At 49.3% G+C, this 121,896-nt stretch overlaps 1 protein-coding gene across 1 annotated transcript; it reads left to right on the forward strand.

Moving 5' to 3' along the window:
- The first annotated feature begins 34,482 nt into the window (after positions 1-34,482).
- COLEC12 (collectin subfamily member 12) lies at positions 34,483-121,225 on the forward strand. Its single transcript, XM_054394668.1, has 11 exons — positions 34,483-34,563; positions 35,107-35,191; positions 35,542-35,592; positions 101,186-101,308; positions 109,206-109,304; positions 112,681-113,727; positions 115,517-116,005; positions 117,048-117,184; positions 118,070-118,179; positions 119,825-119,970; positions 121,188-121,225. The coding sequence occupies exons 1-11, from the start codon at positions 34,483-34,485 to the stop codon at positions 121,205-121,207; spliced, it is 2,388 nt and encodes a 795-aa protein (XP_054250643.1). The 3' UTR covers positions 121,208-121,225.
- The last annotated feature ends 671 nt before the right edge of the window (positions 121,226-121,896 follow it).

Consider the following 121,896-nt stretch of genomic DNA (forward strand, 5'->3'; position numbering starts at 1 on the left):
CAAAGCTGAATCCAGCACTCAAGCTGTCTCTCACCAGTACCCTGTACAGAGGCACAATCCCTGCCCTGCTCTTGCTGGCCACAGCATTGCTGATCCAGGCCAGGATGCCATTGGCCTTCTTGGCCACCTGGGCACACTGCTGGTTTATCTGCAGCTGCTGTCAGCCAGCACCCCCAGGTCCTTTTCTGCCAGACAACTTTCCAGCCACTGTGCCCCAAGCCTGGAGCCTTCATGAGCTTGCTGTGACCCAAGTCCAGGACCTGGCAGACACACCTGAACAGAACAGTTGTAGAGCTGTTTTGCATGACCAGCATTAAGTTGCCATAAAAGCTGCAGTAAGGGAGTCTTTATTGTTTAATTTAAAGTGTCACCAAACTGTCTACCCACCAGGACCCACCTGGACACATCCAGGTTGTGAACCTTTGGCTTCCACATCCATTTTTTGCAGTTGTTGTTTGCAGCCTTGTTTTCACAAGACTTCAGGCTCAGAGTCACTTTTGAGTAAGAGGAAGCTGTTCTGAGAACTGCTAGCACCCTAGAAAAACCTCCACAGGGATGAAGTGCTGCAGCCTGCTTGGTCAGCAGAGTAGATCATAGCCCACTGCTGCATTCTGCACATTTTGACCCCACCACCTAGAAAATCTACCTCAAGATTTCTTGTCTAGTGGTTAGATGCCCACACAGCCACGTCAGTGGATGCCTTCATCACCTGCATCATCCCCTCCCAGAGCAGTGGTGTTTTGGAGGCATCCACCAAAACCAGCAAAGAAGCTCCCAAGGCCAGATAACGGAGGGCTCACAGGAGCAAACTGGCTCCTAGCTGTGTGCAAGGTGATGGATCACGGCCACGGCACGTGAGAGGTGACTATGGATTGTACCTGCTGTCAGTGCTGAGATGGTTGTGGTGCTCCATGGATTTAAAGTTGAATTGGAACTGCAATCTTTTCTGAGAAGACACAAACAGGGTTACAGGCTCCACTTCTTTCCCAGTCATTGATGCAAAATCCATGCTTGTGATTTAGCGCCAACAGCTCCTCACAGGCACAGCAAATGCACTGCAGTGGGTGGAAATTGGGCACAAGATGACATTAGTGCTCTGCCATCCTACTAAATGAATGACTCTCCTCACCCACATGAGTACCTCCCACACTGGAACATGAATATTTATTGGAGCTTTACTGAAATGTTTTCTTTGATTCAAAGGTTGGAGTGAAGATGTTAATGAAGGGGGGTTGGACTAGATGACCTTTAGAGGTCCCTTCAACCCAGGTGATTCTATGAATTTAAGTGGGCACATGGACAAGCACTCAACCTGTGCAGCTAACCAGGCTGGCATTAGGGCCCCACTGTGACTTGGGACATGTGTCAGGACAGGTGAGAGCTTACCCATGGGTAGGGACTGGCCACCCATCAGCTCCTTTTGGTAGATATTGAACCCTTTTTCTGAAATTGGAGGTTGCACTTCCATGTCCCTCTCCTGCATGCCAATTCCCATGTAGGAAAGCCCAAGGGTGCCACCGAAAGTGACCAGGAAGCACTGATGACCAGAAGGAGCCCAGTGCCTGGGGGAGGGGGAAAGGAGAGGTGGCTGCAGCAAGCACCCAGGCTCTGCTAGCTGACTCCACTTGCTGGCAGCAGCTTGGTTCCCCTCAGACAAGGTAAGGTTTGTCCTGCAGCCAGCAAACACAGCCAGTTCTCACTCTCCGCCTTGGAGGCACAGAGCTGCTGCTGAACCAGGCTTACGCAAAGACAAATGAGCCCAGTGGGAAGGGACAGGGATGTGGAGACAGCTCACAGTGACAGACTGAGAAACACAGAGTTACAAATAGAGAGCTGATAAAAGCCTTCTGCACTTGGGAAGCTCTGTCAGCAGAGCCTGGGAAGTCCTTCCTCCCCAGAAATTCATCTCCTATAGCATCCAAACCTCAAATTCCTCTCTGGAAACGAATTTGGATGGGGCTATATTTCCCTGTGGTTGTTGCTGAACAACTCAAAAATTTTCCCTTCTTTTTCCTGTGGGACCAAGGGGCTACATCAACCACCAGCACAATTCTGCCTTCTGTGTTCTAGTTCTGTGAGAGTAGCAGCATCTAGACCAGCAGGACATGGAAACAGCTTCTAAGGTTCAGCTTTTTCTTTCTTTTTCTCTTTGGATTTTTTATTGCAAACACAAATACTATCAATATGTAAAACACAACATTGTAACACAGTCAAGCTCCTTGGCTGGCTTTAGGGAGGCTTGCAGAGGTCAGCAGAAGATGCACAGCTCTGTAGCAGATCCCTCAGATGTCATCCTATTGCTTCTGCAAGCTGGGCCAAAGCAAACTGCCTTGAAACATCTCTGCTGTATTGCCTCAAGCAGCCCACATCTAATGTACCTGGGCAGGTCTCCAGCAGGTACACCACTGTCATCAGCACTTGTAGTGTCCAAGCTGGACCCCACTGCTGAATGCTGCGGTGCTGGAGGATGCAATGCTGATTACCTCTTTGCCTTGGTCTTCACCAACAAGGTCTCTCAGGCCTTTGTGCCTAGCAACAATGGTCAGGGAGAAGGGAAACATAAAAAAAGAGACAAAGAAGTGAATCTTTGGTCTCTTGGGACACCTCAGTGTGTACATGTGCATGGAGCCAGAGAAGGTTTGTCCAAGGGTCCCAAAAGAGCTAGTTTGTGTCACTAACGTCACTGAAGGCATCTGTAATCTCTGACAGGGTGTGGAGAGTAGGTCATCAGTGCCTGGAGAAAAAAAAAGCTTCTTGCACCCATCTTCAAAAAAGGCAACAACACCCTGGGGATCTATAGGCCAGGGAGCCTCAGCACAGCCTCTGGGAAAAGCCTTCAGCAGGGCTCCCTGGCAAAGGAGAAGGTGGTGACTGGGAAGAAAGGGTAAATAAGGCCTGGCCAAGCTCAGTGCCTTGTGCTGAAGTGCCTGGACCTGAGGGTGAGTGGGCAGCAGTGGATGTCACTTACCTCCATTCAGAACAGCTTTGGCACAGTCTCCCACAGTCTCTGCATATCCAGGCTGGGCTGTGGAGCAGGTGGGTGACCTCTTAGACTGATGGAAAACTGGCCCAAGGGGCAGCAGTTAATGGTTCCCCCTGCCCTTGTCTGGAGACTGGCTCCAAGTGAACTCTGTCCTATTGTAGCCTTTTCTACTGGCCTGAGGGAGCTGGTGGTGCTTGCTCTCACTGAGGCTGCAGGTGAAACCCAGCTGGGAGAACAGTGACTGACTGTGCCTGGGAGCAGTGCTGGGACCTAGGAAGGTTGGAGGAATGGACCAGCAGAAATGCTTTGAAATTCAAGAAGTACAGGCTCCTGCCCTTGGGGTGCACTAATCTGCTGCAGGGGCTGAGTACTCGGGGTGGCTGGGGAGCAGCTCTGCAGGAAGGAGCTGTGGAGGTCAGCAAGATGAGTGGGAGCAGCTGAGCAGGTGATAGCAGCTTCTGAAGAGGATGGGCTCCTGAACATAGAGCTGGGCTCTTCACTGTGGTCCATAAGGATAAGAGACAGCAGGCCTGAAGTGAAACAAAAGATGTTCAGTCGGGATGTAAGAAGAAAGGTTTTCAGTCTGAGTATGTCCAGGCAGGGGCACAAGTTGTGCAGCAAGGCTGAGCAGTCTTCATCCTTGGAGATTTTCAAGACCCAGCTGAGCAACCTGGTTTGATCTCACATACTTGGAAGAGGACACTGGACCAGAGACCTCCTGAAGGTTGTCTGAAACATATAAATGATTGTGTTTTGGTTTTGCTGTCCTCTGCTGCTTCTGCATGTATTTGGGTATTTGTTTCTTTGCAAGTGCCAACACAAAATGGGATTTTATTGCACAGATCTGTGTCTCAAGGAGGAAAAAAAAGAGCATTGTGAGCAGACCAGCTGCCTGGTACCAATTTAAAGTATACTTTTAAAGGCTAAAACAACACAAAACTAGCAACTCCCCTAAACTCAGACAATTAAATGGCAAAAGAGGAATCAAACCCTTCTATACTTAAACCTCTAAGTGGCCCCCAGGAACAGCAGTCAGATGGTGCCTCTTGTGCCTTGGCTTCTCCTTCCCCTAGGAAAATGTTTCTTGCCTGCACTGCGTGTGGCACATGGGCTCAACAGAACCTCTTGCTGCTCCATACTTCATCCTGCTCCCTGCTCTTATGGCTCTCCATTGCCCCAGAAACCCCAGAGATCCCCAGTCCATGAGGGAAAAGTTGGAATGAGCAGGTTCCATATCTGCAGTTCCTGCTGATTTCCTGCTGCTTCTTGGCAGGTTTGGATCCAAACCTGCTCAGTCCCCAGGCAGCTCTGGTCTCTTTGTGTGGAGAACACAGTATTAGAAATGACAGCAGGAAAATGCTGCACTTTCAAGGTTAATTTTTTAAACCTGTAGCAGAATGCTCTGCTCCCCACCCCAACTGTCCCTGCAGTAACAGCACAGTAAGATGAGCTCTGTGCCTTGGCCCCTCCAGGAGGCAGAGAGCTGCTGGCCCTGCTCTGTTAGCTCAGCAGATGTGTTGCTGCCGGAGCCAGAGTCTTCTTCAATCCCAGTCATCCACTACAGCACCTGCACTGCAAAGGGCTGGTAACGACCCTTGTTTGCTGACGTTTAAACTGAACTGCCTGCAAGCTGAAATGCAGCTGAGCACTCATCCTCAAAGCAGAGAAAGGATGGTCCACATCCTCTTTGGGGAGGTCTGGGTGGCAGTGCTGAGCCTGGGAGCACCAGCTGGAGGTTGTAACTCGTTGCCCAGGTAGCCTCCTAGGTAATTTGATGTGAACCTCTGAAAGATACAGGTGCAGATATTTCTTTTTCATAAACTTCTCAAGGAGAGGAAATGGACTTTGCTGCTGGGGGAGAGAGCTTTACAGTGCTTTTAGAAGACCTGACACCCTGGAGTGACAAAGATAGGTCAAAGCCAGCCTGTTCTTTTGTGTCACAGAACCACAGAACACATCCAGTTGGAAGAGACCTCCAAGCTCATCCAGTCCAACCCTTGACTCAGCACTTCAGGGTCAACACCAAACCATGTCTCTAAGCACCAGGTCCACAGCTGCTGGAACACCCCAAGGGATGGTGACTCCAGCACTGCCCTGGGCAGCCTGTTCCAATGTCTGAGATCCCTTCCAATGCAGAAATATTTCCTGAGATCCAGCCTGAACCTCCCTGGGGCAGAACCATTTTCTCTGCTCCTGTCTCTTGCCACCAAGGAGCAGAGGCTGCCCCCTCCTCACTCCAACCTCCCTTCAGGGAGCTGTAGAGAGCACTGAGGTCTCCCTCAGCCTCCTCTTCTCCAGCCTGAACACCCCCAGCTCCCTCAGCCCCTCCTCTAGCCCAGGGGCTCCAGGCCCTTTCCAGCCTTGTTGCCCTTCTCTGGACAGGCTCCAGCCCCTCAATGTCCTTCCTGCAGTGAAGGGCCCAGAGCTGAACACAGCACTCGAGGTACTGAGCACAGTGTCTTCTCCACACGTATCACCAAATACACTTTGGATAGTATCTCCTCTTCAGAGTGGTGTATGACAGATGGAAGGTGACAATCCCTGGCCACCATGGTGAGTTTTCCTTTATTCCTCATCTGGGTTTAGCCTTTCACTAAGGTTACCCAACCCTTTCCATTAGAGGGGCCTTGCAGCTTTGCCAAAGTTCAGTCACTCTAGCTGTAATTTCTCCTGCTGGCTGCATGCCTCTGCTTGATTTTCTTTGGACTTCTTTTGACAATTTTCTTTTTTTTTTTTTCTGGAAAATTTTTAGGCTTTTCCAAGAAAGAGCCCAGGGGAAAATGTATATATTGCTGTCTGTGTGAAAGGCTTGTGGACATTTTCTGTTAAAAGCTCTCATCTCCCAGGCTTTGGAGCACAGATGTGAAACCTGTTGGGTGGATTATCTTTACACCTGAAATGGCCTTTCCCCTTTCCCAGGGGAAATCTGCACAGCATTGAAACAAGATGTCAGCCATAGATTGTATAGGGAACAAAACTTGGAGTCACAGAATCAGAGAACACATCCAGTTGGAAGAGACCTCCAAGCTCATCCAGTCCAACCCAAGACCCAGCACTGCAGGGTCAACACCAAACCATGTCCCTAAGCACCAGGCCCACAGCTGCTGGAACACCCCCAGAGATGGTGACTCCAGCACTGCCCTGGGCAGACCACTCCAATGTCTGAGAACCTTTCCAGTGCAGTGATCCAGCCTGGGCAGTTTGGAGCCATTTCCTCTGCTTCTGTCTCTTGCCACCAAGGAGCAGAGGCTGTCCCCTCCTCACTCCAACCTCCCTTCAGGGAGCTGTAGAGAGCACTGGGATCTCCCTCAGCCTCCTCTTCTCCAGCCTGAACACCCCCAGCTCCCTCAGCCCCTCCTCTAGCCCAGGGGCTCCAGGCCCTTCTCCAGCCTCATTGCCCTTCTCTGGACAGGTTCCAGCCCCTCAGTGTCCTTCCTGCAGTGAGGGCCCAGAGCTGAACACAGCACTCCAGGTGTGGCCTCCCCAGTGCTGAGCACAGGGGGATGGTCACCTCCTGTCCCTGCTGCCCACCCTGGCTCTAGAGTCTTTCAAGCATTCTGCCTCACTTGTTGTGAAGCTCAGAGAAGAAGCAGGGGAAACAAGAAATTCTTATTTTCAAAGCTGGTGGCTTCAGTACTAGAGAACAAGACTCTGCCCCTGCCAGGCAGTGCCTGTATGATGTCAGCAGCTGTGCTGAGTCTTGTCAGGATGGAGTTCATGTTCTTCACAGCAGCCTGTATGGTGCTGTGCTTTAGTCTAATGACCAGAGCAGTGCTGATGACACACCAATGTTTCTGAGCAGTGCTTGCATAGCACCAAGTCCTTCTCTGTTTGCAGGTGAATAGGCTGGGAGTAGGCAAGAGGTTGGGAGTGGACAGCTGACCGAAACCTACCTGAAATATTCCACACCATGCACATCATGCTCAGCAACAAGACAGGGATTCCAAAGTAGCTGCTGGTTGGAGCCTGGCTGGACATCAGTCTGCTACTGGGAGGTGATGAGTGGCTGCCTTTGCATCAGCTGGGAGGAGTTTTCTTTTTGTTCCCTCATTAAACTGCTTTCATCTCAACCCACAAGTTTTTCTCACTTTTTTTCCTGGTTTCAACTGGATTAGAGCTAACTTTCTTTTCTTCTTAGTATCTCACTTCTTACTAGCAAGAACAGGACTTTGTTTTGGAGTCAGTATGAGAATGCTGATAATGCACTGATGGCTTTAGCTCTTACTAAGGGATCCAGGACTTTCCAACTTCCCACGTTTTGCTAGCATGCAGGAGCACAAGAAACCAGGGAGAACACAGCCAGGAGAGCTGACTCCAACTATCCCCTCCCACAGCATGTCCTGCTCAGTATATAAACAGCAAGGGGATCACTGCTGGGGCATCACCCACTGCTACTGGTGCTAAACAATTGTATTGTACATCATCTGTCTTTGCTTGGCTTTTAGATATCTCAATTCTATTCTATTCTATTCTATTCTATTCTATTCTATTCTATTCTATTCTATTCTATTCTATTCTATTCTATTCCGTTCCATTTCATTCCATTCCATGCTATATATTCTACGTGTGTTATATATTACAAAATATTCATTCTAGAATATCTTGGAATATATAACTATATTCTATGGAATGGAATAGACTAGACTAAACTAGACTAGAATTGAATTGAATTGAACTGAATTGAATTGAATTGAATTGAATTGAATTGAATTGAATTGAATTGAATTGAATTGAATTGAATTGAAATTAATTGAATTGAATTGAAAGAATATATTCTGGGCTGCATCAAAAGAAGCATAGCCAACAGCTTGAGAGATGTAATTCTCCTGTTCTGCTCTGGTCTGGTGTGACCACACCTGGTGTTCCACTCTGGGCCCCCAACACAAAAAGGATGTGGACCTGATCAAGAGTGCTATAAATTATTTCCTCTCTGAGCAGAGTGTGGATGTTGCAGTGAATGGGACCTAGAGGAACAATGAAGAGAAGATGAAATACTGAATGGGTGCTCACTAAACGAGTTCAGTCCCTTCTCTGAAGTGAATAAATGTAGTTACTGAAGAAAAATTATTATAGTGTTATAAATTAACATCCATATCAATCCTTTTTCTCAGTAGGAACAAGTACATCTTGACAATAACTCCAGACATAGGCAGGTCAGTGAAGGTCCCATGGACATCTTTCTCTTGGCATTTCCTAGCTTGTGAGGCCTCCATTTCATCACCTCAGCAATGTTCTTTGACAGCAAATCTCTGTGTGGTATTTCTGGAGCCTGACAAAATGAAAAAGCCATAGCATGTCTCCAAAGCTTCCACGAATTTTTCCAGTGAATACCTAATGCCCTGTGATCTTCCTGGAAGCAGAGAGAAATGCTGCAGCAGGGGTGGCTGTTGAAAACATGATCACAGAATCACAGGATTAACCAGGTTGGAAAAGACGTCCAAGATCACCAATTCCAACCTACCACCCAGCACCATCCAGTCAACTAACCCATGGCACCAAGTGCCTCATCCAGACTCTTTTTGAACACCTTCAGGGACGGCGACTCCACCGCCTCCCTGGGCAGCACATCCCAATGGCCAATCTCTCTTTCTGGGAAGAATTTCTTCCTAACATCAACCCAAACCTCCCCTGCACAGCTTCAGACTGTGTCCTCTCCTCTGTCACTGGTTGCCTGGGAGAAGAGACCAACCCCCACCTGGCTACAACCTCCCTTCAGGTAGTTGTAGAGAGCAAAAAGTTCTTCCCTGAGCCTCCTCTTCTCCAGGCTAACATCCCCAGTTCCCTCAGCCCCTCCTCACAGGGCTGTGCTGCAGACCCCTCACCTCAGAAGCAATAGACAAGAACTTATCTATCACTATCTGTCTTTTGGTTCATTTGTTCCTTTTGAAGCAAACCTGGTAAACAGGAGGAAAAATGCTTATTGCCATTGTGTCCTTACAAGCAAAACTTCATAGGCTCAGCATGCTCCATAAAGAGTAACTGAGATAAATTACAGGCCTTCTCTGCACCAGGAGGAAAATACTTGCAAAGTGCAGTCATGATGTTCCCCATTTTCAAAGGCTTTTTTCTGCACTTTTGGGGCCAAAGCTAGAGCTGAAAAGCTGTACTTTAATACTCCCCTGGGCCCACTTACACCCACTTGAAGCATCAGGGAGCACTGGTGGGTGTAACTCACAGGCTGAAGAGCCAAAATATACTGCAGTAATGTTAAGTGAATGTTATCATTGATTTGCTTTTCTTGCTGTGCTCCTCTCCAACAGCTAAGCAGTATCCAAGCTGTACTCACAGGATCACAGCTCACAGGATGTTAGGGGTTGGAAGGGACCTCTGGAGATCACCAAGTCCACCGCCCCCTGCCAGAGCAGGGCCATAGAATCCAGCACAGGTGGCACAGGAACACATCCAGTCAGGGCTGGAAAGTCTCCAGAGAAGAATCCACAACCTCTCTGGGCATCCTGCTCCAGTGCTCTGTGACCCTCACAGTGAAGTTCTTCCTCATATTGAGGTGGAACCTCCTGTGCTGTAGTTTCCATCCATTGCCCCTTGTCCTATCACAGGTCACAAGTGAGCAGAGGCTGTCCCTGTCCCTTCCTTCCTGATCCCCAGCCCTCAGATATTTATAGACATTGATCAGATCCCCTCTTAGCCTTTTCCTCTCCAGACTAACCACCCCCAGGGCTCTCAGCCTCTCTTCCCCAAGCAGTGCTCCAGTCCCTTCAGCATCCTTGGAGCCTTCCCTTGGACTCTCTCCAGCAGATCCCTGTCCCTCCTGAATAGGGGAGCCCAGAACTTCAGAGTGAAGAAGAGAGAGCACTGCAAGGCAAGAAGTCAGGCAGCCCATGTGATATGCATTTCGACTTGCCCTGTGGATCTGTATTGGCACAAGCAGCCAGGCTGGAGATGAGCACACCTGGACACCCACCTGTGTGTGCAAGTGCAGTGCCTCGGGGGGCAGATGGCCTTACAGAGGCACCTCTGTGCAGCAGCTTGTCCCTGGGAGCAGCTGTACAACCAGACAGGAGAGTGCAGACTCAGCCTGCTGTCCCTGAACCCCAGGTGCAACGTGTGGCATGTAAGGACAGCAGAAGGATGCTCCTCTGTGCTGGCAGAGACCAATTTGGGTTTCTTGCCTGCTAGTTCCCATTGAAGATAACTGGAAGGTGAACATCACCTAAATTTGGACAGTCTGAAGACAGCAAGATCTTTACCTCCCCACATCAAAATGAGCCAAACCCTGGCCAGTAAGTTTGATAGATTCATGCAATCAGAATCACAGAATTACAGAATCAACCAGGTTGGAAGAGACCTCAGAGATCATCAAGTCCAACCTATTACCTAATACCTAACACTTCCTGACAACTAAATTATGGCTCCAAGTGCCACAGCCAAGCTTTTTTTTTTGGACACTTCCAGGGACAGTGACTCCACCACCTCCCTGGGCAGCACATTCCACTGGCTAATTACTCATTCTGTGAAGAACTTGCTCCGCACCTTAAACCTCTGTCCAGGAGCAAGGTGTACCAACAAAGAGAAAAGCAGGGAAGAATGCTAGGAGGCCTGCCTGGATGAGCAAGGAGCTCCTGGACACACTGTCACTTAAAAGGAAGCTCTACAAGGAGTGGAGGAAAGGACAGCTGGAATGGGGGCAGGTAAGGAAGCTGCCTGAGCAGCAAGAGACCTGGTTAGGAAAGCCAAAGCACAGTTTGAATTGAATCTAGCCAGGGAGGGCAAAGGGAACACCAAGAATATCTACAGGTATATGAATGGTAAATAGAAGCCTAGGGAAGGTGTGGGCCCCCTCAGAAAGGAAACAGTGAAATGGTCACAAGTGACCTGGATAAGGCTGAGGTTCTCAAGGACTTCTTTACCTCAGTCTTCACTGCAAGGGCCTCCAGCCACACTCCTGGAATAGTCATGGAAGATAATGACAGGGACTGGAAGGAAGAACTGCCCACGGAGAGTGAAGATCAGGTTGGTGATCACCTGAACTACCTGAAAGTGTTCAAGTCCATGATGAGATACACCCACAGGTGCTGTGGGAACTGGGGATGAGATTGCTAAACCCCTCTCTATTATATTCCAAAAGTCCTGGCAGCCTGGGGAAGTCCCCACTGACTGGAAAAGGGCAAACATTACTCCCATTTTCAAAAAGGGTAAGAAGGAGGAACCAGGGAACTCCAGGCCAGGCAGTCTCACCTCTGTGCCTGGTAAGATCATGGAGCAGATCCTCCTGGAGGCACTGCTGAGACAGAAGAATAATGAAGAGGTGATTGGGTACAGTCAGCATGGCTTCACCAAGGGCAGATCCTGCCTGACAAGCCTGGTGGCCTTCTGTGACGAGGTCACAACATTAATAGATGAGGGGAGAGCAACTGATGTCATTGACCTGGAGCTGAGCAAAGCCTTCAACACTGTCCCACACCACATCCTGGTCTCCAAGCTGCTGCAGTCTGGGTTTGTTGGATGGACCATTCAGTGGATAAAGAACTGGCTGGATGGCTGCACCCAAAGAGTGGCTGTCAATGGCTCCATGTCCCAGTGGAGGCCAGGGACAAGTGGAGTCCCTCAGGGATCAGCCCTGGGACCAGTCTTGTTCTACATCTTTGTTGGTGCCATGGACAGTGGCATTGAGGCACCCTCAGCAAGTCTGCTGATGACACCAAGCTGTGTGGTGCTGCTGACAGCTGGAGGGAAGGGATCCATCCAGAGGGACCTGGACAGGCTGCAGAGCTGGGCACAAGTCAACCTCATGAGGTTCAACAAGACCAAGGGCAAGGTCCTGCAGCTGAGTGGAGGCAATCCCAAGCACAAATCCAGGCTGGGCAGTGAGTGGCTGGAGAGCAGCCCTGAGGAGAGGGACTTGAGGGTGCTGGTGGAGGAGAAGCTCAACAGGAGCTGTCAATGTGCACTTGCAGCCCAGAAAGCCAACCAGATCCTGGGCTGCATCTGGAGAAGTGTGGCCAGCAGGTCCAGGGAGGTGATTCTCCTCCTCTACTCTGCTCTGGTGAGACCCCACCTGGAGTACTGTGTCCAGTTCTGGAGCCCCTATTACAAGAAGGATATGGACATGCTGGAAGGTGTCCAGAGAAGGACCATGAGGATGATCACGGGGCTGGAGCACCTCTCCTATGAGGGGCTGTTCAGTCTGGAAAAGAGAAGGCTCCAAGGTGACCTTCTTGTGGCCTTCCAGGATCTGAAGTGGGCTACAAGAAAGCTGGGGAGGAACTTTTCAGGATATCAGGTAGTGACAGGACTGGGGGGAATGGAACAAAGCTGGAAGTGGGGAGATTCAGGCTGGACGTAAGGCAGAAGTTCTTCACCATGAGAGTGGTGAGAGCCTGGAGTGGGTTGCCCAGGGAGGTGGTTGAGGCTCCATCCCTGGAGGTGTTTAAGGCCAGGCTGGATGAGGCTCTGGCCAGCCTGATGTAGTGTGAGGTGTGCTTGCCCATGGCAGGGGGGTTGGAACTGGATGATCCTTGTGGTCCCTTCCAACCCTGACTGATTCTATGATTCTAAACTTCCCCTGTACAGCTTGAGACTGTGTCCTCTTGTTCTGGTGCTGGTTGCCTGGGAGAAGAGACCAACCCCCTCCTGGCTACAACCTCCCTTCAGGTAGTTGTAGACAGCAATGAGGTCTGCCCTGAGCCTCCTCTTCTCCAGGCTAAACACCCCCAGCTCCCTCAACCTCTCCTCACAGGGCTGTGCTCCAGACCTCTCCCCAGCCTTGTTGCCTCTGGACACGTTCAAGTATCTCAATGTCCTTCTTAAATTGAGGAGCCTAGAACTGGACACAGTTTCTGAGGAAATCATAATTATTTTACTCTGTGCTGGAAGCAGCACACATTACAGACAACTCAAATGCCTAGCAAACAAACTGTGTCATTTATAATGTATAAACTTCTTCTTCTGCAAGCATCATAATAAAATCTAGTTACTTGGGCTTGGGTTTGCTGTCTTCAATATTTAAGCACTGTAGCAGCAATGAAATTTTCATTATATGCAGTTTTGGCACACAGAATTTGAATATTTTATTGATTTCTATTCAGTAGACACAACAGCTACAGCTGTTTTCAGTAATTTGGAGAAAATATTGTGCAAGCAAATTGGTCTATAAATTACCAGAAGAAAATCTATCAACTTTCTGAACCAGAAATTATTGTTCTTCATCCAAAACATGAATAAAACTCAAAATGATGGTTCATCAAACATCAAAAATATAGAACTGGTTCCTAATCACCATCTACAGCAGTACCTTTAATTGCATTACAGCATTTTGGGTCTCTTTAAATTTAAGGTTATTCTAGACCTGTCTTGTTACCCTTCCAAGAAATCCATGTGAGCAAAGGTGACAGCAGTTGAAAGCCAGAAGACCACGGTCATGGACCTCTGTGTGATCATGTCCTGGGCTGAGGCCTATGTCCTCACCACAGAGATGATTCCTCCAGATACCAGAGGGCACAAGGAGCTGAACAGTCCAGCCCAGTGGCTGGACACAGGAAATGATCTTATTCCATTCCCAGAATGCCTGCATCTGCCCTTTACAAGGGAACAGCACAACCTGTCCCTTCCCCTCCTTCTCCCTCCCTCTCTCCCTTCCCTGCCGGCTCCCTTCTCTTTGCTATGTGTGGGAGTGGGGCTGGAGCAGCCTGGCTGGGGCCAGCAGCTGGCAAGATGAATTTTAGCTGTGTCACTTGGGTTTGGTATGGGGGGTGGGTAGAGAGGCATGGGGGACATTTGAGGCCTGGGGTTTTGGCCTGGTTTGGAAGAGGTTTGTGGAAAGCTTTGGCCTGAGGAGGTTTATTTTGGAGAACCATGGCTGAGGTGTACTATGGATTTGTGTATTTGATATGCTTTGCACTGTAGTATGTAGCTATGAACAGCATTTCCATTTAAACTTTCCATCCTATCCAGTCCTGTGTGCAGTGTTTTCTTTCACTCCTTTGAGAAGGGTTAAAGAGCTCTGTCTGCCTCTTTAAACCCAAGACAGATCAACACCCAAACCACAGTCTGTGTCTCTGAGTAGGTGGCACCCTGAGAAGCCAGCTTTGCTGCCCTCAGAGTCAACTTCAGTTTGCCAGGGAAAGGAGAAACAAGAAAACAACCTCACTGGTCAGAGGCAAGTCAGACAAAAGTCTACATAACTAAATCCTTTCAAATTACAGTGTTAATTAGCCAGGCTAGTGAAAGGCTCATCTATGGATTTAATAAATTATTAGTAAATAACTTTGCCCTTTGTTCAGATCATTTGAAAACTCATTGCCCAGCTCCAAGGATAATGTCTTCAATCTAGGCACAGACCCAAAAGGGTCATTAATATGAAACTGTTGTGCAGAAATAGATTTATCACTGAAATATGGAATAATATTCAACTCTTCCTTTGTAAATGCATGTTTTGTATTGAACCCAAACAATGCTTCAGACAGATGATGTCCCACATGTGGCTCCCATGTCACATGCAGCTTTCCTCAATGTTTCATGCAATTCCTTCCCAAGTTTGTTCATTTAAATATTGTCCTTTCCATTGCAGGTGGGCTCAGGCAATGAGAAGGCTGCCAATCCAAAGGGAATGCCATCCACACCTGGTATGGTTTATGATCAAATTTATAAGCTGGAAATCTGATAAAATATAAATATGATTTATTAGATATAAAAAATGATTTTTCCGTGCTAATTTGCTGCAGGTTCGTTTGCCCGGTGGATGATAGGTTGGTTACACACCATAGGACGTTAATGAGCAATCCAGTAACAGTCTAGAAAAGTCAGAAACTTGGAATACAGAGGAACAAACTGGAGACTCTCCTAAGGCAAAACCAAACAGCTGTGCTGCCTGGGGGGGCAGGACAGACCCTCCCAGCCTCACTTGTGGAGTTGAGCCACAGGGAAACAGTCTGTGGACTTTAGAAATAACCAAGTCCATTAGCTTGAGTTACTCATGAACCGCTGAGCTTCCAGTCACCAAAGCTTTGCCAACTGAAGAGATACACGGAGCTGCAACTTGTAGTCCAAAGGGTAGAGATAATCCAAAGACAAATCCCAAAACTGGAAGAAGTGAGGGAGAGAAAGAGCAGGCTGCTGTGGTGTGGCCCAGGACTCAACACCTGCTAGGAGGACCATAGCAGGTCATGGCCCTGAAGACAGGCACCAAGGGGGTGCTTTGAAAACCGAAGGGCCCAATGGCAGATCACCTTTTCAAGTATCGCCAATCAGTTCAAAATGCTGTGTGGCAGGCAGACTGCATAGGCCTCCTCGACTGCCTCTGACACCTGCCTCTGTCTGTGTAAAACATGGGGCACGGGGTCCAGCTCCCACCCCCACAGGCAGCCTCGACAGCACCTGCCTATTGCCTCCTCCACCTCTAACCTGGACCTTGCAACCGGGAGGGAGCAGAAAGGGCAGTGGCCAAACAGTTTAGCTGGTTCATTAATGCCTCTTCCAGGACAACACCTCTATGTGCCCTCCAGCAGCTCGAAGCTTCACCAAACAGGCAAAAAGCCTGAGGCTGAAGAAGAGAGAAGCCATGCTGAGAAAGTATTGTAAGCTGGGCTGTAGGACAGAGGTCCAGTGTGAAATGGAATCCCAGTGAACAGGAACCGAGCACATTACCTGGGTTTAGATCACTTCAGCAGAGGCCACACAATTTATTCTACAGCACATACAAGGGGAGCTTTTTTGCATCTTTTTTCTTCTGGATTGCTGACAAATTTAAACACACTTTGCAGAGCAGAGTGGGAAAATATTCAAGAGAAGGTTGGTGAGTGCTTAAAGTCATACTACAGCACAGCAACTATGAGGCACTACTTGGGTCCCTTATTTCAGCATGTGTTGGATAAATTGCCATAGCTCCATATCAACAAGGTTCATAAAAACAATATGAAAACACTTCCAAACAGGGATGGTTTGTTTGGATCCTCCAGACTGAAGCTGAGCCTGAAGCTGGTGGCAATGTGGGATCACTTTCTTATCACTTTCTTGCCTGCTGCAGTAGTAAGCTGTAGTTATTAGATATTATTATTATTATTATTTTGTTCTTGTTCATGTTGCTCTTGCTGTTGATAATAACAATAATAATATTATTATTGACACCAGGTTTCATCATTTATGTCCTGAACTAGAGTAACAGAAGTCCTTAAAAATGAAGTATCTCTGAGAAATTAATTTCCCCAATCTAATTTCCCTAAAATTAAAAAAAAAAGAAAATATGCTTGAGACTTTTTCTGCAAGGATCAGTGGTTAGAAGCAGAGAGGCAGTGTACTTAACTGTCTTTGGCAAATTCCACCGTAGTCTTAAATTAAACTTTAAAAATATAGCATAGTATAAAAAGTTCAAGCTTGTGAAAGCCCGGGGCCAAGCAATGCCAGTTACATGTTGCCCCCTGTATTACCTGCTGTATTCTACCCTAAATATGTATGGATTTAGCTATTGGGAGCATCTCTTGATCCCCTTGTTGTAAGAAATTGTGATAAAGTTCAAGGTCTGGGAGGTACAACTTCATAGAATCATAGAATGGTCTGGATTGGAAGGGACCTCCAAAGGTCAGCCAGTCCAGCTTTCCCTGCAGTAAGCAGGGGCATCCTCCACTAGATCAGGTTGCCCAGAGCCCTGAGAGCATAGGGATCTTCCACCTAAGCAGAAATGAGGGGAGCCTGAATGCAGATTTTGTTCAGCGTCAGCATCTGCCTGAAATGCAGACAGCTGAGGGATGCTGGTGAGAGGCTGCTCTGGTGACCTGAAATCAAGTATGCTGGGGGATCTGCACGGTAGCTAGGGATGAAATCTGGGGCAATTGATCTCAGTTTCTTGTTGGGCCAGGGTTTGTGTCTCTAGGTCTTTGTGCCTGAGCCTCCTTCTAAGCAGAGCTCACAGGACATGGGAATAAAAAGGGAGAGATGCCCAAGACACAGGGCAGCTACACCACCCGTCACTGAGCAGCCCCAGCAAGGTGACCCAGTTTCATCAGAACCAGAAACATTTGAAAGCCTGGGACCTACAACTCCACTACTAAGAAAATGGTGCTGACAGGTTAGCTGGCAGGAGTGCCACAGGGACTGCTGTGCCTCTGTTGGCATTGCCCACTGCAGCACCATTCCCCAGTACCTTCACCATAGCCTGCCCTAGGGCATACCAGCAGCCCTACAAGGGGCTGCACCCCACAACCCACCTCCTGCAAGTAGGGTGGGGTGCTGGATGCCAAACTAAACATACAGCAGGTCTCCCCTGGACATAGTGACTCAGATCATCAATTTCAACCTGGAAATTTGGGGAGCCGTTCATACAGGCAACTGAAGCAGAGACAATGGAGAGTGGAGAGCCGAACCCCTTTAGGAATGGAAAGGGATGTGCTCTCCCTGCCTTCTAAACCAGTATCTCTACATGATGCCACTCAGTGGCAGATGTGGGGGTTTTAGGATCTAGAATTCTCCTGTTTAATCAAACTGGCTTTGATGAAGGCAGCACAGGCTCCACGGTATCCATTCAGCTCATGAGCTCTGCTTGCTCAGTGACTCCACCTCCGTGAGCCATTAGCAGTATGCCTGTTCCCACACAAGGGTGGCCACAGTGTCCAACAGCTCTGCCTCCTTCTGGGGGACAGAGATGTGTCAGTGGGAAGGAAAATGGAACACTTATTTCAGAACCCCAAACTTTAAATACTTGTTTTAGAGGAAGGATTGCACAGGTGAAACAGTTCATGAGCTTCCTGAGTTTCTTTACTAACACAACATTTCCAGAGCAGCTTTGGTAGAAGCTTGGCAGCCACATGGTTAAGAGATATCCAATGTGGAACATACTGACAGAATTAACAGGTAATATAGAAGTGTACCTTAGAAATATCAAGTGTCCTACTCTACCCACCACTGAATACAGCCTAAAGTCCCAAGAATGGGGGCAGATTTCAGGACCAATTAATCACTCTATAGGAATGGAAATTTTTATTATTTATTTATATATTTTATTTATTGTTCCTTCAATTAGTAAGGAAAACGTTTTCCTCAGCCACAGCAGCTCACTCAGCAGCCTCTGCAAGGTTTGGTTGCTGCCCAAGGTTAGTCTGAAGAATTAGAAAAGTACCATTAGTTACTGCTTTGGAGGGACTTTCAGAACTCCTTGTACATTCCCTGGCAATGTTCTTTCTTCTTCTTCCTGCTCTGGCAGGGGGGTTGCACTGGATGATCTCTCAAGGTCCCTTCCAACCCCTAAGGTTCTGTGATTCTTTGTTTAAAGCATACCCTCTGCACTGTGCTTTCAGAGAGCTGCTTCTCCTTTGGAGAAATAGAGCTTCATTACTGATCTGTGAGGATCAGTAGAAGGATTTCTTCTTGAGAACATCCTCACTGGGCTTGGACCTGATCCTGGAATAGTCAAACATACCACAGCTCATCTGGAAGGACCTAGTGACTGTATGTTTTACTCAGGACTTGTACCAAAAACAGATATTCCAGTGCATTACCTGAGTGAAAACTAAAAGCTGAGTCAAGTTCCTTTGATACCTGAGCCTGGCTTTCAAGCAGCAAATGACTACCACAGCTGGCAGCTCCCAAACTGAAGGTACTGCTTCCAAGACAGCAAAATACACTCAAGCAAGTGCCCACTGAAGTCATCAGAACAGCTGAAGGAATTCAGGTTTCTACCTTTGTTCTTTAATTTTCCCCCTAGAACGGTTATTTTTTGTGGATCTAATCTTCCATTTCTTGCCCAGGTGAGATTGCACCAGAGAGGTTTCCAGTGCTTTTTTGACTTTGTAATAAACTAATGCTGTGATACCACACCATGACCTTTCTGGTACACTATGGTCCTTACCAGAGCCATAGGCCCCCTGAAAAGACCATGCAGTCTAATGATGTCTCTGGGCATTCCCTCATTCAGTAGACTCTGACACCAATAATTGCAAAGACAAAGTCGTGTGCATCTCCTGCCAGTGATGACATCAACTCTCTGATGCCTCTGCTACTGTTTATCCCCAGAATGAGCTGCTGTGGAGTGCTCTGCTTCATCAGCACCAACCTTAAGAGTTGAAGCCATCCCTGGAGGCATTCCAGAAACATGTGGCCATGGCATCTGAGGATATAGGTTAATGGTCATGGTGGTGTTGGGTTGATGGTTGGACTGGATAATCTTCGAGGTCTTTTCCAACCAGAATAATTCCATGGTTCTATAAACATTTATTGAGATCTTCATAGGCTAAAACTGGGCCTGTTTGCAGAAAATCAAAACTTGCCTTTCATGAAAACAGGCTCCTGGAGGCGATTCACCACTCCCGCCAACATCCAGAGCCAGAGGGGCAGGAGGTGAGCAGCCTGCCCCTTCCCAACCCCACAGACCATTCACAGGCGCTCTCCAGTGCGTGTCCTGTGAGCAGCTCCACTGAACCCAACCGGACCGCTCCTGGTGCATCCTCCAGCGCCAGAGGCACCGCCGCCGGTCGCGCTGCCCCTTCCCGGCCGGCGGCTACAGCCCCGGGCTCCCGGGTTCCGCGCGGCGTGGCGAGCCCGGGTTGGCGCAGTTTCAGCGTGAGCCCAGAGCCTCCGGGGGCTGCCGCTTCGAAGCCACGTCCCTCTCAAGCTTCCCGGTCACCGGTGGGTGCCCTATGAGCGCTGTCCCCGGCTGCTCCCCATGACCCCGCACCCCGGCGACTCCGGCGAGCGCCGCGGCGCGCAACACCCCCGCAGCTCCGACCGCCGGCGGAGGGGGCTCTGAGCCCGCCTCCCGCCGCCCGGCCCCGGCCGCAGCCGCGGCCCCTTCCCCGGGGCGGAGGGAGGGAGGCGGGGCCAGGCCGGGCCGGGCTGGCGGCGAGAGCACGGGTCGCCGGCAGCCGAGCAGCGACGGTGAGCGGCGGCGGCCGGGGCTGCGCAGCCAGTGCCCGCGGCAGGGGCGCGCCCGGGCCCGGCATGGCCTTGCAGTAGGCAAGGAGCGCCGCCCGCCGCGCCCCGTCCGTCCCCTGGGACCCGCCCGGCGCCAAGATGAAAGGTGGGGACGGGAGCGGGGACCCGCTCCGCCCGCACGCGTGCGGCCCGGCACCGGGGAGCGGGATGGGAACGGGATGGAAGCGGGCAGGGTGCGGGATAGGAGCGGGCAGGGTACAAGCGGGGTGCAGGATGGATGTGCAGACAGGAGGCGGGATGAAAGTGCAGGCAGCGGACGGGGTGGGGGCAGAGGGCATCTGAGGGAGTTTGCGGGCAGGGTGCGGGTAGCTCAGTGTGCGGGTGCAGTGCGAGCAGGTTTTGCCGGCCACGGGCGGGGGGCACCGTGCAGGCAGGGTGCGGACAGGACAAGCTGGGTACAGGCAGGACTCCGACAGGGCGCGGGCAGTCGGTGCCGGGAGAGGCGGAGAGCGGCGGCTCCCCGGATCCACGCACCGGGCTCTGCTCCGCCGCTCCGGCTGCGCTCGTGTCGGGGAGCCGCGGCCTGGGGAGCTCCGTGTCCGTGTGTCCCCTGCATGTCCGCGGTGCTCTGCCTAGCACGCTGTCTCTCGGCACCCAGCTCTTGCTTCTACCCTCCCCGGGCTCCTGAGGAGACTTTTATTTCTCCCTAATTGATTTGTTTATTTTTTGTCAGCGTTTTTCGGTGTTCTTGTGCTGGCTCTAAACATCTGGCAGTGATTAGGTGCCAGCAGAGGCTTAACGGGCTTGTGAAATGTATTTGGCATATTTCTCCTCAGCATCCACCGATTGAAAATATTTGGTCTTCGCTTTGCATCTGTTAAAACTGAAACTTTGTTCTTTTCTCTTTCTTCCCCCCTTTTTGTTTCAAAGGGGTGAAACATGCACTTCAGGTTGACCTCTTCCTACAGAGTTGTGACTATCTAGATAATATACCTTTAAAATCAAATGAAGGAGCAGACTGCCAGATTGCTGCACTTTCACCTATTAAAGATGTATTAGGGGAGTTGCAAGGAAGCCTTCTGTGTATGAAAATTGATAGCCTTACGGCAAAAAGCAGAGGGAAAACTTAAAATGAAAACATCAGAGGACATTATGGAAAGTTTAGGAAGTTGTTGGGACTTTGTGAGAGCTGAATCTAGTGAGTTGTCAGAGGCAAAAATAAACTTAAAGGGTGGAAGGAGAAAACCATGCATAGAATTGGAGAGTCTCTTGAATTGGAGAGTTTGATTCCAGAGGCCAGGAGCCCAGTAAATATGATAGGTACACCGAGTTTCCAGGGGCTGGAACGATGTGATTATTTATTCACTTGCCAGAGCAGCTGCCTGAAGGCAGGACCCTTTTCTTTGGTTTTTGAGGGGTGGGTATTTTTGCAAGCCCACACAGGCTATTTGAATTACTTCTGACATAGCCTCTACAGGGCTGTGCAATATATTACAAACAATGTATTTACAATGCTCTTTATTTGCAGGCATATTTATATGCCAAAAACGTTGTCATCAGGTTGTCATTATCACTATAAATGCAATGGCAAGAACAAACCAAAACAGTGAGGATCCAGTCGTAAACTCATGGCTGTGATCACCGAAAGCCTCACACTCTGCTTTTGCTGGGGCTGAGGTTGGGCCAGCTTTGGCAGAAGGTGGGATGCCAGGAACACACACTGCATCTCCTTCCACCCTGCCTCCCTCACTCCTTGCAAAGCAGGGAGGTTGGCAATTGGAGGGAAGATGCTGCTCCTGCTGGGAGCATGAGTGGGTGCCCTGCACTCCATCCAGCAGGAGGGAGCTGCTGGTCCTTCCCTGAGAGTGCTCACAGCCACCCTACTGCTGTACCTCGCAGCTGTGGAAATCTGTAACAAAACGTGCAGAGGAAAACCCTTGAATTGAGAGACTGCAAACAAATCGTCACATCAAGTGCCATTGCCAACGCTGAGGAAGTCAGAGAGCCAAACCAAATTTTAGTTCTGGGACTTCCTTTTCTGGAACAAACAGAGTGCAAACTTGATCTTTCATGTTTTGCCCTTAATCTTTGTGGTGGTGGCAATGGTAGGGCTGTAGAACTTGCTGTAGTTACAGGTTTTGCTCAGTAACAACAAAATGATATGTTGATTGCAGCTGTCTCTATCTACCCTCTCTGGAGAATGGGGGAATATCTAAATAATTACATCACTAAATATCTGTAAGGAAAAAAAGTCTATTTTTCATTTCTGGTGTTCATCATTTGTTATGTTTTAAATCAGTAAAAGAAATGAAAGTTTAGGTTTTAATCATAGAATCATAGAATCAACCAGGTTGGAAGAGACCTCCAAGATCATCCAGTCCAACCTATCACCCAGCTCTAAGCAATCAACTAGACCATGGCACTAAGTGTCTCATCCAGTCTCCTCTTGAACATCTCCAGCGATGGTGACTCCACCACCTCCTTGGGCAGCACATTCCAATGGGCAATCACCCTCTCTGTGAAGAACTTCCTCCTACCATCCAGCCTACACCTCCCCTGGCACAGCTTGAGACTGTGTCCTCTTGTTCTGCTGCTGCTTGCCTGGGAGAAGACCCCAACCTCCACCTGCCTACAACCTCCCCTCAGGTAGTTGTGGACAGCAATGAGGTCTGCCCTGAGCCTCCTCTTCTGCAGGCTAAACACCCCCAGCTCCCTCAGCCTCTCCTCATAGGGTTTGTGTTCCAGACCCCTCATCAGCTTCGTTGCCCTTCTCTGGACACCTTCCAGTACCTCAACATCTCTTTTAAATTGAGGAGCCCAGAACTGGACACAGGACTCAAGGTGTGGCCTGACCAGGGCTGAGTACAGGGGAAGAATAACCTCCCTGCTCCTGCTGGCCACACTATTCCTGATCCAGGCCAGGATGCCATTGGCCTTCCTGGCCACCTGGGCACACTGCTGGCTCATGTTCAGCCTACTATCACCCAGCACCCCCAGGTCCCTCTCTGCCTGGCTGCTCTCCAGCCACTCTGTCCCCAGCCTGTAGCGCTGCTTGGGGTTGTTGTGGCCAAAGTGTAGAGTGTAGTGGTGGTTTATTTCCAGCAAACTCCACTAAGCTCTCGACCTGTGACACTTTTCAGTACTAATTCATGTGATTTCTAAAGGGACTTGGCCACTTTTGGGACAGATGTATCTTTATCAAAACATATTTCTGGGCTGTAGATGTTTATTGAGGTGTGAGTGACTATTTGTTGCCTGGGAAATGAATGAGAACAGCTTGCTCATAGCCAGACACCACCACTTGTTCAAAAGCATTGGCCCTCATTTAAGATAGGTGCAGGTGTTCTTCCTGTCTGTCTGTGATGTGTTATGCAATTATTACTTCCAACTGTGTCTGAAATCACTGCTGTCAGGGCAGTGTTAGTGCTGATTATCTTCATCTGAAATGTGCATATTGTTTGGTTGATGACTTAATGCCAGTGCTTCAGACTGGGCAGTGACAGAGCCAGAGTGGTCATCTGGGGGCTGTTGCTCCAGGATAACAGGGCAGCACTGAATGTTGACACTTAAGGTACTTCAACTGCTTCTTTCCAATCATCCTCTTCCTTCATTTTCTCTTCTGCCCTTGTACAGCAGTGGTGCTAGAGGAGGAAATGGCTGGTGTCTTGTGCTTGAGAGCAGAAATGTGACCAAATGCCCTGTCCTGTGCAGCTCCTCTACACTGAAGAGTGAACCAGTGGCACAGATTCGTCCTCTGCTGTGCCCCGCTGGCATCAGTGAAGCCAGGACTGCCTCAGGAATGGGCTGCTCTGGGTGCACAACTTTCTTAGCATCCCCCAGTTTGCCTCAAAGGCAGCTCTGTGTGCTTTGTGCACAGGGTTTGCAGCACATGGAGTACACTGAGCTTTTGTGGGAAGTGCCAATTCCTTTTACCTCAGGTTTGCCCTTTCACAGTGCACCCTGTAACTACAATTGGTGATGCACCAGCCCATGGTGCTGTAACAATCCCTCCTGTGTTTTATCTTGGAGCCTGGCTGTGATCTGCAGGCAGAGCCTTCGTTTGCAAAAGCTGAGGCTGTGTGCATGCAAATTCAGTTGCTTTTTCTTGGCTGCTTTGAAAAGTCTTAAAATTCATCATCTATTTATTTGATGTTTATCTTCTTGACAGTTTTAGCCTTTCTCTCTAACTGTTTTGATGCCGCTGCTATTTTTAAAGAGCAAAGGAATAAATGTCCTAATGTTCTAATTCTGGGGAGAAGTGTATCTCTCTCCAAACTTTGTGTGCACTAAATCGAAGGAAGTCACCTGCAGATAGGGCTTTCCTGGAGAGAAACTTCAAATTTAAAAAAAAAAAAAAATCGAGTCCAGAGCATTTTGCAGAAGCCAGAAGGCATCTGAAATCCAAGGATTAGAAGTGAAGTGGTTCAGTAACCTATACTTAGTCCAGGTACCACAGAGTTTATATGAATATAGTGACATAGACATGAAACATACGCAGGAGCTGTGAGTGGTGTGTGTGGGACATGTCACAGGACCCTCCCAGGGAAGTTCAAAGGCATAAGCAGTTACAAAAAATGTGTGAGACAACCCAGAACAAGTCGTGAGCAATGCTGCTGTGCAGTCGCTGTGCATCCTGAATCTGGTGGTAGCACAGAGGGTTTGCAGTGTAGGCATAAGGAAGGTGATGGTGCAAGCCTGTGTCGGATGTTCTTATTGATGCTATGGAGGAAAGCAAAGTGTAGGAAGCTGTGAAAGCACAAGAGAGATGCGTTGCTGCACAGGTAGGAAGGTTGTTGTGCCCCAGCAAAGGACACTGAGCAGAATCATCAGGGGAGCTATTTGTGACAGGAATGTTTTCAGGGGGAAGCTGTTGTCGTTCATCTCCCCTTGCAGTGCTCTGCTTTTCTCAGAACAGCACTGCTGACCCTGGCCCTGCGAGGAAGGGAATTGATTAACATCTCTTGTGGCTCTTTCTTCTCTGACTTTGGAGAACATAAATTTCCTCTGAGGGGTAGGTGTCAAGTGGAGGGGGCCAAGCTCTTTTGGGTGGTGTACAGGAATAAGGCAAGGAACAATGGAGACAAACTTGAGCATAGAAGGTTCCACCTCATCATGAGGAGAAACTTCTTTACTCTGAGGCTGCTGGAGCCCTGGAGCAAGCTGCCCAGAGAGGTTGCAGAGTCTCCTTCTTTGGAGCCTTTCCAAAGCCACCTGGATGCATTCCTGTGCAGACTCCCCTGGGTGATGCTGCTCTGGCAGAGGGATTGGACTGGATGATCTCTGGAGGTCCCTTCCAACCTCTAATGTTCTGTGATTCTGTGATACTCTAGATTGACTTTGCTGCAGCTGGAAGCTGAACAGAGCCCTTTATTGTCACAACCACTTAGATCTGCACTAAAAGACCATTGTGCCCAGAGATTCAAACACCTTTGCTGGAATAAAGAGGGAAAGGTAATCTTGCAAAGGAAAATCAGAGTTAAATAAAGAGAACTGTCAGAAACGTCAAGGATAGAAACAGTTCAGTGCTGTGGAGCATGTGTGCCCAGTTATCTTCAGCTTCACAAAACGTTCCTTATCCTGAGGTTCTCTGTGTTGGAACACAGATTCTGTCCTTCCAGCCCTCCCCCTTGGAAAGCAAAATAAAGATGCTTTTTTACCAGGCACTGAAAGTGAACCTAATCCTCCTAATAATGTGAGCATGGTCTGTACGAGGGCAGGATCAGCCCAAGATTAATTGTCTGTGGAATTTGCCTGCTTCCACCTAAAACTGCAGTCCCTTTTGGTGCATAAATTTCAGGTGAAGACTGGGACATCATTGGGGAGCAAAGTGGATGAGTTATGAAGGGTAACAGAGACGTGTGCTGCTTGGAATGTGAGTGCCACTGAGTGCTGTTTTTAATTGCCTCCTCTAACATCCAGACAGGGAGACACAAATTTTCAGTGCCCTAATGAGAACAGATCTGTTTGCTCTTAAATCATTACACTGAAATAGGAGAGGATTTAAACTTCCAAGATCTAAGGTCGACCCTTCACACCATGCAGCTGGTCCTGACCCCAGCACTGTGGCAGTGCTCTGTGGCACTTTGACAGGTTGTGTTCTAGAAGCACTCCAGTTGGCTGTCTTCAGGCTGAACAAAAAAAAGCAGAACTAAAGCCATTGTTCTTACACCTCTGAGGTTCTTAAATCTTCTCTCTCTCCAGTTTCTTTCAACATCTTCATCAATGACCTGGCTGAGGGCATTGAGTGCACCCTCAGCAAGTTCCTGATGATACAAAACTGGGGGATTGGCTGACACCCCTCAGGCTGTGCTGCCATCCAACGTGACCTGGACAGGCTGAGAGCTGCCTGCAGGCAAACCTCATGGAGGTCAATAAGGACAAGTGCAGGGTCCTGTACCTGGGGAGGAATAACAGCAGGCACCAGGACAGGTTAGAGACTGCCCTGCTGGAGAGCAGCTCCATGGAGAAAGACCTTGGAGTGCTGGTGGGCAGCAAGTTCTGCATGGAACAACAATGTGCCCTTGTGGGCAAGAGAGCCAATGGGATCCTGGGGTGCAGCAAGAAAAGTGTGGCCAGCAGGGCTAGGGAGGTTCTGCTCCCCCTCTGCTCTGCCCTGCTGAGACCACGCCTGGAGTACTGTGTCCAGTTCTGGACTCCCCAGTTCAAGAGAGACAGAGACCTGCTGGAGAGAGTCCAAGGGAGAGCCACGAGGATGACTTGGGGACTTGAGCATCTCCCCTGTGGAGAGAGACTGAGAGCCCTGGGGCTGTTTAGTCTGGAGAAGAGAAGGCTGAGAGGGATCTGATCAATGTCTATCAACATCTGAGGGGTGAGTGTCAAGTGGAGAGGGCCAGGCTCTGTTGGGTGGTGCACAGGAATAAGGCAAGGAACAATGGAGACAAACTGGAACATAGATGGTTAGAAGGTTTCAGCTCAACATGAGAAGAAACTTATTTAGTGTGAGGGTAGTGGAGCCCTGGAGCAGGCTGCCCAGAGAGGTTGTGGAGTCTCCTTCTCTGGAGCCTTTCCAATGCCACCTGTATGCATTCCTGTGCAGACTACCCTGGGTGATGCTGCTCTGGCAGGGGAGTTGGACTGGATGCTCTCTGGAGGTCCCTTCCAACCTCTAATGTTCTGTGATTCTTGCATTCTTTTTTTGGGCATAGCAGTCAGGAAGTCGATCTAGACCAGAACATTAAACCACACCCATTTGTCATGATTCTTTGTTTTGTGTTGGGTGATGAGAGACACAATCCAAGTTTTAGGGAGGAGCTCTGCTCTGGTACCTTACTGCTTGCTTCCTTGTGATGCTGCAAGCAGTTACAAACCCAGATCAGTAACTGAAGGACAGAGGTGGGGAAAAGCATCAAGCTTATTCATAGAATCATAGAATCAAGAAAGCTGGAAGAGACCTCAAAGATCATCGAGTCCAACCTGTCACCCTACACCTCATGACTATCTAAACCATGGCACCAAGTGCCATGTCCAATCCCCTCTTGAACACCTCCAGGGATGGTGACTCCACCACCTCCCTGGGCAGCCCATTCCAATGGCCAACCACTCTCTCTGTGAAGAACTTTCTCCTCACCTCCAGCCTAAAGCTCCCCTGGCACAGCCTGAGACTGTGTCCTCTGGTTCTGGTGCTGGTTGCCTGGGAGAAGAGACCAACCCCCACCTGGCTACAACCTCCTTTCAGGTAGTTGTAGAGAGCAATGAGGTCTGCCCTGAGCCTCCTCTTCTCCAGGCTGAACACCCCCAGCTCCCTCAGCCTCTCCTCATAGGGCTTGTGCTCAAGGCCTCTCCCCAGCCTCGTTGCCCTTCTCTGGACATGCTCCAGCAATGCATCCACCAAGGAGGTGGGCTGACTTCCAGGAGTGGCTCAGCTGAGCTTGTGCCAGTGCTCCTCTAAAGACCAGGTACTCTGCAGATGCAGGGTCCATGTCATCCCTGTCTGGAGGAGCTTGCAGTGTGACAAGTTCAGACGTGGGTGGCACACACACACTGCCAGCACAGTGACATGGCATCAGGGAAGGATTTGAAGTGTGGGGTAGGTTTTTGTGAGGGAGAATATACCAAAATAGAAGCATGAAAAGGGCCAGCAGAGGAAACCATCAGAGAGAGGCAGAACAGGAGAAGTGAAACAAAGCATCCGGGGAGAGGGAGGGGAGTGAGGAGCACTTCAACACAGGCAGGAGACTGTCCAGAGTAAAAGCTATGTCTAGAAGAAGTGGAAACCAATTAGGCTGATGAAATCCTCAGCATCTTGATGCTTGCTGTGCTTCTGCTGGCTCAGTTTCACCTCTAGGTCAGCACTTTGAATGCAGAACCAGTTCATAGTGATCAGAAATGCACAAATCTGGTGGCTGCTCAGAAAGCCTTGGAAATGTGATCTGGGAAATACATTGTTCTCATCTGTCTGAGCAGTTGTTAATATTACAGAAACCTCACAAGGGGACAGGTTTTGCTTTTCCCTAAGAGGCTGAGCTGGACAGAGTGGGCAGAAGTAGCATTCTGACACCACAAGTATTCCCTCCAGCCAAATCCTGGATGCAGTTGTTCCGCAGTTGGAAGCAGAGTTCTGCATCTATGCAGATTCAGCTTTCCAAATGGTACACAAAAATCTATTCTTGATAAAATTAAAATTAATTTTACAGAGTTGCAGTCAATGGGGAACATGAGGCCCTAACTATTAAAGCTTTTTGAGAGAGGTTTGTTTTGAAGGAAACTCTTACACTGCATGTCATTGTTACTGCAAATTAATCTCACAGCCCTGAGTTCCCAGCATGGTGCTTGGTTGCCCAGGGAGGTGGTTGGGCCCCATCCCTGAAGATATTCAAGGTGAGGCTGGACAGGGCTCTGGGCAGCCTGATCTGGTTGAGGATGTTCCTGGGTTGGAGAAGGTTGGACTGGATGACCTTTGGAGGTCCCATTCAACCCAGACCATTCTGTGATTCTGTGTGAGTTCTAATATACTGTAAACCAAATTTTCAGAGGGATTGCAAAGGGATTTCTAAAACCTGAGCTGAAAGTCAGCATGACAGTTTTCAGCTCTGATGATTCTCTTCTGGAACAGATTTCCTCAGATTTGGGAATGCCATGTAGGATATTGGGTATCTTTCTTAATGCAAGGCTTTAAAATAAAGCCTTTAAACAAAGACTTCCAATCCATGTTTACTGCACACAGGTGTTGTAGACATGATTGGGCACCACCTATCTGCAGGTGCCCAGCATCTCGAATGCCATCTAGAAGGGCAACGAGGCTGGGGAGGAGTCTGGAGCACAGCCCTGTGAGGAGAGGCTGAGGGAGCTGGGGGTGTTTAGCCTGGAGAAGAGGAGGCTCAGGGCAGAATATTTTGCTCTTTACAACTACCTGAAGGGAGGTTGTAGCCAGGTGGGGGTTGGTCTCTTCTCCCAGGCAACCAGTGACAGAGGAGAGGACACAGTCTCAAACTACTCCAGGGGAGGTTTGGGCTGATGTTAGGAAGAGATTCTTCCCAGAAAGAGAGATTGGCCATTGGGATGTGCTGCCCAGGGAGGTGGTGGAGTCACCGTCCCTGGAGGTGTTCAAAAAGGGTCTGGATGAGGCACTTGGTGCCATGGGTTAGTTGGTTAGATGGTGCTAGGTGGTAGGTTGGAATTGGTGATCTCAAAGGTCTTTTCCAGCCTGGTTAGTTGTGTAGTTCTGTGAATGGTTCTGAGGTCTAGTTTACTTCATTAGTGAAGCAAGTGGCTGGGCAGGGTGTGCTGTTAGAAGGTGACTGCTGGACATGGCTGCTAAGCAGCTTTCTGTAACACCTTCTCTATGCCAGCAAGGACACCCACAAAAGAAAGAGGATGAAATGGAAACCATTTCCCTAAAACCAGATTGCCCCCAGGGCTCCTCAGACCCGAGGCTGTTGCAGTGAAGGGACCAAGCATTCCAGTGGCTGTAGGTTCTGTGTAATCCCAGGGCAGATTTGGCATCCTTCTTGGCTCCAGGCCAGCTCTTTTTTGCTTGACCTCAGAGTGACTCCTAAGTGGTCCATGATTAGTTTATTTAAGCTTTAAGAACAAGAAGTAGAAATTACATAGTTCTGCTCTGCAGATTCTTGCTTTGCCTGTAGCAAATTAATCAAATGAGAGACTAAATTGTTTTAGATTAAATGAGTTCCCTCTGTTTGCTGTGCTAATCCCCAACCACACTGCTGGTTTATAATTTCCACTCCCTTCAAGTATTGTGCTGTAACATATTTAGCTTTAGAACTGTATTTATGAGAGGTGTTGCAGTAATAATTTGTAATGGGAAGGCAGCAGGATTTGGCATTGGTGCTCTGCTGGGTGTGGGTGTTGCCAAAATATCTGAAAGCCTCAGAGACCAGAGCTCTGGCTTTGAACTGACTCTGCAGTATTTGATGTACTACTGCTGGGCTACAGCAAGCCACTCATCTGTAGCAGTTTGCTGTGAGCTCCACATGGCAATCTGCTGCAGCCTCCAAGGAGACCCTTGTAAACCTGATGGAATGGGAGACCAGCGGTGGTCCTTCTCCTGCTTGGCTAATGCAATTGATTGCTCACATGTGTTTGTGTCCTACCCAAAGTTCACCTCTTTTATGGACCTTCCTTCTCCCAGAGCTCAGTAGAAGTCAGTGCAATAAGCAGTCACCTTTGAACCAGCTTTTCATGCTGCATTTCATTCTGGATTCCCTGGCTTTCAGCTCAGAGCTCAGTAGAGCACCTTACAGCTCGGTCGTGGCTGGTGTCTCCAGCACTAAAGAGTTAACTGTTCCAGCTGGAGCACAACAACAGATCCTGCATTATTGTCTGCTTCAAGGAGGAGCTTGCCCTTGGTATATTTCACTCAGGGAAATCAGCCTTGCCTATAAATAAATGTATATGTGTGTAACGGAAATACTGCTCTCATTCCAGCCCTCTGGAACCACGCAGGGCTGGATTTAAGCTAAAGAAAAGTATTTCTACCTTCCAGCTTTTTGCAATGTCAAACAAAACCCAGCTGCAGCCCCACTCAAGTGTATGAGCACCACTGATGTAACCCCACAACATTTCCCTCTGTAGTACCAACCACCAGCACTTCAAACACTGGTTTCTTCCCTTCTTGATTCCTGATTCAGCCTTCAAACGCAGGAGGGATGAAAACCTGCCGGAGGTTTTCTCACTGTTTGCCTCCCTGCTTGGTGTGTATTTTCTTAACCTCTGGCCTTCCTCACAGAGCACACTTCCATTGTTTTCTCCAGAAAAACTGCTCCCTTCTCCATGAAAGCTTGGGCTTTCTTGTATTTGTATCAGGAAGCTTTGAGATTCTTGTAAAACCAGTAACAAAACTTTAATGTTTTCATCAGGGGAGCACAGAGCTGAGGGTCAAGTTTCTGCTGCCTCCAGTGAGTGCAACAGTCCCCTAAAGGCACAGGCTGGGCACCTGGCTTTGCCTGGCACTGGCATTGACAGGCTTGGTGTCAACTTCATTGGGAGTATTTCAAACACAGGTTGCTTTGAGCATCTCCCTTCTGAGGAAAGGCTGAGGGAGCTGAGTCTCTTTAGATTGGAGAAGAGGCTGTTCAGCCTGGAGGAGAGAAGGCTCCATGGAGACCTCAGAGCTACATTTAAATATCTGAAGGGTACCTATAGGAAGGCAGGGGAGGGACTGTTCAGAAAGGCCTGTGGGGTTAGGACCAGGGGCAATGGTTTGAAACTTCAGCAGGGCAGATTTAGGTTGGACATCAGGAAGAATACACAATGAGGCTGGGGGAACACTAGTGGTTGAAGTCAGGAGACATTCAGGGCCAGACTCAATGTGGCCCTGGGTAGCCTGATCTAGTTAGGGGTGTCCCTGCTCACTGCAGGGAGGTTGGAGGGTCCCTTTCAATCCAATGCCACCTGTGAATCTGTGAGCCTGAGGGGTGCCCTCAGGTATTGATAAAGATGTGCAGGGCAGTGTGGGGCAGACAGAGCCAGGCTCTGCTCAGTGGTGTCCTGTGATGGGACAAGGGCTAATGAACAGACACTGGAACCCAGGAAGTTCCACCTCAACATGAGGAGAAAATTTCTTCACTGTGAGGGTGACAGATCCCTGGAGCAAGCTGCCCAGAGAGGTTGTGGAGTCTCCTTCCATGCAGACTTCCAAACCCCACCTGGATGCATTCCTGTGCAGACTACCCTGGGGGATCCTGCTTTTGGCAGGGGGGTTGGACTGGATGATCTCTGGAGGTCCCTTCCAACCCCTAACGTTCAGTGATTGTTTTGAAGTAGGACTTCCAACCCGTCCTGGTCTCATGGTCCAAACTGTTGTTCATTTTTGAACATTTAGTCTAATCTTGGTTTGTTCATTTTCTTCTTACCATCTTTATTTTCCTCATATTCGACAATATTTCCCTAGCACGTGAGTTGAGCAGAGTGCCTAGTGGCAGCTGGGACTGAAAGATTGCTAAGCTCAGTCAGTGAAATATTTTTAGTAGACTTCCCCTAAAATGCTGCCTGTTGCTAGATCAACTCACAGGGACTAAAAAAGATTGTATCTGATGTTTTAGCTTTTAGTGAGCAGAAGCCAGGATGCCAGCTGACAGAACTGGCCATGCCTGCCTCCACTTCTTTGTTGCAAACACCACAAAGGCTCTTCCACAGTAAGAGATTAATAAATGAGATATTCAAAGCTTACACAAATAAAAAAAATAGATTCACACCTTGCATGCACAGCAGGCAGTGCTGCAGACATTTCAGAGGGATGTTTCTGTTTCACAGTCACAGAACCTTAGGGGTTGGAAGGGACCTCCAGAGATCATCCAGTCCAAGCCCTCTACCAGAGCAGGATCACCCAGGGCAGGTCACACAGGAACACATCCAGGTGGGTTTTGAAGGTCTCCAGAGAAGGAGGCTCCACAACCTCTTTGGGCAGCCTGCTCCAGGGCTCCAGCACCCTCACAAGGACAAAGTTTCCCCTCCTGTTTCTGTGGTACCTCCTCTGCTCCAGCTTGCCCGCAGTGCCCCTTGTGCTGTCCTTGGCCATCCCTGAGCAGAGCCTGGCTCCAGCCCTGCACATCTTTAACCCCAGCAATGAGGGCAGCCCTCAGGCTCCTCTGCTCCAAGCTCCAAGCCCCAGCTCCCTCAGCCTGGCCTCACAGGAGATGTTCCACTGCCTGCAGCAGCTTTGTGGCTCTGTGCTGGACTCTTTCAAGCAGTTCCCTGAGGTCCTTCTTGAATTGAGGGGCCCAAAACTGAACACAATATTCCAGATGTGGCCTCACCAGGGCAGAGAAGAGGGGCAGGAGAGCCTCTCTCAACCTTATGACCACAGCCCTTCTAATGCACCCCAGGATGCCATTTCAAGTACATCTGTGTGTACAGAAATGGATCTGGATACAAACCACAAAAATATATATGTCACCAATACAAAAAGGTACAAAACCCCAAACTATTGTTATAAAGGCATGGCCAGAGGGCAATGTGTGGAAAAACAACTAGGGAAGAGGCTGGCAGCCTGGGAGGAAGCTCTTGGGATTGTGTCATGGGATGGAGCTGCAGGATTTAACCCCAGCCTGGCTGCATGTGGCAGATATGCATCAGATAAGGCAGGTTAGAGCCTGAGAGACAAAGGAGGGCAGGGGAGGGCAGGAAGCTCTGGTGCTGGTAACCTTTTTTCTGTGCTTTTTTTTTTGTGCAAGTGGGGAAGGTTTCTCCAGGTAGCTCCCTGCTGGGATGAGAAACTTGGCTGTTGCCTGTCTGTGGTTTGCTGTGGTTGATGTTTTGTCAAGGTGACCCTTGTACATTTGGTACAATTGTGAGGCTTTGGTGCATTTGGGTTTTTAAAAGGATTTTTTTTACTTTCAAAATCAGGATATGTTTGTTTTGCCTTGGGAGTGTCCACTGGTTCTTCCATTTTTGGTTCTTCCATCACTGGTTCTTCCATTTCCCCCCATTTGAACTGGGGGAGTCTAGCTTAAGATCTGGACAGGAGTGCCTCTGGCAGTGGGCAAGATTGTGTTATTTGGTGAAAACCAGGAATTTTTGAGCTATTTTATCAAAAGTGCTGAATATAGGCTGAAATTCTACAGAGTGATGCATTTCATGAACTCTTTTGCTGCTTCAGGCAAGGTTGGCCTCAGACTTCAGTGCAGGGCACCTTGCAGATCAGGAGGAGGTGCAGGTCAGATTTGTTGCTGGGCATACACTCAAATGACTTAGACTTTACTGAATCTGGATGAGGACCATTTCCTCACCTTTGAATTCGTCCCCCTAGAGCTCTGTTGTGCCTTAGTCCAGTCTTATGATGCAGAGCAGCCTCATGTGCAGGAAGTCTGTGGATAACAGAAGTCTAACTGAGCCCAGAGCTCTCAGTCCATGACATCTCTTTATCTGCTCTGCTTTTCCACTGCCACTCATTAAAGGTTCACTTCTGAGGAATTCCTTTTTGCTTCTGTCTTTTTGCTGACTGTCTTTTTGCTTCTTTTTCCTTACCCTTCTTGTCGGGGAAAGATCTGGATGGACAGGTTGCATTTGAGTGAGCTTCCTTGGCACCCCATCCTGGAAGGGTGGTAGAAGGTGGTGATCTGCTGCTGAAGCTTCCCAGGGTGCTGAGCCTACCTCCCTGCTGCTGCAATGCCCAGGAGGTGCTGGCTCTGGGAGAGCAGGGGTAGGGGTGCCCGAGTGCCCAGCAGTGCCAGCAGTGCCCTGGCAAACACCACAAAGGCACCATGGTTCCAGGGAGCTGCCAGCCACTCACCACCACCTGGGAAACCCTGACCTATGTCCTCTTTGAAGAGAGCCCTGCAGAGGCTTCCCCCATGTGAAACAGTGCCTGTGGGAGGTGGAATGGCTCTGCTCTGCACTCCCTGTGAGACAGGGGAGTAGGAGCTGAGCAGCCTGAGCTGTGCTGCCTGCCAGGGCTCCTGGTGCTGTTGCCCTCCCTGACTCAGAAGAGGGAAGGTTGTGCTGGTGGAGGAGGCTGAGCAGAGGGAAGGTTGTGCTGGTGGAGGAGGCTGAGCACACAAACACAAACTTCCCTTTTTACAGAAAAGCCAAGGGTGTGTTTTGTGTTTCTTCTGCTGATGCCTGACTTTTCCTTTGCTGCTGGAAGGAAGTGGAGAAAAATGAAGCTTCTGACCAAAGAAAATTGTGATCATTAGCATTTTCCTGCTTGCTGGCTGGTGAACATGAGAACCAGAAGGCTTTAGTGGGTTTCGTTTTCCTCGTCTGTTTGAGGTTGTCAGCTGTGCTTCCCATATTTATTGGATCTTGCCTCTTCAGGCCAGACTGTGGGAGGAGGTGGCTGGAGGGACAGCCATGCCCTCTGACTCCTCTCTCATTACTCCCCACAGCTATATGTGGCACATCTGCAGACCCCTCAGCTGGTGCTGTATGACCTGAGCCTGACCACCTGGGCAGCACAGGCAGCAGGCTGGGGTAAGAGCCAAGGCATGGCTGAGCCTGCCCAAGTGGCACTCTGGGGACAGTCGTGGCAGTCACCATGATGAGGGACATCTGCTCTGTTTTGTACTCAGGTGGCCAAGCAGGCCTCAGGGTAGCTGCCAGGTGACAAATCATTTGTAGGCTGGATTCTGCTGCAGGTTGTGCCTGGGGGAAGGTCTCTGACCTGCCTTTTCTGCCTTGGGACAGGTGTGGTGTGAGCGGGGTGGGGAGGTCAGTAACACAGGCCCAGTGCATCAGTTCATGAACATGCACCTGGACAAATGTCTTCCCATCTGTTCCCAGTGGCAGTCATAGTAACCTGCTGCTGTGTCTTCCTTTTGCAGACGATTTTGCAGAGGAGGAGGAGGTGCAGTCCTTTGGCTACAAGAGGTTTGGTAAGTGGCCGCAGCGTGTCCTGCAGCTTGCTGTCCTGGGGTGCCTGGGGGAGCCCAGCACTGCCTGGGAGAGCCTCCCTTGCTGGCAGCATCGAGACACACAGGTGCAGCCCCATGGCCCCCCAGCCTCACAGAGGAGGGTGTGAGTTCCAGAGCTGCTTCATTTCCTTGGCACACAGAATGCCTCAGCAATAGCCCTGGCAGAGGGATGTGGTTGGTTTGGTTGGTCGTGAGCGGTGTGGAGGTGAAGATCACTCCTGAGCAGAGGGAATGGCTGGCTGCAGGAAAGGGCCCACACCTCACAGCAGTCTCTGCCCAGCTGGGCTTGCCTTTGGCACACTGCCTGATGTGCAGTGGGCTTGGCACTGGGGGACCTGCTGTAGGCTGTGCTCCCAGCTGAGCCAGGACGTGTGCTGTGCTCTCCTCTCCAGACAGGAGGCTGTGGTGTGAATGCCTTCTGATGGCAAGAACTGGTACAATGAGGTCAGGCACTTCCTTTTTTCCACTTTTTTCCATTTTTTGTATGTTTGTTCACTGAAAATGGCCTTCACCTGTGAAGGCCACACATCTCTGTGCAGGGGGCAGCAGTCTGTGAGGTTCCTCTTTTCAAGGCTCTGATCTTCCCTTTCCCTCAAGGAAACATTTCAGTTTCTGCAGCCAATAAACTGAGGCAGGCTGACTTCTGTCACTGTGTCCACAGGGAGGTGACTTGGTGGCCTCTGAGAATCCACAGTGCCAACTCTGTCTGAAGCAGCCAGAGGAGTTCATCCTGCAGGCTGCCAGCTGCCTTTCCATCTCTAAGCCAGCAGAAGAGTTCACTTTGTCTTTTCTCTCCTGTGAAGGTGGGGGCAACAAGAATCACTTTAAACATGCCTACTAGGCAGTAGGATAGGAAAGGCCATCTGAAAATAAAAAATAGGTCAACAGTTCCCTCCATCCCCAAAGGAGCAGGGGTAGACAGTGTCCCTAGCCAGCCTGCTGCTGCAGTGACCTGTGAGAGGTTCTAGTCAGGAGTGGGCAGTCACTGCTGTGGCGGGATTTTTTCTTAGCTTGCTTACATTTCTTTCTCTTGGGTAGTGTGGTGCTACCCACCTGCACTACTTCCGTCCTGAGACATGCCAGGTTTATCTGAGCACTTCCAGAAATGCCTCTGCCATTGTGCCTGGTGGGGCAGCAGAGCAAGAGGGGAGGACCAGCAGGCTGGCAGTGGGAGGAGATTTCACCAGAAAAGGAGGGCACAGAGTAGTTCCACCCTTAGGAAACAACCATAACCACCTTCTCCTTCATACAAACAACACTGCTGAGGTGAAGGAGCTGTCCCACAAGTCTGCTGTATGGGAGAAGAGCCTTAAGTAAAGGGGGAACAGGGTCATGAAGCCTTAACATTGGCACTGGTGAGAGTTGTGTAATTCAGTGCACAACTGAATGTCCTGATCTGAGAAGCCTTCTTTGACTGTACTACTTCTGAGCCCAAACTTCCTCCCATACCTCCTTCCTCATCTTTCCTAGCATCGTGGGGCAGCACAGGAAGGAGCTAGCCTGACCTGCTTTCCATATGTCCCTGCACCAGCAAGTTTGCCTGCAAGGGCTCTTGTGTCCCCCCCTCAGAACTCCCAGCCCAGTGCCTTCCCATTGCTGCAGTCCCTGACACGTTTCAAGGCAGCCTCTGAGCCACCTCTGCAGGGAGTGGGAGCCAGCAGCTTCCAGCAGCACTGGCTGCCTCACCTGGCACCAGGCCCTCCATTCAGGGAGGTGACCTGCATATCTTTCACAGCTCCAAAGACCCTGGTCGGCTGGGTTGGCATTCCCAGGGAAGCACCTGAGGTTGCTCTTGGGGCCAGCAGGCAGCTGAGCTGTTCCAGCTCCAGCCTGTCTAGCAGAAATGTTATGGCTGCTGTCGTGATGGTGTTCACTCCCTTTTGAAAGAAGGCAATACAGGGCAAGTCCAAGGCAAACCCCAAGTTTTGTTGTGCAAACTCTTGATAAAAGGTCATTTTGAAAGGAGTCCTGTCCTGGCTGCTGGCTGCTGCTGTAGCAAGCCCAGCACTGTTTGTGTATAACCTGCTGGAGTGGGCAGCAATAGAAACTGATAGAGTGGGGGTTTGCTTCATGGTGTAAGGGCAGTTGTGTTAATATTGTGTGACCAGAGAAGTCCCTGTGTGCCTCACTGACATGAGACATGGGAGGAGGACCATGACTCAAGTGCCTTTGACTCCATCTTTGGAAGTGTTAGGCCTTTTTTGGAGCAAAACCTGCTCTGAGGGGGAGATGGCTAATGTGTGACAGGCTTATAAAAAATAAAGTCAGTGCTGGCAGCTGGGAACATGTTTTGGTCAGCACTTGGCAGACAAAGCCTTGACCAAGCTGCTTTCCTAGAGTTCAGCTGAAGAGTTTATTATTAGCTGCCTTGTTGCTAGAGCCTGCAGTTTGGTTCGAGGAAGGAAGAGGTCTGCGAAGGGAGGGGGGGGAGAGAGTGAGACCTTCTCCAACAATTTTTATTTCCACAGAATTGTAGAATCATTTAGGCTGGAAAAGACCTCTAAGATCATTGAGTCCAACTCTTAACCTAGCACTGCCAAGTCCACCAGTAAACCATGTCACTAAGCACAACATCTACACGTCTCTTAAATCCCTCCAGGGATAGTGACTCAATCCCTTTCCTGGGCAGTCTGTTCCAGGGCCTGACAACCTTTTTGGTGAATGAATTTTTCCTAATATTCAACCTGGACCTCCCCTGGAGCAACTTGAGTCTGTTTCTTCTGCCCTATCACTTGTCCTTAGCAGAAGAGACTGACTCCCACCTAGCTACAACCTTTTTTCAGAGAGTTGTGGAGAGCCAGGAAGTGTCCCCTCAGCCTCCTTTTCTCCAGACTAAACACCCCAGTGGTGTTTCTAGTGAGGGGCCCAAAACTGAGCTGAGTACTGGAGGGGTGGCCTCACCAGCACTGAGTCCAGGGCACAATCACTTGGCCACACTGTTGCTGATACAAAAGATGAAGCTTCTGAAAAGAGGACTGAATACAAACTGTCCTGCACCACTTCCCCTTTTCCTGCCCCTCCTCCTCAGATAAACTAATTTCAGAGAATTTGTAATGCTACTTTATTTTTAGGTCAGCAGACCAATAACTGCCCATAGTAAGCACAGAAACACAGGAAGCACAGAACACCAAGGTGCTGACTAATAGCGCACAGAGATGCAGCCAGCTCCAAGATGCTAGGAAAATACACACCAACATTTTCTCTCCCTTGAGTCTGGGACAGATCTGCTGCAGGATCTGAAGGAGGCTGAGGAAAGCTCTTTCCAGCTGACTGGTGCTGTTTACTTCACAATGGATGCTGCAGATGTGCAGGGGTGCTGCCAGGAGTGTGATGCTCAGCTGCAATGCCTCCAGCTTGCTGCAGTGGGAAAGCGCACTGAGGAGGGCAGCGTGTTGCTTATCATCATCACTTCATCACAGCAACAGAGGGGGGCCTTGGAAGGGACCTCTGGAGATCACCCAGTCCAGCCCCCCTGCAGAGCAGCATCACCCAGGGCAGGTCACACAGGAGCACATCCAGATGGGTCTAGAAAGTCTCCAGAGAAGAAGACTGCATCAGTCAGTGCTCAGGCTGCTTTGAACTGTGCTTCTCTGCTGCCTTCCCCTAGCACAGTGTCCTTGGTTTGCAGCCCCTTACACACCCACTTTGGGCAGGAATGGGGCAGGAAAGGCCAAAACACCTTTACACAGTGTGGGTAAGTCTGCAGCTGTGGAAATCTTCAGGCCTCCCAGAAATGAGCTGAGAGCCCTGCTGGTGAGGAGAAACCTCCCGAGGAACCAGAAGATAGGGCCAGTACCCTACAGATGAGCAGGAGGCTCAACAGGTGTGTGAGAAAATTGCACCTAGCCTTGGCAAACACAGCCAGAACTGGAGGCTGTTGTTCTGCCCTCCAAGGAAGGACCTATCTTAGGCACTCCCATGCTCTAGGTCATGAGTCAGGATCCTCCTTGCCTTCACTTTCTTGCTGAACCAATGGCAGGTGACAGTCCCTCATGTGCCTGGGTATCTCTAGTGCACACCAAGGCACTGGTCCTGCAGTCTTCCCCACACACTGTAGGTCAACAGCTGCCAGGAAAGGAGAGAGAAGAATTCTCTGGGGGCCTCCTCAAGTGAGGTAGGTCCTTTTAAAGGTATCTTCTATAGGGTCATATCCACAGGCTGGATGAGGCTCTGGGAAACCTGCTGTAGTGTGAGGTGTCCCTGCCCATGGCAGGGGGGGTGGAACTGGATGATCCTTGAGGTCCCTTCCAGCCCTAACAATTCTGTGATTCTATATGCAGGAGATCATCAGTCAGGATGTCCCTTTTATGCAGTTACAACAATCTAGCTCCTGAGCATCACTGCAGCTGTAAGAGTTAAATCTAGGAATTGCTGGGCCAGAAGTGGATGAATTATCCTGCCACCCAACAGTGAAGTCTGCTATACTATAAAGAGGTGAGGGGGAAATGCCTGCTTTAAAATCATACTTGGAAAATAGGATTTTTTCCTCTGGTGAGTGGCTTGGGAAGCAGCTGAAGCCCCTTTTAATAATAGTTTTCTCATATTTTTTTAATTATTATTTGATACAATGAGAGAGAGCTCTCCCAACTGAAACAGTCCTAGGATTCTGTGATTCATGGTTTGGAATTTTGTGATAATTCCCCAATAGCATTTATCCATTAACACTGCACAGATGGCATAATTTCAGACCTTATCTCTGCATACATCCAGGCCATTGTTCACATCCACAATAACATACACCAAGAAGTGTCTGGCAGCAGATGGTGATGTGCTGTATCCACACTAACCTTATGCCTCTAACAAAACAAACAAAAAAGTATTTGAAGCTGTAGGAATTTGTCACCTCTTCTGTATGATTTGTAAATTCCCAGTGAGGGATTCCAGGTGCCACAGAGCACATCCCTCCCTGGGCATTCTCTCACAGGTGTGCCTGCAGCATGCAGGCTTCATACAAAGCCACAGAATCACTGACAGGAAGCCAGAGGGAAGCCAAGCACCTTGGCTGCAGCTCACTGCCAGGCTGTGCTCATCAGCTGAGGATTTCACCTGGGTGTAGTTGCATCTGCACTGAGTGGTGCTGCTCCTGTGGCTGCTCACCTTAGTCTGAGAAATTTCATTTGCAGAGGCTCTTTAAATTGCCATTGGCCAGCAAGGTGGAAGCTGGTGAGACTGCCCTCTGCTAGGGTGAGCCTGAGTGCCAAGGAGAGCCCAGTGCCCCCAGTGGCTCCTGGCTTTGTGTTGAGGCTTCAGTCTCTTTCACCAGGGGCTACACACAGAGGGACCTTCTGTGTGAGTGCTCTGTGGCTTTTGTTTCCAGTAGGCACTCAGAGTGCTGGGGAAGTTGGCAAGGAATGGCAATGCCAGTTTCAGTGTGTGTGTGAGTGTTAAGCTGCTCATGAGCTGTCAGGTACCTGCATGCCAGCAGTGTGCCCTCTTCAGTCACTATCTTCTGTCTCTTGTGACGTGAAGGCATAGGTGAGAAATTGCTGATCTACCCAAGCCACAAATTGAACACCACCAGTTTCCTAAAGATGGAGAAGAGTTGGTGCACCCTGAGAAACCCATCTGTGTCAGACAGCAGCAGTGAGATGCCAGAAGTTACCAGCTCTGTGTGTCCTATGCTCCCTTATTCAGGAGCTGTACCAGCCCTGCAGGTCTGTGGGTTTGGAGCTGCCCCTCTCACCTGCTGTGCCTGGCTGGAGGCACTTCTCCCTCTAATCCAAACCCATAAAGAGGCCTCTTAGCAGCACCGTGGGAACTAAAGTCATTCCAGCTGTGTGCTCTTAGGCAGGCAATCTATTTTATCTCTGCTACAGAGCTTTCTCATGTAGTAATTAAAATTCTTGAGGTGTTTCTTCATATACTGCATTTGCATGCTTGAAGCAGCACCTGTTTGGTCAGGTTCTGCTCCCTGCAGGGGTGCACTGAAAGGTGGTGGTCACCATCAGGTGTGAGTTTTGCTCTCTATTTTTCATTAGAGCTATAAAATAGGTGTGTGGGCTGAGCACAGGAAACACAGGAGACTTTGGGAGAAATGAACAGCGCAGATGTGAAGCCATGACAAGAATGGGGAAAAGCATAGTTGGAAATCCCTGGCAGTGGAGTCTCCCAGTGCTGCTGTGGGGCTGTGGCACACACTAGGGTGAGTCCTGAGCTCCTCTTGTCTCTTATTCCAAATGCCAGCTTGCATCTGTAGCCATCTGCTGCTATTCTACACACAGGCTTGCAAATGTTCAGATGTGTCCAATTGTTCCTTGACCTACTTCAGAGTCACAGACACACTGGTGTCTTGTGAAAGAGAGGATGTGTTGCTAGACCAGATACATGGACCTGAAGGGGGCCTGCAAGAGAGCTGGGGAGGGACTTTTGATGAGGGCTTGTAGTGCCAGGATGAGGACAATGGCTTTGAGCTGGGAGAGGGGAGACTGAGACTGGAGATTAGGAAGAAATTATTTTCCAGTGAGGGTGGTGAGACACTGGCACAGGTTGCCCAGGGAGGCTGTGGCTGCCTCGTCCCTGGAGGTGGTCAAGGCCAGGCTGGATGAAGTCTTGAGCAAGCTGGGCTGGTGGGAGGTGTCCCTGCCCATGGCAGGGGCTTGGAACTGGATGAGGTTTGAGGTCCCATCCAACCCAAACCATTCTAGGATTAAGTTCTGGAAGAATAATCTTTAATGCCTCTTTCAGCACAAACTATTCTGTAATTTCTACCTAACAACATCTGCAAATCAAACACCTGCCTGTAGGGTGCTGCTTATGTTGCTATCCCTAGATTCCTTTTATTTCTTGGGAATTGCCTCAAAATATCCTGGAGCTCTACCACCCGTGGTAACTGACGTGGTAGAGGTGATACCACAGCACCTGATTCTGCAGGGCACTGAGCCCTTTGCACATGGTACTCAGCATCACCCCATGAAGCCAGGCCACTGAGCATTCAGTCTGCATGAGCCAGTGCTGCTTCCACTCCTGCACCAGCAATTTCTGAGCACAAATGCTAGCAGCAAAGAGCTGTGTGCTTTGAATTGCACCTAGCAAGACAAATAACTGCTGCAAGTTAGCTTGACAGACACACTGACAGCCCCATGGACAGCCTCATACAAGAAGCCTCCAGCTGTCAGCTTAGGAAGCCTCTCTGCCTCTAGCTACCTTGCTCTGAAGCCCTGCAGTTGTTGCTGCTTGCTGCAGTTAAAGGAGCAGTTGTGTCTCCTACCTGCTCACTTCAGCAGCATCCCAGGAAATGGGAAGGATCCAGCTGGATTGGTAGTGTGGTGTTTAGTTTGTTGAGCTCTCAGAAGCATTAGAACAGAGGTGTTTTTAGACTCTTTAATATTGCATCAAGCTTGTCTGCCTCTTTGTGGCTGGTGCCTGCTTCCCCATGTGCTGGGGGAGTCCCTGTGAGGAGAATGAGGAACCTCACCACCTTGGCCCAGACCTGAGCCTAGACACAGACCCTTCTCTGGACAGGCTCCAGCCCCTCAATGTCCTTCCTGCAGTGAGGGGCCCAGAGCTGAACACAGGACTCGAGGTGTGCTGACCTCAGGGGGATGGTCACCTCCTGTCCCTGCTGCCCACCCTGCTTCTGAGCCAAGCCAGGATGCCTTTGGCTTTCTTGGCCACCTGGGCACTGCTGACTTGTATTTAATCGACAGTCAACCAAAAGCAGTCCTGAGCCCAGGCAGTGTCCTGGGCTCAGGACCAGGGCAGGTGACCACCACTGCAGTCCATCTTCTTGTTGTGCCTGGCAAATTTCTTTAAGATTTTCAGAGAAAATTTCATGTCTGAAGCTTGACTTCCATAATACCTGAAGACAGGTCTTAGAGTGGGGGTCAGTGCATCTGCTTTGAGGGAACTTGGCCATGTACCTCTTTAAAGACATTTGTCATTAAAATGGTAATGGCAAGGAGAGGCTAATGCTGCTATGAAGGGACTTCCATGATGAGCAAAACAATCACATTCTTGGTCATTTTGAGTTACTACAGAGAGATCTTCAACTCCAGATCTCTATATTACAACAGGATCACAGATCACAGATGTTAAAGGGTTGGAAGGGACCTCTGGAGATCACAGAGTCCAATCCCCCTGCCACAACAGGACCATGGAATCTGGCACAGGAACACATACAGACAAGGCTGGAAAGGCTCCAGAGAAGAAGACTCCACTCCACTCTGGGCAGCCTGTTCCAGTGCTCTGTGACCCTCAGTGAAGAAGTTCCTCCTCACGTTGAGGTCAAACCTCCTGTGCTGTAGTTTCCATCCATTGCCCCTTGTCCTATCACAGGTCACAAGCGAGCAGAGGCTGTCCCTGTCCCTTCCTTCCTGACCCCCAGCCCTCAGATATTTATAGACATTGATCAGATCCCCACTCAGTCTTCTTTTCTCCAGACTAAGCCCCAGGTCTCTCAGCCTTTCCTCATAGGGCACTGCCATTATGACCTAATAAAGGACTAAAGAAGCCTGTGAGAGAAAACAGCGCAGAGGATAGTACAGATAAAGAATCTCTAAGTACTTTAGGCTGGTTTTGCCTGTTGCAGACACTAAAAAGGGACACTGTTACTTTGCTAAGTCAGAAGCAGTTCAGGCTCTTCTGTGCTGCAGTATGAGACTGGAATTGAAATAAAGCTGGAATAAAATGTTACCCAGTCTCTGTTAGCTTCTGCACGTGGGTAAAACCTAAGTGAAGCATCCAGGAGCCAGGAAATTTCCATTTGTCCTGTTTCAGCCTCAGTTAAGTGAGTGGGCTGAGATTCTGGAAGGTAGAGAGGGGTCAGGAGGGAAGCATGAGTGGGAAGGAGTCTTGCTCAGAGCCAGCATGGATGAGTGTTGTGCAATGGAGAGGTTTGTGTCCTGCAGATCAGCCTCTTCGGCTCAGTCAGAAATGCATCTGAACAATCCACCCAGCAGAGACAGAGATCAATGCCTTAAGTAAACAAAACATGAATGTGTGCTTTGTGGCTCGTCTTGTGAGGCAGCTGCAGGGTTTGCAGGAGGTGAAATGCAAGGCACAGAGATCCCCTTCCCTTCAGCCCAGCCAAGGCTCATCAGGAGGTTTGGTTCCAGGGCTCTGTAACATCTCCTCTGCCAGCCATTTCGTAATGCTGGGAAGATGCAGAATGGGTCTGGTTTCCTTTAAGGATGTCTGGGCACTAGGATCTGCTTACAGGGCTGCACTGCACATCTTTAAAAAACTGAGGCTGGAGAAGTTTGGGAAATGCTCACTGATGTGCTTTGTGTAATCTGTGTCTGCCTGCCTGGTACCAAGGCATTGGTCAGGAACATGCAGGACTCTCCCAAGTTGTGTATGTTGGATTAGCCAGGAATGGCCATGGATGCTTTTACTTGCCAGGCTTACTGAGGTCAGTATGCCCTGCATTTGGTAGTGCTCAATGGCAGAGAAAATCCTTGCTTTTTGGGTTTGGCTAAGAGGTTAAGTTATGTTTTCAGACCAGCTGTGCACACCCACAGATGACAGCTAGTAACTGAGAGATCTCTTGCTTACATGTACTGATCGTTGCCAATTATTGCTGGGGTATATTTCTTCCTTCCTCCCTTCTCCCTAGAAGTTAATTGCTTCAAGGGGAAAATCTAACTGATTATTTCATTTTAAATTTGACCTGTAAACCTCAGTGTCATGGCCTGAGGCTGGGTGCCTTTAAGAAACCATAGAGAAGTCATCCAGAAGGACTGGAGAAGTCCAGGGCTGGACCGGAAAGTGTAACTTTAGTTATTGCATTCCCAGAATGCCTGCATCTGGCCTTTATAAGGGGACAGCACGAGCTGCCTCTTCCCTTCTGCCCTCCCTCTCTGCTCCTGGGAGGATGCACAGAGTCTTATCTCAGGTTTGGTGTGGGGGAGTGAGGCCTGATTTGTCCTTACTCCTGCTGCCACTTTGGGCCTGGGGTGGCCTGGCTCACCCCGGAGCTGGCGAGCTGGGCTGGTGGCTGTCACTCCAGTATGGGGGTGCAGAGAAGCTCAGTATGGGGAGGGGGGCATGCAGGCCGGGGATTTGGGCTGGCTTTGGAGGCAGTGGTGTGGAAGTTTTGGCTTCAAGAGGTTTTGGAGAGCCGTGGCCTATGGGTTTCTTTGTATTTTCTATGCTTTGCACTGTAGCTTGTAATTTATGAACAGTGTTTCCGTTTAAACTTCCCAGTTCTATCCCAAATTCTATCCAATCCTGATGTGGAGTGTTTGCTCTAACTCCTTTGAGAAGAGTTAGAGAGCTCTGTCTTGTTCCTTAAGCTGAGACATTCAGCGTTGGAGAGGGAAGACTCTTGCCCTTCATTAAGCCTTTGAAGCCAGCACAATGCAAACACCTGCTGCCAAGGGCTCACACAGCATCTGTGCACAGCTGAACTCCCCTGTCCCCAGCAGTGATTGCATGTCACTGCTTGTGTGCACAGATGTTTATATTTAAACCTGTGTGCTCTGTTCCATAGGGATTCATCCCACGTGGGTCTGGGTCAGTGTGCTGGACTGCCTAGCAACATGACTTCAGCTATACAAAATCCAGACCCACGGACCAGGCTGCAGGTAGGTTCCAGCTGGAAATCTGTGCTCCGGACGTGTTCCTAGGAGCATCGCTCCCCGGGTTTGAAAAGCCAAAAATCTGAGAGGTGGTTCTTGTCTTCACCCTATCCCAAGTACCCAGCACAAGCCCTCCTGCTGCCTCAAACAGGGCAGCTAATCATTGCTCCATAGCTTACTTGTCTCCTTATGAAAGCAGGTCTCTGCTGCATTACTGATGCCACAGGTTTACCCTCTTGTTAAAATGTATAAAAATGACCCCCTGCATATGCCAGTGTTAGGAAACATTTCTTTACCAAGTACTTGCAGAAAGCAGCAGAGGCAAGGACTGGAGGACATGCAGTGTGGCTCAGTTTTAAGGAGAAGCAAACAAACCAACATCTGCTGCTTCTGCTCATTGCAGAGCATCTGCAAAAAAAGTCTTTCAAACATACTGAAAATTTTAAAACTGGTGCATTTTAAATAGTTGGTCAAGGTTAGCTAGGATTAGGAGAAAACTTTGAGGGGTCAAAGTAATGAGTTTGGTGTCTGTGAGGGTCTAAATCAGGTGATATACTACAGGAAGAGAAGGAGGAGTAGGCAGGTCACAGAATCACAGAATGTTAGAGGTTGGAAGGGAACTCCAAAGCTCATCCAGTCCAACGTCCCTGCCAGAGCAGGATCACCTATACCAGATCACACAGGAACTCCTCCAGGTGGGTCTTGAGTATCTCCAGAGAGGGAGACTCCACAACCCCCTGGGCAGCCTGTTCCAGTGTTCTGCCACCCTCCCAGGGAAAAAATTCTTCCTCATGTTTCCACGGAACTTCCTATGGCTCAGCTTCCACCACTGCCCCTTGTGCTGGCATTGGGCATCACCCAGCAGAGCCTGGCTCCAGCCTCTGGGCACTCCCCCTGCACATCTTGAGCAACAGCAATGAGGTCACCTCTCAGGCTCCTCCTCTCCAGGCTACAGAGCCCTCAGCTCCCTCAGGCTCTCCTCATGAGGAAGATCTTCCACTGCCTTCATCATCTTTGTGTCTCTGTGCTGGACTCTCTCAGATAGTTCCCTGAGGTCCTTCTTGAACTGAGGGGCCCAGGACTGGACACAATATTCCAGATGTGGCCTCACCAGAGCAGAGCAGGATGAGAACCTCTCCGACCTACTAACCACAGCCTTTCTGATCCACCCCAGAATGGCACTGGCCTTCTTGGCCACAAGAGCACATTGTCTCTTGGGTCAGCAGACAGAACTGTCCTAAAGATCATTTTTAGAGACCCTTCTTTGCTCCCTCCCTGCTGGTCCTGGATCAGACACGTCCTTTCTGCAGGGTCCCAAACAGCTCATGACACCACATCCGTGAAGATTCCTCTGTTTTGTGTGGTGTTCACAGCTCCAGTTTTACTTCATTGAGGAGCAGAAAGCAGCCTGGTTTGTGGGGATACTGGTCTGTGGTGCCCTGAGGGACCACCGTGTTCTGCTTTTTCTGTTTCAGAGGTAGCAGAAGCAAAGCAGAGTATCACTCCTCTCTTTTTCCTAAGTGAAAGTCTGCTTCTTACTCCCCCCATTCTCTCTACCCATATGGAGTAGAAGGGAAATCTGGTAGCTGCCATTGTCAGAAGGTGATTGGCACCCCTTAAAGCTTGCAGCCTTCACAGCTTGCTTCTTGCTTCACCAAATCTTGGCTCTGATGATGGAAGAGTTTGAACCTCTTTGTCCAACACTGCCACTATGAGTGCATGGTGGGAGGGTGTTGGCTGGGGCCTACCTTTGCAGCAGCAATCACATCTGCTCCTGTTGCAGCTCTGCATCTCAGCTCCTGAGGAACTCATGCTCTTGGCAAGCTGCTCTGTGAGACACAGCATGCTGGAGTTGTCTTCATTATGCAAGAGGTTACCATGAGTAGTTCTGTGCTTTAATAAAGAGGCATGGAGTTGTGCTCTATACAACAAGCTCTTTATTGCACTTGGTTTGAACAGCAGTTGAGCCTGTAATCATGTCTCCAGTGGGAGGAAGACCCCTTCTGGAAGCCTTTCATTTACTGCAGAGGATGAATTTTCACATGCCAGAAACCGGATTAGCCAAAAAAACCCAAACCTCAACCCTGTAAAATAACCAAAAGAGCTCCCAAGGGTATGGATAGACCCAGTGGGTGTTGAGAGTGGCCTAGAAGAGATGAAGTGGAAGTGTCTTTGTGAAAGGAAGCAGAAGAGCAGACTGTGAAATAAGCTTCTGACATCAAAGGAATGCTTAGGCCACTCCTGTCCGCTCTGAGCCTGTTGGTTGTGCTGATGTGGCACTATCATTATTTTATTTTTCTCCCTTTCAGGAGGTTTCTAAAGCAGTGGTTTAGGGATAAAAATAAATAATGCCTAATGTATTTGCAGTTGTTCTTCTGGGAAGATTTGTGGTGAGTTAAAAGCAAATACTCAGGGAAGCTGTGAATGGGAGATACTTGCAGGGTGGGTGTGTGCTGAGGTTTGTTTGGGTTTTTAGAATACTCTTATGTCTTTTTTTTTAATAGTTTTCATGTGTTTTCAATGCAGTGGAAGCTGAATTAAGAAACTTCTCCTTATTCTACCAGTTAAGGCAGTTTTGCAGGACAGCATCACAACCTTTGCAGATGCTCCTCTCAGACAGTTCTGCTGGAAGGAGGCCATGGTCCTGTGTTAGTTCTGCAGCCTTCGTTCAGGCAAATTCCCAGCAAGGTTTTTCTGGCACGCACTTGGCTCTTCTTTTACTCTAGGATTTGTGTATGGAATGGATTCAGAACCTCTAAGTGACTGCCTTCCACCTTTCCAGACTGTCAGTGTGGACCAAGGATACTGCTGTGCTCATTATGGTCTGGTGAGGAATGTCCTCTTTTCCCCAAACATCGTCAGTTTGCAGATCAGACAGCGTGCTCCCCTTCACTTGATGCCACAGGAAGGCCTTGTTCTTAAAGCATTCTGCCACAAAATGGAAATCTAACACCTGAAAGCAGATCAGTGCTGGGGGCAATCAGGGATGTGTTCATACAGCTCCCTCTAAGCTGTTGTAAATGAGAGAGTCCTGCAGAGCTGCTGTGTTTCAGGAGAGACATCCCCCCTCCCACAGACACATTGCAGTTAGCTCAGCCACCAAAACCCAGCAGTCAAGGCCACAACAGCATTTTGGGAGCCGGAGTTCATAAAGCTGTGCAGATTAGCTGGGGTCTTCCTCCTGCACCCGGGGGAAGTGCAGTGCTGAGAGTAGCAAAACGTGGGAGGGCAGGCGGCAGGGCAGCGGAGATGCTGTGCCCCTGCGGGAAGGCTGCAGCCCTGGTGACAGCAAGGCACAGCCGCAGGGAGCAGCAGCCAGAGCGTTGTCCCAAAGCGCAGCCGCAGCCCGGGGCCTCCGTCGTGACACTTTGGCTACCTGGATGCCGTTCGGCAGGGTTCAGATTTCCAAATCCATTCATAGAAAGTGATGTGAAGCTCTTCAGGCTGCTCCGGCAGCTGCCCGTTGGTGCTGTTCCTGAGCTGCTTTGCACTGCTGTTAACTCATGTGCTGGGACGGACTGCGTGGGAGCAGGGGGTGCCACACCGGGTTAAACCCATCTTGCAGCCTGGAAACCAGCAGGGTCCTTGGGGAGGGTGTGAAACCCGGGGAGTGCTGATCTGTTTCCTGCCTTTGTTATGATTCCTGCCCTGTAACCCAGGCTGAGCCTGGCCCAGCTGTGTCAGCAGGACACAGACCTCCACAGACCGCCAGCCTCTGAAGCCTGGCAGACAGCTTAAGCTGTTCTGGGTCTGCCCTCAAATCCTGGGTGCCCACTGCCCTCCCCTATGTGCTCAGGAGGTGAGGTGGGTGTTGTGTGCCCCTCTGGAAGGGAGAATGGCTACAAACAGAACTCACTGCTTTTTAGGTGGCTCCCAACACAACCCCACAGAAAACAAGGTTGGCATTTGAGGCTCTGTGTGGGGACCCATTTTCCATGTTCACTTCCAAGGCTTTTAGGTTTCGTGTTCCTAATGGGAAAAGAGCATCATCTGCATGCTTGTGCATGTTGTTGGCACAGTGCTGGCAGTGTGGTCTCACAAACGTGAAGCATAAAATGTGTGGTGCACAGAGCTGTGCCAGGGCTGGGCAGTTCTCACACTTGGCACAGCTCTGCAGGGTTTCACCTCCCACACTCAGATGCAGCTGGGTCCTACCTGCACATCAGCAGTCTGCCTGCAGGCAGGACCAGTCCCCCTGGATCCCATGGCTGGGCAAGAATCCCCCAAGCTTGCTTCCTGTCCCCGGGATTAGGCAGCCCCACAAGCAGGGGCTCTGAGAGGAGAACCTGCTGCCAGAATAAGGTCTGATGAATCCCTCTGGGAAGAGGGATGGGGTGGAGGTGGCTGGTGTGGTCGTCCTCACTTCGCTGCCCCATGGCAGAGGTGCTGGGTTGTGCCCAGGAGCTTTCTGTGCAGGTGGGTGGCATGAGGTGATCCCAGCAAGAAAACCTCATCTGCTCAGTTTATGTTCTCCTCTTTCTTGCAAGGCTGCTGTGAGCTGGCCCTGCCATCTGATCTGCCTTTGATCTTTTCCTAGCAGGGCCTGTGTGTTTTCTAAAGCCTCTCACTGCCAGAGCTGACCACTACTAAGAGAAAAAGCAGTCAGAGAATTTTTCCATTTAGAAATGTGCTAGGTTAAAGCTTTGAAGATGACATTGTTTGTTTTCCAACCAACTCAGAAGGATGTTGCCAGCAGATTTCCAGTAAAGTGGCCATGTAAGTCAAAGTGGCTTCTCTGAAATATTTGAACAGTGGCATGAGGAAGCATGGGGAAAGCTTTGGTGAATGATGAGGTGGAGGAAAGGAGAATCTGTAATTCATCTGCAGCTCTGCTTGGTGCTGATGAGAGCCCCACAGCAGACCATCATTCTCATCAGGCTATGGTTTGCTGTGAGGATTTGAGATTTCCCACACCTTAAAGTACTGATTACTGATCTCAGCTGTAGTACAGTAGGCAAAGAAATGTTTGGGTTTTTTTTTCCTGGAATTTCTTGCTTTAGGCTCTCCTTGAAACTCACAGTAGCTGTCTATAACAGCATTTTTTCTTTTTCAATTTTAAATGACTTTTAGAAATCTGAGGATGGTGGAGAATTTTCTGACTGTTTCTCACAAATTCCTTTCCTAGGTCACATACAGCTCTGCTCTGGGGTGGGTGTCTGCTGTAGGTACAGCTCCACTGATCAAAGCAGGATTGTCCCTGCCAGTGCCAGCTTGAGTAGATTTATGTCACTGGTGGAAGGCAGGGAATTAGGAGTCAGCTGCAAGGCCTAATTAAGTACATTGCTTTAAATGACAGTAAGAGTCATCTTTTATTTTCTTGTGTTTAGTGAATTGGAGCCTAGCCCTTGGTGGACAGGACTAGATTGCTCTGTAACTGCACACACCTCAGAATCACATCCTAGAATATTTTGGGTTGGAAGGGACCTGTCCATGGGCAGGGACACCTCCCAGCAGCCCAGGTTGCTCAAGGCCTTATCCAACCTGGCCTTGCAGAATCATCACAGCCAGCCCTGCAGGACTGACAGCAATGAAGAGTAACTGAGGTCATCTTTCTAGCTGAGGGATTCCCCTGCAGCTTTTAATAAGGAGAAATCAGAAGGAAAAGCACAGCCTTTGCTCAGTAAGCTCACAAAAGCTGTTTGGGACTGTCTGGGGTACAGGAGCACTCAGGTAGGTAGCACCAGATTCTGCATGGCTGTGCCAGCTCAGGCCCTGCCAGCAGCAGAGCACCATATGGCTGCTGCCCCTCCACCCCCCAGTGAGGTGGGAAGAAGAATTGGGAGAAAAAGGCAAAGGAGCTCCCTGGGTGGAGGTCAGAAGGATTGAATGGAACAGTGCTGACAGAGAAGAACCAATAGAACTATCAGTAACAGCAGTGGGGGCATGTGGAGTGAGTGGCACAGAACGTGGTGCTCACAATGCCAAGGACCCAGCCCTGTCTGCAGCTCCAAACCTGCAGGGTGCCCTGGCCAGCCCTTTCCTTATAGGCAGGACATTGCTATGGTATCAGTCATGCCACAGCCTGCTTCTGCTGCCCTCCTGGGCTGTCCTGGGCTTCCTGCCTGTCCTGGCTCTCCTGGGTTGTCCTGGGTTGTCCTGCCTATCTTGGGCTTTCCTGCCTGTCTGGCATATCCTGGCCTGACCTGGCTGTGTTCCCACCCTGCTCCTTCCTGTGAACAAAGACACCTTATCCTAACCATCAGGGATCCATCCAGAGGGACCTTGACAGGTTGCAGAGCTGTGCCCATGACAACCTCATGAGTTTCAACAAGACCAAATGCAAGGTCCTGCAGCTGGGTCAGGGCAATCAGTGCAACCGAATTAGTCCATGTGGCACAGCTGCATGGTGTGTAGAGGAGACTCTCTCTCCAGGTGAGCCCCATGGGTCACGACTACAAGGCCAAGGGCCAGGTCCTGCACTGGTTCACAACAACCCCATGGTGAGCTACAGACCTGGGGATGTGTGGGTGGGAAGCTGCAACTGGGAGAGGGACCTGGGGGTGCTGGTTGGCAGTCACTGACCATGAGCCAGCAGTGCCCAGGTGGCCAAGAAAGCCAAAGGCATCCTGGCTTGGCTCAGAAGCAGGGTGGGCAGCAGGGACAGGAGGTGACCATCCCCCTGTGTTCAGCTCTGGGCCCCTCACTGCAGGAAGGACATTGAGGGGCTGGAACCTGTCCAGAGAAGATCAACAAGGCTGGAGAAGGGCCTGGAGCCCCTGGGCTATGAGGAGGGGCTGAGGGAGCTGGGGGTGTTCAGGCTGGAGAAGAGGAGGCTGAGGGAGACCTCAGTGCTCTCTACAGCTCCCTGAAGGGAGGTTGGAGTGAGGAGGGGACAGCCTCTGCTCCTTGGTGGCAAGAGACAGGAGCAGAGGAAATGGTTCCAAACTGCCCCAGGTTCAGGCTGGATCTCAGGAAATATTTCTGCATTGGAAGGGTTCTCAGACATTGGAAAAGGCTGCCCAGGGCAGTGCTGGAGTCACCATCCCTGGGGGTGTGCCAGCAGCTGTGACCCTGGTGCTTAGGGACATGGTTTGGTGTTGACCCTGCAGTGCTGGGTCTTGGGTTGGACTGGCTGAGCTTGGAGGTCTCTTCCAACCAGATGTGTTCTATGGAAAGAAACAAAACCAAGAACAAAAGAGGCAAACTGAAAAAACCCAAACATGTCACGTTCTTCACTATGGTTTAATCAACAGGGATCTGCTCTAGAAAATATTACAGCCTGCCCCTTCATTTCCAGGAATGATGTCTTTCATGTATGCAGGGATTTCATGGCTGTAATGAACAACCTCCCAGTGTATCCAAGGATGGGCTATAGCTCTTACTCATGGTGCTTATTTCAGCAGCATCTGCTGCTCACCAAAATAAATGGTAAGAAGTATGCAGGTCCCAAAGAGCTGGTGGTCCCAGTACTGGAGACAAACAAAGACTAGGTCATGATCTGCAAGCTGTCACAGCAGCAATTAACATGTCTGCTCTCCTGGCTTCCAGGCTTGAGATCTAAACAGACTCAAAACAGAAGACAGCAGAGTTCAGTGCAGGTTGTTGCAGCAGTGCAAGATGATTCCAGCAGAGCCTCCCCAGTGGGTGGCTGAGTCCTTCAGTCTCCAAGAGCAGCAGACAAGTTAGCTCTTTGGTTAACTGCCACAGGAAAACACATTTTCATCTGTAGTGCTTTTCACAAAAGTGCTTGTGAACAGGCAGGTGCTTCTAGGACTGTTTGTAACCAGCTGGTGAAGAGCAGGCTGAAGGATCATCCTGCAAAATCACAAGTGTTTGTTTCATCCAACATATCTCAGTGGAACAACTCAGACATCTGTTGGTATGACTAAGGAGGGACTTTAGGTGGTGATCATCTTCATCTCATAATCTGGTGCCAGTTCAGGGACATTTTCCCTAAGAGGTTTCCAGTTCAATTTGAATATCAAAATACAACATCAGCTGGTCATGCACAACCAAAAAATCACTGAGGGAATGTGTGGTAGAGCTCCAGGTATGGAGAATAAAAACCTCTCTAAAACTCAGAGAGCAGGGTGTGAGAAGAGAGGGTGGGGAGGGATGCAGCATTTCCGTTTCTTCTGACCAGTTTAGGGAAGGTTTAGCAACAATTGAAGGATCTGTGGCTACAGAACTGCTTAGCTTCCCACACAGATCAGGGCTGTGCTGGCCTGAAGTGGTGTTTGCTGCCAGGACTTGTTGACAGAGTGCTTGCTGCAGCAGCATCATGGAAGATATTGCAGCAAATTCAGCACGTCTCTGGCAGGGGCTAGGAAAGTTTGAGGCTTCTGTGGTCTCACATCAGCGTTTGTGAGAGCTAACTCAGCTCTTTATAAGCAAATAAAAAGAAACCAGTTCAGGTTGTACAAATTGCAGGGGTGATGCCAGTGCTCAGTGGCAGGGCAGCAGTGACCTGCCCAGAACAGAGGGACAGTGTTTGTCCCAAAAGGCCTCAAGGGCAGGGAAGAGGGAACCTGCTGAAAACTCATCGTTACTCTGATGAAAAAGCATCCAGTCAGATGAAGTCACTGCATTTTCTGCTATTTACCTAATTCTGTTCATCACCCTAAACGATGGCATGGGCCACTTCCTGCTGCTGTGCTATGTGTTCACATCACTGAACCAAGCTGCCTGTGGTTGGACTGCAGCAGAAAGAAACAAACTGAAATTTGTGATGAATGAAGACAGTAGCAAATGAGACCTGAGCCTCAGGCAGTTTCTTCCTGGCAGAAATTCACGATATTAAATGGTGTCTTTGTACTGTGGCTGTGGAACACAGGCAAGGTGCCTGCTGAGCCTGAAGAAAGGCTTTCCCTTGGGTTATTGAGGCAGCAGAGTCAATCAGCTCTGCCTGGTTTTTCATCTGAATTAGGTTGGACATGATGTAGCCAGGTGTAGTAAAGCAAGCTGGGCAGATCCTGCGTCATTACTCAAACTGATTTTCAGCAGGTTCTTAGAGACCTGCAGGCCATCCTGCTGGCTGGCTGTAGGTGGATGCTGTTCACTTTCTCAGCCAGGCTGCTGTGAGAGCTGCAGCTCTGCAAAGGGAGCTCAGCATTGAGAGCTCCCATGGCACGCTGCAGGCTGGTCGAGGAATCATCTACAAACAGTCAGAGAGCTGCAGCTTTATGGCTGAGCTATTGTGACCCAGCTCCCAAAATATGTAACATGAACACAAGGAGCATTTAGCTTCTTCTGCTGAAGTCCTGAAGGAGTCTGGCTGACCTGTTGTGTTCCTCTCCAAGAGTTTTGGGTGACTTAAAGGAGCTAGGGAACTGTTGGTGTGTATGTGTTAGGGATTAAATTGCAAGGAAGACTTCTAAAGTCAGTCTAGGGAGCGCTCAGTGCTGAGGACTAATGAAGTGTAGCTGTCCTTGACTGTGCATGTGGTGGCAGAGAGGCTGATTCACCCTTGGGTAGCTCAGGGGGGTGGAGTTGCTTCCTCAGGGAAGAAGAGCTGCCCTGGGGTGATGGTGCTGCTGGAGCTTTGCACTCTGAATGCTGCCAGAAAGTGTGCTGCAGGCTTGTGCCAGGTGTAAGAAATCTTCCTACCCAGCTCACTCTGAATCAAGACTTGCTCCTCCCTTGCCCTACCATCTCTCCAAGCCACACCAGGCTTTTTCATGGAAGCTCAGTTTCTGGCTCCCATGGCTGGAAGTGGAGTGCCCCTGAGATACCCCTGAGCCTGTGGTAGTTCCCTCTCTTTTGGAGGGGTAATGCCAAGTCCAAGCGGGTTGGGCTTGGTGGTCTCCAGAGGTCCCTTTCAATTTCTACCATCTGTGATTCTGTGATTTAGAGCATGGCCCAGGTCCACGTCACCTAAACCCTTTTTGCCTCCCCACAGGCCTGGTGGGGGTTGGCATGCACCATTCCCTTTTCTGCTCAGAGTACTTTTGGAGTGGCAGTAGCACTTCTGAAGCTTGCATGGTCTGTACCCCAGGCAGTGTCAGTGCATAGACCTCTCCTTTGGTCCACCTCCTCCAGGTCTGGGCAATATGCTAACAGGGTGGGTGGCAGATTGACCACCTCCAGCTTAACTCTGTGCCTGTGGTCAGCAGCAGGGGTCATGGAGCTGCATTTCTGGCTCTGCCCCCACATTTGACCTCTCTTTCATACTAAGGAGTTTTCACTTCACCCCCTCATGAATCTAACCTGGCTCATGTCAACTAATGACTTTTGGAGTCATCACTGAAGTCAGGAGGTATTGATGTGAACATTTTGTGTCCTGAATCCCCCATGAACTATTACTGAAAGATGACAGTGAACTGCAGACCTTTTCCACTCTTCCCCAGTTTTCATAGGGATGTCTCCATGATGAGACTCGATGACCTTCTTCAGGATGTGGGCAATGGGGTGAAGGAAACAGTCACTGGAAGAGGATAGAGCAGCTTGGAAGGATGTTAACCTGGGCACTGAGAAAAGCTCTGGATTCCTGAACACCTCTTGCAGAAGCTCTCCCAGAGCCTGTGTAGCTGCAGTACTCCATGGCCTGTGCCAGCTGTTGGGGTGATGATCACCTCCACATGCATGACTCACTCTGCATCTGATGGGCTGTGTCTCTCTGCCTGTTAGATCACTGGCAGAGGCACTTTGCCATCTGTTGAAGGAGACCTGGATATAATTATGCAGCATTAGGCTGGATGCTGTTAGTGTTAAACACCAAGACATGTCACACACATTTGGAGTGAGTAAGCTACGAGGAGGAGTACAGCAGAGCCAGGGAGACAAGGGCTGATGCTCAGCAGAGACTGCTGCCCGTGGAGGTGCAGAGCTGATGACACAGAGCCATGGTGCCTGTTAGCCAGGGCCATTCCATTTTGGCTTAACCTTCTCTTCTGGTACGAGAGAAACACTGAGATTATCACGTGGTGACTAATGGCAAACCAAACCTGGCCTGGCATGGGGGAACAGGAGACTTTTGTAGCGTAAGGTGAGCACACACCCAGAGTAAGAGAGGACAGAAAATATTTCAGGCTGATGCTTCTGCTGTGTCACTGGAGTGGGTGTGAAGGTCCTGGGGAGTCGTCCACCCCTGTGTAACAGAACAGTGGGACCCACACAGACCACTGTCAGCAGAGCTCAGCAGGGATGACTCCTCATGCGTGTGCCTAACACTGCGCTCCCCACCTGCCTGTGTAGTACCAAGCCTGTTCCTGACTGACTTGCATCCAGCGTGCAGCTTGCACTCAGGCTTAGACCATGAGTGAATTCAGTCTGCTGAGCTCTCCTGGTCAGGGGTCAGTCTTAGCTCTGGCTAGGTGCAAGCCTTGCCACTGAAGCTGTGCTCAAGTGCTCACAGTTGCAAAGATTTCCTCTTAGCACTTGGAGCCCTGCAAATGTGTGATTTGAAAGGCTGGGGTACAAAATGCCTCAACATTGAGGCCATTTCATATTCTCAGTATCAGTGCACTGCTGTGGGCCATTTGTAGCAGTTTCATTCCACCACAAAAAGGATTCCACCTTTAGTCAGTTGTTCAAGCTTTCCTTGTTCATGTGGTTGGTAAAAGAAGCCTCCTGACTTTTAAAAAGAAAGAAAGAAAATAGCTGTGGAGTTCAGCTTATGCCTCACGTGTTCCAACACAGCATGGGAGATAGGGCCAAGAGGCACAACTACTGACTGCAGTGATGATGGAATTAGTATTAGTTAGAGAAACATCCTGATTGTTATTATTTCTGTTATTATTGTTTCATCAGAGGACATTATCCTGCCACTTTTTCTTTCAGAACTGGATTTCAAAACCGATTAAGGGATTTTCTTTACCCAGCTGTGTCTTACAAAATGCCATTCTCGCAGCATGGAGCTCCAGAGGAGGATGCTCAGCTGCATCTTGCACATCCATCTGACTTATTAAAGACAGATGAAGCCAAAGCAATATTTTCCTAAGCCACTCTTCTATCAGAAAGAGTGAAATCACTCTGTCATCAGCAAGGCTCTTTCTGGTTTTAGTGTGTCATGTCATCGGCAGACTGCACGTAATGTGAGGAAGAGCTTTTATGGAAATCTTTTCCTCCACAGCAGTAGGAAAGTGGTGTTTGTGATGATCATTGGAGGTGAGCATCCACCTGCACTCAGCACTGGGGAGGCCACACCTCGAGTGCTGTGTTCAGCTCTGGGCCCCTCACTCCAGGAAGGACACTGAGGGGCTGGAGCCTGTCCAGAGCAGGGCAGTGAGGCTGGAGAAGGGCCTGGAGCTGGGGGTGTTCAGGCTGGAGAAGAGGAAGCTGAGGGAGACCTCAGTGCTCTCTGCAGCTCCCTGAAGGGAGGTTGGAGTGAGGAGGGGGCAGCCTCTGTTCCTTGGTGGCAAGAGACAGGAGCAGAGGAAATGGTTCCAAGCTGCCCCAGGGGAGGTCCAGGCTGGATCTCAGGAAATATTTCTTCACTGGAAGGGATCTCAGACATTGGAACAGGCTGCCCAAGGCAGTGCTGGAGTCACCATGCTGAGGGTGTTCCAGCAGCTGTGGACCTGGTGCTTAGGGACATGGTTTGGTGTTGACCCTGCAGTGCTGGGTCTTGGGTTGGACTGGATGAGCTTGGAGGTCTCTTCCAACCAGATGTGTTCTGTGGTTCTGTGATTGATCTTTTCAGCAAGGCCAGTCTGTGTCATCATCTTGTGGGTACTGGAGAGGAATCTGAAATCAAGGCAAGGAAGTTGTTTGCCCTTTGGTAGATCAGTGTTCCCGAGGAACCTGTGAAGCAACTAGCAGTGAATTTGAGCTCTGATGTGGGGCAGGAGGAGAATCAGGACAGCCTGAATGACTTGTAGCTCTAGCGAGAAGGCCTGAGTTGTGTTGGGAAATTCACTTCATGTCTGTATGAAAAGTTAAGGAGAAAACACTGTACAACAGTTGTGTGGTTCTCAGGTGGTTCCAGATCCTGCAGGAATCTGGGGTTCTTAGAAAGATAAAACCTTAAAATCCCAGTTAAGAGAGGCTTCTGCCATCCAAAATAAGTGATGCTATTTTGTTGATTTCAGATAAAAACCTAAATTATTTGTCAATGTACCAACTTCTCCAGTCACCTCTGGGAGCTGTGCTTGCCTGTCAGAGGTGAAGGAAATTTCCAGCTGCAGGAGGTAAGCATAAGACAGCTACACATTTTGCACCAACCACACCACTGGGTGAAGAGATCATCTGAGAGGCATTTTTAGACAATCCTTACTGATGTTTCCAGATAAATTAGTAGAGTGTTGGAAGTAAACACAGGTGGTGTTCCTCAGGGCTCAGTGCTGGGAGCACTTCTAGTTACCATCTTTATCTGGATAAGGACACAGAGTGGATCAGCAGTGAGTTCACAGATGACACCAAGGGAGGTGTCAGTGTTGATCTGCACCAGGGTAGGGAGGCTCTGCAGAGGGACTTGGAGAGATTGGATCCATGGCCAACGTTACCTGGAGGAGCTTCAACAAGGCCAAGTACCAGGTCCTGCAGTTGGGGCACAACAACCCCAAGCAATGCTCCAGGCCTGGGGCAGTGTGGCTGGAAGGCTGCTGGCAGAAAGGGACCTGGGGGTGCTCATGGACAAGCAGCTGAAGAGGAGCCAGCAGTGCCCAGGTGGCCAAGAAAGCCAAAGGCATCCTGGCTGGATCAGAAATGCTGTGTCCAGCAGGAGCAGGGAGGGGATTGTCCCCTGGGACTCAGCTCTGGGGAGCCCACACCTGGAGTGCTGTGTCCAGTTCTGGGCACCTCAATGCCAGAGAGATGTGGAGGTGCTGGAGCTAGAGCAGAGGAGGGCAAGGAAGCTGGGAAGGGCCTGGAGAATAAATCTGATGAAGAGAGACTGAAGGAGCTGGGGATGGTTAGTGTGAAACAGAGGAGGCTGAGGAGAGACCTCCTGGCTCTCTCCAGCTCCCTGAAAGGAGGTTGTGCAGAGGTTGGTGCTGGTCTCTTCTCACAGGCAATTGGCCATAGAACAAGAGGGAACAGCCTCAAGCTACAGCAGGGCAGGTTCAGACTGGACAATAGGAAACATTTTTCCCATCAAGAGTGGTCAGACACTGGAAGTGCTGCCAGGGAGGTGGTGGAGTCACAACCCTGGAGGTGTTTAAAGGTGGTTTGAATGTGGTGCTTGGGGATGTGGTTTAGGGGTGAACTTCGTAGAGTAGGCTCAGTGGTTGGACTTGATCCCAAGGGTCTTTTCCAGCCTGAATGATTCTATGATTCTAACACAGCCTCCCAGGCCCTATGTTTGAAAGACACCATCCAGACTGGAGGCCACTTTGTTAGAAGACAATGTGGTTTGCCCCACAGACTCTGTGTTGTGCCTCTGTGTTACTTCCCTTGTGGGATGAGACAACTGCTGCTGCACAAATGGCTCCTGGTTACTTTCCAAGCCCCACTGTGGTAGTCAAGTGTTGTGCAAACTGAGCTAGGAGCATCCTTCAGCTGGTTTTGTACCTGGGCAGAAAATTATATTTGCAGAAATTTTATCAGCAATATTTTATGAAGAACTTTTTGTAATGGTAACAGCAATCTGGAGAACGGCACAGGGGAGAGGGACCTGGGGGTCCTGGTGGACAGAAGGATGCCCAAGAGCCAGCAGTATGCCCTTGTGGCCAAGAAGGCCAAGGGCATCTGGGGTGCATTAGAAAGGCTGTGGTTAGTAGGTTAAGAGAAGTTCTCCTCCCTCTCTACCCTGCCATGATGAAGCCACATCTGGAATATTGTGTCCAGGTCTGGGCCCCTCAGCCCAAGAAGGACATCAGAGAACTGCTTGAGAGAGTCCACCACAGAGCCACAAAGCTGCTGCAAGCAGTGCTGTGAGGCCAGGCTGATGGAGCTGGGGCTTGGAGCAGAGGAGCCTGAGGGCTGCCCTCATTGCTGGGGAGAAAGATGTGCAGGGCTGGAGCCAGGCTCTGCTCAGGGATGGCCAAGGACAGCACAAGAGGCACTGGGGGCAAGCTGGAACCCAGGAAGTTCCACCTCAACATAAGAAGAAACTTCTTTACTGAGAGAATGCTGGAGCCCTGGAGCAGGCTGCCCAGAGAGACTGTGGAGTCTCCTTCTCTGGAGAATTTCAAGCCCCATCTGGATGTGTTCCTGTGTGACCTGCCCTGGGTGAGCCTGCTCTGGCAGGGAGTTGGACTCAATGATCTCTGGAGGTCACTTCCAGCCCCTGATGTTCTGTGATTCTGTGACATTCTGTTTACGGCAATGCTGAGGTTTCGTTCGTCGCTCTCCCTCGTAACCACTGCACAGTGCAGGGATCTGGAGGGTCTGATGAGTTCACCTGGCTCAGGAAGGTGTTTTTGAGCCCTGCACACAGTTGGTGAGCCATAATGTCTGTGTTGTGCTGTTCCTCAGCCCCTTCTTGGGACCATTGGAGCTGCCATATCCATAGGATGGGAATAGATTAACGTGTGGTTTCCAGCCTGCTGGAACAAGCCCTGCCTGGGTGTATGCAGGACCTAGGACAGAAAAGCAGTCTCGTGAGGCAGAAAGGAAAGTGCTTTTGCTGCTGGTTGCTGAGAAATGAAGTCTGTAGACAGCAAGGATGAGAGCCTTGCTCTGTGGCTCCTCCCTGGCAGGGGCAGTCTCCTTGTTTGTTAGTGTTTGCCACTCTCCTTAACCTTGGGGAAGAGAAGCTGTGGAGGAGAGTTTCATCTGATGGAATGCTTGCTTGCTGGGCTGGCTGAGCCACATTTCTCGCTTACTGAGCTCCAGACACATCCCAGCACTTCACAAACTGTTGAAAGAAGTCACTCACTGACACCCAGCCAGGATGGCCATGGAAAAGCAGCATGGCTGGAAGGGCTGTGGGAGTTCCTAACATGGTTTTAAACACCCTGTGCTTCAGGGGGAGAAGGCACTGTTGAAGCAATGTGAGTACATGGTGGTGTAACCTGGGAAGTCTGTGCTGCAGGATGGTTTGGAGGCTGCAGTCCTGCTGGAGAGGAGCCTGCAGCCTGCCAGGGCTGGGCACTGTACTTGGCTCGTCGGGGATGTGGCAGCCTGTGATGCCAGCAGCCAGCCCAAGGGTTAGTCTTTGAACTGGGGACCCCAGAGCAGAGTTTCTTGGTTACACAATAAAATAATCCAAAAGCCAGTTAAATGTTGAATTAGTAAAGGACTATTTTTGGCTTTCTCAGAGACAGCATCTGTAAATAATCAGGCAGAAGCCTTTCCATAAAACAACACAGCAAAACCTCAAAGAACATTTAGATTCTGCAACATTTAAACAAGATTTTTAACTGGTGGGGAAGCCAACATCAACACAATGCTTCCTGCACATGAAAGCGTGGAATTTCTTAGCAGTGTGGGGGCAATAAATGACTATCACATTTCCCTCCTTTCTAAAACTAAATATTTTTTCAATGGAAATAGTAATATTGATGGAAAAAAAAAGACAGAAGGGCTGTCAGTTATGTAAGAATTGATTTCAGCTCTGATCTACCCTGTACTGCAGACTGGAGAGCAATTAAAGGAAACCCTGAGCTGTTCAGTTCTGCTTTAATTGTGCTCTGAGCACTAGACATCAAATGTGCCAGCTGAGACCCCTCTTGCAGTCATCCACATTCATGACCCAGCTTTGGAGTTCATTCCTGCTGCTCTCAGCCAGGTCCATCCCTAATGCAAACAGAGGAGGTGAATTATATACTCTTCATGATGTCAGCTGCAGAGCCAGGGGGACAGGGTGATTAACCACAGCACACACGTGCTCTGACCACACTGTCTGCCCCGCAGCGTGTGTGGAATCAGAAACTTCTCCATACCCAAGTGCACATGGACTGGTGATTTGCTAAGGAGAAAGGCAAACACTCTTCAGTGTAAAAAACTTCCACTTTAGTCAAGAAACCTTGGCCTCCTGGCTCTTGCTGTTGGTGTAAGGGACTGCTAAACCAGGCTCTACTGCATTTGAGTGGAAAACTGCAGGCAAACGACTGGCTGCCTTCCCGGGCAGTGGTTGGCCTGACTGAAACCTATGGACCTGCAGGCTGTGAGTGAAGGAAACACCAAATCTGGGAGGGGGAGACCAGTGCAGGCACACAGAACTTGTAGATGTTACTATTTAATAGGCTCCCTGGGCGAGCTGTGTGGTTCCACAAACCAGCGCTGGCCTGGGAACTGAGGCTAGAGGAGGGCTGAATGAAGTATTTGTTCCAGCTGTGTGTGAAACTCTGGGTAAAGCAGCAGAACTCGCAGTCCTGCAGGTGCGCTGTGCCAGGCAGCTTAGTTTTCAGCTGCAGTTCCTGAGTTGTTGTTGAGGGTGACTGTGTAGCTTCCCACAAACAACAGCTTTGTGTCTTTTCCCAGATGAGGCACTGTTATGTAGCGAAGGAGTCAGGATAATGGCACACCAAACTGTGCCTCAGTCTGTTTTTCTCTGCTGAATTATTCACTCATTCTGATGTTCTGAAAGGATGTCAAAGCAGTTTCCCAAATCCTGGTGTTTGTTTCATGGGCAGCTTTCAGAGGAAACAAAAGGTTGTGGTTCAGACATAGGAAAAAATGGTCACAGAGGCAATGAGCTTCCCAAAGTGCATCCATTGGAATCACTTCCTAGAACCCTCAGTCAGTGTGGTGGGACCTGGGAAGCTGGCACAGCTATAGGACACAGCCATGTCTCCTGCTTTCAGGCTGCCCCAGGTAGGTAGTGCTGGAGCACAGATATGTAGAGCTGTGACTTCCCCAGGCTGGTCCTGGTCTCTCTGGAGCTCAGCTCGGACACTTCCAGAGGGACAAAGGACATCTAATCTGGATTATACTTTGGAACTCCTGGTTGGGTCTACCACCACGTGAAAATTCTTGATTAAAGCAGAACATGAATGAAGAGAGTCTCCATCAGGGCAGGAAAGGATGGATTCTTTCTCTCTTTCTTTCAAAGCTCTGTCAAGCTTTGGAGCACCACAGATTGGCACACTTTGGTCATGGGCCCATGTGGAATCCAAATGTTTGTGCTTTAATTACCTTCTCAGTGTTCCTATCACAGAACACACCCAGCTGGAAGAAACCTCCCCTGGGGCAGCTTGTTACCATTTCCTCTGCTCCTGTCTCTTACCACCAAGGAGCAGAGGCTGCCCCCTCCTCACTCCAACCTCCCTTCAGGGAGCTGTAGAGAGCACTGAGGTCTCCCTCAGCCTCCTCTTCTCCAGCCTGAACACCCCCAGCTCCCTCAGCCCCTCCTCTAGCCCAGGGGCTCCAGGCCCTTCTCCAGCCTCATTGCCCTTCTCTGGACAGGCTCCAGCCCCTCAATGTCCTCCCTGGAGTGAGGGCCCAGAGCTGAACACAGCACTCCAGGTGTGGCCTCAGCAGTTTGTAAGCTGCCATCCGAAGAGCAAAAAGCCAGCGTGGAGCATGTTATCCCAAGAGTGACAGACTGCAGTGATGGAAGGGTGGCACATCAGTTTGCTTTCTGGTTAATGTGTCTTGTGGCTTTAACATTTTTTTTACTATCACATTTATGGTTTAAGAAGATATCTTCCAGATTCTCTTTGGAAGGATTCCCCTCTAAGTGAGAAGGATGCCAGGAGGTAACAAAGCAGGGCAATGCTGCAGGTCTTCAGAGTGAGGAAGTGTCCCTCGGCTGCCACGTAGTTGATGGAAAGGTTTATTAGCTAAGTTCTCCATGGGACACCAATGTGCCCTGGTGGCCAGGAAGGCCAATGGTATCCTGGGGTGCATTAAGAAGAGTGTAGCCAGCAGGTTAAGGGAGGTTCTCCTTCCCCTCTACTCTGCCCTGGTGAGACCATATGTGGAGTACTGAGTCCGGTTCTGGGCTCCCCAGTTCAAGAGGCACAAGGATCTGCTAGAGAGTGTCCAGTGGAGGTTACAAGGATTGGGATTAGCACGAAGAAGGGGCCAGGCTCTTTTCAGTGGGGTCCCATGGTAGGACAAGAGGCAGTGGATATAAACTGGAACCCAGGAAGTTCCACCTCAGCATGAGGAAAATCTTTGGTGTGAGGGTGCTGGAGCCCTGGAGCAGGCTGCCTAGAGAGGCTGTGGAGTCTCCTTCTCTGGAAACTTTCTAGACCCACCTGGATGTGTTCCTGTGTGACCTCCCACAGGTGACCCTGCTCTGGCAGGGGGTTGGTCTCAAGGGTCTCCAGAGGTCCCTTCCAGCCCTACCATTGTGTGACTCTGTGAGTGAATTGGCTGAGACATGTCTTCACTATGCAGTTGTTCAGGTAGTGTAAGCTGATGACAACAGACTTTTAGTGCCTGAACTGAAGACACTGCAAGCAGCCACATTTCCCTGAGTTACCTGACCACCCCTGGCTTATGCTGTGGCATTTTCATAGAGGAACTCCAACTTCTCACATTCAATGCAGTTCCCATGCAAGTTACAACTTCTCGTGGCACTTTTCATGGGCAGAAAGTCAAGATAGGAACAGGGTTGATGTAGCCTCTTAGATCAAAAACTAACAAATGAGGTCATGCTGTTCAGGTGCTATGCAACATTTTCCATCATCTTAACTCAACAGGTAATGAGCACAGTGAGAGCAGCAGAGAAGCAAGAGTGTACAACTTGGGTTTGCATTTTTTGTTCACATCTTACCCATTCACTCACTTTCTTCATACCATGTGGGTAGCAAGCAGATGGATCACATTAGACTGTGTTAAACCCTGTGGAGGCAACAGTCCTACGTGCTGTGTCAAATATTTATAATGTGGGATTATTTTAGGACAGGAGCCAAGAGCAATATGGCATCCTTCATGGTGCCTCTCTTGTGTTTGTGAGCAGAAGCTCAGCTACTGCCTTAAAACTGTGCTGCTTCCCTAACCTTCACCATCCCTTCTCCTTTGTCACCATCTGAATATTTTTTACTTATTATCATACATTAGAGTCTCTGTTGCTTTCTTTGTTAGCTTTCACATTGAAGCTGGGAAGGACCAAGTTTTCAAAGGCCCCTTTGGAAACTCACCTGGATGGGCAAGACCCAACCCTCTTGTGCCCATGAGGTGCAGCTCACGCGTGGGGAGGGCATGCACCTGGTCTGTGCCTTTCAGCATGCCCACAGCTACAGACAGGATGCTGGGCACAGCCTGCCTGTAAGTCATCAGCACAGTGTCACAGCCATGGCAGGGGGCTCAAGGATTTGGCTTATTGGTGCTTCTGGCCCAGGCGTGAGGGGGCAAGGTGGGCAGTGCAGGGCAGACAAGCAAGCCTGGCACATCCTGCCAGCTGTTTCACACTTTGTGCATTGGAGGGATGTTAGAAATTCTCTTCTGTGCCCAGGACACAAATAATTTTAGTAGCAAGAGGAATTTCCACTCTGAAATCTTTTTCTGCCTCTATCTGCCTCTGCCTTTACCTTAAATCCTTGGTCTGCCTGATGCTGTTTCTAGGCAATGTGCAATGTTCTTTTACTCTGCACAAAAGGAGATGCCAGCAGCCTGTCCTGAAGACATCTGAAATACCTGCAGCAGCTTCTTCTCTTCGGACATCTGAAATACCTGCAGCTTCCTCTCTTTAGCCATCTGAAATACCTGCAGCTTCTCTTCAAACAAGCAGCACACTGAAGGAGATTGTTGTTCACCTACAGCCCTGTGCCTGCTTGTTATGAGCCTGCTTCACTGCCAGCATTCTGCATGCTTCTTTCAGTTCCTTTGACTCCTTTCCCTTCTTTTTACACAATTCATTTACAGCTCAAGTTAGTTACTAGAAATTCTGTATTTAGAAATATTGGCAATAATTTTGCACTTTACTCAGCAATATTTCTCTCTGAATATGTTTGTTACTGACCCAGCTGTGTGACTGACTTCATAACTCAATTGTTCAGTTCCTTTGGTTGCTGTGATAATTAAGCCACACATGCAGGGGCACAGCTTCACAGTTTGGCATTCAACAGGAGAACATCCTATGGTTTGTGGATGGTCTTCTGATTCTTTTCTCATGTAGATGAGTTTTGGAGCATCATCCTTGCCTACAGTAATTCACAGGGTTTGAGCTTGGTTGAGGCCTAGAGGAAGGCTGGGCAGGGACTGTTCCCAAGGGCCTGTGGGGATAGGATGAGAAGCAATGGTTTGAAACTAGAGCAGGGCAGGTTTAGGTTGGACATCAGGAGGAAGTTTTGCTACTAAATTAGAGTGGTGAAATGCTGGTGGTTGAGGGCCTATCCATGGAGACATTCAGGATCAGACTGGATGTGGCCCTGAGCACCCTGATCTAGCTGGAGGTGTCCCTGTGACTGGAGGGGACTTGGACAAGAAGACCTTTGGGGGTCCCTTCCAACCCAAAACAGTTGGTGAATCTGTGAATATTTAACATGTCAGGAGATGCATAGTAGCTCATGGACCAGAATAAGAACATTGCTCTTCATAGCTGCCTTGAGCCTACTGGAGAGCTTGATGCTTCCTGTGTACATGGCTAATGTAGCTTGGAGGATGCCCAGGCATTGCCACAAGGATGCAGTGAACCACTGATCACTTGAGGTGAGACATTAGAGTGATCAGTGTTGTTGTGGCTGCAGGTGAAATGCAAGGAAAGATGAGATGATGAGGTGAGATGAGATGAGATGAGATGAGATGAGATGAGATGAGATGAGATGAGATGAGATGAGATGAGATGAGACAATGGGCTGGAGAGAGTGCAGAGCTGAGTGCTGAAATGTGGCTTTATTCTGCACAACAGATATGTGTCCTGTGGTGCCACTCCTGCCCTCTGCAGAGGAGAGCATTCATTTCAGTGCTATCACTTGGAAATTTTTCTCCACGTTTAGGAATTTGGAGAATGTATTCAACTGCATCTTGGTATTTTATTGATATTTTCTTGCCTTAGTGCTGATTTCCAAACTAAAGTCAACAGCTTCTCTATTCTAACGGTGAAGAGGGGCAGCTATAAGCAGTGAGTAGCAGGGGAAATGAGGACAGCCGCCAAGTTTCTCTGTAAGGACCCTCTTTCAATGTTCCCATTCCCAAATCCTGATGTGAAAGTACCATAATTGCTATCATGGTATCTTATCCTTGGCTGCACTCAGAGAGTTGTGGTCAATGGTTCAATGTCCAAATGGAGACTAATGACAATCTCAAGCACAAATCCAGGCTGGGTGAGGAGTGGCTGAGAGCAGCCTGGAGGAGAAGGCCTTGGGGGTGTCAGTTGGTGACAAACTCCCCAGGAGCCAGCAATGGTCCCTGGCAGCCCAGAGCCAGCTGTGTGCTGAGCTGCACCCAGAGCAGGGAGAGCAGCAGCACAGGGAGGGGATTCTGCCCCTCTGCTCTGCTCTGCTCAGACCCCACCTGCAGCACTGCCTCCAGTTCTGGGGCCCCCAGCACAAGAAGGACCTGGAGCTGCTGGAGAGGGTCCAGAGGAGGCCATGAAGATGATCAGAGGCTGGAGAAGCTCCCCTGTGGGGACAGGCTGGGAGAGTTGGAGCTCTTCAGCCTGGAGGAGAGAAGGCTCCAGGGAGACCTTAGAGCAGCCTTCCAGTACCTGAAGGGGCTCCAGAAGAGCTGAGGATGGACTTTGGACAAGGGCTGGGAGTGCCAGGATGAGAGGGAATGGATTGAAGCTTAGGAGGGCAGATTTAGACAGGAGAATTTATTTTCAGTGAGGGTGGTGAGACACTGGCACAGGTTGCCCAGGGAGGCTGTGGCTGCCTCCTCCCTGGAGGTGTTCAAGGTCAGGCTGGATGAGGCCTTGAGCAATCTGGGCTGGTGGGAGGTGTCCCTGCCCATGGCAGGGGGCTTGGAACTAGGTCTTAAAGGTCCCTTCCAACCCAAACCATTCTATGAATCTATGAATGTATGAATCTTGACAACTTGAATCTGGCACAGATTGTAATTTATTCAGACTCTCTCCCTCTTGAAAATGGCTTCAAGCAAAATGGAAACTACCGTGCTGTTACTTCCAAAAGGCATTTGAAACATAAGTATCTTGCACAGAAGTCCAAGTGGATCTTATTTTTTGTTTCCCAAATTCAGTGTAGCATTTTCTCATTCCACAAGGAAATAACTCTGAGGCTTCTAGCTGCTCTGGGTGGGCTCCAGTGCCAGTGAAGCAGAGAGGCAATTTCTGCCAAAATTGTCTCAGGTCTTGTGTAGCAGCTCTTAAACACCATGATTTGCATAACTCCCCAGTACCTGAGGCACAGAGACTGTCAGTCAGCACTTCTGATGTGCCAGGGTCACTCTGAACACAGAGGAGCTGAAAGGGCACCCACAGGCTGCACTCCTTCTCCACCTCTGCAGTCAGCCCCACATCATTCCAGGCCCTGGGTTATGTTTGCTGTTTGGTCAAAATGAAGACAGCTGCAAGCTGAGACCACTCATCCTCTGAGCCTCTTATCAAACATCATGTGAGATACTCATGAAACTGTCTTGTCATGGTGAGCTGAACCTGCTGCTGTTATCCAGGCCATGCTGCAGTCATGCCAGCTTCACAAAGGAGAGTGCTGGCTGGAGCAGTATCCTGGGGCTGGAAGTTCAGATTGCAGCATGGGAGGTTCCTTTTCTGGTTGCTGTTTCTGTGTTGTGGCTTCTTGGCTGTTGGCTTTCTCTGCAGGCATGGCAGTGGGACAGGTGGCACTCAGGTCACTGCTGGCTTTGGGTTTCTGGTTTATACTGTTTTTTTTCATGTATTTCACTGTGCTTCTCCTGCAAACAGGCTGAGCTAAGGCAATCCTGCATTGTGTTATTAATTAGATCATTAGCTAAGGTAATTGTGCACTGTGATTATGATGTCTTGGGTTCTATTAAACTCTTATCTCTTTATCTCAGCCCTGAGTTGTGTTACCTTTCCCCTCACTTTTGTGTTGGGGCAGCAGGCAGCTTAGCCCTTGCACTAAACCCTTACAGCTCCCTGGCACCTGAGGCACAGAGACTGTCAGTCAGCACTTCCAATGTGCCAGGGTCGTTCTGAGCACAGAGGAGCTGAAAGGGCACCCACAGGCTGCACTCAGTCTCCTCTGCAGTGACCCCCACACCATGCCAGGCCCTGGGTTATGTTTGCTGTTGAGTCAAAATGAAGACAGCTCCGAGCTGAGACCACTCAGCCTCTGAGGCTCTTGTCAAGCATCGTGTGAGATGTTCGTGAAGCTATCTAAATGTTCAGATCTCACTCAGACACCGATGCCTCGACTGTCAGCCTGGATTTCAATTGCGCTCCCTCCAGCTCTGCTGTAATCATAATCATTATAATTAATTCTTAAATGTAATTATAATTAATTATAGTTTATCTGTGGCTCCCGTGAAGCTCATGCAGGACCTGTCCCAGTGGCAACGAGAAACATCCCTGGGCAAAACCCAGAAACTGTACAGCATCTGTTTTGCTTTCACAGGTGCTAGGCTGGATGATCCCAGACAAATCCTGCTTTTTTAATTCCTGCTTGTTTTCAGTGTTGCAAGGTGATGTTTTTAGTGACTCTTTGATTTCAGCAGGGTTTAGTTCTTAAGGCACACCCTTAGGTCACAGAAGGTTTGCACCTTTAGGTGGCAGAGTGCTTTAAAGAGGCTGCGCCTGATGGACTTGCTCTGAGCCCCAGCAGAAGCCAATAGAAGGACATTGTCCATTCCAAGCCAACTTCCTGGCTTCTGAGCTGGTTTTCCTTGGCAGTACCAAGGAAAATGTATGAATAAAAAGAAGGAAACGGGGGAAATGTCAATTAAACTATTAAAAAAAAATAATGAGGCCAATTACTTTGTGAAAATTGTCACATCTGGGCCTGAATCCTCCCTGAAGCCATCTAGTATTCCTTAGGCCCTTAAGAGCCATTGCAGTCTCTGACTAACTGGAACTCCTGTGTCCATGCCAAGTGTGTTGTGCTATCCCTCTCCTCCTTCCAGCAGGCTTGAAGGAAGGAATTCTTCTAGTCAGGCCTTCTGATGTATTATCCTCTGCCCTACTCAATGCCTGTTATGACAGACAAATCAGCTTCATTCCTCACATATTTTCTCACTGTTTGCCTGTCACTGTTCATTAGAGTGTTCCAGACATAGAAGTTGTTGGGTGAATGGTGTGTCCTGCAAGCTGAAGTTCATTTAGTGCCTAGCATTCTTCCAAAGGGTTTATTTCCAAAAGCATTCAGACTCTGGGTATGTCTTTCATAGATTTACATCTTCCACATCCACATGTGATGGCAAAAGTAATAGCTGAGTTGGAGATCTGTTCTTTGGTCTTTTAGCAGTAGACATTTGCTGACCATATATCTCTTAAAGTGGTAAATGCAGCTGCTGTCCTGCCAGTTATGGCCTCATCTCCTTTTCTTCATCTCCAGGGGAACAGTTTCCAAAATGTGGAAATTATTATTATTTTTGGGTATTCATTCTCACTTCCAAGTAATATTTGTACTAAGATGTCATCAAAATTCTTATTGAATGTTTTTTATAACAAGCCAGTAATAGTTTGGTTTGGTGGTGCTGAATGCCACTTAGATGTTTGCCTGGTGGCTGGACTGTCACTTACAAGGGCAGGACCATCAGGAAGGTTGTGCTTGCTGTTGTACTAAGTGGATTACAGACTGGCACCCTGCTCCTTCCCCAGGAGTGAAGTGCCCCTCAGCTAATGGAGATGGCTGTGGGGAGCTTGCTCTGGCACAGGCCTGGGAGGGTGTGCTGGGGAAGCCCTGCACTCCTGCACAGGTTTGTCAGGGCTTTATTGGGGAAACATTGATGCCCCAAAACATTTAGTGTGATTAATAACAAATGCTGAATTGGATATAAGGAGAAGAACGCGCTTGTAAAATTAAAGCCAGATCTAGCTTTGGGTCAGCCTTCTGCTAATGCTTGGCTGTTGCATCCCTGATTGTATTAATCAATGTACAGGGACTGAAATGCCATGATGATGAATATCAGTTGGAGAGAAAGAAGAGAGTTCAAATGCACATCCTTCCTCTTCCTCATTTTACAGAACCTTGAATGAGGTCCAAATGACAAAAGCAGATTCGTTTTCTGGTGCTCTTTATCAGTTGATTTTACCTCTTTTGGACAGCTGCATCTCAGTGCAAATGTAAAATATGAGCTCCCTACTGAGTATCGAGTCTGGAATAATTCAAACCTCGGCTGAAACTTTTCTCAGGCTTCAGTGCTGCCATTCTTTGTACCTATATGAAGGGCAAGCTTTTTTTTAACAGGAAAATTATTGAAAGATTTTTTTTCTTATCTAAATACTAATTGAGTAATGTTTAATGTATTTAATTCCAAACAATCAGTTCCACGTGCAACCATCAAATGCTTTGGTTTGCAAAAAAAAAGCAAACCTGGTTTTAGGTTTATTGCAGTTTTGTAATGTAAATACATCTTTCTTTCTCCTAAACCCATATGCAACTAGTAAGGGTGCTGAAAAAGATCCATGAACCCAATGTGCATGTGTGTTGCTGTGTACATACCTGGAAAACACACCTGTGCTGCACATAGCCATGGCAAGTGGTACCCTGCAGAGCTCTAGGTACCTCATTTGCCACAATTCTGCTGGTTAAGGTAATAGTAAGTTTCCAGTCATATTCTGCATATGTCACACTGGGAAATAATGACAGCTTTCCAAAAGACTCTAGATGCAATAGAATTATTTTAGCAGCTGTGGTTTCAGTTACCTTTAGTTCCTCCTGCAGCTCTAAATAAAGAGAAGCTTCTGTTATATGCAGTTATTTCCTTTTGTAGGTGGCATGGTAAGTTGTGGCTACTCAAAGGAGGCTACTGAACACTACAAGGCAAACTTAGGGCGCTAAGAAAATATGAATATTAACTAACAACATTTTTTTTCATGGATTATTCATGATTTCCAGTCACTAGGGTTTTTTTATGAAACCAGGCTCTGCTGGGTGATGCCCAGTGACAGCACAAGGGGCAGTGGTGGAAGCTGAGGCATAGGAAGTTCCATGGAAACATGAGGAAGAATTTTTTCCCTGTGAGGGTGACAGAAGACTGGACCAGGCTACCCAGGGGGTTGTGGAGTCTCCTTCTCTGGAGAGTTTCCAATCCCACCTGGATGTGTTCCTGTGTGACCTGCCCTGGGTCACGCTGCTCTGGCAGAGGGGTTGGACTGGATGGTCTTTGGAGGTCTCTTCCAAGCCCTAAGATTCTGTGATTCTGTGGTTCTGTGATTTCAGAATGTTCAGCCCTAGATTTTTGCCAGCTGACACTGCTAAAACAGTTAGCTTAGGTGTTTGAGAGCTGGTGAGATAACCTCCACCATGGAAGCAAATGGTGCTTTGACATTGCCTTCTATTTTCCCTAAGTCATTTATTTGGCTCAGTCACCCTGACCCCTCTAAAGTCAGAGTGTGGCCTGATCTCTATGAACACATTAAGCAGATGAAAATGTCTCCTAAAGAGTATTTCTTTCTCTTCCATATAGGACGCACTCTCAGACCTCATTCAGACCAGTATGGTTTTAAAACATTTCAGATGGAAACTGTAAGGCCCCCTCCTGTCTCCCTGGGATTCAGTGCTGTGTCCCTGCTGCTGTCCGTAGGCAGTGCTTCAAGTCCATCAACTCTGACTCTTCAGTCATATGAACAAAAGCCACATGAAGCAGAATAAGAATTTACAACAACATGACCTGAAGCTTAAGGGTTAATTTTTTTAATTATTTTTGTTTAAACAGATGTACATCAATAAATATGTCTGACTTGAATGCTGATGAGTGAAGAGGAGGAGTGGTATCAGAGTCTGGACTTTACTCCTGTGAGTGAGCTTCAGCCTGGCAGGCTCTGTGGGATGCAGTGCAGTGCATCTCAGTGGGCAGCAGATCTCTGCTGGCTTTGTTCTGCGCATTCTGGATCATTTAATTAACTAAAGACTTGTTTCTCTTGCGACCACAAATGTTCCAGTTTGCTCTGTTACCCGAGGTCAGAGCTCACCTGACCTCCCTGGCTGAGGAAGAGAGGAGTAAGGAAACTGGGGAAAAAGAGAGTAAGCAAATCAGTTCAAGGAAGCCTTGTTTCCCTTACCCCAAAGCCCAGCTGAGCAGAAAAGGCTGAATTGAAAGGGGAAAGGGCTAAGACTGATTAATTAAGAGAGGTCCAGCCTGAAGAAAAGGCAAAGAACGAAACAAGTAAGACAGAGAAAAATAAACTACAGTAAGAGTGAGCTCAGATGAGAGAATCGGCTGCTGGCCAGGAGGGAGCAGCTGCAGCAGAGGGCCGGATCCCACTGGAACTGAAAAGAGGCCATCTCTGATGGAGTGAAAGGGGAAACAAAAAGTAATTCACCTTTAAAGGCACAGAAATGGGATTCAGGGCTAGCATGGGGGTGGAGAGGAATGGGAGTGTGTGGATGAGATGAGTTCTGTTTTCTGAGAGCGAGGCAGTGGCTGCTCAGTCCTCCCAGCGAGCTGCGTGCCGGCGCAGATCCATCAGAGCAGCCGGCACGGGGACACTGCTCCGAGCAGCCTCGTGGTGCTGTAGGACTCTTCAGTGAATGATGAGCAGCGAGCAAACCTCCTCATTTTTAGCAGGGGAGATGAGGCAGATGACATACCATAGTGATGGCATCATGCCTTGCTCCAGATGTGAACAAAGGGCGAAGAAAGTGGAAGAGGGATTTTTCTCCACAAGACAGAGTAATCCTCAATACCGAGGGGGAGCACAAGGCTGCAAACCTCAGCACACTGAGCTTCCACAAAATCAAGGAAACAGAGTAAAATCCTGGGAGGCTCTGAGTGAAAATTTCAGGTTCAGGGAACAGACCATGTGCATGAGCGAATGCCACAGACTGAGAACAAAAGGCTGCTCTGCACTGTGTCTGTCTGGTAAGTTAGCACAGGATGGGGAAGAAGCTAAAGGAGGGGAGAGAGCAGTCACCTGAACACGTCCACAAGGAGGCGAGTTAGAAAGCTCCTGGGGCTTTTGATGTTTCACAGCATTGAACTGCTGTTACAAGATCCTGGATATCCTGCTTCAAGAACTGTTCCAAACCCATAGTTCCAGAACTGTAGAGTCAGGGCCCTGTGTTGGAAGGAAAGGCAAAGTTTCAACTGTTTGTCTCTAATGAACAGAGAAGAAAAACCTCTCTTTAAATCTCTGCTGTGCTGCAGCTCCTAACTGTCACAGAGCTCTTCAAACCCCCCCTTCCTGAGCTTTCCCATTGATTCTTGCTGAATAAAATGCCAGACCTATGCTTTTTCAGGTACTGTCTCCAACCAGACTGTGAGAAGGTTGAGACTCTTTAGCTTGATCACAGTATCACAGTACATTAGAGACTGGAAAGGACCTCCAGAGATCATCCAGTCCAACCCCCTGCCAGAGCAGCATCACCCAGGGGAGTCTGCACAGGAATGCATCCAGGTGGCTTTGGAAAGGCTCCAGAGAAGGAGACTCCCCAGACTCCCTGGGCAGCCTGCTCCAGGGCTCCAGCACTCTCACACTAAATAAGTTTCTCCTCATGTTGAGCTGAAACCTTCTAATCATCTATGTTCCAGTTTGTCTCCATTGTTCCTTGCCTTAATCCTGTGCACCACCCAAAAGAGCTTGGCCCTCTCCACTTGACACTCACCCCTCAGATGTTGATAGACATTGATCAGATCCCTCTCAGCCTTCTCTTCTCCAGACTAAACAGCCCCAGGGCTCTCAGTCTCTCTCCACAGGGGAGATGCTCAAGTCCCCTAAGCATCCTCCTGGCTCTCCCTTGGACTCTCCCCAGCAGGTCTCTGTCTCTCTTGAACTGGGGAGTCCAGAACTGGACACAGTACTCCAGGTGTGGTCTCAGCAGGGCAGAGCAGAGGGGGAGTAGAACCTCCCTAGCCCTGCTGGCCACACTTTTCCTGCTGCACCCCAGGATCCCATTGGCTCTCTTGCCCACAAGGGCACATTGTTGTTCCATGCAGAACTTGCTGCCCACCAGCACTCCAAGGTCTTTCTCCATGGAGCTGCTCTCCAGCAGGGCAGTCTCTAACCTGTCCTGGTGCCTGCTGTTATTCCTCCCCAGGTACAGGACCCTGCACTTGTCCTTATTGACCTCCATGAGGTTTGCCTGCAGGCAGCTCTCAGCCTGTCCAGGTCACGTTGGATGGCAGCCCAGCCTGAGGGGGGTCAGCCACCCCCCCAGTTTTGTATCATCAGGAACTTGCTGAGGGTGCACTCAATGCCCTCATCCAGGCTGCTCATAAAGATGTTGATCAGAAGTGGACCCAATACCGATCCCTGGGGGACACCACTGCCCACAGGCCTCCAAGTTGACTCTGTGCCACTGGTCACAACCCTCTGAACTCTGTTGTGGAGCCAGTTTGCAATCCACCTCACAGACCAATAGTCTGTGCCACGTTTCCTGAGCTGTTCTATGAGGATGTTATGGAGACAGTGTCAAAATCCACTGCTGGTGATGTATCAGTAAGGTTGACAGCTCCTGGAAAAAGGGACAGTTTTGGAATCTGTGCACTGAAGTGTGGGAAATGGAGCATGCACACTGATCTCAGGGCATCTGCAGGCAGCCCATCTGAGTCTGGGAAAAGGGAGTGAGCAATGCTGTAAATCCTTCAACATGGGAAGGGTGGTGGCACCTCGTTTTCTTGATCTCAGGATGTCTATACCTCTTTTTCACCATGGTAGAAGTTACTGAATATTGAACTTGTTTGCATCACCTTTGCAGAGGTGGCTCCTCCTGTGTGCCTGCAGGAACACACAACTGTCCCAGACATGGCTGTTGCTCAGCACTGCATAAATTCTCCCCAGATTTCTGCTGACAAACTACTCAAAGACATCCTGGAATTTTGCAATATTATGATGCATGCTCAAAGCTTCCTCTAAAGATGAAGGTCAAGAGTGAAGCTGTTGTAAGCAAACAAACAAAGCCGTGGGAACAGCTACAATCAGCAGTGTGAGCAGGCAGCCTCAGGATCAAAACAAGGGCTGGCTGAGGTCAGATAGTTATGGCTGTGTTCTCAGGTGGAAAGAGTTGATTGGAGTTTGAAAGACCCTACCCTGGCTTAGTTGTGCCAGGCTTTCCCTTGTGGTGTTTACTGCTAGGAGTACAGCCCTGAGAAGCTGTGCCTCAGCTTTGGCTCTCTGATGCCCAGAAGGATACTGCTAAGGGATTGCACTTAACCAACAAGTGCCATGGCAAGTGGGTGTCAATAAGAACACCAGTAACCCTTTATTAATATGGAAGTTGCCAACACTCCTTAAATAGAATCCTGGTCGGTTGGAATATCGATTTACAAGGGGAATGTACAGTCTGGGGGCAATTCCGTGCAAACCAGGAGGAAATAACATAGAAAGAAAGTAACCCAAGAGCAAAAATGGCACCACCCACAGCAGGGGGGGGAGACCCAGTAAGAAGCCTTAAGCCCAAGTGGCAATGAATTAATTACTCACAGCTGATTCTACCCAGGTGGGGAGTGCTGCTGCTGCTGTGCTGGCTGTGGGGCGCTCTGGTACGGCGCTGGCACGGCAGGCTGCCGGCAGGGAGGGGCCAGGCTGGGCTGGCTCCAGCGGCTGGCCGGCGGTTAACGACGCATGCTTCATGACAGGCACTGCCCTGTCCTGGGTACACTGAGGCACGGCACGATTCCAGTGGCAAGGGGGAGCAGGCTTGGCTCCTAAGCTCGTGGCTTCTCCAGCTTGCTGTGTGTGGGCTCATGGCTTTATCCCAGGCTTTGGATCAGGCAGCTTCATGCAAGATGGGTCCAGGAAGGCAATTCAAGCAGGGCTTGAGAAAGGTTTAAGGGCAAGGCAAAGGCAACTACAAGTCAGCCTGTGTATATATCTCACCCAAGATCCATCTAGGCCAGCAGGGGCAACTGAAGCCAACATAGAGCTGCCCAATGAAAATGGTTCTGCCAGGTTGTGGCCATAAAAGGCAGAAGCAAAAGTCATGTTTCTGGGGGAGCAGTGGTCAGCACACGTGCTCTTACCCCGGGTAAACAACTTGTTTACCAGACATGCATGGTCCTGTCCCCTTTGCTCATTTTCCCACGTTGCTCTGACTTTCTGCAGGAAGGAGAGGGGAGAGTAGGACCATGTCTAGACACTTTAGGGCCTGTCTGGATTTGTGCTGGGCCTGTTTTGGCCCTACCATGACAGATACCTGCGCCTGGCACAGACCTTCCCTCTGTATCCCTGCTCAGCCTGGTGCCTTCTGAGTCGTGTCCTGATTTCCCAATGCAAGCACTGCACACAGCCTGAGTTCCAGCACGGTTGCCAGCTCTGCAGGGACCTTAGCCTTGCATTTCACACCTGTGTGGCAGGGCCCCAGCAAGAAGAGATGGCAGGAGGACAGAGGGGCTCCACAGAAGCCTGCGGATAAGGCCTGTGTAGATGGACGATCCTGGAGCAAAGAAGCGGCAGAAGAGAGGGCAGAAGCTCTAGCTCTGAAGGGTGTCACTGTACCCAAAAGTGAGATGCTTCCTAAGCTTTTTGTTGATCAGCCCTTGGTTTCCCTCCCTCAGCACAAAGATGCCAACATCCCTGCATCTCTCCCAGTCCAGATCAATGAGCTTTGAGCATGCAGGATGGGAATCTGTACAGCCTGCTGGCAGAGTTGTTGTGACATGGTGCCTGTGGTAAGCAATTCCTAGCAAGTGGGAAGCCACAGGGTGTGCCAGCTGTTGCCTCTGAGTGATCTTCAGGGGCATCTCCAAGCTTTAGTGCATTGCAGTAATTAATTCTGGAAGAAAACTAAATGGAAGTGGAAAGCTTCAATCGACTATGGCAGGACCTGAGCCCGAAGAAAAGGTTGTAAAGCTTCAGTGAAGCAAATATTCTGTGGAGATTCAGTAAGGGCAAGTGTGAAGTCCTGCATCTGGGGAAGAACAGCCCCATGGAACAGCACAGGTTGGGTGCTGACCTGTTGGAGAGCAGCTCTGAGGGAAAGGACATGGGAACCCTGGTGGACAACAGGCTGACCACGAGCCAACAATGTGTCCTTGTGGCCAAGAAGGCCAACAGCATCTTGGGAAGCATTAAGAGGACTGTGGCCAGTAGGTTCTCCTCCCCCTCTACCATGTGCTGGTGAGGCCTCACCTGCAGTACTGGGGCCAGTTCTGGGCATCACAGCTCAAGGACAAAGAACCATTAGAGAGAGTCCAGCACAGGGCCACTGAAATGCTGAGGGCACTGGAACAGCTCTCATGGGAGGAGAGGCTGAGAGAGCTGGGGGTGGTTAGCCTGGAGAAGAGGAGGCTGAGGGGGATCTGATCAATGCTTACAAATATCTAAGGGGTGGGGGTCAGGAGGATGAGGCCAGACTCTTGTCAGTGGTGCCCAGTGACAGGACAAGAGGGAATGAGCATAGACTTGACCACAGGAGGTTCCATCCAAACATGAGGAGGAACTTCTTTACTGTGAGGGCAGCAGAGCCCTGGAGCAGGCTGCCCAGAGAGGTAGTGGAGTCTCCATCTCTGGAGATGTTCAGGGCCTGTCTGGACATGTTTCTGTGTGACCTGCTTAGGTGATCCTGCTCTGGCAGGGGGTTGGACTCAATCTTCAGAGGACCCTTCCAAGCCCTACCATTCTGTGATTCTCACTAGCAGGTCATATCTCCAACTCATGAGCTTCTGGCATGCAAGGAGAATCAGTCTTCAGCAGCAGCAGAAGCAAACCCTCCCAGTCCATCACCATCTTGCCCTTCCATGTGTCAGTAATCTACACCACTGGAGTTTCATCCCAGGTCAAGTCTCAGCGAAAAGAATGAGTCCAGTCCCTGGCCCTGTACAAGCCATAAACTAGAGAGGTAAAGAAAACTGCCCTGCACTGCTGCAATGACCCAAAGTGCACATTTGGCCTCTCTGGCAGCCCTGGGATCTGTGGAACAAATGGCATTCATGTTTTTAATTTTCATTTGGTTTCTTCAAAGTCTGTTCTGTCCAACCACCCTGGTGTGGTCACTGTGTTTTAAATGCCCATTGCCTGGCAGAACAGAGATGTTGTATGCACCAATTGCCCCTGGACTGCTTTCCAGTGCCACACTGCTGTGCAGCTGAACCATTGGTTAAATCCAGCCCCCAGTTCCCATGGTTTTCTCCAGACAAAGCCAGAAACACTAACTGCAGGCAAGCATTATGCTAGCTTGGGCATAGGAACATGGGAAATGAGGCACAGTGAAGTCAGACCTAGCTTTGGGTTTGACCTGTCTGTACCCCAGGGCTTTCTTGTTAAGCTTTCCAGTTGCCTGTCTTGGGTTATTAAAGAGCAGGAGGCTGTGAGTGGCTGTGCAAACATCCCCCCCACGGCACGAAGCAGGTGGCCTCCAGAACCTGTGCTTGAAGCTATCAGCAGCAGAGGCTTCTCCACATGAGGCAATGGAAATCCTGATGTCATTCACCTGTTTTTAATCTGCTGACCTCTTTTGGGCTGGGTGGGGGTTTTTAATTCTTTTAGGGGGTTGTTTAAATTAAAAAGATAACAGACACCTCCCCTTCCCTAGGAGTGCTGGTAGTGTTTCTGTCTGTGTGGGGCACACCACACAGATATGCTGCAGTGAGTAGCTTCAGATGACTTCTCACATGTGTCCTGTAAGACCTGAGTCTGGCATTGTAGGCCTCTTCCCTGTGTCCTGCTGTAGAGATGTTCTCTGGGTGCAGTGAGAGCTCCCAACACCCTCATCTGGTGCTGCTACCTCGGCAAAGCCTTCGTTACCAAACAGCGCAAGGAGGCAGTCTTGGGATTCTTATGTTTCTTGAAGTCCCATGGAGACTTTGAAAGAACTTCTTAACTTGCTGAAACACTTGTAGGTCAAAACAAATGCTAGAGATGGGTCCTTGATGAAAGTATTCATTTTATATTAAAAAGCAAAGCATTCATTTCATATTAGAAAGCAAGAACCACAGGGCTCTGCTTTGACTTGAAATCATGAAAAATTAAATGCAGGGCTGGCCCTGCACAGATTTTCAAGAGGGTTAAGAAGCATATGAAGAGATTTCCCCTCTTTGTGCAAGAAGAAACCAATATCCTTAGCATTTTGCTCCAGAATGACAAAGGTCTGGAGGAGATACTGGGAATTTTCTCTCTGATACAGAGAAGAGCTGGATAGTGGCTGTACGACCAGAACCAGAAGTGGATTTCCTGAACATCAAAAGTACTGAGCGAAGCTGCTGCTATCATATGGCCCAAGATGGATCTCAGACTCTGACCATCAGCTGAAGCTTAGTCCTGCATCAAACTTCATGCTTCACAACAAGCAGGGCTTATTCTGTCCTGCAGAGTTTGTGTACACAGCATTCTGTGAGAAGCTGGTTTTGGTCTCAGGAGATGCCATCCTGGCACCGTGCTAACAACCAGCATTTGTCATGGTTAGATATGAACGCCTTTGCCCAGGACCATTGCCATCTCTTCCTGGCCACTCATTGTTCTGGCACATTACAATGAGATGCCTCAGCTTTGAAGCTGCCTGTGCAGGGCAGTGAAAGCTTTGTTATTCTTCTGTATAAGAGGAATAAAAAACCCATGAGGCCTTAACTGCTTTAATTCACAGGCAGTGTGTCCTGGATGTCTAATTGATTTATCTTAGCTCTCCCACGTGTCCTCACCCGGGCATGCTGCAGCCCAGCCTGACAGGAGGGAGTGCAGCCTTATGGCTAAAAGCTGATGGTGAGTAATTAAAGCTAGCAGCAGTGAGAGCCCCTGAGACACAATCTTTGGCAGTTTTCTACACCATGTAGTGAGCTTGGGTCACCAAGGGCCTGTAAATAGCATCATAATGACTGGTTGCTCAGCAGGGGTAAACATGTGCTTTGAGTTTGCTAAATGATTCCGAGGCATGCTGTGAGATAACTACTGATAACAAGCAGATGTGAACTGTGCTTTTCAAGACAGGGAGGCTGGGGAAAGTCAAGGAGACTTTGGCTTATGGTCCTCTCAGAAGGGCCGGTGCTTGAAGATCGTTAAAGTTCTTTCTCTTGGCGGGGGAGGAGCTCAGCTGTATCCCAGCGCTGTTCTGAAGCCATTCTTGTGAGCGCTGCTGAGGTTCTGGTTCTGTCGGCACAGCTTGCTGGGAGCTTCAACCTGTGGAGCAGAGCAGGAGCTTATCTTGCACTTGGGGTGATGCTACCACGTCAAAACCCACTGCACGTTTGTATTTCCAAAAGCTTTCCCAAGACTTGCATTTGTGTAAGTCCTTCTTCATGTCAGTGATGCCCGGGGTGGGGGGAGGCTGGGCACAGGAGGCTGGGCATGGGGCACCAGGCACAGCAGGCCAGGCACAGTAGGCCAGGCACAGGGCACTGGGCACAGGAGGCCAGGCACAGGGCACCAGGCACAGCAGGCCAGGCACAGTAGGCCAGGCACAGGGCACTGGGCACAGGAGGCCAGGCACAGGGCACCAGGCACAGCAGGCCAGGCACAGTAGGCCAGGCACAGGGCACTGGGCACAGGAGGCCAGGCACAGGGCACCAGGCACAGCAGGCAGGGCGCAGCAGGCTGGGCAGTGGTCACCCAGCCGAGGTGCGGAGCTGCCTTACCCAGGCTGGCGCAGCAGCGCTGCTCAGTGGCACAGCTGCAGAACGCTGAGGTGCTGTGAGGCCAGGGACAGGGCAGGCTGAGCCCAGGGCCCTCAGAGCTGCTTCTCACCGTGCAGGACAGAGACTTGAGCAGTTCTGTAGGTTCACAGAGTCACAGATTGCATGGGGTTGGGAGGGACCCTCCGAGGGCATCTTGTCCAACCCCCTGCAGGCAGCAGGGACACCTGCAACCAGAGCAGACTGCTCAGGGCCACATTGAGTCTGATTTTGAATGTCTCCAGGGAGGGAGCCTCAACCACATCCCTGGGCAGCCTGTTCCATTCTCTTTATAAAGAACTTCCTCCTGATGTCCAAACTAAATGTACCCTGCTCCACTTTAAAGCCATGAGTGGTGCATTTGTCAGGCCTGAAAAGGAACCAGCCAGCCTCCCAAGTCAGAGGTTCTCACCTGGTCACTTGCTCTTCCTCAGGGAGGTTTGAAGTTTCATCAACACTGCACAACACTGCACAAGTAAATTAATGATTTTTAAAGCCAAAAAACATGACAGGGCTTTTCTCTATTACAAGAGTTGCCAGCAAACTGAAGGGTGAGGTGAAAGCTATTTTGGTGTTCAAGGAGAGAGTGAGCCATGTAGTAAGAGAAGTGGCTGCAGCCATGCCTTGCCCTCGGTGACTCCTCTGGAGCATGCTGGCAGGGGTGTGGCAGTCTGCTGGTTGGGAGTTCCCTCTCAAGGCTTACCTGGTGCCTCACAGTACTTTAAAAGAATGTTTTTCCTGAAACACCAAAGGAAGAGGGAAAGTTTCTCCGTGCACTTTTTTGAGGTACCAGAAAAGACATCACCAAACCATACTGGGACTGATCAGGTGCCCTGTGTGTCTGGTGCCTCTTTGGTTTCTGCCTTGTCCTGCATTTCTCAGCAGAAATGCCCTGGTTCTTCCTGAGCAATGCCTGCTGCCACACCTCCAGTGCTGTGTCCAGTTCTGGGCACCTCAGTACAGGAGAGATGTGGAGGTGCTGGAGCCAGTGCAGAAGAGGGCAAGGAAGCTGTGAAGGGCCTGGAGAATAAATCTGATGAAGAGAGACTGAAGGAGCTGGGGATGGTTAGTTTGGAGAAGGCTGAGGGAAGACCTCATTGCTGTCTACAACTCCCTGGTGCAGCAGGGAAACAGCCTTCAGTTAAAAATCTCCTCAAACACATAAAGTGAATAAACATGAGATATTATTAAGATTTTCCTTTCTGATCTCCTGCAACCTGGAGAGGAATGCAGCATGGCTCAGGCAGCCTCTGTGCCCTCAGGGAGTCTTTTGCAGAGCCATCCATATGGTATCTGTATTGCTTTTGAGTTGAGTTCATTTCCTATAAGTGCAGCAGCTGTTGCTGGGTTGTTGCTGGGTACCCTCTGCAGCCCCTCCATCTAGGCAGTGACTGATTTGGATGCTCATATAATGTGCTGCAACTATCTGTCTTCTAGAGCTTCAGAAACGCAGTGGATCACAACTTTACAACTAGAGAGGACCCTTCTGATCTGGCAACCTGATCTCTTGTGTGATGCAGAATAATTGCTGATTGGTGTCCATCATTTTTATGTCTTTATTCTCTGGAGCTAAGGCAAATCTTTTAAAAAGCTGATTTTCAGCATCATTTTTGGTTCTGAATTAATGACCTCTACTTGAAGTCGTCCTGGATACCCCAGAAAATATCTTAAAAAAACAAGGTCAGAGCTTTTGGACGTGGCTTCTACAATTTATTTCCACAAGTAACATCCTAAATATTCCATGCTGATCTCTTTTCACTTGTAGCAGTTCAAATCTGCAGTTACTACCCCAGAGTTTCCTTGCATTTGCATTGCTGTAAGTGAAGAATTTGGCACTGTTGTATTTTCCCAGACTGTATCCATTGACCCAAACGTTATTCTCCCCTCATATTTTTCCTAATGCTCTACTTACACTTTAGGGAAAAAGCTGCTCTTTGACAGAAAGTCCTCACCTGCAGAATGTGGTGAGCAGCTCTGGAGAAGGCCCTGCAATCTTTAGGACTTTGATCCAGCAAAGGAAAAAACCCCAAGGGTCAGGATGAGAAATGTGTCCTTGCACCCCTACGTCATCTCTGCAGCCCCTAGCTGAGGACAGCCAAGTTGCAGATGGTGCCCACATCCAGAGTGAGTTCTCAGCAGTAGGGTTTCACAGGTGGGGATGAAGGGAGGTCGCCAAAGCTCCTGGTGTTTTCTAGCAGTGTCACAGAGCCATGATTCAGTACAGAGGACTGTCCCTGGGGCATTTCTCCCATTGGATTGGTAGAAAAAAGCTTTTGTTCCAGCCTTTACTCCTTTTGATTCACTCTGGTTTGTCTCTTGGCCAGACTTACCTCATGTTTTATAAAGAAAAAAAAATAATAATGTCTGTGTTCCAGTATACAGAGCTGCCCTGACCTTTATCATTTGCTGTCCCCATCCAGTGCCATAAACCATCTTGTCCTGAGCTCAGGTGGCTCCAAAAGTCACGTCCCCCTTGGGGCAGTGAGACACCTTGTCATCACCCTTGATTTCCCCTGAAGGCATCTTTCCTGTGCAGCAGCCCAGAGCAGGGACACACCAACTGCCAGCTGGAGGCTTCAGAGCCAAAACACTTCACTGCTCTGGCCTCCTGTGTGTAATCAGCCAGACAGCTATAGCCACTTACTTCCCTGCAGACTCCAACGATTCTGCTTTTGGCTAAGGTCTGTCTTTCAAATGAGGAGCCAGGCTTGATCTGAAGACATGAAAATCCAGGGAATCCCCTGTGATGGTAATTTGTTCCAGTTGTAATCACTCCCATGGCCTGAAGTTTTGTTTCATTTCCAAGAGTTATCTTTGTACCTCCAACTTGCAGCCAGGGGCTTATGTTTCTCCTTCTGCCTCTTGATGAAAGTGCCCTTTAGTACCAGTGCTCCCTTCAAGCACTGAGGGTCTGCAGCCAAGTCTTCAGTTTTTCTTTTTTCACAATGTTTTCTTCCCAGTAAGGAAGGCATTTGGTTCAATTCAAGTCTCTCCCTGTAACACCCAGTCCCCTGTTGAGAGTCACAGTGGAGGAAATCCCTGGTTCAGACTTGCAACCTGCACTCTATGGCCCTAAGGAGCAACCTCCCATATGTGCCACCTTGCAGCCGGTGCCCCTCAGAGCTGATCCCACCAGGAGCTGCCCTAGGTCACCAGCCCCAGCAGACATTTCTCTTGACTTGAGCATGAGCATCTTGGCCCTGGGCCGTGAGCCTGTCCAGGGATGTCAGGTTACAGGTGCTGTCTGCAGGCTGGGCTTTAGAGTGCCTGTGCTAGCTGAGTGCTCAGCAATGCTGTGATGCACAAGACCTCTCCAGCTGCCAGCCCATTGCAGCAGGACAGGAAGCTGCAGAGGCTCTTTGTGTCCTGACATTTATCTACTCTGTGGTAGCTTTCTTGTCATCTCACTCCTTTACCCTTTGGAGCTAGTACTCCCCAAGCACAGCACAAAGGTTTATGCCTTTTGTTCCCATCACCTTCTGTAAGTGCTCCCAGCTTGCTTCACTGCCTGTCCCATACTCATCATGAGCTACACAAGACATTTGGTGCTCCTTTGGAAACCTTGTACAGTTTGTGTGCACAGCTGAGAGAGGCCAGGGAAGGCTCTGCCACCAAGCTGTGTGCCAGCTGTGTGGAGCAGTAAAGCAGTTCAGTAGCTAATGAAATAATGATTGAAAACAAAGTGCTCTGCTGTCCTCTGGCTTATTCTGTCCTCTGGTTTTCATCCACCTACAGCAAAATGTTGACCTGAGTTTGCTCATGCACCTTGGCAGAACACTTAGAGGAAATTCTCATAAAAGCCTTTAACTTTTCTTTAATAAAGCTCTCAAAAAAATGAGTTGAAGTGAGAAGAACCTGCACAAAAAAACCAGCCTACCCTTCCTGCAGGGCTGTACCCTCTCTGCTCGGCAGCTCCTCTCCCCTCTGCTGATCAGGAGCTCTCCAGGACATTTATCAAGTGGTTACCTCAGAGTGCTGGTGGGCAGCAAGTTCTGCATGGCACAGCAATGTGCCCTTGTTGTCAAGAGAGCCAATGGGATCCTGGGGTGCAGCAGGAAAAGTGTGACCAGCAGGGCTAGGGAGGTTCTACTCCCCCTCTGCTCTGCCCTGCTGAGACCACGCCTGGAGTACTGTGACCAGTTCTGGACTCCCCAGTTCAAGAGAGACAGAGACCTGCTGGGGAGAGTCCAAGGGAGAGCCACGAGGATGCTTAGGGGACTTGAGCATCTCCCCTGTGAAGAGAGGCTGAGAGCCCTGGGGCTGTTTAGTCTGCAGAAGAGAAGACTGAGTGGGATCTGATCAATGTCTATCAATAGCTGAGGGGCCTGGCTGACACCAGGCCTCCCCCACAAGAGAGAGCAGCCTGGGTGTCCTCCTGGGAGGAGAGAGAGAGGGGAAGGTGAAGAAAACTGAGACTGCAGCTGGTTTTATAGGGATGCAGGACTATGGGAATGAAATACACTTCCCAGTCCACCTCCTGGACACTCTGGGCATCCTGGAGGTCTGCAACCTTGTGGTTCTTAAAGGCACCTAGCCCCTAAATCATCACACACAGCACTGAAGAAAGCCTCGGCAAAGCTATCTGCAGAGAGCAACATAGCAGCCAAAGGAGCAAAGGGAACTGCTTTGCTTGTGGACCAGGCCAGCAGTACAGAACAAAAAGTGCATGCAAAGTAGTGAACACCTTTGATCTCTTTTGTGCAAAGGCTGTGTCTTACGTGCCTGAACATTGCTTCCTCACAAGGGCCTGAGTAAGGCTCTGTCAGAGCAGCAGGAGGTGGTGTTTGAAGGCTGCTTAGCAAACAGAATACATTACAAGAGATGCTTCTGCTCACACTGCAAGCTCTGCTTTCCACAGCCCTCTTTGTAGTGTGTGCCTTTAACTTTATGGCTTTCAACATTGCCAGTTCTGCTTTTGAGGAATATATCATTCAGCCATGGAAAAATTCATCCTGGGCTGAAATTTGGCATGCAAGGAACCAGCCAAGGAAGAAATGTTCTAAGTCAAACAGAACTGCTGAAGCAGGAGTGGTTTAGAAAATATTTTTAATCTTAATACATGAAAATTATTTTTTCAGCCTATTATTTATAGGTCTCAGAGCAGCCCAGGGACTCAGTGCCCATGGACCCTAAATGTACAAGAGTTGTTTTCAAGGTTATTGGATTTGGGAATTTGATTATAGTGCTGTGTGCTCATTTTTTAATTCTAAGTTTCCACTGAGCTGCCACTTTGGCTGCTTCACTTGCTCCTCTCTTCTGTGCTTTTAGCTGGTCATGGAAGAAAAAACATTTTCCAGCTCCCTGGCTGGGTGTACAAAGTGCCTGTGGCAGTGTGGGAGGCAGGGATGTTACACACTTGTGTAACTGGAACTGTGATAAGGGGCAAAAGAGTTCAGTGCAGTTCAGTGCTGCAAACATTGGGCACTGGTGTTGAGCACAGCCATTACAACATCCACACACTTAGATTGAAAGCCTGGGGGTCAGGGGTGTGATGTATTTCTCTGTTGGAGTTCAAAAGAGCAGCTGCAGAGTATGGCATAAATAAGTCAATATTGACTTCTTTGGGAGTGAAAAGGCAAGATGTATTGACCCTGAAGTTAATTATTGACCCCAGATTTGCTTCAGTCATTTCTATTTTATTTTTCACTTTAAGGGCAAATAAATCTTGGTATTAAAAAGCAAATTCAGACTTGACAGAAATGTGTGCAAAGCTCTGAACTGTCCAAGTGTTTGCCACCCTTTACAATAAGTACAGAAAAGGACTATTTTCCTTCTCTTCTCAGTTGTGTATCAAATCCAAGGAGAGAAACCTGATAATTCTGACATCATCTGAGGGCTTCAACACCTTCAAAATGTTAAATGTACAATACAGTCACGAGTGAACATTGGAAGTGAATGAAAAAATTACAAGGCAGATACCGACAAGTGCAGCTGGAAAGTTTTTGGCATTAAGAGCATCCAGTTCTGGTGCCCCCAGCAGAAGAAGGACCTGGAGCTGCTGGAGAGGGTCAAGAGGAGGCCACAAAGATGATCAGAGGGCTGGAGAACCTCCCCCATGGGGTGAGGCTGAGAGAGTTGGGGCTGTTCAGCCTGGAGAAGAGAAAGCTCCAGGGAAACCTTAGAGCAGCCTTCCAGTACCTGAAGGGTTCCAGGAGAGCTGGGGAGGGACTTTGGACAAGGGCTGGGAGTGCCAGGATGAGGGACAATGGCTTTGAGCTGGGAGAGGGGAGAGTGAGACTGGAGATGAGGAAGAAATTCTCTGCAGTGAGGGTGGTGAGACACTGGCACAGGTTGCCCAGGGAGGCTGTGGATGTCCCCTCCCTGGAGGTGTTCAAGGCCAGGCTGGATGAGGCCTTGAGCAAGCTGGGCTGGTGGGAGGTGTCCCTGCCCATGGCAGGGGGTTGGAACTGGATGAGCTTTAAAGCCCTTCCAACCCAAAACATTCTAGGATTAACTTCTGGAAGAATAATTTTTCAAATTAAAGTTTACACACCTGTCTGAGTTCACTCAGTTCCCTTCTGTCCTCAGCTGGTGACTTCCAAAGAAGTAAACACTATTTTCAGTTACTCTGGCATGGCTTTCATTGTAACACCAGCTAAGATGGGGGTTTGAGTTTCGTTATTGCACAGGATTATTCCCAGAGAGGTTGTGGATGCCTCCTCCCTGGAGGTGTTCAAGGCTGGGTTGGACGAGGCCTTGAGCAGCCTGGGCTAGCTGAGAGGTGTCCCAGCCATTGGAGCAGATGATCTCTGAAGTTCCTTTTGACCTGAGCCATTCTGTGATTCTGAGAGCTTAAAAAAAATATTGGCATATCAGTATGGAGGAAAAAGATCACGATCTCCCTCCTCTGAAATTCCCACTTGCAATTATAAATTAGTGTTATGCCTTCTGCTTCTTAATTAAAATGTTATTTAGTGCTGGAATTTTCTCTCCATCAAAGTTTGTTGTGAAATATTTTTATTTCTTCATTTAGTCTTCTGGCTGAGAATAGCAGCAGTTCAGTTTAAGCTTCTCACTGTAAGCCTCAGCACCCTGGTAAGAGCTGAGTCCTCATCTGCAGATCTGGAGTCACACCAGCCCGTGTTTCATGGCTGACCCCTTCCCTACAAGCTGCTCTGGAGCCAGAGACCCTAAAAATCCATGGCTCTGGTAAAAAGTAGTTTGAAAATACTTAGTTTTCCATGATTTTGTAAGTTATCAAGAAAAGGATTATGTCAAGGGCTGCACGTGTCAGGAAGATTGCTGTTATTGCAGGGGAGACCTAATAGTGACCTGCTAGTACCTGAAGAGGCTACAAGAAGGATGGAGAGAGACTGTTTGCAATGGTCTGCAGGGGCAATGGTTTGAAATGAGAGCAGAGCAGATTGAGATTGGATGTGAGGAACAAATTCTGCACCATAAGGGTGCTGGAACACTGCAGCACGTTGCCCAGGTTGAGGCCCCGTCCCTGGAGATATTCAAGGTGAGGCTGGACAGGGCTCTGGGCAACCTGATCTAGTGGAGGATGTCCCTGCTCACTGCAGAGGGGGTGGACTGGATGACCTTTGGAGGTCCCTTCCAGCCCAACCCATTCTGTGATTCTATTCTATGATTCTACTATTATTATCTGAAGTGTAGCAGCATGTTCAGTGCTTTCTTAGGGGTGGTCCAAAAATTTACCGAACTATTGCAAAATATCAGGTTGTGACAAAGCACATGAACACCCTACACATTTCATAGATTCATAGAAGGGTTTGGGTTAGAAGAGACCTTAAAGATCATCAAGTTCCAACACCTCCACCATGGGATACCTCCCACCAGCCCAGGTTGCTCAAGGCCTCATCCAGCCTAGCCTTGAAACACCTCCAGGGAAGGGACATCCACAGTGTCTCACCACCCTCACTCTAAAGAATTTCTTCCTCATCTCCAGTCTCAATCTCTCCTCTCCCAGCTCAAAGCCATTGTCTCTCATCCTGTCACTCCTGGCCCTTGTCGAAATTCCCCCCCCAGCTCTCCTGCTGCTCCTTCAGGAACTGGAAGGCTGCTCTAAGGTCTCCCTCTGGCAATGTTATCTCCTTGTGAGTCAGCCTAAGTCCTTCTCTGTTGGGATACATCATGGCTGTCTTGCCCATCACTGAACAGGTCTTTAATTCATACATGAGTGTTATCAGTTCTCCTTTTATCTTCTGAGCAGCAGCCTTATTAGATCTTTGTGTTTAGTTGCAGAGACATGCATTGGGTCAGACCCACTGCTATGTGTGCAGGCACTGAGGACAGACAAACCTCTGCTTCTAGCCAAGCTGTTTAAAGGCACCAGCACTTACTGGGTTTGTTATGCTTTGAGTTAAACTCTGAACATGTTATGGAATCTGGTAATCTGTGTGCTGTTGGACCCGCTGGTGGTGTGAGATTCTTCCCACATTGCTATGGCTGCACCTTAAACTGTTGCAAATCCATTCTTTTCCTTCCTGTTTCCCCTGCTGCTCCCTCAGCTCTGTTCATAATAGCTCCTAAGGTACAGTTCCAATGCTCAGCAGTCTTTGCTTAGCCTGTCTTGTGGTTGGGCTTTTTGTGTCCTCTCAATTAAGACATTTAGGGTTTAATCACAGCAGACACTGTTTGGTAATGCTATATAATGAAATGGGGATGGCTGCTGAAGTGTGTAATTAGGGTTTCTGACGGCTCATTGTGAATCTCTGGTCTGCTGTGAAGAAGAACAAAGCCAGAGAGAAAATACTGCCTGGGTTATATAAATAAGAGACGATGGTCAGGCTGAAAATGAGTGTTCTCCCCTCCTTTAATGAAAGGCTTTGTGTACATTACATAGAATAAAGTATTTCTTAAGCTGAAAGCTTTCCAGAGATAACAGTGCTGGCCCTCTGAGGCTCTTTATTGTGCAGATGTGGGATGTGGATTTACGGGAAGCTGCCGCTGCCTCCGACAGGCGCAGGCTGGGGGGGAGGGTTTGCCCTTCCTGCCTGCAGAGCTCTGGGCTGCCACAGGATCCGCAAGGGTAAGGCTCCTCCAGAGTATCCCAGGGACAGAAGCTCCCCCATTTGCACTGAAATACCCTGGGCTCCTGGGACAAAGTGGCTCCTTCCAGCTTCAGGGGACAAGGGATGTAGTGAGCCCTGCCAGCCTACCCTCAGACCCAGCAGTGCCCCTGCAGTGGTGACAGCAGCTCTTTAGGGCAGGACTGTGACAAGTCCTGTACATGCTGGGTTCCTCCCCTGCTGAAGCCTTAGGGAAGGACACCTCCCTGCTTTGCTGTTCTTAGCAGTCTAGGAATGTGCTGTTTTCCTAACACACAAGTTGAAAGTTTGTCTCAATTGTATAGCTGCAAAGTCCTAGAGTCACGTAATGGCTTGGGTTGGAGGGGACCTTTAAAGGTCAGCTAATCCAAGCAGGGACATCTTCAACTAGACCAGGTTGCTCAGGGACCTGTTCAACCTGACCTGGAATGTTTCCAGGGCTGGGACATCTACCACCTCTCTGGGCAGCCTGGGCCAGGGTCTCACCACCCTCACTGTAAAACATTTCTTCCTTCTCTCCCACCCCTCCTTGTCCTGTCACAACAGGCCTTGCTCAAAAGTCTGTCCCTATCTTTCTGATCTCCCCTTCAAGCACTGGAAGGCTGCTTTAAGGGAAAAGACCACCAGAATCTCTTTCTGGAACCTTCTTCTCTCCAGGCTGCACAACCCGACTCTCTCAGCCTGGCCTCCCAGCGGAGCCCTTCCAGCCCTGCCAGCATTGCTGTGGCCTCCTCTGGCCCTGCTCATACAGGTCCCTGTCTGTGCTGTGCTGAGGACTCCAGAGCTGCCCCAGACCTGCCCCTGCTGCCCACATTGCTGGGGATCAGCCCAGGGCACAGTGCCAGCTTCTGTCCAGCTTTGCATCCCCCAGCACCCCCAAGTCCTTCTCAGCAGGGCTGCTCTCCAGCCCTTCAGCCCCCAGCTGGCAGGGAATGGGGACTGCTCCAGCCCATGTGCAGGACCTTGCACTTGGTAGGAAAGGTCCACCGAGGGGAAAGGAGTTCCCAGAGTGTGACACTCGGATAATATCCCAAGCACTGGCACCAGTGGCCCCAGCAGGAACTGCACAGCACTTCTGAGGCATAAATCCTCAGAAGAGGTTTTTGAGGGGTGTGTTTTTCTCTCCAGGGGACATCCATACAGGCTGCCAGCCATGTAACAGAGGGACTGGGTTGTGAAGGACACTGTAGAAACCTGTGAGGATGCAGTGGTTTGGGGTTGGTTTGTTGCTTTATGAAGAAAGGGGCTCTGTGTCTTGCAGTGTTTGCTTATTCTGTCCTCTGTCATGCTGTCATGTTTCATGAATTTCCACTTGGCACATGGGCACAAGGTAGGTGGGTGCCTACCCACCACTTTGATTTCAAGTTTTTCTTCTTTATTTTCTTCCTAGTAAACAAACAGAACCCTTTCCAAAATAAGCATAGCTTCCATTTTCCCCTCTTTGATTGCAAAACCAGAAGCCAACCTGGAAAATTCCAGAAGCAGTGACAGTGAGGTTATGCTGAATATCTTTCTCAGTAGCACTGTAAAAATCCAAGAATGAAGCTGAGCAGCTGTAGCAATCCACCTGCCACAAGTCAGCACTGTGCCACCAGGTGAGCAGGGCCATGGCCAGCATGCAGACAGGCCTTGGGAAAACATGGATGTGGGAGCAGGCTCTGTAGGGCTGAGTGGGAAGGAGATCCTGGCAAAGCCAGCAAGGGGTGATGCAGGAGTGGCAGCAGACACAAGCTGCTTTATAGTGTGCATTAAAGGGCCTGGGTCTGCCTGGTCAGGAGCTCTCCCCCAGCAGGCCCTGTGCATGGATGTGCAGAGGTGAGGGAGCTGTGGCCTGAGGAGCAGCTGGGTTTGGATGCAGGTAGCAGCATGGCTGTAGCCCAAGGGCTTGGTGCTCTCCTGCAGACAGCTCATGCAGTAACCCTGAGGCTCTGCCAGCCACACTCCTGCCCCAGAAGGGTTGTGCAGCAGCACTTCAGGTTCAGAGCTAGCCAGGGGCTGAGGAGGGGCAGCTGCTCAGAGAGGACCCAGTACCTGCTGTGGCTGCAGCCTCATGCTGAATGCCCACCCAAGACTTGGAGGTGGGCATGGACCTTTATGCATTAGCTAGGACAAATGTAGGGCATCTGTTTGCACTCAGTTCAAGTTACAGCCTTACCAGGGCAAGAAAGTGATCTGCACTGAAGGAAGGAGATGTGCCTCAGAAGAAGCATTTTTAAAAGCCTGGATTAGCCTCATCTTTTGCCATTTCAACCATTAGAAAGGACAGTTGCTTTCTGAGGTAGGTTAATCATATGGAGCTGCCCAATCATCAGTTTGGGTGACTGCCATGAAACCATTCATAGAGAATCAGAGGAAGAGTTTTCCTGGAGGGCAGGTTAATAATCTGCACTACTGTCTTGGGTTTAAGGAGCAAGACAGAGCTCTTTAACACTTCTCAGAGGAGTGAAAGAAAACACTGCACACAGGACTGGATAGGATGGAAAGTTTAAATGGAAATGCTGTTCATAACTACATACCACAGTGCAAAGCATATCAAATACACAAATCCTATCTAGCAAGGTAGGCACGCACCCTAATGCAGCTCTGCATGGTGAAGTACCTCGCAGTATTTGATGCCTGCTTACATGTAGAATCACACAATCAAAGAAGAGTTTGGGTTGAAGGGACCTTAAAGATCATTTAGTTCCAACTAGTGCCATGGGCAGGAACAGCTTCTCGTGGCAGCAAAGCTGTACCTGGGTAGGTGTAGTCTGCTCAGGCCCCTTTAAATATGAATATTATATCAGTTTTTAAAACATTAGTTGAAGACATTTCTTTGGAAGGTGGAAGGCAATCCTCCTGCTGAAATCGAAGCTGTATTCTCTTTCTTCAGTGAATCACACTAGGAAAGCCTCTCTCAGCTCAGGTCTAGATTTTCCTTTCCTGCACTGCATCATTTTTTCAGCCATCTGAGCAGCACATTTTGTGTCAGGGTTACAAAGGGAACCTTGCATCTTTGTCAATACTGATCTGCTAGCAGAAATACTCTGAGGCCCCCTAAGATCCTGCAGCAAGAGCCATGACACAAAGACAAACACTTTAAAAATACTTATTTAGCAGCAAGGGAAACAAATGTGTATGTATCACATCTGAGTGTGCAAAGACAAGCTCCTGCAGCACAGAGCTGGCCAGGGTACAGCATTTTGTAAGGGGCTTACACCATGTCAGAGAGCAAAGATACTTACTGTCCCATTAAAGAACAACAGAGAAGGAAAAACAACAAAGCAACCACCAAAAAAACCCCTAACAAACAAAAAACTAAACCCCAACCCTAAACCAAACAACCCAGCTTCTCCCTAGCAAAACCTTTGCTTATTTGAGCCCCAGAGGAGTCTGCAGATGTACACCCCCTGCGTGAGAGCAAAGCCTTCAGCCCCTGGAATGCGATGATAGCAAAACAAACAGTACCCAGCCTGCTAACAGGAGGATGTCTCACTTGCATATTTTTGTGTGACCATCTTGGTTTGCAGAGAGAGGGGTCCCCAAAGCCTGTGAGCCAGCAGGGTCCCTTTGTACTGGGTCGCTGTCTGTTTGGCCAGATGTCTTCCCAACAGTGAGACAGCACAACCACAGCTCTGATTTTAATAAGGCAGGGAAAGGAATGGAAAAAATCCTGTGTCCAGCAAGACGAGGCTCGGTGTGTCGCATCTGAGAGTTATTAAACCTTGATCAGATCAGCAGTGGGAAATGTACACCATGTGGAAGGGACCCTGGCTGCCTGGCTTTGGAACTTAGTGACAAGTGTCTGGGAACAGTCCTGGAAGCCTCTGCAGGACACAGAGAGGAGCATGAGCAACAACAACAGATGGAGAGGAGCTGACTGCAGCCCCGAACCCCCTTCTGCAGGCTATAAAGATGGCCTGGGCATGGGATGGGTCTGTAGGGTCTTGGTGCATTTATCTTACAGCTTTCTAGGTGAGAGGTTGCACACCTCCAGGAACAGCACCACATTTCAGGGAAGCCATGAAAGCAAGCAGTGGAGTGGGTAAGACTGAGAATGGGTTTTTTTAATGCTTTTTTTAAAGCCCAAGCATGGACTCCTTCAAGCCCTGACTCAGCTTTTGTGCTAGCCCTGTGTGACTTTGTGCCAGTCTGGTGGGTTTCATGCAATCACAATGAACATTTGAAATGGTCTCACATCTGTTCCTGCTTAGTGTGTTTGCTGTCACATCTTTTCAGAGCAACCTTTCAATGAAAATGTCTTCACAGCATGTACTGAATGTTCCTCCAGTGTCAGAACAAACTTATTTGGGCTTGGTCATTAAAGAGGGCAAGCAACAGGGCAAGATAAAGCCAGGCTCCATAGGTGGAGAAGTTGAGGAGCCCTTATTAGACTGAAAATACAGAGATTCATTGATTCATAGAGTGGTTTGGGTTGGAAGGGGCCTTAAAGGTCATCCAGTTCCAAGCCCCTGCCATGGGCAGGGACACCTCCCACCAGCCCAGCTTGCTCAAGGCCTCATCCAGCCTGGCCTTGAACACCTCCAGGGAGGGGGCAGCCACAGCCTCCCTGGGCAACCTGTCCCAGTGTCTCACCACCCTCACTGCAAAGAATTTCTTCTTCCTCTCCAGACTCAATCTCTCCTCTCCCAGCTCAAAGCCATTGTCCCTCACCCTGACACTCCCAGCCCTTGTCAAAAGTCCATCCTCAGCTCTTCTGGAGCCCTTCAGGTACTGCAAGGCTGCTTTGAGGTCCCCCTGGAACCTTCTCTTCTCCAGGCTGAACAGCCCCAATTCTCCCACTCTGTCCCCACAGGGGAGCTTCTCCAGCCCTCTCATCATCTTCATAGCTCTAGACCCTCTCCAGCAGCTCCAGGTCCTTCTTGTGCTGGGGGCCCCAGAGCTGGAGGCAGTGCTGCAGGTGGGGTCTGAGCAGAGCAGAGCAGAGGGGCAGAATCCCCTCCCTGTGCTGCTGCTCTCCCTGCTCTGGATGCAGCTCAGCACACAGCTGGCTCTGGGCTGCCAGGGACCATTGCTGGCTCCTGGGGAGTTTGTCACCAACTGACACCCCCAAGGCCTTCTCCTCCAGGCTGCTCTCAGCCACTCCTCACCCAGCCTGGATTTGTGCTTGGGATTGCTCTGACTCAGCTGCAGGACCTTGCCCTTGGCCTTGTTGAACTTCATGAGGTTGTCTTGGTCCCCCCTCTGCAGCCTGTCCAGGTCCCTCTGGATGGATCCTTCCCTCCAGTGTGCAGCCAGACCACACAGCTTGGTGTCATCTCAGACTTGCTGAGGGAGCCTCAGTGCCACTGCCCATGGCACTGACAAAGATGTTAGCCAGCACTGGTCCCACTATGAGCCCTGAGGGACACCACTTGCCACTGGTCTCCATTTGAGCCATGGACCACAACTCTCTGAGTGCAGCCATCCAGCCAATTCCTGATCCAGCCAGTGGCCACCCCTCCAGTCCATGCTGTTCCAGTTTGGTGACCAGGATGTCTGTGGGACAGGGTCAATGTTTTTGTACAAGCCCAGGGAGATGCCATCAGTTGCTGTTCCCTTGTCCACTGATGCTGTGACTCCATCATGAAAGGCCACCAATTTTATCAGGCTCCCCTATACAGAGAGAGTTGCATTCCTGGTTTTCAGCTTTGCTCCCAGGCTGGATTATTAACTTGTGCACAAAGACATGAGAATCAATCTTGCAGATCTTTGAGGCAAAGGAACACAAAGGAACCTGTTAGAGCTCTGTGTCTCTTTACTCCAGCCTTGGACCTAGGGCATGTCGGAGGAGAGCAGCAGGGTTTGGGGGCAGTCCCACACTGCAAAAGCAGCAGCAGGCAATGCAGTGCACAGCTCAGCTGGAGCCTCCATGATCCCTTCAGTGTGCTGTGGTTATGGTACTGATACCAGCAGTGCTGCACTGCTCAAGGTCTGGCTCTTGTTGGGTGCTGCTCTGCTGTCAGTTTGAAATAGAATGAAAGTAAAAGTTCTGTGTTTTATTGAACCAGTGATAGAGAGGGTCCAGTGAAACAAGGGCTGGAACATGCAGGTGTTGAACTGCAGTACACCCAGTGACATCAGCAAAGTTTCAGCTCCCAACACTACACAGGAGCCTGGAGTAGGGTGACAGAAGGCAGATCATGGCATAAAATTAGTCTTAATATGAGATTGTAATCAAGAGAAAGTTGTGTGTGTGCAGTTGTCATCAAGGTCTTGTTTGCATTTCTGCCTTTCCCTGTGCTTTGTACCTCTGCACTCTATCAATCTTCCCAGTTATGGTTCTGGCCCTGCTTCCATTAACATTAAACCAGCAAGGGTCAGGCTTTCTCTTATGTGTGTGTTTAGGAGGTGAATGTGATCTGCTCTGTGCCCCAGGCTTCTCTCGGGGATTTATGTGGCACCTTCAAAGGCTTTCAGGTCTGGAATCCGAATTTGAAATCCTTTGAGGAGGAAACCTTGCCCTCGGTGCACAGGGGCTGGGTGAGCCCATTAGTGCTAGCTGGCAACAGCAAAATGGCTCTCCAGACACCACAAGTTCCCTCTCTGAAATAGTTTCAATCTCTCAGTACCTATTCCGACCCTTACAAAACTGCATTTTCCCTCTCCAGCTTTTTCAGCAGGCAGAGCTTCCCCAGGAGCAAACTCCCTGAGACAGCCAAGCAAACAAAGACAAGCAGCCCACAGATCAGGCTTGGCTGGTGGATCATGGACCCTGCACCTTTGCTTTCCTGGGGCAGGAGTTGGCTTCCAAACTGTGTTGGTTTTGAGCCACAAGCTGCCCAGGGCAAAAGGTCAGGCAAGATCTTTTACCCCTTCCCCAGGAGTAAAATAATAAATGCTCCACACTGGATTGGAAGTTTAAATGGGAATCCTATTTACAAATATATACAAAAGGCACTCAGGTACCAGGAAGACATTCACAGATTGGGCTCAGTTCTTCACCTGGGCCTATCAGGCCAGAACCTTCCAGAGCCTTCCAGAAACCTCCACCCCCCTCAGCCTCAGCAGCCCAAGAGCAGCCCAACTGCACCCCCCAGACCCAGGCCCTGTGGTGGAGCTGGAAACTCACTGCCAGCCAAGGCCAGGAGAAAGCCTCTCCCCCACACACCATAAAGATAACAGCACAGGGCTGAGATGGAGAGGAGAAAGAGAGAGAGAGAGAGAAAGAGAAAGAGAAAGAGAAAGAGAAAGAGAAAGAGAAAGAGAAAGAGAAAGAGAAAGAGAAAGAGAAAGAGAAAGAGAAAGAGAAGGAGAAAGAGAAAGAGAAAGAGAAAGAGAAAGAGAAAGAGAAAGAGAAAGAGAAAGAGAAAGAGAAAGAGAAAGAGAAAGAGAAGAGAGAAAGAGAAAGAGAAAGAGAAAGAGAAAGAGAAAGAGAAAGAGAAAGAGAAAGACAGAGAAAAAGAGAGAGAAAGAGAGAGAGAGAAAGAAAGAGAAAGAAAGAGGAAAAAGAGAAAGAGAAAGAGAGAAAGAAAGAGAAAGAGAAAGAGAAAGAGAAAGAGAAAGAGAAAGAGAAAGAGAAAGAGAAAGAGAAAGAGAAAGAGAAAGAGAAAGAGAGAGAGAGGGAAAGAGAGAGAAAGAGAAAGAGAAAGAGAAAGAGAAAGAGAAAGAGAAAGAGAAAGAGAAAGAGAAAGAGAAAGAGAAAGAGAAAGAGAAAGAGAAAGAGAAAGAGAAAGAGAAAGAGAAAGAGAAAGAGAAAGAGAAAGAGAGATCTTTGGCTGTGCACTGCCTTAAATAGAGAGATACAGGGAAATGGAAGAGGATTACAGATTACAGCATCCTGGGACCAACTGCCTGTCCCCCTGGGACTCTCTGTCCTCTGGAGGACTTTTCTTTGTGGTTGTACCAATTAACTCTTGGTCTCCCTTAACCTAACACACAAATCTATAAGTGGGCTGTGCCTATCTCTGTGCCAGCTGCCCTCCTTCCCACCTGCACAGGCAGGAGAGAAGCTTTTCCCCTCTGGGGTTTCTGTTCTGGGGTTCATGTTTACAAGTCTCTCTTGCATCTTCCTCTAATGTCCCTCTTCCTGAAAAAAAGCAGCAGATGGTTCCAGCTGAACTTATTCCTGGACCCCAAGGAACATCCTGGGTTCATGATGTCATCTCCATGACCTCCCTTGCACCACAAGGCAACAGAACACAGCATCACAGCCAAAAAGCTTGGGATGCCAAAACGTGAGAGATGCATTTCTGCTCCAGCCATGGTTCCTGTGTGTGCAGGGGGAACTGAGGGTTGGACTGGATGCTCTTTGAGGTCTCTTCCAACCATGTGAAAACACCTGCCCATTTTGCCTAAACCCTCTTCCCAAGGCCCCCCAGTATGGTAGTCCCTCCTTCCATAGCCTGGGCTTCAGGTTCCTGGAAAATGCTGTTACTTGAGAGAGAAATGCAGGGGACTGAACCTGCTGTGCCAGTCACCTGTCCTCTGTGGGCCCAGGGCAATGGTCCAGGCTTCTGGCTTTAAACTGAGCAATAAAAAACTGCCTTGCAGAAGTTCATGAGCTGGGAAAAGTAAAATCAGCTGTGGGTGAGGCCTCAGGGGAAATGTGACTTATTCATGAAAAGCAATGGAGCAAGGCTTGATGAGTTAAGGGATCTGGTACATGGCATTGATTAGAGCTTAAAGCTTTCCTGTGGGGCTCCCCTAAGAGCATACATATGCAGTGAATACCAAGCAAATGTCTTTGCTGTAAGGCATAGCTATGTGAATCCTGGCCTGCTTAATGCACACCAGGAGGAGGGATAACTCCCATCCAGCTGGTCCAGCTTCCATGTTTTTACATGTTTGGGTTTCTAATCATTTCTTGATAACTCAATCAGTGCTTCCAACACTCTCAAGCTGTTCCCAAGGAGCACACAGGAAAAATAAGAAACTTGCTTCCCTAAAAGACTCAGATGGAGCAGGCTGTCCAGGGGGGTTGTGGAGTCTCCCCCTCTGGAGGTACTCAAAACTTACCTGGATGTGTCCCTGTGTGATCTGCCCTGGGTGACCCTGCTCTGGCAGGGGGGTTGGACTGGATGAGCTTTGGAGGCCCCTTCCAGCCCCTAACATTATGTGATTCTGTGAGATACCAAACCATTCTGCTAGAAGCTCAGATATAAAATACCAAGGGCTTGTTTGCTCCCAGCTTGAGGCCTTTTCCTTAAACCTGTTCACAGGGGAAGCTCCTCAGTGTTGCATGTTGGAACAGGTGCACCACTAGCTCTAGCAGCACTCAGCCCTTGCTCTCTGTGCTAACAGTGCTCTCCAGACCCGCAGAAACAAGAGCAGTCTCTCAGTGTGGAGTGTTCACATGGCCAGGATGGGTGGTTCAGATCACCATTCAGGACCAAACTGCTGCCAGGTTTTCACAATGCTCTTCTGTTCCTGTGTTTTCCTCCTTTACTGTCTCCTATTGCCCCTGGAAGGAGACTGGCTGCTGAGAATGAGCTGCTGTGACATGGTGCTTAACAGGGGAGATGCTACTAAACAACTGACTGCAAAAGCTTTCCATGGGCTTCTTAACACAGCTGGACAATAGTTCTGTCTCTCAGGAAAGCCACAGGGTTGCCAGGGAAGCAGAAATGCTGAAATCCCAAAGGATTGTATCACCCCCATGGAGGCTGTCCTGGCAGAACAGGCAGAGAGGCAGCCCTGTATCTCCTGCTTGCTGAAACCAGTGTGGCTTAGAAACTGGAGGAGAGCAGGGGGGGGCAGAACCCCAGCAGTGTGCTTTTGCTGTTGTTTTATAATTCTGAACATCTTCTTTTGCAGGTATTCAGGAGGGGACCCAATGTACCAAGTGTAAAAACAACTGGGCACTGAAGTTTTCTATCATCTTGCTGTATATTTTGTGTGCCCTGCTAACCATCACAGTAGCCATTCTGGGATACAAAGGTATGTATGCATCGTGCCCACCACCCCACTCCCAGCACGTTTGCATGTATTAGATAGACAAGTGCCTGACATTCCCCTTGAGTAACAATACCTTGGCAGTGCTGGCATTTTGCACACACAGAGCAACAAAGTCCAACCTTAGATTTTCAATTTCAAGCAATTAGAAAGTTCTGAAACAAGATTAGACATTTGAAAAATAAGGAAAAAGTTGGAAGAAGATGGACATTTGTCCACCACAAAGGAGCACTGGGGATAGCCATCTGCTATCCCTTGATGTCCCCAGGCTCTCTTACATATGTCAGAGAAGCAGAATGGAAGGCTTGGAAGGGACATTTAAAGCTCATCCAGTTCCAACCCCCTGCCATGGGAAGGGACACCTTCCACTAGCCCAGGTTTCTCCAAGCCTCATCCAGCCTGGCCTTAGACACTTTCAGGGATAAACTATGCATCAAATATAAACCAAACATCCACCAAGTATTGCACCTTTCCAGCAGAGCTGTCCTTAATGGGAGAGCCAGGGATAGTCTTACTAACAGAAGGTTCCTCACAGACGGGAGCCAAGTGTAGGATCAGTATTGCTTCGAAATACTGGAGGAAAGATCGAAGCAGGAGATGCCAAGGTACTGAATTATCTACAGTGACTGTGATCAACCACAGCCATGGAGAACATTTCACTGCTGCAAGTCTCTGGTAGAGCCCCTCGGGAGGCACAGCTTAGAACTCCCAAAGATCCTCAGCACTCAGCCACTGAGGCATCCTCCTGAGTGTTTTGCTGTAAATGTCTGCATGCCACAACCTCAGAAAACATCCAGTTGGAAGAGACCTCCAAGCTCATCTAGTCCAACCCTCAACCCAGCACTGCAGGGTCAACACCAAACCATGTCCCTAAACACCAGGTCCGCAGCTGCTGGAACACCTCCAGCACTGCCCTGGGCAGCCTCTTCCAATGTCTGAGATCCCTTCCAGTGCAGAAATATTTCCTGAGATCCAGCCTGAACCTCCCCTGGGGCAGCTTGGAACCATTTTCTCTGCTCCTGTCCCTTGCCACCAAGCAAGGGGATAGGGAGCTGTAGAGAGCAATGAGGTCTCCCTCAGCCTCCTCTTCTTCAGCCTGAACACCCCCAGCTCCCTCAGCCCCTCCTCATAGCCCAGGAGCTCCAGGCCCTTTCCAGCCTCATTGCCCTTCTCTGGACAGGTTCCAGCCCCTCAATGTCCTTCTTGGAGTGAGGGGCCCAGAGCTGAACACAGCACTCCAGGTGTGGCCTCCCCAGTGCTGAGCACAGGGGGATGGTCACCTCCTGTCCCTGCTGCCCACCCTGCTTCTGACCCAAGCCAGGATGCCTTTGGCTTTCTTGACCACCTGGGCACTGCTGTGCAGTCACAGCTAGAATGCGTTCAATGAGACATGAGTTTCTGTTAGGAAAGGTTCTAACGTGGTTGGGTATAAACAGGACATCTCAAACTGTTGCAGGGAAAACCAAGCTAGCTGTAACCCCACTGCTTGGGTATGGCCCTGAAGGTAGCTTCAAAAGCCCTCCAAGCAGCTTTATTTCCCCATGGGATTAGCATGCAGCCTGTGCCTGTGCTGCCAACAGCTGCACTCACAGCAGAGCTGACATCACCTCTGGGCCTTGGCCAGGGAAATGGAAGGAAACTGTAGAACAGAAAGGGATAAATACTTATTTAAGAGGATTTGGTACAGTTTTGAGTGGGAAGAAAATTAAAATTGCTTGGTTTAGATGGAAGATGTGAGGTGAGAGGTTGTGAAGGACAGCCAGACACACGCAGGTGTTCCTGTTCCAGGCTAAAGCAGACAGAATGTGGCAAAGTGAAGCTGAATGTAAAGAACAGCAGGACCTGTACAGCTGGCCAGGCACCCTCCTGAGGAGTGTGTCAGCTGCTGTGTGGAGATCAGATGCTGAGGAGAAAAGACTTTCAGGATTCAAAAACTTGATCAATAAAGCTTTGATTATTCTGGATCGTGGGAGGACAAACTTAGGCCTTTTGCAGATATAAATCTGCAGAGGTCTGCTTCCAGCAGAGGAGGATGGGATCCTTCTGGGCTGTAGCCCAGCCACTAGATGCCTGAGATTTAGCAGAGTTTTCCTCAAGACTATTTTGTACAAGACTGTCAGTTCTGAGGCTCACCAGGAGACCTCACTCAATCATCAGAAACAAGTTGGAGAGGCATCAGACCTCTTTGTCTTGCTTTGTGTGTGTATGAGGAAAAGCAGTAAGGAAACTGCCCAAGAGATCTCTTTGGGAGAGGAGTTTCTCTTCCTTATCTCAACTCACAGCTTTCAAGCTTCTTTCTCCAAGGGGAGCCTCTAGCACCATCTTTTCCCCAGGCTTTGTTCTTACCTTGAGGTCCCACCTCTGCTACACTCATTTCTAAACCTCTCTCTTGTAGTGACTGCTCATTGGTGCTGTCCATTGGTCTTTCTGCCTCGGCAGTACCAAATCACATCTCTCCAGGGTAAGGACAAAAGAATTTCTCCTCCCACAAAAAAAGTGGGGAAAGATTATAGGAAGGTAGATAATGGACATCCTGCTCCAAGACCTTAAAACATCTCAGTGACCCCTGCTCCACCACTCACCAACTTGGTGACTGCTCCACCCAAATGCCAAAAGAAAGAGGCATGTTCTGGAGAAGAGTCATCACAGGATCACACAATAGCTCAGGTTGGAAGGGACCTCAAAGATCATCTACTCTAACCCCACTGCCATGGGCAGGGACACCTCTCAACTAGACTTTGTTGTTCAGCACCTTGTTCAACCTGGCCTTGAACACCTCCAGGGAAGGGGCATCCACAGCCTATTCCAGAGTCTCACCACCCTCCTACCGAAGAACTTCCTCAGCTCCAGTCTAACCCTGCTCTGCCTCAGCTTCAAACCATTCTCCCTTGGCCTATCTCTAGACACCCTCAGGAAAAGTCCCTCTACAGCCTTCCTGAAGGATCTCTTCAGGTACTGGCAGGCAGCTCTAAGGTCCCCCTGGAGTCTTCTCTTCCCCAGGCTGAACACCCCCAACTCCCTCATCCTGTCCTCATGGCAGAGCTGCTCCAGCCCTTGGATCCTCTTTGTGGCCTCCTCTGGACTTGTTCCAAGAGATCTATGCCTCAGAACTGGAGGCAGTATTTGTGGTGGGGTCTCACAAGAGTCCTGTTTAGCCCAAAGTATCCCTTCTGTAACACCAGCAGCAAAAGATCACATTAGGCATTAATGTCACCCTGTGGAAGAGCTCCAGAGTGCCTGAGCATTAATTTGCAGGGAAAACAGGAGAGAGACAAAACTTCAGCTGATGGTCCATAGTCAAAGGAATTATTGCAGCATTTCTGATGGCTGGGAAGGAATTGGGCCTTAAAGGTAGAACAAAAACTCTTGAACTCTTCTATCTGCACCAGAGTTTGGCTTGTCCCTTTTGTTGCAATATTACACTGAGAGAAGGAATTCTGCTGGCATCAGGGATTCTTGGGCTCTTAGCTAAGTTTCCATTAAATTTACCTCCCACACTTCTGTTTATGAAGCCCAAAAGGCCTTTTAAGACTTTAATTTCCTACGTGGTATTTAGATATCCTTTGTGATTTAAAACATTAAACTCACTCATCAGTGGATTCAATATGGCAGGCAGAAAGTAGCTCCATGGGAGGCAAAGTCAACACAGAGCAAACCTCCAAACTGGTGGTAAAAACAGTAGGTTGGAGAAACCTGAAACCATGAACTGACCATCAAGGTCATGAAGGAGGAACAATCTGAGTTTACTGTTAGTGTGCTTTGAGGAGACATAATAAAGGATTGATAAAATAATCCCTAAACCAGCTTGTAATTTTTTACACATAGTCATGTATATAGAGTATCTGCCAAACACAAAGGTAGAATTTGCTGCCATCAGCCTGTGTTGGATTCACTTGCTGAAGGTGAATGATCTTCCTGGGACTCAGGCCAGTAAGGGAAGCCCACATGCTCTCAGCTTCAGTTCCTGGAGGTTCTCATTCTCTGAGCAGTCCTTCTTTTTAAGTTTCTTGGCTAGTTTACACCATGACTTTCATCTACTTCTTTGGTCTCTCTCCAAGACAGAGCTTGCCTGCAACTACCTAGAGCCACCACACTTTGGTTCTCACCAGGCACATTTTGGCCCTGCTTCTGAAATAGGGGCTCAGATGCAGACAGCCCTCACTGAACCACTCAACAACTGCTTGACATTTGGGCTTCCTTTGGAGGGTCTTTACCTTATTTTTCCACTTTGCAATGGCAAAGTAGAGAAAAGCTGAGCATTAAGCTGAGGTTATTCAAAAGGAAGCATAAGGCATAGCCAGGCTGCATTTCTGAGAGCAGCAGACTGTTGGCCTCATGAGGAATATTACAGCTAGTCTGCCAGCTTTGCCTTTTTCTGGGAAGATGGACAGTGGTTGTTCAAGCCCAGGGGCTTATTTCCACTCTTAAGAGTGCTCCATATGCTCACCTACCACTGAAAGCTCCATCCAGAGATGGTGGTGGAAGGTACTGCCAGGGGAGGAAGCACATTCCCAATAACAGGACATCTGTGACCCCTTTTGACAGCCAGAGCTACCAAACCTACTTTGGTTGTCTGCCCACTCTCCCCAGAGTTCATCCATTCCACTTGCAGTGCAGTAGGAAGAAAGCCTCCTTGCTTGGGGAAGTAGTTTGGGCAGGAGATAGGTGCCCAGCCTCAGCTCCTGCCCTGTATGCAGCAAGGACCAGCCTGGGTTTGTCTGTGGGGCGACAGCATTCAGCTCCTGCTGGGCATCCCTGTGGAGCCTGCAGAGACCTTGGCTGCTCCTGCTGCTGGAGCTGAGTGCTCCGAGCTTGGCTCTGGCCTCTCCTCTGCACTGCACACCACAGGACTGAGTTGCCCTCGCAGAGGAACCAGAATTGAAACTAAGGACATTGCTTGCCTGGCACAGCTGATTCGGCACTTTGCATCAGGCCAGTGTCAACTTCTGGTGTCTTTGCCAGCATCCTTCTCTGCCCAGCCCCTCTGAGCCAGCACCCAGCTGTGTCGTGACAGCCTTCCTGATCCAGGGTGCTGCCTAGCCCCCAGCTACACCCTAGAGGTGAAAGCTCTGTGGAACTCAAGCTGCTGGGGACTGAAAAACCTTTTAGCAGTGTTCATTATTGATCTGCCAGGCACGGCCCAAGCAGGGTCATCCCCTTGTCTCACAGCCAATTGTCAATAACTCCAGTGAGACTTCTGAGTGAAGCCTTGCCACAGCACCTGTTTGGAGTGCTCCACACAAAACAGCTACGCTTCAGGCTTTTTAGTGTTGAGTGGGTTGGTTGGCAATTAAAACACTGTCACAGTGTGAGAGCTGAAATCCCCCTCCCACACCGACAATAACCAGGCTAGCTCAGTCTGGAAGCAAATGAAAGCTGTAGTTACAGGCAAAACTACAATCTATGATGCAGTGCAATGAATATGTACAAATAGACAATACTCACAACATTTACAAATATGTACAATCAGCAGAAAAGCACAACCAAGCCCCCTGGCTTCCCCCTAAGGCGCCTTCCCCAAGGGGCCTCCCCCCAGCCAGAAGGACTCCCCCCAGACCCCACTGGCAGAAGGCAGAGAGTCAAGAAGCAGAGAGGCTGTTAGACTTAGCTTGTCAAGGTCAGTGTGTGTGTTATATTCAGCCAGAAAAGAAGCAGGCAGACAGAGAGAAGACAGACTGCAGACCGCCCAACTGCTTGACCTTGTTTTGAGTAGTGATTCTTAAACATTTCTCTCTCTCCAATGGAAGTGTTTAGAATAATCATTATTTTGCTTTCTTACACCCAGTTGTGATTTGTGTACATTCTTTCACTTTCTCTGCTTGAACTTTGTGAAGAAAAATTAAAAAGACAGTCTTAAAACCACCACAAACACCATACACCGTTGTGTCTTGTATTCATAGAGTCACCCAGATTGGAAGGGATCACTCAGGTTGGAAGGGACCTCCAAAGCGCATCCAGTCCAACCCCTGCAGGCAGCAGGGACATCCTCCACTAGATCAGGTTGCCCAGAGCCCTGCCCAGCCTCACCTTGAATATCTCCAGGGATGGGGCCCCAACTACCCCCCTGAGCAACCTGTTCCAGTGTCCTCATTGTTCCTCACATCCAATCTCAATCTGCTCTGCTCTAGTTTGAAGCCATTGTCCCTGGTCCTGTCCCTGCAGCCCTTTGCAAACAATCTCTCTGCAGCCTTCCTGTAGCCCCTTCGGGTATTGGAAGGTTGCTGTTAGGTCTCCCTGGAGCCTTGTCCTCTCCAGGCTGAACACTCCCAGCTCCCTCAGTCTGTCCTCATAGCAGAGCTGCTCCAAACCCCTAATTATTTTCATGGCTCTCCTCTGGACCCTCTCCATTATCTCGGGTTTGCAGGGGAGTGCGGCCTGGAGCTGGCAAGATGAATTTCCAGCTGCATCACTCAGATTTGGTATTGGGAGGGGGGGTAGAGAGGTATTTGGGGGGGGGGGGGGGGGATTTTAGGCCTTGGGTTTGGGCCTGGCTTGGAGGGAGGTTGTGGAAAGATTTGGCCTAAGAAGGTTTTTTGGAGACCCGTGGCCAAGGTGGCCTATGGTTTGGTGTACTTGGTATGTTTGGTACTGTTGTATGTGGCCATGAATAGTACTGCCATTGAAACTTCCATCCTTTCCAGTCTGGTGTGAGTGCTTTCCTTTAACTCCTTTGAGAGGGGTTAGAGGGCATCTGTCCACTCTTAAAACAAAGACAGTCTGTACCTGCTGAGTGACCATCCTTGCATCTTCATGAGGCACAATGGTTTCAAGACCATTTTCAGTGGTCTTTACCATTACCAAATGTTTCAAATTTGATCCCCAGAACATTTGTCAATGGCATCACCAAACTGCTGGCTCAGCCCAAAGTTACTATCCAGGTGACAATTTCTAATGAATGAAAGGCACAGAAGGAAAAAAAAAAACCACAAAAACCAAAGGCAACCTTCTTTTTAAGGAGAAATGACTCACTGAAATAAAAGGTGGACTTCTGTCATACATCTGCTCCTTCAGCACCATGCTTGGAGCATGAAAACACTGCTAAAATAACAAGAGCTGCTTCATGAGGAAAACCCACAAAGAGGGGTTTCCACATTCACCAGAGATTGCTCACAAGCAAAGAGATGTTTGTGGACTGCTTGAAGACTGAAGGACTGTAAGAATGCCAAGTCCCACTGTCAGAAAGAAGCTCAGCCTTCCAACAGTTCACAGAATCATAGAATGGCTTGGGCTGGAAACAACCTCCAAAGCTCATCCAGTCCAACCTCCTGCACTCAGCAGGGACATCCTCCACTAGATCAGGTTGTTCAGAGCCATGTCCAGCCTCATCTTGAATATCTCCAGGGATGGAGCCTCAACCACCTCCCTGGTCAACCTGTTGCAGTGTTCCAGCACTCTCATGGTGCAGAATTTGTTCCTCACATCCAATCTAAATCTGCTCTTCTCTAATTTCAAGCCATTGTCCCCCATCCTGTCCTTGCAGGCCTTTGCAAACAGTCTCTCTGCAGCCTGCTTGTAGCCTCCCCTTCAGGTACTGGAAGGTTGCTATTAGGTTTCCCTGGAGCCTTCTCTTCTCCAGGCTGAAGAACCTCATCTCCCTCAGCCTGTCCTCATAGTTTTACTCTTGCTGTGTTGCACATGAGCAGCTGTTGCCTTGGTATATTCTGTGTGAGAAGATGGAGGTCACAGGTCTCAGAGGACTCACACTGCCAAGCCCAGAGCAACAGCAGAGTGTAGTGGCAAACAAGGAGATGTTAGGGTGGTTTGTTTTTTTGTTTGCTCATAGTGGTGGTTTGGCTTGTTGTTTGGTTTGCTTTGTTGTTCACCAGACTGTTTTCATCATTCCCCTTCCCTCCTTCACTAACACACTGTTCTCTTCCCCTAGTTGTAGAAAAAATGGACAATGTGACAGGTGGCCTGGAGACGTCCCACAGAAGATACACAGAAAAGCTCACAGAGGTGGAGAGTGACCTGAAGAAATTAGGTAAACTACAAACAGAAAAAGCCCTTTTGTGTAAGGCTTTGGGATGTTCTGGGAGATAGTGGCAGCAAAACTGCCTGAAAAATGCCTGATTGTGACAATATCCAGCACTTCTGGGCCAACTCTGCAAGCACTTGGGAAAGCACTTAAAAGAGCTCAGCTCAGTGCTGCTTGGGACTGCCTTGTAAGCATACTTCAACATTGACAACTGCCACTAAAGCCCCTCCAAAATTATTTATGCTAAAATAAACAGAGGTTTGAGGGTTGTCCTTAGGGGAGAGTCTTCTCTGAGGCAGAGATGTAAAACACAGCAGAAGCTGTGCCACAACAGGAGAGATTCTCTGTAACATGAAAATCTGACACCCAGGCATCTTGATACTGGTTTTATACATTCTTAGAATGGATTCAGCTGGGAGGGACCTCATAGCTCATCCAGTTCCAAGCCCCTGCCATGGGCAGGGACACCTCCCACCAGCCCAGCTTGCTCAAGGCCTCATCCAGCCTGGCCTTGAACACCTCCAGGGAGGGGGCAGCCACAGCCTCCCTGGGCAACCTGTGCCAGTGTCTCACCACCCTCACTGCAAAAAATTTCTTCCTCATCTCCAGCCTCAATCTCCCCTCTCCCAGCTCAAAGCCATTGTCCCTCATCCTGGCACTCCCAGCCTTTGTCAAAAGTCCTTCCCCAGCTCTCCTGGAGCCCCTTCAGGTACTGCAAGGCTGCTCTGAGGTCTCCCCAGAGCCTTCTCTTCTCCAGATTCTCCCCAACTCTCCCATCCTGTCCCCACAGGGGAGCTTCTCCAGCCCTCTCATCATCTTGGTGGCCTCCTCAGGACCCTCTCCAGCAGCTTCAGGTCCTTCCTGTGCTGGGGGCCCCAGAGCTGGAGGCAGTGCTGCAGGTGGGGTCTGAGCAGAGCAGAGCAGAGAGGCAGAATCCCCTCCCTGTGCTGCTGCTCTCCCTGCTCTGGATGCAGCTCAGCACACAGCTGGCTCTGGGCTGCCAGGGACCATTGCTGGCTCCTGGGGAGTTTGTCACCAACTGACACCCCCAAGGCCTTCTCCTCCAGGCTGCTCTCAGCCACTCCTCACCCAGCCTGGATTTGTGCTTGGGATTGCTCTGACTCAGCTGCAGGACCTTGCCCTTGGCCTTGTTGAACTTCATGAGGTTGTCTTGGTCTCCCCTCTGCAGCCTGTCCAGGTCCCTCTGGATGGATCCTTCCCTCCAGTGTGCAGCCAGACCACACAGCTTGGTGTCATCTCAGACTTGCTGAGGGAGCCTTAGTGCCACTGCCCACAGCACTGGTCCCAGTATGAGCCCTGAGGGACACCACTTGCCACTGGTCTCCATTTGAGCCATGGACCACAACTCTCTGAGTGCAGCCATCCAGCCAATTCCTTATGCAGCCAATTCCTTATCTTCATTTGAGGTTTGAGTCTCCACTTTAGCAATGGCCATTTTAAATGATGCCCAACCAATCACCTGTTCAAACTCTTGTCTCTGAGGCAAGTTGATTACTTCCATAAAATGTTTCTTAATCATCTCGGAACACAGGACACAAGGCCGTTAGGATTTCAGAACTCCCAAGTTCTATCCCAGTTCTCAATTTCCAGGATGAAGGAAAAAGATAATGGATAAGGATTTTGTTCACTAGAATTTACTTTTCTTCCTTGTCTGGAAAAGCAGGCTCATAGTTTGTGTGATCAGTTCTGTATCAATATTCTCCTACATGGGGCTGCTTCTTGAAATCAGTGTTGTTTAGCTCCATCACCATGTAGTAAGAGATGTATTTCTAGGACAAATTACCTGCAGCTTGATCATAAATTTTTACATTTCCCCTGAAATATTTGCACACTGCCCTGAGTTGTGGAGCATGAAGTTACTCAGTGGCTCTTCCTCTCCTGGGCCATGCAGCAGGGTCACATCCTAACGCACATGCAGGTGTTTGGGTTCTCTTTGGGGGTTTATGTTGTGCTGATGATGTTTTCACACCTCGGAGCACCTTTGATTCATTCGTGCCCATTCTTTCCATGCTGCTGGATGGATGGCCAGGACAATCACTTCCCATTTAAATGGACTTGCCATGGAGGAAGGTAACAAAGTTGTGGGGCAGTGTGTGTGGGGGGCACAAAGGACAGCAAGGTCACAGCATGTGGTGAAGGAAAGGCAGCCCTCGGGGACTGGCTGTATGTGGGGCTGGCAGCTGCCAGAGCTGTGAGGAGCACAATGTAAGAGGCAGAGTCAGAGCTGAGAAGAACCCAGAGTGAGACAAGTGGCAGGGAGAGAACTGTGCTCAGGCAGATGTCTATCCACTGAGGGCTCTGTAAACACTTCAGACTACAATCTCACAAGCCACCACTGGATGTTCTCCATCAGAACACACCAGAAGAAAGCTCCATACACAGCTGCATTCACTGTAGTTTATGAAAAGCTTCCTGCTCTCCATTGCAGCCATCTGAAATTATGGGCTGCAGAATGCATAATTCATAAATACAGCTACCCTTAGATGGGGACACAAATATATGGGCTGCATGTGGGAGAGGGAAGTGATTGAGGTCAAGGAAAAAAATCTTCCCTGAAAGTGAGTGTTGAGTGCTTATTGCCTTGGTTTCTGTGTCCTGGCTGGGAGCTGTGCAGCCTCAGAAGCTTAATCATACCCAGACAGGCTTCCAGAAGCATTCTGCAGGGCAGTGCAAGTGAAAGCAGAACTGTTCCACAAAGATGAAAGGTTTTGCCTTTCTCAAACTGGGAACATGGGGAAGCAGTAACAGCAAAATCAATGTCATTAAAAGCATTAGGGAGCAAAATAGGAACACTTCATGTCCTGTCATACCTGGGGTAGCCTGTGGGCAAAGCTGGTGTCTAACCCAGACTGGTTTAAAATAGATACTGGAAACTTCTGTTAAACTAAATCCAATCTTTGAAAAAATAGAGCAGTATGGACTACACCACAGTGAAAGGGGGGAAGAAAACAGGAAAAGCTAAAACTTCCTTCTGAGCTTTTTGCAAAGTGTAGCTGCAGTGTCAAAACAGCCTCACTGATGCCTCTAATGCTCTGAACTCTGCCTCCAGTCAGTTCTCATTCAGAATACAGAACAGCTGACTGCATGTGCTCAGCAGTTTCTAGCAGTAGTCTTTCCCATGTTTAATGACAGAGTCACCATTGTGCTCTCCTCAGCAAGACACAATGTTTTTCTTGATGCCCCTTGGAATTTTTTCTCTACCTAGTGGCAGAAGTTTGCTCCTTTCTCACGAAGCTAGCACAGAAGTTCTGTTGACAGAGCATGCTGACAACCTGAGTGTACTTAAAACCCTGTGCTGCTCTGAGCTGTGCTTTGAAAAACACATCCTGAAGCTTTCCTATGTTTTTTCCTTCTGTACTAGATGACCAAGCTGGACAAAAAGCCATGGACACTAACACTGAACTGTCTACCTTCAGAGCTGACATTCTGGCCCTTCGTCAGCAGCTCCATGACATTGTAGAGAAAACCAGCAGGAACAAAGTCACACTGGAGAAGCTGCAAGAGTCTGGCAATGTGTTAGATGACAGACAGAGCCAAATGAGAAGTACTTTAGACAGTAATTCTTTCATGATCATCAGTGTCAATAAGACTCTCCAGGCATACACTGGCTATATCAACAATCTTCAGCAAGACACAAGCACCATCCAAACAACTCTGCAAAACCAAGTGCATTCTCATAACGTGGTCATCATGAACCTGAACAACTTAAACCTGACCCAAATACAGCAAAGAAATCTGATCAGTGTCCTGCAAAAGTCAATGGAAGACACAAGCCTGGCTATCCTCAGAATCAAGAATGATTTCCAGAACCTGCAGCAGGTGGTCCTTCAGGCCCGGAAGGACACTGACTGGCTCAAGGAGAAAGTGCAGAATCTACAGACTCTGGCTGCCAACAACTCAGCTTTGGCAAAAGCTAACAATGATACACTGGAGGACATGAATAATCAGCTCAGCTCCTTCAGTGGCCAAATGGAGAACATCACCACAATTGCCCAAGCCAATGAGCAAAATCTGAAAGACCTCCAGGAACAGCACAGAGAATATGAAAACAGAACCTCTGCCAAATTCAGCCAGCTGGAAGAGAGGTTCCAGGTCTTTGAGACTGACATAGTCAATATCATCAGCAACATCAGCTACACCGCTCAGCACCTACGGACTCTGACCAGCAACCTCAACCAGGTCAGGACCACTTGCACAGACACCCTGAGCAAGCACTCAGATGAGCTGGTTTTCATGAACAGCACCCTGGCCAGCATTCGCCTGGACTCTGCATCTCTCAAGGTGCAGCAAGATTTGATGAGGTCCAGGCTGGATGTTGAAGTTGCCAACTTGTCAGTGATCATGGAAGAAATGAAGCTAGTGGACTCCAAACACGGCCAGCTCCTCAAGAACTTCACTATCCTACAAGGTATGCAGCCTCCTAGCAGTGCCTAGGGTGGTCTCTGCTGATTTCCCACTTGCATTGCTGCTTCAGCTCTGTGGAGGTTCATCCCTGCCAGTGCAGAGTCCTGGAGCTCTCCATTAGCTCATCCTGAACTCTGCAAACACTGGATTTTCCATGATTATTTTCCTGTGCCTTCTTTACATAGCTGAGATGGGGATGTTGTGAAAGAAGGTTCTGACTTAGCGAAATTGTATTCTGACAGGATCTGCTTTTGATTTAGTTTCTAAAACAGGCCATGGAAGGTGTGGAGCCTGAAGAAACCAATCCCTGCTTGGGAGGAAACGGCTAAAATCCGTGGGACTGTTCCCAGAAAGGCCCACCCTGACTGAAACAAACAAGCTGCTCTTTCACTCTAAGCCTGTAGTTAGTCTGCCAGAAAACATCCTACTTTGTCTAGTTTTTAATCCTGGGGTATTTTCTTTTCTCCAGAAATAAATAGCATCAAGTTTAGGAGGTTCCTCCCAGTCAAGTATTATCCCAGATGCAGAGAACACTCAGATTTCAAAATGGCTCAGGCCTAACACTCCAATCACAAATATAAAATCTTTGCTCCAGATAAACTAAGGCTGAATTAGAGCCAAGATTACACAGACTCATGGAATTGTTTGGGTTGGAAAAGCCCTCTACAATCATCCAGTCCAACCATCAGCCCAGCACCACCATGGCCACTAATCCATGTCTCCAAGTGCCATGGCCACACAGTTCTTGGACACCTCCAGGGATGGGGACTCCATCAAGTCCCAGCCTGTTCCAATCCCTGACCACTCTTGCAGCAAAGAAATTTTTCCTTATCTCCAACCTAACCCTCCCCTGGCACAATTCCAGGCAGGCCATTTCCTCTCCTTCTGCCACCTGTGACCAGGGAGCAGAGCCCAACCCCCACCTGACTGCAGCCTCCTCTCAGGGAGCTGCAGAGAGCAATGAGGTCTCCCTCAGCCTCCTCTTCTCCACACTAACCACCCCCAGCTCCCTCAGCTGCTCCTCCCCAGCCCTCTTCTCCAGACCCTTCCCCAGCTTTGTTGCCCTACATGTCAGTAACCTTCACCTCTCTCATTGTAACCAGGCCTAAACAATTCCAGTTTAGGAATTTATCTCTGGAGGATTTGAAGTTATGTGGACTCAGGGAGGGGGAAGGGTATTGGCAAGGCATTTGCTCATCCATTATCAGAATCCAAACTGACTGCTGTTTACTGCTGTCAGAATGCTGCTGTTCCCCCTTTTGGCCATTCCAGCTAGACAGTTAGCAGCTGAGTCCTCCCACCGCTGGCCTGTCCCTCTCTGTGCCTCAGCTTCTCTCTCTTTGACAACACACTGCTGCCAGAGCAGCAAACTGAGCCCTGCAGGCAGAGGCTGACAGCAGTGAGATGTGGCTAGAAAGGAAGGGAAGCAGGTCAGGAAGCAGAGCAGAGAGCAGGGCATCAGCAGGCAGTGCTGCACCCAGGGTGTCTGCAGGGCCTGGTGCCTCACCTGGTCCCCAGGCATCGTGTCACTGTCCAGTTCACAGGACAAGGGACATCAGATTGATTTCTTCTGCATCCTGTATTTGGTGGGGGCTATGGAAGGAGCAATGCATGCAGCACCTGAGGAGCAGACATACCTTCTGTAGGCACTGTTTGAGGCAGCTTGCTAGCCTGGTTTGCACCGTGCTGCACGCCCAGTGCTGCTGGCCTGAGGGGTGTGAAACAAGGACCCGCGGGGGCTTCACTTTCGGTTTCTGTCCATGTCCCCACTCTGCATGCTTCTGTTGTTTCAGGTCCTCCCGGTCCAAGGGGACCTAAGGGTGACAGAGGCCCTCAAGGTCCTCTTGGCCCTGCTGGCCTAAAAGGACAAAAAGGAGAGAAAGGAGAGCCTGGACCACCAGGACCTGCAGGTGAGAAGGGTCCCCCTGGGCCAGCCGGGCCACCAGGAGAAAAAGGAGGGAAAGGTTCAAGAGGATCACCTGGCTCCAAAGGTCAGAGAGGTTCCCCTGGGAAAACAGGTCTGCCTGGACCCAGTGGAGTCCCAGGGCCACCAGGGCCACAAGGCAAGGATGGACCACCGGGGCCACAAGGCCCACAAGGATTTCAAGGCCTGCAAGGAACTGTGGGAGAGCCAGGGGTGCCAGGACCCCGAGGACTGCCTGGGGTACCTGGGGTCCCTGGGCTGCCTGGTCCGAAGGGCCCCCCTGGCCCACCAGGGCCACCCGGTCCAGGGAAGCCAATGGCACTGCAAAGCGAACCTACGGCAGAGCCTGAGGCCAATGGTAAGCTATGGACACACCACCTGCGGGGGTCCTGCGGGGACAGCACTGCGTGGGGTGGGGACAGCACTGTGTGGGGTGGGGACACCACTGCATGGGGTGGGGACAGCACAGCGTGGAGTGGGGACACCGCAGCGTGGAGTGGGGACACTCACCTCCTGCTGCTTCAAACAGAGCTGCTCCCTGGGCTTTGGCACAGGGAGCCCTGCTACACCTCTTGAGCTTCCTTCTGCTGACCTGAATGTTAACAGCTAGAGATAAAGGGCAGTGCTGTAGGTAATGTCATAACTTCAAGAGTGGACAGAAATGGTATTTTACCCCCCAAAGGAAAGTAAAACACAGACACACTCACACGGGATGGGGAAGAACGGGAAGTGCTATTCACAACTATATAAAGTACAAAACACCCACATTTACATTCAGCCTCAGCCCAGGCCTTCCACCTGGGCTTAAAACAACCACTTTAAGCCAACAACCCTTTCAAAAAACCCTCCCCCCCCTAGGCCAAAACTCCAGGCCTCAAATGCCCTCCCCATGACCATGCCTCTCTGCATCCTCCATGACTGCACCCATGTGATGCAGCAAAAATTCAGCTTGGCAGCTCTGGGCCCCAGCTGGCAGCGATGCCAAGGCTGAAGCAGACCTCACTCTCCTGTGAGATGACAGCCTGCATGTCCTCCCTGGAGCAGAGAGGGAGGGGAAAAGGGCAGAGCAAGCAGAACTGTTTGGGTTTATAGAGGTGCAGGGCTTATGGGAATGAGACACAAAAACTACAATTTCCTGTCCACCCCGGGACGCTCTGGAGCCCCTGGAAGTCTGTAACTTCATGGTCCTTAAAGGCACCCAGCCTCAAAACCGTAACAGGTAATAAATCATCCTCCGTGGTTTCACTGGTGACTAAATCCCCAGCGTGCTTGTGAGTACCTTGGGTGGCAGCATGGTGTAGATGGGCGTGAGATCCTCAGCTGTTACTGTCCCTGTGCAGTCACTGCTGGCCTGTGGAGATACCAGCAACTGGCTTAACATAAAACACTTCCCATGACAGGTTGTTCACCTCACTGGAAGAACTACACAGAGAAGTGCTACTACTTTTCAGTTGAAAGAGAAATTTTTGAAGAGGCAAAGTTTTTCTGTGAAGAGAGGTCATCCCACTTGGTTATCATAAACAACAAAGAGGAGCAGGTAATTGCCTTCTCTTTCTATTTCTCAAGAAAGTTTGGAGCTATTTAACACGTGGATGCCAGAGGGCAAGCGGGAAGCTGAGAGCACTTCCATGCAGTGAAGCAGACACAGTGGCTGGATCCTGTTAGCATTTTGCCCACCCCCTGTCCTCTCAACAGCTTCTACACATGCAGAAAGCAGTGTGAGCAGAGATGGTACTGACCCACAAGGTGGTGGGCACAGAGCAGCCAGTAAGGGTGGTGAGAACTGAAGGAGTTTTGAACCTTTAAAGATGGAGTCTGCTATGCCTTGAGTATTGCCCAAAATGTGTTGGCTTGTTTGATTGTTTTCTTTTTTTTTCAGTGGTGAATATAATTGAATTTAAAATTGTCTGCTTTAATACTTGCAACCTAAAATTACCTGGGAGCCCAAACTGTTGTTAATCTATCCATAAATCTAGCTGTACATTTACTGGTGCTCAACAGAATTAGACAGTGTCAGGGCCCAGCTTGCCAGGGTACTGGGCCAGCTCAATTCAACTCTGTTCTTACCCTGAGGTCCCTTCCACCCTGGTATTCTATCAGTCTATGAATAATTCTTTGGTGTCTACATAGCAGTGGAGACATCAAGATCCAACTCCTTACTCTTTGGGGGGGTTCTCCAATTTGTACCTATGAGATGCTGGCTGTGACTTTATACCAGCCTAATTTTCCTGCCCAGCTCCCATGCAAACACTGCAGTGGATTCCAGTGTGGGCAAGGGGTCACAAGGCCAAGCCTGAAACACATCCTCAACATTTCCCTGGCACTTCCTCTCCTGATAACAAAGATGCTCATGAAAGCAGAGTAGCCTTTTGGCTCCCAAAGATGGTTGTGTCTGTTATGGACTAAGATCTCTCTTCCACAGCAATGGATAAAAAGGCAGATTTTTGGGAAAGGCAGCTTCTGGATTGGCCTCACGGATTTAGAGAAGGAAAACGAGTGGAGATGGCTGGATGGGTCCTTACCAGTCTACAAGTATGTAAATAAAACCCCACGGTGTTGATTTCCGGTAGATGCTGCTGACACTTCCAAAAGCAGCCTCTAGAAATCATCCAATGGCTCCAGAGGGTTCTATATGCCAGTGAAGTAATTGGGTACTGAGTTTGCTGCTGAAGTGGTTTTTTTTTCCCCTCTCCCTTCTCCATGCACAAAGCTTCCTTTCCTTGCCAGAAAGAAAGCTGAATGTTGAATGGAAGAATGACATAACTGCACAGCACACTGCTCCTTGCCAAAACATTTGCTCCTGACTCCTCTTACAAAGCTGAGATCCAGTGTAATGGAAACAAGGCAAATGCAACCCAAGACAGCAGAACTGTCTGCCTTATTTGCATTACAACTGGTTGTAAATAGAGTGCTGGTTGTGATAAGGAATGAGCAGCCTTTAGATAAAGCCCAAACCCAGGAGGAAAGCATAGGGAAAAGTCATGAAGCAAGGGTGTCTGTGCCTGGGCCAGCTGAAAGCTGAGCTGGCAGCTCTCCAGCAATCACAGGACTGCACCTCATCTGTCCTAGCTGGAACAGGTTGCAGCCACCCATGTGTTTCATGCTGAGGAGCAGGCTGAAGAGTTTATAGAGCAGAGCATGCTGTGCTCCAGAAAAGCAGACTGCAGGCAATCAGATGTTAGGAAGTGATTCACTGGGACCTCATTGGTGTCTGTGATGAGAAACAGGGAAGCACTACAACGGAGCTTTCTCTCTCTCTGTTTTCATCTTTCATTTTCTTTATGGCAGCACTGTGACTGACTCCCTCTTCATCCACTGCTTTCAATAGATTTCCACTACGCTGTGGTTTGGGTTTAGGTGCCCTGTTGTAACCTCAGACCTGTCAGTCACTGATTTCCAAAGTATTTTATTGCCTCTGGAAAGCTGTTGTGCGCTCCTGGGCGCCTGCTCAGATGCTCTGTGGCAGGCAGGATGTTTTCAGCTTAGTGTGGACCATGCCAGCCAGCAATCACAAGCTCCTTTCAGCAACCTGTTTTCAGGGAAGTGGAGCTTTTAAGTCCTGGGGTTGGAAGCATTTCTCACTTGTTAAACAAAAACAGGATGGGAAAACACTTGCTGCAAGCTTTTCACATGCCGTGTGAAGTTTCACCATGGAAGCTAACAACCTCCAAAGATAGGGGTGTAGAGACTTGGTACATTCCTTCTGAGTCCAAACCCTCTCTTCCCACCAAGCACTGGTCCATAAACCACATAAATCTCTTCTGTTCCTCAGTGCCAGCAGGGGGCTGAGCAGTCAGCAGTGGCAGGGGACTGCCACCTTTGCAGCACTTTTGCCAGCTCTCCTGAGTCCCCTCTGGCAGCAGAACTGCAGGCTGTGCAGGCTTGGGGACAGGCAGGAGAAGCACAGAGCACTCCCACTCTGTGTGCATGGACATCCAGAAACTAAAATAAAGTTAATGGCTCTAATTTTAGGTCCCTGAGTTTTGGCAGCCTGAGGCCCAGTAGATTCCCTTCCCTGCACTCCATCTGTTTCCCATTTTCAGCCAGTCATGTACTGTTTGTTTCAACATCCATTTCCCGCTCAGAACAGATCTCATGATGTTTTCCTTAATTTCTTGTGGTGAAACACTGCCCTGTGTGAGTTGTGCAACCATATCTCTTGCTTTTTGGTTGAAAGAAACTGGAAAACTGGGCAGCCTGATAACTGGAGCCATGGGCATGGGCCAGGGGAAGACTGTGCTGGACTGATCTATGCTGGGCTCTGGAATGACTTCTACTGTGAAGATGTTAACAATTTCATTTGTGAAAAAGACATGGACAAAGGTAAGCAAGGGGTGGTTTGATTATTTCACCCAGAGTAGATTTGGTGCAGGTAAAGGAGAGAGGATCCAGGCTAAAGGCCATGGCAGTGCCTTGTTGAGGAAAAGGGGGAATAATGTGGAGTACTTCTACTCAGATCCACCCACTGTGTTGGGGAAAGGGAAGCCCAGGCTGGGTGAGGAGTGGCTGGAGGGTAGCCTGGAGGAGAAGGCCTTGGGGGTGGTATCAGTTGGTGACAAACTCCCCAGGAGCCAGCAATGGTCCCTGGCAGCCCAGAACCAGCTGTGTGCTGAGCTGCATCCAGAGCAGGGAGAGCAGCAGCACAGGGAGGGGATTCTGCCCCTCTGCTCTGCTCTGCTCAGACCCCACCTGCAGCACTGCCTCCAGCTCTGGGGCCCCCAGCACAGGAAGGACCTGGAGCTGCTGGAGAGGGTCCAGAGGAGGCCACCAAGATGATGAGAGGGCTGGAGAAGCTCCCCTGTGGGGACAGGCTGGGAAAGTTGGGGCTGTTCAGCCTGGAAAAGAGAAAGCTCCAGGGAGACCTCAGAGCAGCCTTGCAGTACCTGAAGGGCTCCAGAAGAGCTGGGGAAGGACTTCTGATAAGGGTACGGAGTGACAGTATGAGAGACAATGGCTTTGAGCTGGGAGAGGGGAGACTGAGACTGGAGATGAGGAAGAAACTCTGCAGTGAGGGTGGTGAGACACTGGAACAGGTTGCCCAGGGAGGCTGTGGCTGCCTCCTCCTTGGAGATGTTCAAGGCCAGGCTGGATGAGGCCTTGAGCAAGCTGGGCTGGTGGGAGGTGTCCCTGCCCATGGCAGGGGGTTGGAACTGGATGAGCTTCAAGGTCCCTTCCAACCCAAACCACTCTGTGAGAAATGTCAGCTAGACCAGACTTAAATTCCATCCATCGGATTTCCCCTAAACCAAAACAAGACAGAACTGCACACAGCTCTGTTGGGATGTCCAGGGAAGGACTCTGTGTCAGTAACAATGCAGTTTGCCCTCCTTTTCCTGCACACTTTTGTTATCTCAGGAGCACTTCATAATTTACAAATATTTCTCTTCCAGGACTTACAGGATCTGAATATGACTCTGCTTAAGTTTTTTGCATACTTTGATGATAACTTTTCTTTTTAGAAATGCATTTAACTTTCACAGACTTTTTCCATGATTATTTTTCTTCCTCTTTTGGTTTTGCTTTTTTCTCTCATCCTGTAGGGCAAATATTTGGAGTGTAATTGGCTGTGACTTTACAGATACCTACATACGATGGAAGTCTACTTAAAGAAGAAGAAAATCCTGGGAGAGTGCAGCATTGCCTACCAAAACTGGGGCAAATGGAAAAAAAAAAGAAAATAAAAACATCAAGCATTGAAAACTGGGTTTAATGCATAGAGGAATTCAGCAGCAGCTCTTCTCCAGCATCTTGCAAGTATTTGAGGCCTTTCAAGCCACAGCATCAGGAAATGCCATTGAACTCCTTCTGCTAGAGATTTTCTTCCCAACCAGTGACCACATGCAGAAGCAACTTTTGTCTTCTGAGAAAAGACCTTCTGTCAGCCTGAGACTGCTGGTTACTCCTCCACAAGATCACAGAAGGCAACTGTGCAAACAGAGAGAACTAATACCTCTCCGTCATGAGTTAGTTGATCCCGAACCGATACTACGCTTATATCATACTAATAAATCTACACCTCACACCACCTCATTCCACACCAAAACCCTCTAAACCACAAATACAAAAATTCCCCCACAAAATAATAACCACAATAACACAACAAAAATAACCTCCCAAATAAAATTTAATAAAACCCCCACTATCTTTTCCCCTCTCCCCACCTTCAACACCAACCTACCTTAAATCATATGCCACTACCTACTCTTCCCAATAACATAAATCAACTAATAAAATCATTATCCAATAAAT

The sequence above is a fragment of the Indicator indicator genome, chromosome 31, assembly GCF_027791375.1.
Source record: "Indicator indicator isolate 239-I01 chromosome 31, UM_Iind_1.1, whole genome shotgun sequence".
NCBI lineage: Eukaryota > Metazoa > Chordata > Aves > Piciformes > Indicatoridae > Indicator > Indicator indicator.

Bases quoted from the DNA above. Each gene is read 5' to 3' on its own strand.
- COLEC12 (XM_054394668.1), top strand. From the start codon at position 34,483: ATGGTTCCAGGGAGCTGCCAGCCACTCACCACCACCTGGGAAACCCTG. The intron at 101,309-109,205 runs GTATGTATGCAT...CTCTTCCCCTAG, and splicing joins AGCCATTCTGGGATACAAAG to TTGTAGAAAAAATGGACAAT. The intron at 119,971-121,187 runs GTAAGCAAGGGG...CTCATCCTGTAG, and splicing joins TGAAAAAGACATGGACAAAG to GGCAAATATTTGGAGTGTAA.